Below are 143,289 nucleotides of genomic sequence, written 5' to 3'. Positions count from 1 at the left end.
CTCAACGATAGTGCGCCTAATAAACGATAGTGTGTCTAATCTCTTGTTTTATTCTCAAAACCGTGCTTGGATGCAGTAACCAGCTATCGCTATGACAACACTGTGCCCCAAGTCATCACCCCAGTGCTCAGTGGCATTGGACAATAAGCTCCCTTTCTCACTCAGAGTCTGTGGGCCGCTGGGCTGTGGGCAGAAGGCCTGGCAGGCTCCCATCTTGGACGAGGGGGGAGCTCTCCAGGCCTGGCTCAGGGGTGGCAAGTCCTCACTATCCTCCCATGAAGGGGAGGGAGGGTTGGAGGTGAGGACTCACTGAGCAGTAACTCAGTCGACCGGCTTGTTTTATAGCTAAGAAAGAACAAGGCTCCAGGGTTGACTTGTTCATCAGTAGCATTCTTCACCTCCAGAAGGAGGGCAAGCGTAGGCCCAACTGGGGGCAAATACAGGATCTGGGGGTCAGAGTATAGCTGCAGATACCCGCATCTATGTGAGCCAGTTCAAGCAGAGGAGGACATAACATAGGGAACAGGCACTTCCAGAATCTGAAGCCGAGGGGCGGGCTCTAGGTTGGACTTCCAGAAACAACCCCTGCCCCACCCTCTCAGGACTAGCCCAGTGAGAGGGCTGGTGCTCCTGCTTCCAGGATTAGAATTCAGGCTGGTCAGAGGCCCTGCAGGCGCGCAGACCTCAGGAGAGGGTGCCGGTAGCTCTGTGGGCTGCCAGGCCCCACCTGCCTTGTTCTTTAAACAGTAAAGATTGATCTTTGGGGACTTAGGGCTTCTCTGCTAAACGACACTGACAGTCTGCAGATGGGACCAGAAACGGAGCTGCTCTTCCCACAGCCCCAAGCCTGACCCTGGATGCTCTGTGGCCGCTGTGCCTGCGTGAAGGTCCTTGGGCCCGGGCAGCCTTCTGAGCTGCCCTCACCAGCGTGTGCAGGCGTGTGCACACTTGTGCCTGCGTGTGCACATGCCTGCCTACTTGAGTACTGGATTCTGGCTTGGAACCCTGGACCCACCACTTGTTAGCTGTATAATCTGGGGCAAAGGCACAGCTTCTCAGACCTCAGTTACTCGCCTGGGAAGGGGGCGGCCAGCACCAGGCTGACTGCCCGGGAGCCTGGGAATTTCCCCAGGAGCCAGAGGGAGCTGCTGGGGTCTCTGAAAGGGCCCTGACAAGGCGCCCTCTTCTGCATCTGGGTCTCAAGCAAAATGAGACCCCCCAGTCCTGGGTCATCATGCAGCTCCAGCCGGACCGGCGACTCCCTTCCGCGAGAAGACAAACCGCGTCTTGTCCAGACGCCGCGACTGTGCCTTCCAGTCACCGGCAGTGGCGCTCGGGGCCTCACTGATAAACATTCACTGCCCAGAGTTACTGCAGACAGCGAAGGACATCAGAAAGTCAAATGCCAAATGAACGTGGCTTGTTTAGGACTCACTGGCTTCCCTAGCAGGACTTGGGAGGGTCTTTCACGGGAAAAGAACCGCGGCGCCATGCCAAGCAGGAGTGCAGACGGCCTGTCTCAAGACCACTCCCTCCTCCATGCCCCACGGCTCGCCGCGTGCCAGGGCCACCTTTTCCAACCGCAGCCCCGGGGACAAACCCCGCCATGTGGCCCCCGGCGGGGCTCTCGCTCAGCCTTTCTTCGGACGCACCACTGACTGTGCTTCGGATCTCAGCTGAAGTTTGGGGCTGACCAGTGAGACCCCGCCTGACAGAAGGGTGGTAGGCGGTGAGTCTGCGGTTCCTGACTTTCCTTTCTGGCTGCCCGGAGCCTCCCGGAAGCCCTGCCTTGTTTGGTCACCACACCAGCCTCCCCTGAACCTTTCTCAGTGGGTCGAGGGACCAGGGGAAACAGTCCCCTTCCCTTTTTGCTGTCCCAGGCAACTGGTCACCGATCAGCAGGACGGCTGCAACCTGGGCGGGGTCTGGCTGGTCGGGGAGGCGTGAGAGGGACTGACACACCTCGGAACTGACCAGATCATCTGTTACTGAGGGTCACAGCATGTATTCAGGCATATGGTCACTTGAGAAAAGAAAAACAAAACAAGACAAAACCAATGAGCCAAAACAATGAAAAGGTAAAAGGAAAAACACCAAAGTTAGTTATCTACTTTTCTTTCTCTTAGGTTGTCAAAGCTCATTCCCCTACCATAAAAAACTATGAAAGAGACTTCCTTGAATTACGAGCATTTGTGGCAAAATCCACTTTTAATATATGAAGTGCCACACTGAATCAGTCGCCATGGGTGAGCGTGTCATTACAATAACTAATGTTCGTGTCATGTTTAGACTGTTCAAGGACTTTTACATAACTTTCCATTGGATTCCATGGTAACGTTCGCAGTACAAGTTGTTGAAAGTATCATTCAGCTTTTTAAAATGAGGAAACTGAGAGGATTCATGGTTTGTCAAGGCCTCTTTAAGGAACTTCAACACATCTGGGGAGACCATGAATTCTTAGTGACAGGGATGTGGTTGGGGGGAGGGGAAGGCTGTGAGGAGCGGGTGGGAGGTGAACTCCAGGGTGAGAGCCTGGTGGCAGCCGCTGCGTTCGTGGGTCTCTGCCCCTGCTCACCACCCTGAGAGGGAGGCACCACATTCCCGCGTTGGAAGAGGACCCTGAGGATCAGAGAGGCTAAGGCACTTCTCCAAGGTCACACAGCTAGTGCCCGCTCATGCCAAGCCCCTGTGCTTTCCTCCAGCCGCCCCGTCCCCCACCCCCCTGCCCCTGCCAACCCTGCACCAGGAAGGGCCAGAGTTTGAGTGGGGTCCTGAGCCCAGTAAGGTGGTAGGACTTTGGGGCCGAGGGCCTTAGGGATCATTAAGCCCCTCATCTTAGTCCTTTTCTCCTGGCTTGTGGGCTGGATCCCTGAACCCCTGTCCACATCTTGGCCTGAACTGCCAATGAGCACTGGCGTCCGGTCGGGCGGCTCAGGGCAGCCTCCACTGGCAGGAGGGGACTCAGCACCATGGGCCCTGCTCCTCTGCGTCTGGTCTGAGGTTCTCCTGCCCGGGAGGGGAGGACAGACGACGCACCTTGAGATTCAAAGTTTCTATTCATAACAAAGTTCTCCCCAGAAGAAGGAAGGGGGAATTGGATAGCTCTGGGAACCAGTAACAGGATAGGGAGTTTTTAACCTGTACAGACCACCTGTTGGAATCTGGCTGGCCGGCTTGACAGCTGCTTGGTGAGGGCTGGTCTCATTTGGGGTGGAGGGGCAGCTGTGCCCGGTCACCACCTACCCTTAGCCAGTACCTCTGCTGACAGAAGCAGTCGAGGACCGGGGTCCAGGGCGGCCACCCTTACGCTCATTAATTCTGCTCCTTTGTCACAGGAACAGTTAGTGAGCACCTAGGCGAGCAAAGCTCTGCTTCTCCAGGGGGCAGATGTGAGAGGGTACGGCCTGGGTTTGGGGCCCACCTGGGGCCTGCCCAGAGGGCGTCCCGTCCCAGGGGGTGCAGGCAGGGGTGCCCCGAGTTTGGTGTGTGTTTAGTGAACGGCCCAGATGGACAGCTGCTCCATGCACTGCTAAAGGGGGGCTTATTTAGAACTCTGTTGACTTGACTTTCAAACCACTAAGACCATCTTTGGTGAGCCAAGATCAAGGGTAAATTGTGTAGCCATGAGTCAGGCTTTAGAGAAACTGGCAGAAACAAACAATCTTGTGTAGGTATTTTTTAGGTTGGCAAATTTTAAATAGAAAATTGTCTATTCTAGGAAGGATTTCTGTTGACAACTATCTCACTAGTTTATGGTGTATAGCAGCCAATGACACTTCTTGTAGACAAAAATTAAGTTCTTCCTGAAATAGTGTTTTCGTAGGATTTGGGCCACAGGGCTCAGGTGAACTACGGTTGCCTGCAGTTTGATTGTTCTGGGAAAACTTCTTGGACAGCTGAAGTCCCCATGCACGTCCGAGCCACGGGGGCAAAACCCAGATGCTCAGACAACACTGCTAAACAGTAACTGAAATGAACACAAACAACTAACATACATCACTTGAAGAGTTTCGGGTAAATTATTGTCCCGTGACAGAGGCTAACCCTCAGGAAGGTTATATCAAGCATCAAATCGTGTATCCAACAAACATTCATTGAGCACCGAGGGTATGCAAGCTACCCTAAGAGAGCAGTCCCCCTGCAGGGACACGCACCCCCAGCCCCATGCTCCGGGCACCATTTTAGAGACGTTTTTGCGTGAATGTGCTCATGTCACCAGGGCTACAGTGACACACTCAAGTGGCCAGTCCTTGGTTTCCCAGCTGAATGGGAGAAGTTCAGGGAAATTGGTCGTGTTAACAAGTTCAGGTACATCCACTCCAGCTACTAGATTAAGTTTTTATGCGTCCGTTTGGCCGAGGCATCCACCGCTGTCCCTCCCAGTGTATACTGCCCTCGCTCTTTATCCTTCGAGTTCGGGCTCCTTCTGGCAAAGTCACATCGGGCAGCCCTCTGGACTCCAACACAGCTTGCAGCTTTGTGCCTGGCTGGCGAGGGGCACGGTTTGTGGAAAGCAGGATTAGAGGCCTCAAGCCAAGGACCTGTGAAGAGGGTCCGCTGCAATGCAGACCCCACAAAAGCATCTTCTGTGGTGTAGCAAGGTCACCCTTTCATCTTGTTGTCCCTGGAGGGGCTGCCGGAGGGCACCTCTTGAAAGTTCAAACTCACGCACCTTTGCAGGCGATGGGCCAGCCCCAGGCAGGTGTGAATTCCCATCTGGGGGCCGTTGTGGGATGGAGCCGAGCCGGAGACACGCCCGGCTCCTTTGATCTCAGACAGTCTTCAGAGTCATTTGTGCGCGGAGATGGTGCGGCTTCACTTGTCAGCCTACTGTTGATGGCTTAGTTCCCAGAGGCGTGCGGGCAGGCAGCAGCCCTAGAAGCTGAGAGCTGCTGGCCCTGGTGTCGGCTCTCACAGGGAGAGGAGGTCGAAAGCCAAGGCTTCCATTTGAGTCTTTTATATTCATGGTTGCTTTATGTTTTTAACCTTTCACGGGCTCCAGTGAACAGACTTTAGGGGCCTGTGAGGGAAGGAACCTCAAAAGCTCATTCGATCCAGCCCTCTGCCTCAGGTGGGACCACACCCGGAAGCCCCACAGGGGGACAGATGGCGGCCGCCCACCACCCGCTGGAGGGGCAGCCCTGCTTGGCCTCCAGCCCCTGCTGGGGGGGGGTGTGCTGGGCGGGGGGCTCCAGGCTCCTGCTGGCCCCTCTGTGTGCAGACCTGTGCCGGTGACAAACAAGCCCAGACTAGCTGGGCCCTGGTGACAACTTTGGGCCTGTAAGCAAAACCATCAGACAACATCTGCTTGCCTCTCACAGGTTTAAAAATAAATTATGCACTGTGGAAAAGGTCCCCTTTCCCTCCTGCCCTGCACCCTTGTCCCCAGAGGCCGTGTCGAACACCCTCTGCCTGCCCTCATCGCCCCTCTGTGACCACGTTTCCCGCAAAGGCAACCCCTCGGCTGATTCTTTCTTTTTTTAAAATAGAAGTTTTAGCTGTAGAACAATATAATTTGACATCTGTACACACTACAGCGTGATCACGACCACGAGTGTAGTTTCCATCTGACACGATACAGCTGAGTATCTATGAGCTTGTTTTTGTTTTGTTTGTTTCTCAGATTCCACAGATGAGTAAAACTGCACAATCCGTCTTTCTCCATCTGACTTATTTCACTTAGCATAATACTTTCAAGGTCCACCCATGTCGCAAATGGCAGGATTTCATTCTTTTTATGGCTGAGTAATATTCCATTGCATATACGTACCACATCTTCTTTATCCATTCGTCTGTTGATGGACACTTGGGTTGCTTCCACATCTTGGCTGTAAAGACACTTGAACATTGGGGTGTGTATAAATTTTTGAATTACTCTTTTTGTTTTCTTCAGATAAATGCCCAGAACCAGAATTGCTAGATCGTATGGTAGCTCTACTCTTAGTTTTTTGAGGAACTTTCATTCTGTTGCCCACAGTGGCTGCACTGATTTGTTGTACATCCCTGCCAACAACACACGAGGGTTCTTCTTCCTCCAACATCTGTTATTTCTTGCCTTGTTGATGGTAGCTCCCAGGCTGATTCTTAGCTTGATTCCACTCCTGTAACAACGTGGGGTGCAGGGGAAGTATTGTTTGACTGACACCTGTCCCAGCCCCCTTTTCCTCGAGCCCTTCTCCCAGTTCGGCTGGGATGGGGGAGAATGCCAGTGTCTGCTCCCCTCCAGGCCACGCTGATCCACCAAGGCGGTCTGTCACTGGGAGCTGAGCTTCTCCTCCAACCAGAGAGGACCTGTACGCACAAGGGCTGAGGTGCCGCCATCCCCATCAGGAGCCAGGGAAAGCTACTACAAGCCTAAGTAACATTTTGTGAAGCTGGTCTCCTCCTTCCAGGCCACTCCTTTTCAGCCCTCCTCTCACGATGCCCTGGCCGAGAGTGTAGGGGGCCACCTCTGCCTACGGGCCAGATGTCCCGCTTCCTTCGTCAGGCCCTCACGTGATCGACCCCAACACTGCTGCCGGTCCAGGCAGTGGGGGCCTTGGGTTAGCGGTACACAGAGAGAAGTTGCCGCTACCAGTGGTGACCCTCACGCTTGGCGCTGCCTGTAGTGGTGGTGTGGGCCCTGAGCGTCATCCATTGCTGGCCCTTTGAGGGCACCTGTCTCTTCACCTCCCCTCCCCACCCGCCCCAACTCTGTGCACAACACCAGAGCTTGATGCTTAGGAGGTGCTCAATACGAATTCAAAAAGATACACGCACCCCAGTGTTCAGTGCAGCACTATTTACAATAGCAAAGACATGGAAGCAACCTAAGTGTCCATCGACAGATGAATGGGTAAAGATGTGGTACATATATACAATGGAATACTACTCAGTCACCAAAAAGGAATGAAATTTTGCCATTTGCAGCAACATGGATGGACTTCTTAGAGATTATTATGCTAAGTGAAAGAAGTCAGACAGAGAAAGACAAAGATGGTATGATATTACTTATATGTGGAATCTAGAAAATACAGCAAACTAGTGAATAAAACATGAAAGAAAGAGACTCACAGATATACAGAACAAACTAGTGGTTACCAGTGGGGAAAGGGAAGTGGGGAGGGGCAATCTAGGGGCAGGAGGTTAAGAGAAACTGTTATATGTAAAATAAGCTACAGGGTTCATTGTACAGCACAGGGAATATAGCCAATATCTTATAATATCTATAATTGGACTATAACCTTTAAAAATTGTGAATCACTATACTGTATACCTGAAACGTATAATATTGTACATCGGCTACACTTCAATTAAAAAAAAAGTCTGCTAGTATTGCTAAACCTGTGAGTATTTTCTGTTTATGTTACTTATTTGACACATAAAACACAGGTCAGGAATATCAATACTTGTCTGCATTACACAAGTTGTGTGGTGGTGAAAGCTTGGGGACGCCTGACAGGGGCCAGACGTGGAGCTTGTGGAAAAAAGCTGAGGGTCTGAAGAGGGCTCCACGGCATCGGATCTCTATTCTATTTGGATTTCTATTTTATTAGGAGCATTTCACAAGCAGAGAGTGGATGTTGAATTTCATCCAATGTTTGTCAGCATCTATAGAGACATTTTAATCTTTTGCTCTACTAAATGGTGGTTTATATCAAAAGACCTAGTATTGACCCATTCCTACTTCACTGGAAATAAACACTTTGCCTTGAGAGGCCGCGCTGCCCACCCTCTGACACGAGGATGGGGGGCCCTGACTCTGCCCCCCCAGGGGATGGGCTGTGCGTGAGCATGCACGAGCGCGTGTCTCGGGCCGGGGTGCGGGGGTTCTGCAGGGCCGTGACCAGCGTAGGGGTGGTTGGTGTCTTCCCACCCCCTCACCCATGGTGGCACTGTTTGTGGCTTCTCGCAGATTTGCTAGTGACATGGCACACAGGTCATTTAAAGTTCCTTATGTTTGTGGGAGGTAGTTTCTTTGCTCATTTATATTTTCCTATGTCTATATTTCATTTATTATTATTATTTTTTTTTGCGGTACGCGGGCCTCTCACTGTTGTGGCCTCTCCCGTTGCGGGGCACAGGCTCCGGACGCGCAGGCTCAGCGGCCGTGGCTCACGGGCCCAGCCGCTCCGCGGCATGTGGGATCTTCCCGGACCGGGGCATGAACCCGTGTCCCCTGCATCAGCAGGCGGACTCTCAACCACTGCGCCACCAGGGAAGCCCACTATGTCTATATTTCAGTAAAAAGTGTGGTTAGCCTTCTGGGGTGCTGAGACGTACGGTAACAATAGGGAACAATTGGTCACTTTGGGACCGACACGGGGCAGGCGCTGGACAGACATGAAACCTAGGCTGAACACGGGATGGGCTCTGTGGCTTGGCAGCATTGCTGTGAATTTTGGATTTCTTTGATTACGCAATGATAAAAGTTACACCAAAATGCAAATGTTCCATTGCTCATCAAATCCTTCAACAAATATTTATTGCGTCCCAACTGTGTGCTAGGCATTTTGTATGCTATATTATGCATTGCTTTTCTTGGAAAATAATTTAGTATTTCTTAGGCCACCCCTGGACCTGGCTGTTGAACTTGCAGGCAGGCCCGGATGTTTGCTTTAGGTCATTTGGCCAGATCCCCAGAGACCCTCATCTCAGGGGCCTCTGATGTGCAGCCTCCTCCCACTTTGTGGTTAAAGCAGCTGGGTGGCAGCCCCTCTGTCTGACGAAGTCACGCAAACTTCATGGATTAAATTGTGCGGCAACACTGCCAGCTTCTCATCATCGCCATTTGATGGGAGGGATTTGTAGTATTTAATAGTTTTATATATTTAATAGCTATTTGTCTAAGAAGCTTAACACAATACACACTGCCAGCCACACGGGCCCCGTGTGCTTGGCGTGAGCAGAGGCTTCCGTTCCCCTTAGATTTGCAAGTCCAGGCACCACCCGTGATCACAGTCCTCCTCTGGCCTCCGGGTGCCCTCAGGAAGGGGTCAGGAGCCTGGGTCAGGAGCAGCTGGGATTCCTCAGTGCTTCTATGCTAACTTGCTCATTTTTGCGAATGCAGGATAAAAAAGAAACTAGCCTCAGGACAGTAGACAGCACCAATTTGGATCCGGGCAAAGTGAACGCTTCTCTGGGGCCCTAAATCCCATACACAGTAGGGACTGTGAAATGTGACTTTCCCAGGTTCCGGGCATGCCAAGTCCTTGCCACTCAGCTCAGGAAACAGGAGGGTCTGTCAGACCGAGAGCTTCTCTGTCTGTCTGTTTCAGCCTCCAGAGAACCTCACAACTCAGGGCTGCTCCCGCTGTCTTCCCCCGACCTGCCGTGGACCAGCAGCCCGGACAGCCCACCGCTGGCGTGCAGACAGCGCCCAGCGCTGAGGCCCCCCCGCCCACCGTGGCCCCGAGTGCAGCAGAGGCTCAGCTCTGGTGGCGCCACGGCTCCCAGCACACGGCAGTAATGAGAGGGAGGCCCAGAAGAGGAGGGAAGGCGCAGGACTCCCCCACTGACGGACGGCCCTCCTCAGCACACTGGAAATGTGGCACTGTCGCCAATCCCTGAGCCTCCAGAAAGGCGGCCCGGCGGCGGTCCGCGTCCGTGCGGTGCTCCCGTGGCCCTGGCACCGAGCGGCGTCCTGAGCAGCCTACGTAGGACCTTCGTGTCTCACCTGGGTTTCCCAGACGTCTGTGGCACTGCCTCCCTTCTCTTTGGGCCACTGCTCACGGCCGCTGCTCTGTCCTGCAGGATCTGTCTGAGAAAGCATGAGGCCCAGGCACTAGCGACACCCATGGAGGGAGGCCGCCTCTGTCTCGCAGTGCTGCCCGGTGCACAGGCGTCACCAACGCACAGGCAGCTCCACCGAGGGCGTGCCGTGTGCAGGCACTGTCCTGAGTGCACAGCCAGAATACCCCTCATTCAGAGGACCAGGGCGTGTCCCTGGCATTGGATGTGTTTCTGGGAGCCGTTCTGGCCTCGCTGATCTTGGCTGGGCTGGTGATACACTCTACAGAGGAGACGGGACGGGGCGGGCTGGGCTCTGAGACAGGAGACGGCTTGGCCAGACTGTCACTTAGGTGGCCTTCAGATTGGCCAGGAACAGGGAGTGGCTGGTCGGACCAGCCTCACGGAGTGACCCCCCCACCCCCCCGCAACTCCCCGTCTGGTTCTGAAGAGTTCAGCTACTCATGTGATGGTTCAAGGTCCATGTTCCACTTTTCTTACTTCAGGCAAATAGTTCCGAAGTTCACCTCTTTCAGTCTCCGCTTTGCTGCCCGTGAAGCTGGCCTGGTGCGTCCCGCTGTTCCCTTCTCCTTGGATGGGTCCACATGCTTCTGCAGCTCTGCTGGTCACACAGAGACTCTGGGTTCTCAGTGGCTGGGAAAAGCTGTCACTTTCCTGCCAAGATTCTTTCATGCTAACTCCCACTAGCTGGACGTTTTCTTTCTTTTTTTTAAAATGAAAGCGATAACTACCATTTTGTTGTACCTGTTATGGGACTCCTTGCACACATTATGTTATTTGTTTATTAATTAGGTGGACGTTTTCTCACCCACTCCTTTCCCTCTGGCTTTGTGTAAGCATATCACACTTACGGCTGTGCAGCCATGTTGTGGCCATGAGGAGGCGCTCACCCAGCGCCCTGGTATCAGTGAGTACTGAAATAGCCCTGAGCTCCCCACCTCAAGACTCCTTGTTCTGTGAGAAAAATAGCTTGTTTGCTGAAGCCACTGTTATTCCAGGAGTCTGCTACTTGTAGCTGAAAGCATTCCTTTTGACGCGGGGAGGATTTGGACAGACCACTGAGTAGAAAGGGGGCTCCAGGGTTGTGCTGGGGGGTCGGCCAGTTGCTGGCCTGCTTCTGAAGACACAGAGGGTGGGCTTTTCTAGAACACTGCTCAGCCAGCCCTCGCAGGGCCAGAGTCACCAGGCAGCATCAGGGCAGCGGGAGTGGATGTGAGGCCGGGAGCCCTGGCACTCACGGCTAGCGTGGCCGGGCCCATCAGAGGCACCACGAATGTGTCCCAGAGGGGTCGGCCCAGGCACCTCAGCCCAGCCTTTCTGACGGTGTGGCCTGGCCTGAGCCTGCCCCAACGCCTGCTCCCTGCGGCTTTGCCCCAGGCTGGATGCAGGCTCAGACATGCAGTCCTGTTTGCCTGTCCAGCTGAAGCCACCTCGCTCCCTCTTGTGCCCCTGCTGCCTTCCCCAGGATTTACTGTGTGTCTGCTCCACACCTGTTCCACCGGCTCTCCCCACCCTCACCGAGACAAGGTTTGCTGCCCTGATTGCGGGACCCCGTTTCCCAGAAGTCTGACCGAAGCCTTGGCGCAGGCCTGAGCGTGGCCCGAACCCCGCCCCCTGCGGCGCCGGCTGCCCCTCGGGCCCCCGTGCGCCCTCACTTCCGCTTCCTTCGACACCCACGTCTGTTGTTCTCAGTACCTCACGGGGTGTGCAGGCGCCCAGGGGCTGTGGCCCCTCCTGTCTCCTGAGGAGTCGGAGCCCTGGGGGCCTGTGGCTAGCTGCTGGCAGAGGGCTTTCCTGGCTTGGATGTGGCTCCGTCGCCCCTGACAGGGAGGGGCTGTGGTGCCGCCGTGGGACCGGAGCAGAGTGCTGGGCCCCCTGGAAGCCAGCAGAACCGGGTCGCGGTGACCTGGATGGGTGCCTTGTCTCCCGGAGCCTCGATTCCCTGATCTGTCAAGTGGGTTAGAGGCACGCAGCTGCCCGGCCAGCGCTGGGGCCCACCACCCTCCCTCCTGGGCCCAGTGCTGCTGCTTCCGGCCTCCAGGCCGCGGGCTCCGGGTCCTGGGCCCTCCGCTGTGGGAACGGAGCGTTTGGGGCCCCGCCACAGAATCTTCTCAAAAGCAATATTCTGAGCACCCCTGGCGGCGAAGCAGGCCTGAGTGGAAAGCTTCCCAAAGTGACTTTTCTTCCACACCGAGCCTCACCCTGCAGCCAGGACCCTGGAGGGCTGCCCAGGGCCCGGGGCCAGGACGGGGAGCAGTTAAGCCTGGGGGACGTCGGCCACCCCGCCAGCAGGTTCTGGCTGCACCCCTGCCTCAGCCTTAACCCATCAAGTGCCCGGGGGCCACACGGCTTCATTGTCTTAACTGGCTCAGTAAGCCCGTGTTCTGAGGGACAGCTCTGCGGGTCTGGCTTGTGATCCAAGGGCAAAGGCCAACGTAATCCTGGCTTTGGGGGTTCAGACCCCTCTGTGTGGTTGGAGACCCCGGAACTTGCTCCCCACCAGCTTCCCAGCAGCGGAAGTGTCTTTGTAGCGATTCCCACAGGGAACAGCCCAAGCCCGCCCAGGTGGCACCTGGAACCCCAAGCCATTGCTGGGGTTAGGTCTGCGGCCTGGGGGGCCACAGCTGACCTTTCTCATCTGCCAGCTGCCGTGCGCTGCCACCCCGCCCCTCCTCTGGGTTATGCAGATTGTGACTCCCTCGGAGGAGGCCCCGGGCAACCCTGGAACCGGCAGGAAGGTGTGATGCCCGCCAGGCTCCCACCCTCTGCTGGCTGAGGTGCAGGCGTGGCCACTTCAAAGCCCAGGGAGGGCAGTGTCCTGAGCGCCCCCTGCCGGCCCCTGGCAGGTGGGAAGTCCAAGTGTGAAGCGGTTCGCGGCGGCACATTCCTCTGCGGCCGAGGCAGCTTGCAGCCCCGACTTCCGATCGCTTCGCTCAGATGGAGGCCCAGGCACGCTCCCCCTGCGCCCATGCCGTCGGTTGGAGGGCCGGGCGTGGTCGTCCAGCTCATCCTGGAGTCTCCTCAGCTCAGAAACGCTGTGATTTGTGACACTGGTGTGGTGCCAGCACAAGGGCAGGACACCGTCCGCTGGAGAGAGGGGCCTGGCGTGTCCGTGGCGGGTCGGTCGGTGGAAGGGTCGCCTGTCCCATGTCCCCAGACAAGAGCCAGAGGTGGGCTCACTTTTCTTTATCACGTGTCACGTCCGCACTGGGGGCTGGGAGGGAAAACTTCAGAGGAGGAAGCCCGGGCCGGGAGAGCAGCGCGGGGGCAGCAGAGGGAACTCTTCTGCCCAAGGCCCCGCCCACCGAGGGCGGAGCGTGAGGCCCTGGGGCGTGAGAGGCATCGCCCTCGGGCGATTCAGCAGCTGGTCCCTGGACGGGTGTTGGGTCCCGGCACCCGGGTGGGTAACGACCCGTCGGCCCTCTAACCAGGTCCTCGTCAGCAGGTGAGAGCCGGCAGGACAGAGATTTTAAGCCGTTTGGGGTTCCGGCCGCCGGGTCGGGCAGGAGTTCCTAGTCCCCCGGAGCAGGCTCCCATGGGTCAGGCAGAGGCCTCCGGTCGAGAACGGGGGCATATGGACCACAGAGCAGCCGCGGATGTCGGGGCCTGGTCCCCAGCACCGAGAAGGAAGGTGGCCCCTGGGATGTTCTGTGTTGTCAACACTCTGCCCACAAGGGGGACCAGGCCTCCTGAACCAGGATCCCCAGGAAATTTACACACAAATTCAGGTTTGAGCAGCATGATGTACCTCTTAACCGGGCCTTCCTGCCTCCTAGGGGCCCTGTGCGCCTTCCGCGAGCCCTGGAGTTGAAGCTGAATGTCAGCAGTGAGCCTGGTTCCCGAAGTCTGGTTCCCGGGCCGGGGGCACCAGCAGCTCCTCAGAAATGTTAGAAATGCAGGTTCCTGTGCCCGCCTGGTCCTGAACTCTGGGTGGTTCTGGCCACAAAGTCTGAGATCCACTCAGTCCGCTATAGGAGCCTGAGGAAATGTGGCCGAAGGGGCTGGTTCAGCGGTCAGCGAGCTCCTGACCCAACCTCTGGGTCACACGCAACAGCCGCTCCAAGCTCAGGTGCATGCCCACTCTTGTTTAAAGAAAGCAGATTCCTGTGTCTGCGGGCCAGGGCCAGAGCCCCGCCCCATCGGGGCTGAGGCAGACCTCTGTTCCGCTCCTTATTTGCAAGAAAAGTGGAGGACCCACCCTGGTCCCCAGAGGACCCACGGATGGCAGTGCCGACACTGCCCCAGAAGGACACCAGGGCTGGTGGGACGCGCCCCTGGTCGGAGGTGAGGAAGGTGTGTCTGGCCGTGCCCGCCTCTGTCCTCTCTCGCACGAGCAGAGCTGGGTGGTGATGAGCCAGCCCCACTGCGCTCTCTGCCTCCTCCCCCACCCAGGGTCGTACGGCTCCCTCTCAGAAGGCAGGGACGCTGCCTCCCCCAAAGTCACGGGGACTCCTTCAGCGGGGGGGTCGCAGTGGCCCAGAGAGCTCCAGCTCTGCTGAGTTGAGCCGGGGAGGGGCGAGGTGGTGGCTGGCTGAGCAGTGACCCCACCCCTGCCTGGGAAGCTGCAAGTGGACACTCCACAAACCCCTGCTGAGTCAGGTAAGGCCACTTCTCCTGGGGGGAAGAGGAGAAAGAAAAGCTGGCTGGTCTTGCATGGGCAGCAGCTGCCGAGAGATTTAATTCACACACACACACACACACACACACACACACTGTAGACCCAGATGAGGCAACACGGCACCATTCTCGCCAGGAGGGCGAGGCCACTGCGGATCTGCCAGGACAGAGGATTTAGAGGTGCCTGTTGTCAAAGCGATCACCCGAGTATCCCATCCACATACTGTCAGGTTCTGCGGTGAAACATGGGCTTTGGACACGAACACAGCAACAGCACTGCCACCTGGGTCCCAGGCGGATGGGGCTGCACGTCTGTGGCCCCCAAGCCCCACCTCCTCCTGCCCTGCCCCCATCCCCACCGCTGAGGAACCCACGGGGCGGGCGCGGCACATCCGCTGAGAAGCAAGAACCGCTGCTCAAGGGTGATTCCCAGTGACATCGACCTTTGGGCCCACCCCTCGGGGGTCCCACCGGGGGTGGGGAAGGGAGGAAAGTGACGACTGTTCAGGCCTCCCGTGTGCTGGGCACTGCACACCGGTCCTTACATGACACCCAGTGTTGTCCTATTTTCCGAGCTGAGGGACCTGAGGCTCAGAGAGGGTAAGTAACTTGCTGAAAGTCACACAGCCAGTCTCCCAACCACCTTGGCCACATGGCCTCGGCCCCTCACGCCAGCCACAGTTTCTTATGGAAATCAGGGTCGGCTTGTGCCTTGCTGGGGCCCTGGGAGAAAACAGGACTGGCTCAGAGAACCATGTGTGGGGCTGGGGAGTGGGGTCCAGGCCCCGTGAGCTGGACGTGCTGCAGGGAGTGTTTGTGATGGGAACCCCAGCCCCTCCCATCTTCTCCACCTCCTCTGCAGTCCACCCGACGTGGGGCTGCGGGGGTCTCCTGGCCCCCGGCACAAAGATCAGCCGACAGGACCACTGGGCGAGTGGCTGAGGCCACTTACGGTCACAGTGCAGGGTCTCTGCGTGCTCAGCAAAGACGCTTACAGAGAAGCAGCGTCTCATTTAGCCCAGACACTTAAAGTACCCGTCATCACAATCACACAGCCAAAACAGAACAGCTACCTCTGTGGGCAAAGCTAAAACTGAGATGGGCAATCAGACCTGGCTTTGCGGCCCGACTACATGTAGAGGCCGCGGCTGTAGCTTCTACAAACCAGATGCTGTTCTCCCCGCAAGAAACAGGCACAGAGGTAAGAAGTCAATGAGGCTCATTTGGGAGATTGGCTTCCCACCTGTTACGGATACTCCAGAATGAAAAAGCCTCTTCGGCTGCTGTGCAAACACTAGTTTCTTCTCAGATCCATGGGAACAGCTGGAAACTGGAGCCGGGCTCCGGGGGGAGATGGGCAGCTCGGGGAGGAGGACAGCGTCTGGACAGTGGGCAGGTGCCTCAGAGCTACAGACCCTGGACGAGGGGACAGCCTCCTGCCAGCCCGGTCGAGCCTCCAAGCTGGGCCCACCTGGTGCCAGCCTGTATCTGGCATGGGACTCGCATCCCCGGGAGAGAGGCAGGTTCACAGACTTGGAGACCTCAACCTTAAACCCGGGTCCCTAGTTCCAAGGCTTTTCCATTCTGTTCACCTTGAGTTTATTCCACAACATACATATGTCCAGCTTCCTCGTCTTTTCCCGGTGACTTCATCCCATGCCATCACTGCTTCGTTCGTGTGACATGGGTTGTGTTGGGAGAAGGGGTCCGTCCTCAGGGCGGAAAGGCAGGGCTCCAGCTCTCCATGGGGTCGAAGTCCCTCAGCTCCACTGACCTCCAGGAGCAAGGGTCCTGCTCAGACAGCCCTATGAATTTGAATAAGTGATCAGAAAAGGCAGTTCCAGCGTTTCTGTGCCTTTTCAATCTGCACACGTTTCTGAATTGCAGTGTTTTCTGTGCAACTTAACCCACAGGGAGAAAAGCCTCGCCCAGACAGACACACGCTGAGATGTAAATGAGGAGGAGACTTGAACACACTTCGTGGTTTCAGTGAGCACCCAGCTGGTGGCTCCTTGGCCCCTGTGGACGGGCCCTCACAAGCCCAGGCTGCTCCGGGCCCTGGTGAGGTCTCACATCTCCCACACCAGTGTGGGTACGGGCCTGAGGGGCAGGGTCTCTGGAGGGACAAGGGTCCTCAGGATGGCCTGTGACCTGCAGGGACTTGGGCCCCATGACTCGGGGCTCACAAAGCCACCGAGGGCTCCTGTCCCAAGCCAGCCCTTCGCATCAGGGTCCCAACGGGAAATGACGGTGCCCACGGGTCCGAGTCTCAGGTGAGGATTTTGGTGGCCACAACGCTGGGCTCCGAGCTCCGCTCTGCAGGGCCAGCGCTCAGCGGGCAGGTGACGTGCAACAGCATCTGTGGATGAGGGTGGACCCACGGGCAACATGGCCACGAATAACCACACACGTGTCACTGCACCTGTGGGACACATTCACAGAAACAAGAGTTCGGATGGACGTGCCAAAGCTTCGTCGCTTGAGCAGGGAGGGACTTCGTATTGCCTGCTCAGCCTGACCCAAGTGGAACACGGCCGCTCGGGGAGTTTTACGGCGCCTTTTCGTTTACGGGCGACGCGCAAGCTGTCACGTCCGTTGCCTCCTTTTGCTCATGACCTATTGGCCTCCTTATTATTGACTTAAATAACGAAGAAACCCCTCTGCGCTTCTGGTATGAGGTACAAATACTGTTCACAGCTTATCTTTATCTTCTGACTGGCTTATGGTGACGGTTTAGCTCCACGCAGAGTATTGGTATTCTTATGTCACCTTTTTGTTCATAGCATTATGGCTTCTGGGTTTTGTGCTGTATTTAGGCCTTCCATACAACACAAAAAACCCTCCTGTGGTTTCAGTACACGTCTGTTTCTCTTCGTTAGCGTTTAGATCATTGATCTGTCTGGAATTAACTTTGATGAAGTACAGGGCCAGCTTTATAGTTTTCCAAGATGTTTGTCTACGTATCACAACTACAGGAAAATCATGTTCCCCCAGCGATTTAAACACTTTTATCATAAATTACATGTATTTTGGGTCTGTTTCTGCACTTCCTAATTATCCATTTGCCAGTAACACAGAGTTTAAAATATAACTTCAAAATGTGTTTTAATATCTGATAGAGCTAATTCCTCTATTTGTTTTTTCTCTTAGATTTGTCCTATTTTTATTTTTTCCCACAAATTTAGATTTAACCTGTCTAGTTAAAAAGAGTTAACATTTTAGTTGGGGTTGCACTATGTGTGCAGATTAACTTTGCAGAATCTGGCATCTTTATGATGCGTCCTCTAACCCAAGTGCACACGTGCTGGTCCCTGTCCCAGTGTGCGCGTTCCTCAGAGGTGCTGTACAGTTTTCTTGCTGTAGGACTTTCATATTTCTTCCTCACCACATTGTTATATAGCTTATCTTTTTTTTTTTTTTTTGATGCTGTGATAAAGGAAGCCTTTTCTTCTGTCGTATCTCCCACTGGTTCTTGTTTCCAGACAGAAAGCCTGCTGATTACTTTGCCAAATTCTCTTACATTTTTGTACATATTTTTCAGCTGCTTCTCTAGGGTTTCCAGATATACAGTGAAATAACCTGTAAGTAATCATCACTTTGTCTCATCCTTTCCCATTTTTGTACTTTCTTTCTCTTGACTCAACTGCATGGGCCAGAACCACCAAAACTGTGTGAAGGGGCTGTGGGATTGTGAGGGTCTGTCTTCTTCCCAGTGTTTCCAGGGTTCCCCAGGATGTGAGCTTTCAGGCTGAGACAGCACTGATAATATTAAAGACATATTCATCAATTTCTGTTTTATTAGGAGCATTTTTAAAGCTGAGAGTGGATGTTGAATTTCATCCAACGTTTGTCAGCATCTATAGAGACATTTTTATCTTTTGCTCTACTAGATGGTGGTTTATATCAAAACCTAGTATTGACCCATTCCTACTTCACTGGAAAAAAAACACTTAGTCCCTTATTAGTGTATAATCTTTTTAACACACTGCTGGATTCTGTTTGCTAATTACTTACTTAGGATTCTCACACTTGCTTATACATTAGATTAGTTGATAGTTTTCGTTTTTGCTGATCTCTTTGGTGTCAATGTTATGTTCGCTTTCTTTCTACATTTGCGATGGCTTAAAAAATGTTGGAACACACAGGGTAAATGGCACAGAGGGAAATCAGCACTTTCCACCCTTTACCCAAGTAACCTGGAAATGGGTCTTTTATGTGCATCTGTTGGAAATTAAAAGATACTTGAGATATTATGAAGAAATTCCTATTTTAAAAAGCCATTGAGGGCTTCCCTGGTGGCGCAGTGGTTGAGAGTCCGCCTGCCGATGCAGGGGATACGGGTTCGTGCCCTGGTCCGGGAGGATCCCACATGCCGCGGGGCGGCTGGGCCCGTGAGCCATGGTCGCTGAGCCTGCGCGTCCGGAGCCTGTGCTCCGCAACAGGAGAGGCCACAACAGTGAGAGGCCTGCGTACCAAAAAAAAAAAAAAAAAAAAAAAAAAAAAGCCATTGAGATAATAAAGTCTAATAGGAGTTTTGCTTTCGGTAAAATTCCAAGTTTGACTTGCTCTTAAGGCCATTTGGTGCCCAGCAATGTTTGTTGGTTAATTTGGAAGCTGAAGGCCAGATTTTAATTTTATTTAAATAACACTATTTTATGCTCAAAAGTGCAATGGTGAAAGGCCAGGGAAATGTAACTTAATAAGCAGCCAAGCACCTGCTTTCTTGTTTCCAGGAAGTGAGGAGGACCTGCTTGTGGTCGAGCACTGGGCGGGTGACTGGAGATTGAAGGGAGCCTGGCAGGAGGTGGCAGGGGGGCCTGGCTAGGGTGCGGACGGTTAACTAACTCTGGTGGGCAGGGCGATGCAGAAGGCTGAGGGCCACTGCCGAGCTTGGGGGGCCGTGCTGATGAAGTGACCGCGGGGACCAAGACCCTCGTGGTGACACCCGAACCCTGGGTCTGAGGGAAGTCACGTCCTAGAGCCACAAACGAACTTTTACAGCAGATTTTGTGAAACACTGGGGGTGCTGCCGCCACGGCAGCCGGGGGCTCTGTGCGGGGCGGGCATCTCAGGAGAGGCTTGGGTGGGTGAGTCTGGCCACAAGAGGCTGACTCCGACCCAGAGGTGGCTTTCTATACCGCATGGAATCGCTTGGGTCCCTGGCTTCCCAGTGACTCCCTGGAGACCATGAGATGCCTCAGGTCTTGCCTGGGCATCCGCTCCTGCCCACGCCCAGGGTCTGGCTGACAAAGCGCTGAGGGGGCCCCAGAAACCCTGGAGTAGGTCCCGTGCTGCCCTCCTGCCTGGTCCCAGCTCTGGGTGGTCCCAGCAACTTGGAGAATACGGAGGGCGGCCTGGCGCCCTTGTTTCTGGGAGGAACTGCCATGCTCTGCCCTCTCCTGATAAACCTGGACGTGGGCCCTGCATGTGCAGCTCAGCAGCCTGTGAGGCCTCCTTGTGCAGGTCTGTGTGGTGCCTGGTGGAAGCGCCCCGGACGCACACGCCCGTCCTGACGGAGAGAAGCAGCCCAAGGTCACAGCCAGACCTGGGAGCTGGTCTCCCCAACAAGAACCAGCAGGAGAAACAGCATCTCTGTATCCCTCGGTTCTCAAAAAAGAAAGTAACTGTAAGCAGACAGGGTAGGGGGTCCCTGGAGAAAGAACCAGGCATGGCTTTCTTGACATAAGAAGCCATTTTTGGCCTAAGCCTTTTGTGATCCGAACCTGGACACAGTGCTTGCCTTTGAACAGGTCTCAGCAGTTAATGATCTTAGTGGAGGTGGGGAACGCAGGAACAAAGGAAAAGCCGTCAAGAAGCAATAGATCAGCGATAAAACCGAGTCCCAGGTCCTCCCCGAGGGACGTACGCCACTGTCTGAGTTATTCTGCACAAACGAAGTCCCCCACCCAGGAGGACGAGGAGTGATGATGTTGACCCTCCCAACTTCAATCAACTAAAGCTTGGGCTGTGTCCACCTCTGCCCAATTCTATGTTGAATTCTCTTCTGCTCAAGCCCCCTCATGAAGATGCGGGTACCCTTAGCTTAAAACATCCCCAATTTTGCTGCCTTGGGAAATATCCCCGGTGCTCTCCTTACTTGCTGCAGGTAATCAATCCTTCCTTCTCCTGCGCTGGGCTTGGTTGTGTCTTCTGGCTCGACGCTCACCAAGAGGGAAACCCAGTTTTGGGGTAACATAGCAAAGGTCTGGCTTTGCCCTAGACCCCTCCTAGCCTCCCGTTGGGGGGCTCCAGTCTCACCAGCTGACACCTCGGTGGAGAGGAGGCTGCGACCGGCCCGCTCCCTTCAGCAGCTCTCAACCCCAGCTGAAAACACGGACTCTCTAGGAGGCTCCGCAGCTGTGCCCCCTGCAAGGAGCCCCCTGGTGCTGCCGGGAGGGACGTGGATCCCACAACAGGGCCCACGAAACGGTCCAGCTAACAGCTGACGAAAGCCCACTTATTTGTCCCATTAAACTAGCTCCCCAAACTGCGTGGGTGGACAGAGGTTCCCTGGCCGAGGGGCAGCGTCCCAGCCGGTTGGAGCTCTCCCGTGCGGGCAGAGCCTCAGCCCGCAGACACCAGCCTGACATTTGGGGAAGGGTCCATTCCGGAGTCAGGCGCCAGGCGAACAGAAATACACGGCCACCCAGCTCTCCTTCCAACCGTACGTGCTCCGAACTGGGGGGAGAGGGCCAGGCCAGAGGTGGAGGGAGCGCTGAGGCAGGGGCAGCAGGGCCGGGCAGAAGGCAGGCCCGACCCCTCCCCAGCCCCATTCCAGAGCACAGATAAAAGCGAAACCTGACCAGGGAGTGTTTGTGTTGCCACGGTAACGGGGACACTTCAGCAACTCGGAGCAGATGGTCAGTGAGCAACAGGCAGCATATGCTCCCGTAAGCCCTGCCGTGGGCACAGATGGAGGGTGGGCAGGGCGCTCGCCCTGGTACCCCGACATTTCCTTCCCTGCCCTCCCCTTGGTGCTGCGTCACGGAGATTAGCGCCCGTGTGTGCAGCTGGGCGTCAGTTAGCCGAGTGGGACGCTGAGGACCAGGGGCCCAGAGTCTAGTGAGCAGCCCTGCCAGCTCTGGGCTGTGCCTGTGGCTTTTACAGGAGCAGCACGCTTCCCAGTGGGATGGAGGAGAATTAAACGTCTCCTTCAGCATCTTCAGGGACGGGGTGGGGCAGAGACAGGTCCTCGTGGGGACTTTGGGGACTCAAGGGCGGGAAGCATGTGGTCACGCTGCCTGGCCACAGGCCAGTGTGTGACCCTGCGATTCTGTGTCTTGTGCTGTTTGTAATCACCACATTTGGTTTGACCCCCTTTGTGGGAGGTTTTAAGTATCAGCCTCCAGCCCGGCCTATGGGAGAAGACCCCTGCACACGTCACACTTTCCTCGGTTCCAGTTGCATTTGAACGTGTCCTGTGGCCCCTGTAAGTCGGACACTCCCTTTTCCTCGGGCTGCCAGACTCAGAATGAGCTTTGTATGGACCGGACGAGAGTAAATTCCTATCTGGACCCTGGGGACAGTCAGTCTCCCACACAAATGTCATGTCAGTACATCTGCCCACAGAACAGCTGCGTCAACCTACGTGGCTTCCCCGCTGTCCTCAGGCTCCCACACCTCCATCCACGCCTCCTCCAGGCTGTCCTGCGTTAGCTTTTGGCCATTTTGTTTCTGATGCTTTTTTTTTTTTTTTTTTCTTTTTGTGGTACGCGGGCCTCTCACTGTTGTGGCCTCTCCCGTTGCGGAGCACAGGCTCCGGACGCGCAGGCTCAGCGGCCATGGCTCACGGGCCCAGCCGCTCCGCGGCATGTGGGATCTTCCCGGACCGGGGCATGAACCTGCGTCCCCTGCATTGGCAGGCGGACTCTCAACCACTGCGCCACCAGGGAAGCCCTCTGATGCTTTTTTTAATGCATTAAATTCGAACTCATATCTCTTCCCACTTTCCCTTTCCAGAGGTCCTGAAGTTGTCATTTCAGGGAAAACAACACAAAAAGTTTTGTTGCCAATGATGAAATCTGAAATTTCAAGCAAAAATTAGAGTTGGGAGCCCCTGTGTGAGCCACAGCCGCTGGAGGGTGTCCTCAGGAAAGAGCTCCCAGATGGGGCTGTGGGCGACAGCAGCCAGTGTGATTCTCGTGTAAGGAAACATGCCAGCGTTTGGAAGACGGCAGAACTCGGAGAGCCAGTATTTTCCACATGACTAAGCAGGGTACACAGCTGCGCGCCCAGAGTGCAGGGCAGACCATTGCCTGTCACACACGCTGGGCTGGAGTTGCTGAAGCGGTTTCAGATTCCACTGCAGTCGCCTTCAGAGAACTCCTGCCTGTGGAGTGTGGGATGGTTTCCAGGAAGCCTGTCCATCTCTGAAAAGGCCACCAAAGGCCTCCTGCTCTTGAGCCACAAGCCTAGGGCTGGTCCTCCTTTTCTCTCAGACGAATGGCGCACTGCTGTAGACGGTCCGCTGTCTTTCCTAAAACTGGACACTAAATGGATTTGCAAAAGTGCAAAAGAATGCTGCTCTTCTCACTTATTTTTTTGGGGGAAATATGTTATTTTTAAATGAATTAATAAATGCACATTTAAGGTTTTTTTAATCATTTTTAATTTTTAATGCAGTAACCTAGAGTCCTCAATAGTTTCTAGGTATAAAAGGGGTCTAAGACCAGTAAGAATGAGAACTGTTCCTAAGAGGATAAAAAGCAATCTTCTGAGATCTCTGTGTACTTGCTAGGGTCCACCAAAGCCTGGGAGTCTACTGTGATGATCTGCTGCTCCTCTGTGAAAGAGAATTCCTTCAGTATCCAACATAACAAGGTGATTTTCCTGACATCTGTCCACACAAGCTCAGAAGTATTCAGTTTGACAATCAGCTCATTATAATGTGCTGCGAACGTTTTCATGAGGGCCAGGGACTGAACCTCACTACATACCATCCGGGATTAAAACGATTTTAATCCAGCTTTAAGACTTGGAAAGGTCCAACTGTTAGAAGGAAATATGCTGAAACCCAGAATATCAGAAAAGAGCAAAGGAAGAGGATTTCTAAGCGGTGGGGGGGCGGTGGTGGAGAGCGTGACTCTCTGGGAAAACCTTTTCAGAAAGAAATAAAATTCTGTAACCTTAGACTGGTGCCTCATGCTGAGTCACGATCCCTTCAGCCACTGCAATACTGTCTTCTCAGAAGTGGATTGCTCTGAGACCAACGCCAAAGGTACTAGACAATTCCCTCCTTTCGAGTTGACTGCACCCCCTCACCTGGGCACACGATGACCTGTCACTGCCCTGCTACCTGGGACAGGAAGGCTGGGGTGACACCAGATGTGTATCAGTGGCTCAGACTATTTCAATATCTCTTCACACGTGACAGGCTTTTATCTTGGTCTGGATCTGAAGCTAAGGCCTGTGGCTTGAACATTTGATTCAACAGACAGGCTGGTGGCTTAATTTAATCGAATTATCGACTTTTCCTGAATTTTAACAGCTACATGGATCCAGAAAAGGGAGAGTATATCTCACGCCATTTTACACAAACTTATGAGTTAGCTGCTAACGCAAAGGACTGACAGGCTGGAGAGGCTGAATCAAACCACAAAACAGATCTTGGACAGTGTTTTACTCTTGGTGCCAGATTTGCCTCAAAGAAAATGGGTTTAGGAGACGACAAAACTGCAAAACGGCCAGCGAGAAAACCTACAGCCCATTGAGCCTTCCTGGAAGAGGTTTCCCCCGGATGCTCAGCTTTACTAACATTCAGCGGCTCTAGTGCAGACAAGTGTCCAGGTGTGAAGCCGTGACCAGTGGGCCTCGCTCCCTCCTGCCCTCAAGTCACTGCCTGCCGGACCCCCTTGCCCTCCAGCTCTGACCTCTGGGCAGAGATGGGCGCTGACCTGGGTGCCCGCGGGGGCCTGGTTGTCGGCACCAGCTCACGTTTCCCCCGCAACTCCCTGCGTGTCCTGTGGGCGCTGACCTGGCTCCCCAGGAGAGAGGCTTTCTGGGAAAACCACAGAGACGCGAAGACCAGTCTGGTTTGGAGAGGCTGCTGCTTCACCTTCTTTTTAGTTCAGACAACTTGCCGAAAAGAGAAGGTTGAAGTCAACTTCAGTTTGTACCCGACTTCCAATACAGCCGGCTTTCGCCATCCACCTCCTCATTCAGAACTCTAACCGCCCTGCAGACCCACGCTGCTTCCGCAGAAGGCGGGCTCGGTTGGGCTGGGGACAGCGACGGGGAGGCACGAGCCATGGCCTTGGGCGCCACCGGAGACCGGGAAGGAGTAGCTTTTCTAACCACACAGGACCTCGACGTGAGGGAAAGTTTGCCAACTGTTGGCCGGTTCCCCTTCATGGATGGGGTCTCACGGTCAGTCTGCAGAGCCAGCTCCAGCCTTTTTTAACACTTCACAAGGAGCTCCCAGAACATCTGGGAGACGGGAGCCACAGAAGAAGCCACGAGTCAGCTTCTGCTACACTAACAGGGAGGCAGCCGGCTCGGCCGTGGGTCACGTTGGCATCAAACAGGAGGAAGTTATGAGCATCAGGCCCTGCGGGGCCCCCCGAACGCAGCACCTGCGAGCAGGCCGGGTCCCCTCTCCCCACACGGAACTACGGCTTCCCCAGAGCATGGCATTCAGGGTCCCTCTCTCCACCAAGGGACGCAGTTCGTGGTCTGACAACATCATGGTCCGCAAGCCTGCTCTTCCCCAAGCCGGCAGGACAGTGGGGTGAGGAATTCACTGGGCACTAAGCCAGGCAGACACTGAAGACCGGTGAGGATGTCCAGTCACCTGTGTGTCGCCAGCCGAAGCTTCAACACCACGTACAAAACACAGACCCGCCTCACACATGTGCTTTGTTTCCCTTTTGCAAATTTTTTTTTTCTTTTTTGTGAGTCAGGAAATAGTGGTGCCTGCTTATTTATTTTTCTTCCTAAGTTGTGGCAGGTGCCTGAAAGAGCTTGAAATTTTAAACAAGAAGTTCAAAGGCTAGAAAAAAATGAACATAACCAAATTCTGGGTGTTGAAACCTGAAAAAACAATCAGATTTATAAAATCCAACTAATTAGTACTTTAAAAAAGTACACTTTATCTCAGACGAAAACAGCGTCCCTGCCGTGCTGTGTTCCTCCACGGGATCACACACGCATTGCTGCTGCAGAAGTTCCCACAGCACAGTTCAGGCAGGAGCCTTCCTGAAACCCAGTCCCCCAGAAGCTCTACCAGTTCAAGGGAGCAGCGAAGGGGGGGACTCCCGGCCTGGTACCAAGGGGCGCGAGGCACAGGAAGGACCCACCGCACCACAGCTGCAGGGGTGGGTGGGCGTCCGGGGCAGGGTGCCCCAAGCCTCGCTCCCCCTGTGCCGCCACCGCAGGCCCTGCAAGAGGCTCAGCCGCCACTGTCCCGGCCAAGCCCTCCTCCAGCACAGGCTACGGCAGACCACGGAGAGCTACTGGGGTTGTGATGCTGACACTATTTGCTTCATAATTTAGCTTCCTTTCATCTACATAAGGTCTTAGATTGAAAGCTGTATTAAGGAAGAGCTGTGAGCATAAGGAATCTAATGCGTGTCTGCACGAATTTAAATAACATTAGAAGAACAAGAAATCAGCACAGAAATCACTTTTTACCTTTTAGGGAGTACATGTGACTTACATCTGAAGATGAGGACACCAGGGCCACAAAGTAGGAGGAGGCCACGCAGAGCCAGGACCAGACCCTGCTGTTGCCACGGTAACCTCGTGGGAGTCGTCTGCTACCTAAGAGGCCTGGGTTACAGCCCCAAGGCCTTTCCAGCTCTAGAACTTTAACTACAGGTCCAAATGAAAAACAGAAGCAAAGAAGTCAGTCATGTTTTCTCATCAGTAACAGACTAATCATTTATATTTGGCATAAACCACAAACTTGTATCACAGATCACCGTTACGACACGAAGAGAGAAGGCAGACCCAACCAGACCATCTGTACGGCTGCAGGTTTCCCTGTGGACCTTGTGGAGAGCGCCGAGGAACAGGGCACATGGTGGCCCCCTCCTGGATGGGTCACAGCTTTTCTCTGGTTCTTGCATATGTCTCCTTTAATGATGAGGTCTGGCTAATTCCTAGGAGCAAAATGGTCACCACAAACCAGTCATTTCCACTCACCAGTGGAAAACTCTAACTCCTGACAAAATGGTCTTTCTGACAAATTTAAACAAGGAATCAAAACCTAAAAGCTGTACCATGGACACATCCATGCATTTTATGAGGATCCTTGTATGTCAAAGGCCTGCGCCCACCACTGCGAGAAAGTAACTTTCTGTGAAATTGTTTTTAACTCAAGGACAGCTGTATGAAGACACGCGTGTGCACTGGGCTGTGTGGAAATGAAGCAGGAGCTGTAACCACGTGCTCTGGACAGACATCGAGGCCTCTGCTGTGCGGCCGACCAGAGGACTCCTGCAGTGTGGCTGAGTTCTCCACTCCCTGTTCTCTCCCACGAGTGTCTCTGAATTTACATTCACTGTTAGGACAATACTTGTATTCGGGGTGAAGCTGCAGTGATGCTTCTGGGCGACATGTCGCAGGTGGTTTTCCGTGAGTGTCTTCAGTTCTACCTTGTCTTCCTGGCTCCCTTCTCTACCCACTGCCTGTGAAATGCACAAGGGGAACGGAGTTTAAAACACACACCACGTCCCGTGTACGTCTTGGGCTGGGTGCCAGTAACGTGTGAAACACAGTGTATTTTATGATGTGTCTTGACTGTAGATAAGCCAGAGGCACTATGTTCAATGTCCAAGTTTTAAAACAATTCTCTCTCCAACGGTGACAGGGCTCTGTCCCACCCAGCAGGTAGGCATTGGCTGGACTGCCTGGAACACAAGTGACTGCGTGAGTCTCCGTGGCAACCGCATCTTCTGAGCCAGCCCGCTCTTCCTGCCAGGACAGGACAGCTTCCTAAGCTGGAGGGACTGGGTGTGCGGGGGAGTGAGCAGGAAAGGAAGGGTGTGTCAGCTGCAGTTCCCTCTACAGGGAGCATCACACCTGAGGCCGTGTGTGTCAGCATGGGTGCTGTGCTGCCTGGACGTGGAGGAGGGTCTAGGAGAAGCTGAAGGACCCCCTGCCCCTGGGGTGCCCCCTCACTGAGTGTGGCCTTGGTGGCCCACGACGGGTCTCCTGATCTGACGCCACCAACCATGTGCTTCTTCCGCGTGACCCCTGCTGTCCTCAGGACTTTGTGGGTCGCTCCTGCCTCGGAGATGCTGGAAGGTGCCAGCCCCTCTCCTCTGAGATGCTCCTCCCCGCAACCCAGGGCACTCGCACCCACCTCCTCCTGCACCCTCAGGCAGCTCTCCCTCAACCTCCCCTTTCTCCATGGTCTGTGGGTGCTGGTGCCCCAGGTGCTATTCCTAGTTCTCTACAAATGTGCTCGCCGTGTGCGCCTGCGGCATCGGCGTCTCAAGGGCAACACACCCACAGGTTACCGCTGTTCTCCCCATGCTTCCAAGTCAACGGTACTGAGATCTTAACCCAACACAAGTCAGAAACCTGGGGGCTATTCCAAGGCCCCTCAACCCTGTTTCCAAAGGTCACGCAGAGCTTCAGATTTTCTCAACTACATCATCCCTTCTGTGCCTCCAGAAGAAACTAGAGGTCTCTGCTCTAAGGAAACTGACCAACCCGAGGTAAGAGAGTGAAGGATTCCAGTGTCAGGGCTTCCACAAGGGTCCCGTGACTGAGGAGGTGGCGGGTGGCAGCCCCGCCAGGCACGGACTCCCAACCCCCTTTTCAATGCCTGACTCTTCAACAAGAGTGGACACTCAAGAATCACCTGGCATCTGAGAAAAAAAAAAAACTAAAGTAAAAACAGAGACCAAAACAAACATACAGAAAAAGAAACTTGGAAGGACAGTCTATGAAGGAAGAGAAACAAAATAAAACAAACTTACAGGTGTAATTAATCTCAGATGTGAAAGAAAAGGTGCAGTCCTGACACAAAGAAGAAAATGTGATAAAAATTAAGTATGCTGAGCTCTCAGAATTTAAAACCAGCAAAAGTAAAAAATTAATAGAAAGGATGGAAAATAAGGTTTAGGAAATTTCCCACAAAGTAGAGTAAAAAGACAAAAAGATATTAGGAGCAGAATATAAGATAATTATAGGACTCAGAATACTGTGTCTAACCTCTGAGACAAATAATTGAGAGCAGAGAAAATAAAAGGAAGAAATTATCACAGAATCATTTGAGAAAAGTTTTCCGGATCTGAAAGATGTGAATTAGCTTCATGTCACTGTCCACTTGGCAGGTGGGCCGCGCTGGAGATGGACTGGCTTCCCCCACCGCTCTGAGCAGGGGCTCCTTGGAAACTCTTGCTGGTGGTCAGGTGTGTGCCAAGAAGCTGGGCTGGGTGCTGCAGCTCCCCGACTTGGGGCCCATCAGGATGGCCAGGCCTAAGGCCTTTCCTTAGAAGCTCACCCACACCGACCTCCTTAGAGAGAGGACACACTTTCCTCACCACAGGCCAGAGACAGACCCAGTGTGTCGAGGTTGTTAAATTAATTAAACAAAGAGGCCATCAGACTGACGTGGCTCCAAGGCCTTAGCAGCCTAAGTAAGCAAACCAAAACTGTAACCGTCAAATGCCTTGAAATTAAGGAATCGAAACCTAAGGACAACCCACCACACGCAGCCAGAGAGGCTCTGGGCTCCAGCCAGTGAGAAACCGCCCGGCCTCGCTCCGCCTCCTCTCGGCTCTTATTGGGGACGCCTCCAAACAACTTCTGCTTTGCTGCAGCCCAATTTGAATTGATTTTTTTCCTCAAATAAACTCTAAAAAATTTAATATGCTTTAGTTTGTCTTTTAACAAAGTGAAAGAGAATTAAGTTAGCAAAGAAAAGACATGGAAAGTTGAAGCAAATGCGGCAAAATCTTGATAATGAAGAACCTGGTACATCCATTCTGAAGCTGAAGCTTCCATTACTGCAAAACAATGGAAAGAATGGCACGTGCTAATCAGAGCATCAAGGTGGATTAAAAGAGGGAGGCAGAGAGGTGAGGACAGGCTGCGGGCCACGGAGGGAAAGAAGGAGGGCGTAACCAAGTCACTCACGAAGGAGGCAAACACCTTCAGCCTCGGCTTCTTTCCTCTGAAAACCTCGGAGATAGAAACAAAACCTCAGCAACGCGTGAGTGGTACTTTAGAAGCTTGAGAGCAGCCTCCACAATAAAGCTAAAGGTCAGAGATGAACTGATGCCGTCACATTGCGGGCTGTTGAGGCCAGTTTTAGCTCTCAGACACGTCTTCCTATTTCTTTGTATGCCTTGTGATTTTCTGTTGAAAACTGGACATTTAAACCTTATACTGTGGTAATTCTGGAAATCAGATCCCCCTCATCTCCTGGTGTTTGCTGTTTGTTGTTGCCATCTCTGTGCTGGGGACCGGCCTGAGGGGGACACGTAAGGCCTGCTCACATCTTTTCTGAGCCTGCACCCTTCCCTGGCCACGCGTGGTGGCTTTCTAAATTTCCCTGTATGTATGCTTGCTTTTGAATGTCCTAACCCTTAAATGTCTGGCTTCCAGAAGAGCACAAAGGGAAAAAAGAGGAAACAAAAGCTCCACAGGGGTTGCTCCTTTAAATACTGTGGGGTTGAGACACTGGCGGCCAGCGCCTGTCCCTCAGCAATCAAGAAGCCTGATGTGTGGCCCAGGACCTCACTGCCCATCCTGGCTCCAGCCAGCTGCACTAGGAACCTGGGCATGGCTGTCTGCCGAGGGCCTGGAGGACGGGCAGCCAAAGGGATGCATGGAAATTAACCACAACCAACCAGCCAAGCCTTCCCCTGGAAGCTGTACGCCTTCAGACTCCAGAGTTCCAAAACAGCTCCTTCAGACAGTTTCTGCTCCTTCAGACTCCAGAGTTCCAAAACAGCTCCTTCAGACAGTTTCTGCCAGTACAGCTGCCGTCTCGGGAGATGGGTTCCTGGAGCCTCCTACTCCACCATCGTCCCTGATATCACTCTCCTCCCATGAATTTCTGAATGTAGTACTTTTATTATTATTTCTAAAAGTAATTTTGATTTTGATTTCCTCAGTAAAAATTCAGAATGGTGGATTAATTTCCAAGTGGGAAGATTTCTGCTTTTTATCCTTCTGTTGCTGATTTCTTAAGTTATTTTCTTGTGGACAGAAAATATCTTATGTGATTTCTGCTTTTCACTAAATTGGTTGAGATTTACTTTGGAACCTGTAATACCCTGTTAGATTTTTTAACTGTCCATTTCTTTTTGAAAATAATATAAATAAAGAGGGCATATATTGTTCTGTATACTTCTATTACAGTAAACTTGTTAATGAAGTTATTCAAATGTATATCATACTTTTGTCTACCTGATCTGTATCTCTGAGAGAGAGAGGTATTAAATATACTCTTATTGGGTCTGTTTCTCCTTGTATGTTGCTTATAATTTTGATTTATGTCAGGTGCATAAAGGGTTGACAGATTTTCCTCTATCATCTTCTTTCTTCCCCCCTTTCTTTCTTTCCTCTAGAGTGTACCCCTACATTTTACAAACATACATAAACTTACATTTTGCTAAAAACAGCTAGATTTATTCAAAACCTATTCTCTCTCTAAACAAGATAAAAAATTTAGTCTGCCTTTACTTGATTTCTAATCTCACAGCATTGTTGGTTAGAAAAGATGCTTGGTATGATTTCAATTTTTTTTAAAAAAAATTTGTTTATTTATTTATTTTTGGCTGTGTTGGGTCTTCGTTGCTGGGCGTGGGCTTTCTCTAGCTGTGGCGAGCGGAGGCTACTCTTCATTGCGGTGTGTGGGCTTCTCATTGCAGTGGCTTCTCTTGTTGCGGAGCACGGGCTGTAGGTGCATGGGCTTCAGTAGTTGTGGCGCACGGGCTCAGCTGTTCCGCGGCATGTGGGAATCTTCCCAGACCAGGGCTTGAACCCGTGTCCCCTGCATTGGCAGGCTGATTCTTAACCACTGTGCCACTAGGGAAGTCCCTACTTTTCATCTTATGCCCCAGAAACACTCATTAACTTTCCTTATAGTACTCTGAGCTTTTAGTCTCCAACTGTTTTTGCTTATTCATTTTTTACAGTTAATAATTATATAGCAATAACTACACATTTTACTGATTTCTTTGTTCAACCCTTTCCTAAATCCCATGCATTCTTGTTAGCCGAAGTGCTTATTTTGCTAGAGCATACCCACTTTCTTTTGGAAAAGACCTGTTGGTCAAAATTTTACAATTCCTGAAAGTGTATTAATGTTTTGCTCTGATGTTACAATGCTAATTTGGCTGACTATAGGAGTCTGGGCTCAAAATTATTTTTCTCCAAAGGAAAGCAAAGACATGACGTGATTGCTGGAGAGAAAGTAGATTACAAGGGGTTTTTGCAAAATGGGAGGAATAACCAGGGGATGTAGCTGATGCTTCAGGAGCCGGGCAGTGGGGGGAGGCTGTGGTGGAGCAATGCCACTGACCAGGTGATGGGGACTTGAGAGCACAGCTGAAGAGACTCATGGGCAGTTCATCCACAGGAGGAGATGAAAAAGTAGATATTCCCCCTGTTATTCTGGATTTGTCTATTTCTCCTGGCATTTGCTTATACAATTGAGATTTGATAATGCGTTGATGCTTGAAAGAGGGCAAATGTGGCTGTAGGAATGTACAGAAAGCAGAGCTGTCGGCTGTGACTGAGGTCGGGTAGAGTGCTGGAAAACTAAGCAGGGAGGAGAGGTGAAACGTGTGGACGGTGGGACAGAGTGGAGGCTGACTTCCCTGAGGTTGGCGAGCGTGAGTATAAGGTGGGGCTGGTAAGGGTGACTGTGGGTTTTTCTCTAGCCACAATACAAATGCAAAGGATTGGATTTAACCGAAGTTTGCAGTTTTACCACATAAACATAGTAAAATGAGAGAGGCAAAGCAGTCAAGAATAGATACAAGAAAGTCACTTTGATTACTGATCATGGAAGGTAAACAGGGAGGGGATACAGCAGAGAAGGAATGTGAGGACCAATGAAGGGGGCTGGACCAGTGGACTGGGGTCCTGATCTGACCAAAGGATCACCCAGATCTAGAGGCAGGAAGCTGTGTGGCTGGACAGTAGGTGTTTAAAACTGAAGCTATTTTTTTAGTGACCACAGAAGGGACCCAGAGGAGACTTCTCTCCTTCCCCTGAACTCTACGAGGCACTGGAACTTTGTACCACCAGAGGCCTCCTGTGCCTGTCTGCCTCCCCAGAGAGTCCAGATAAATTGGAGAGACTGGTTCAAGATGGCGGAACAGAAGGAGGTGCACTTACTCCCTCTTGCAAGAGCACCGGAATCACAACTAACTGTTGAACAATCATCTACAGGAAGACACTGGAACTCACCAAAAAAGATACCCCACATCCAAAGACAAGGGAGAAGCCACAATGAGATGGTAGGAGGGGTGCAATCACAATAAAATCAAATCCCGTAACTGCTGGGTGGGTGACTCACAGACTGGAGAACAATTATACCACAGAAGTCCACCCACTGGAGTGAAGGTTCTGAGCCCCACGCCAAGCTTCCCAGCCTGGGGGTCCAGCAACGGGAGAAGGAATTCCTAGAGAATCAGACTTTGAAGGCTAGCAGAATTTCACTGTAGGACTTCGACAGGACTAGGGAAAACAGAGACTCCACTCTTGGAGGGCACACACAAAGTAGTGTGCGCATCGGGACCCAGGGGAAGGAGCAGTGACCCCGTAGGAGACTGAACCAGACCTACCTGCTAGTGTTGGAAGGTCTCCTGCAGAGGCGGGGGGTGGTGGCTGTGGCTCACCGTGGGAACAAGGACACTGGCAGAAGTTCTGGGAAGTACTTTTTGGCGTGAGCCCTACCAGAGTCACCATTAGCCCCACCAAAGAGCCCAGGTAGGCTGCAGTGTTGGGGTGCCTCAGGCCAAACAACCAACAGGGAGGGAACCCGGCCCCACACATCAGCAGACAAGCAGATTAAAGTTTTACTGAGCTCTGCCCACAAAAGCAACACCCAGCTCTACCCACGACCAGTCCCTCCCATCAGGAAACTTGCACAAGCCTCTTAGATAGCCTCATCTACCAGAGGGCAGACAGCAGAAGCAAGAACTACAATTCTGCAGCCTGTGGGAAAAAACCACATTCACAGAAAGACAGACAAAATGAAAAGGCAGATGACTATGTACCAGATGAAGGAACAAGATAAAACCCCAGAAAAACAACTAAGTGAAGTGGAGATAGGCAACCTTCCAGAAAAAGAATTCAGAATAATGATAGATGATCCAGGACCTCGGAAAAAGAATGGAGGCAAAGATTGAGAAGATGCAAGAAATGTTCAACAAAGATCTAGGAGAATTAAAGAACAAACAGAGATGAACAATACAACAACTGAAATGAAAAATACTCTAGAAGGAATGAACAGCAGAATAACTGAGGCAGATGAACGGATAAGAGACCTGGAAGACAGAATGGTGGAATTCACTACCATGGAACAGAATAAAGAAAAAGGAATGAAAAGAAATGAAGACAGCTTAAGAGACTTCTGGGACAACGTTAAACGCAGCAACATTCGCATTACAGGGGTCCCAGAAGGAGAAGAGAGAGAGAGAAAGGACCCGAGAAAATATTTGAAGAGATCATAGTCGAAAACTTCCCTAACGTGGGAGAGGAAACAGCCACCCGAGTCCAGGAAGCGCAGCGAGTCCCATACAGGAGAAACCCAAGGAGAAACACGCCGAGACACACAGTAATCAAACTGGCAAAAATTAAAGACAAAGAAAAACTATTAAAAGCAACAAGGGATAAAGGACAAATAACATACAAGGGAACTCCCATAAGGTTAACAGCTGATTCCTCAGCAGAAACTCTACAAGCTGGAAGGGAGTGACACAATGTATTTAAATGATGAAAGGAGGAACATACAACCAAGATGACTCTACCTGGCAAGGATCTCATTCAGATTCGACGGAGAAATCAAAAGCTTTACAGACAAGCAAAAGCTAAGAGACTTCAGCACCACCAAACCAGCTCTACAACAAATGCTGAAGGAACTTCTCTAAGTGGGAAACACAAGAGAAGGAAAGGACCTACAAAAACAAACCCAAAACAATTTAGAAAATGGAAATAGAAACCTACATATTGATAATTACCTTAAATGTGAATGGATTAAATGCTCCAACCAAAAGACACAGGCTTGCTGAATGGATATAAAAACAAGACCCATATATACGCTGTCTACAAGAGACCCACTTCAGACCTAGGGACACATACAGACTGAAAGTGAGGGGATGGAAAAAGATATTCCATGCAAAGGAAATCAAAAGAAAGCTGGAGTAGCAATACTCATATCAGATTAAATAGACTTTAAAATAAAGAATGTTACAAGAGACAAGGAAGGACACTACATAATGATCAAGGGATCAATCCAAGAAGAAGATATAACAATTATAAATATATATGCACCCAACATAGGAGCACCTCAATACATAAGGCAAATGCTAACAGCTATAAAAGAGAAAATTGACAGTAACACAATAATAGTGGGGGACTTTAACACCTCATTTACATCAATGGACAGATCATCCAGACAGAAAATTAATAAGGAAACACAAGCTTTAAATGACACAACAGACCAGATAGATTTAATTGATATTTATAGGACATTCCCTCCGAAAACAGCAGATTACACTTTCTTCTCAAGTGCACACGGAACGTTCTCCAGGACAGATCACATCTTGGGTCACAAATCAAGCCTTGGTAAATTTAAGAAAATTGAAATCATACCAAGCATCTTTTCTAACCAAAAATGCTGTGAGATTAGAAATCAATTACAGGGAAAAATATGTAAAAAACACAAACACACGGAGGCTAAACAATACGTTACTAAATAACCAAGAGATCATTGAAGAAATCAAAGAGGAAATCAAAAAATACCTAGAGACAAATGACAATGAAAACACGACAATCCAAAACCTATGGGATGCAGCAAAAGCAGTTCTAAGAGGGAAGTTTACAGCAATACAATCCTACCTCAAGAAACAACAAAAATCTCAAATAGACAACTTAACCTTACACCTAAGGTAATTAGAGAAAGAAGAAAACAACAACAAAAAACTCCTGCAAAGTTAGCAGAAAGAAAGAAATCATAAAGATCAGAGCAGAAATAAATGATATAGAAACAAAACAACAGCAAAGATCAATATAACTAAAATCTGGTTCTTTGAGAAGATAAACAAAATTGATAAACCTTTAGCCAGACTCATCAAGAAAAAGAGGCAGAAGACTCAAATCAATAAAATTGGAAATGAAAAAGGAGACGTTACAACGGACAACGGAGAAATACAAAGCATCCTAAGAGACTACTACAAGCAGCTCTATGCCAATAAAATGGACAACCTGGAAGAAATGGACAAATTCTTAGAAAGGTATAACCTTCCAAGACTGAACCAGGAAGAAACAGAAAATATGAACAGACCAATCACAAGAACTGAAATTGAAACTGTGATTTAAAATCTTCCAACAAACAAAAGTCCAGGACCAGATGGCTTCACAGGTGAATTCCATCAAACATTTAGAGAAGAGCTAACACCCATCCTTCTCAAACTCTTCCAAAACACCGCAGAGGAAGGAACACTCCCAAACTCATTCTACGAGGCCACCGTCACCTTGATACCAGAACCAGACAGAGATACTACAAAAAAAGAAAATTACAGACCAATATCACTGATGAATGTAGCTGCAAAAATCCTTAACAAAATACTAGCAAACAGAATCCAACAACACATTAAAAGGATCATACACCATGATCAAGTGGGATTTATCCTAGGGATGCAAGGACTCTTCAATATACACAAATCAATCAATGTGATACACCATATTAACAAGTTGAAGGATAAAAACCATATGATCATCTCAATAGATGCAGAAAAAGCTTTTGACAAAATTCAACACCCATTTATGATAAAAACTCTCCAGAAAGTGGGCATAGAGCGAACCTACCTCAACATAATAAAGGCCATAAATGACTAACCCACAGCAAACATCACTCTCAATGGTGAAAAACTGAAAGCATTTCCTCTAAGATCAGGAACGAGACAAGGATGTCCACTCGAGCCACTATTCAACATAGTTTTGGAAGTCCTAGCCACGGCAGTCAGAGAAGAAAAAGAAATAAAAGAAATCCAAATTGGAAAAGAAGAAGTAAAATTGTCACTGTTTGCAGATGACATGATACTATACATAGAGAATCCTAAAGATGCTACCAGAAAACTACTAGAGCTAATCAATGAATTGAGTAAAGTTGCAGCATACAAAATTAATGCACAGAAATCTCTTGAATTCCTATACACTAACAATGAAAGATCAGAAAGAGAAATTAAGGAAACAATCCCATTCACCATGGCAACAAAAAGAATAAAATACCTAGGAAGAAACCTGCCTAAGGAGGTAAAGGACTTGTACTCAGAAGACTATAAGACACTGATGAAAGAAATCAAAGATGACACAAACAGTTGGAGATATAGTCTTCAATTGGAAGAATCAATATTGTGAAAATGACTATACTACCCAAAGCAATCTATAGATTCAATGCAATCCCCATCAAATGACCAATGGCATTTTTTACAGAACTAGAAGAAAAAATCTTAAAATTTGTATGCAGACGCAAAAGACCCTGAATAGCCAAAGCAATCTTGAGGGAAAAAAATGGAGCTGGAGGAATCAGACTCCCTGACTTCACACTATACTACAAAGATACAGTAATCAAGACAATATGGTACTGGCACAAAAACAGAATTATAGATCAATGGAACAGGAGAAAGCCCAGAGATAAGCCCATGCAGCTATGGTCAAGTAATCTATGACAAAGGAAGCAGGGATATACAATGGAGAAAAGACAGTCTCTTCAATAAGTGGTGCTGGGAAAACTGGACAGCTACATGTAAAAGAATGAAATTAGAACACTCCCTAACACCATACACAAAAATAAACTCAAAATGGATTAAAGACCTAAATGCAAGGCCAGACACTATAAAACTCTTAGAGGAAAACATAGGAAGAACACTCTTTGGCATAAATCATAGCAAGGTCTTTTTTGACCCACCTCCTAGAGTAATGGAAATAAAAACAAAAATAAACAAATGGGACCTAATGAAACTTAAAAGCTTTCACACAGCAAAGGAAACTATAAACAAGATGAAAAGACAACCCTCAGAATGGGAGAAAATATTTGCAAATAAATCAACGGACAAAGGATTAATCTCCAAAATATATAGAGAGCTCATGCAGCTCTGTATTAAAAAAAAACAACCCGGGGTTTCCCAGGTGGCGCAGTGGTTGAGAGTCCGCCTGCCGATGCAGGGGACATGGGTTCGTGCCCCGGTCCGGGAAGGTCCCACATGCCGCAGAGCGGCTGGGCCCATGAGCCATGGCCATTGAGCCGTGAGCCATGGCCGTTGAGCCTGCGCGTCCGGAGCCTGTACTCCACAACGGGAGAGGCCACAACAGTGAGAGGCCTACATACCGCAAAAAAAAAAAAAAAAAAAAAAAAACAATCAAAAACTGGGCAGAAGACCTAAATAGACATCTCTCTAAAGAAGACATACAGATGGTCAAGAAGCACACAAAAAGCTGCTCAACATCACTAATTATTAGAGAAATGCAAATCAAAACTACAGTGAGGTACCACCTCACGCTGGTTAGAATGGGCATCATCAGAAAATCATGATGTACAAACAACAAATGCTGGAGAGGGTGTGGAGAAAAGGGAACCCTCTGGCACTGTTGATGGGAATGTAAATTGATACAGCCACTATGGAGAAGTATGGAGGTTCCTTATAAAACTAAAAATAGAATCACCATATGATTCAGCAGTCCCACTACTGGGCATATACCCAGAGAAAACCATAATTCAAAAAGACACATGCGCCCCAATGTTCACTGCAGCACTATTTACAATAGCTAGGACATGGAAGCAACCTAAATGCCCATCGACAGACAAATGGATAAAGAAGATGTGGTACATATACACAATGGAATATTACTCAGCCATAAAAAGGAACGAAATTGGGTCATTTGTATAGACGTGGACGGATCTAGAGCTGTCATACAGAGTGAAGTAAGTCAGAAAGAGATAAACAAATATTGTATATTAACACATATATGTGGAATCTAGAAAAATGGTACAGATGAACTGGCTTGCAAGGCAGAAACAGAGACACAGATGTAGAGAACAAACGTATGGACACCAAGGGGGGAAAGTGGTGGGTGGGTGGCGGTGGTGGGATGAATTGGGAGATTGGGATTGACATGTATACAGTAGTATGTATAAAATGGATAACTAATGAGAACCTGCTGTATAAAAATAAATAAATAAATAAATAAATAAATAAATAAATAAATAAAATAAAACTGAAGTTATGAAGGGGTTGAGCTGCTGGTAATGAGAAGGCCAAGACAAGACCACTGAAGGGGATGTTAAGGGACTAACATTAGGCTATTGGAAGGACTATCAAGTCCAAGGCTGTTCAAATTATTCCAAGAGTCATGCTGGAAAGAGTGAGCTGGGAGCCCAAATCTTGAAGACTGTGAAGTACAACAGGAAGCGTGGTGGCAGGGTGGACGACATGAGATTTAAAGTTCATTGTTTTTATGGAGAAGGGAAATGGTCTGTGTGGGAGATTCTACTTTCCAAAAATGGCTACAGCACTACTTCTGTCTCCTATGCTCTTCCAGAACCCTACTCCTTTCCCATCAAGAGGAAAGTCTACTTCATCTCCACCTGAATTTGTACAGGCCTTTCTGGTTACCTTTTTGGACAGAATATGGCAGAAGAGCTGATGCATGACCTGTGAGGTTAGGTTATAAAAGTCGACATGGCTTCTGCCTGGTTCTCTAGCTCTTGGGGTACTTGTCTTTGGTAGGCAATTGCCATGCTGGGAAGAAGCCCAAACCAGCCCCCACGGACCAGTGGAGAGGCTCATGTGGAGGGAAACTGAGGCCCCCAGTCAAGAGCCAGCATCAGCAGGATATGTGAGTGAATGAGCTTCTGTATAACATCATGTCTTCAGCTGAGGTCACAGACATGGTGGAGCTGAAACAAGCTGCCTGAATCCCTGACTTGGAGCCTATGAGCATTCGACATGGACATTCCACACCACTAAGTGTTGGGATAATTTGTTATGTATAAAACTAAAAGACACATTTTTCATTTTCACCAAGAATTTTATTGAACAATATATTCACCCTTTAGTTCCACTACCTTCTGCCATCTTTCAGGCAAATTCATAATTCCATCTTCCCAAAACCTTTTATCTTTTTGAGCAAAGAACTGTTCCAGGTGTCTTTTACAGTCTCCCAGGGAATGGGAATTTTTTCCATTAAGAGAATTTTGTAAAGACCAAAATAAATGGAAATCTGAAAGTGCAATGTCTGGTGAATACAGCGGATGAATCAGAACTTCCCAGCCAAGCTGTAACAGTTTTTCCCTGGTCATTAAAGAAACATGCGGTCTTGCATCATCCAGATGGAAGATTATGCATTTTCTGTTGACTAATTCTGGACGCTTTTCGTCGAGTACTGCTTTCAGTTGGTCTAATTGGGAGCAGTACTTGTTGGAATTAATTGTTTGGTTTTCCAGAAGGAGCTCATTACAGAGGACTCCCTTCCAGTCCCACCATAATACACAACATCACCTTCTTTGGATGAAGACCGACCTTTGGTGTGGTTGGTGTTGGTTCATTTCACTTGCCCCACAATCTCTGCTGTTCCACATTATTGTACAGTATCCACTTTTCATTGCCTGTCAAAATTTGTTTTAAAAACGGAACGTTTTCGTTACATTTCAGTAGAGAATCACATGTGGAAATACGGTCAAGAAGGTTTTTTTTCACTTATCTTATGTGGGACCCAAACACCAAAGCGATTCACATAACCAAGGTGTTGCAAATGATTTTCAATGCTTGAGTTGGATATTTTGAGTATGTCGGCTATCTCCCGCAGGGAGTAACGCTGATTGTTTTCAATGAATGCCTCGATTTGATTGCTATCAACTTCAACGGGTCTACATGACTGTGGAGCATCGTCCAGCAAGAAATCTCCAGCACGAAACTTTGCAAACCACTTTTGACACGTTCTATCAATCAATCACAGCACCTTCTCCATACACTGCACAAATCTTTTTTTGCGTTTCAGTTGTGTTTTTACCTTTCTTGAAATAATAAAGCATAATATGCCGAAAATGTTGTTTTTTTCCTTCCATCTTCAATATTATAAGGGCTACATAAAAATTCACCAATTTGGATAAGTTTTTTCAAGAATGCATGCTGACATGACAGCTGTCATAATACAACCTAACAAAGTTGTTTTGAATGAAGTTAAAGAAAACTAAGTGCTACTAGAGCCACCTTATGGAAAAAACTGAAGGAACTTTTTGGCCAACACAGTAGTTCTAGTCACTACCAGAGCAGTATGGAAGCAGGCAAGAGGACCACAAAGGTACAGAGGAAACAGCTACCTTAAGGGAATGCCAGGTTTTCTGTTAGAGCAGGAGGTGAAGGGACAGCCAGATAAGAGGCTGTTGCAGGTCAAGGGATTTTGCTGTTTATTTATGTGGAGTTTCAGAAGCCATGGTGAAAGGCAAAGCATGGAGAGGGGATGGAGGCTTGGACTATGGTGGCAGCAGTGGGCACCATGTAGAAGAGTGTAAACTCGGGACATCTCTCTTCCTGAAGGATTGCTTGTGAGGATGCAGGGAAATGGAGAAATCAAGGATGACTCCTAGGTATGCATGTGACTGAGGATTTCCAACATAAGGAAGCCAGGAATAAGGACAGGGAAAATATATTCGCCACATATTCTTCAGCAAAGGTTTATTAATACCCATAATATATAAATGGGTCCTACAAATCAATATTAAAAATTCAGCCAAGAAAAATCTGGCCAAGGATTCTATTTATTCTGTGAATAAGTTGTTCACAAAAAATAAATACTAAGGGCCAATAAGTGTATGAAAATAATAAGTGTTGTAAAAATACTCACTAATATTCAGAGAAATGCAAACTAAATCAATGAAATACCCTTTTTGACCAAGTGTAAAAATTAAAAAGACTGAAGATCAATGAGAGGTGTGGCTGTCAACATACTCATATACCAGCGGGAACGGATCCATGAGAGCTGGGTGGAAGTGGTGCCACGGTTTCAGAGGGCAATTTGACAATATCCAGCAATTATACTTCTACCAGTTTGTGCAAGTTGGTGGTTCAAATCCTATATACTATATATGTATCCAATGAGGAGTTCTAGCCAATAGAATAATGAATAAAGAAAAAATTTCTGTATCTTTGGGTGCCTTTCAAATTAATATTTTCCCTGATTATAAAAACATTTTTTCAAACAATAGAGAAATACAAGAAATGTAAAGTCTCTTGTAATTTCATCCCCACCTCAAAGATGACCACTGTTAAGCAGTCTGATGCTTATACATGACTGTTTTACAAACATCTGCATTGTAAGCCATATATATATATATATATATATATATATATATATATATATATATATATATATATATATATATATAATTTGATAAACTATACCTTGTGTAATGATTACCACAGTCAATCCAATTAACATTACCATCATTTCACATAGTTATCATTTGTATGTGTGTGTGTGGTGGGGTGTGTGAGAACTCTTAGGACCTATTAGCAAATTTCAAGTATATATTATGTTATTATTAACATGGTTACCATGCTATACATTAGATCTCTAGAACTTATTCATCTTATAACTGAAAGTTTGTACATTTTGATGTACATCTCCCCATTTCCCCAACTCTCCAGCTCCTGGCAACCACCATTCTACTCTCTTAAGTTCAACTTTTTTAGATTTCACATATAAGTGATACCATGCAACATTTGTCTTTTTGTGTCTGGCTTATTTCACTTAGCATAATGGCCTACAAGTTCATTCACATTGCCACAAATGACAGAATTTCCTTCTTTTTTATGGCTGAATAGTATTCCTTTTACCATAATTTCTTTATCCATTCATTCATCAATGGACACTTACATTGTTTCCATAGCTTGGCTCTCGTGAATAATGCTGAAATGAACACTGGAGTGTAGATGTCTCTTTGAGATACTCATTTAGTTTCCTTTGGATATAGATACCTAGAACTGGGACTGTAGGATCATATGGTAGTTCTATTTTTAATTTTTTGAGAAACCTCTACACTGTTTTCCACAGTGGCTGCACCATTTTACATTCCCACCAACCGTCCACAAGGATTCCCTTTTCTCCACATCTTCACCGACACGTGTTGTCTCTTGTCTTTTTGATGACAGCCATTCTGACAGTTGTAAGGTGATAATCTCATTGTGGTTTTGATCTGCATTTTCCTGATGATTAGTGATACTGAGCATCTTTTCATGTACCTGTTGCCCATTTGTATGTCTTTGAAGGAATGTATATTCAGTTCCTTTGCCCATTTTTCAATTGTGTTATCTGCCTTTTTGCTATTGAGTTATAAGGGTTCCTTATCTATTTTGCATATTAACCCCTTATTATACATGGTTTGCAAATAGTTTCTCCTATTCTGTTGCCTTTTCATTTTTTCCATTATTTCCTCTGCTGTGCAGAAGCTTTTGTTTGATGTACTCCCACTTGTTTATTCTCACTTTTGTTACCTGTGCTTTTGGTGTCATATCCCAAAAAAATCACTGCCAAGATGAATGTCAAGATTATTCCTTATATTTTCTTCTAAAAGTTTAAAAATTTTAGGTCAGATATTTAAGTCCTTAATCCATTTTGAGTTTATTTTTGTGTATGGTGTAAGATAAGTGTTCAATTTCATTATTTTGCATGTGGATATCCAGTTTTCCCAACATCATTTATTAAAGAGACTATTTTTTCCCCTTGTGTATTCTTGGAGCCCTTGTCAAATATTAGTTGATCATGTACGAGGGTTTATTTCTGGGCTTCTCTATTCTGTTCTATTGACCTATATGTCTGCTTTTACACTGAAACTGTAGTTTTGGCTACTTTAGCTTTGCAATATAGTTTGAAATCAGGAAATGTGATTCTCCAAGCTTTATTCTTCTTTCTCAATATTGCTTTGGCAATTTAGGGTATCTTGTGGTTCCATGCAAATTTTAGGATTGTTTGTTCTATTTTTGTAAAAATGCCATTGGAATTTTGGTAGGGATTGAACTGCATCTGTAAATCACTTTGGGTAGAATGGACATTTTAACAATATTAATTCTTCTAGTCCATGAACATGGGATATCTTTCCATTTATTTGTGTCCTCTTCAATTTCTTTCATCATTGTTTTATAGTTTTCTGTATACAGATCTTCCACCTCCTGGTTAAATTTATCTCTAAGTACTTTATTCTTTTTGATGCTATTATAAATAGGATTGTTTTCTTAACTTCTTTTTTGGATACTCTGTTGTTAGTGTACAGAAATGCAACTGAGTTTTGTATGTTGATTTTATATCCTACAACTTTACTAAATTCACTTATTAGTTATAACAGTTTTTTTGGTGTAGTCTTTAAGATTTTCTATATAAGACATCATGACATCTGCAAACGGATTTTACCTCTTCCTTTCTGATGTAGATGTCTTTTATTTCTTTTTCTTGCCTAAATGCTCTGGCTAGAATTTACAGCACTATGTTGAACAGAAGTAGTGAGAGTGGGCACCCTCGTCTTGTTCCCGGTCTTTGAGAAAAAGCTTTCAACCTTTCACCATTCATTATGTATGACGTTAGCTGTGGGTCTGTCATATGTGGCCTTTATTATGTTGAGGTACATTCCTTCTATACTTAATTTATTGAATGTTTTTATCATTAAAGGATGTTAAAATATACATATGTAAATAAATATAAATGTATAAATGTAAATATATAAAGAAAATATTACCAAAACTAAAGGTGAAAACAGACAGCAATATAATAATAGTATAGGACTTCAATGTCCTGCTTTCAACAATGGGTAGATCATCCAGAAAGAAAATCAGTAACACTGAACTTGAACTACACCTTAGATCAGATAGACCTAACAGACACATATAGAACATTCCATCCAACAGCAGAATACACAGTATGCTCAGGTATAAACAGAACATTCTCCAGGACAGATCATATGTTAGTCCACAAAACAAGTCTTAAAATTTTAAGAAGACTGATATTACATCAAGTATATTTTCTGATAACGGTATGAAACTAGAAATCATTAAGAGGAGGAAATTGGAAAATTCACAGATCTGTGGAAATTAACACATTCTTGAATAACCAGTAGGTCAAGAAAGAAATCAAAAAGAAAATCAAAAGGTATCTTCAGGCAAACAAAAATGAAAATACAACATACAAAAACTTATGGGATGCAATAAAAGCAGTTCTAAGAGTGAAGTTTATAGCAATAAATCCCTGCATTAAAAAAAGAAAAATCTCAAATAAACAACGTAACTTTACACTTCAAGGAACCATGAAAAGAACACACTAAGCCCAAAGATAGGAAAAGGAAAGAAATAATGAAAGATTGGAGCAGAAATAAATGAAATAGAGATGAGAAATTCAATGAAAAAGATCTACGAAACTACATTGGTTTTTTGAAAAGATAAACAAAATGGACAGACCTTTAGGTAGACTAAACAAGAGAAAAAGAGAGATGACTCAAAAAAAAATTACAAACAAGAGATGAGATATAACTGATACTACAGATATACAAAGAATTGTAAGTGACTACTAGGAACAATTATACGATTAGATAACCTGGAAAAAAATGGATACATTCTTAGAAACCTACAACTTACCAAGACTGTATCACGATGAAATAGAAAATCTGAACACACAAATCAGTGAGACGAGACTGTGAGTCAGTAATCAAAAACATCCCAACAAAAGCTTGGGACCAGATGGCTTCACTGGTGAATTCTACTAAACACTTAAAAAATAATTAATGCCAACCCTTCTCAAACTCTTCCAAAAAACTGAAGGGAAAGGAACACTTCCAAACTCATTTTACAAGGACAGCATCACCCTAATACTGAAACCAGACAAGGACACCACAAAAAAAGAAAATCACCGGCCAATATCCCTGATGAATACTGATGCAAAAATCTTCAACACAGTATTAGCAAACTGAATTCAACAATACATTAAAAAGGTCGTATACCTTGATCAACTAGGATTTATTCCAGGGATGCAAGGATGGTTCAACATTCCCAAATCAATGTGATATACCACATTAACAAAATGAAGACTAAAACTCGTATGATTATCTTAATAGATGCAGAAAAAGCATCTGACCAAATTCAACATCCTTTTTCTTCACAAAGATCCCAATATGCTGGATAGTAAAATATCTTCCAAATAATGAAATAAATGTTAAATTACATTTCATTATGAGTAATAAATACATTGTTTTATTTTCATTTTTAAACTGATATATGGAACCTTCATCAGAAGGCTTAACTGCAGAGATAATTTATGTAACAACATCAAGATTACAAAAAAATCACTGCACTGGTTTTTCAAATTATACCAGCTCAATGGCTTACTTAAGTTTGCTAAAGTAACAAATATTTTACTGACAAGTTACAATTTACTTATTATGAAGGGGGAAAATGACATTCATGGAAGTCTACTATTTTAGTCTAAGGAATGAGAAATTTATTACAAAGTTATGCAAATAAGCAGCAAAGAAACAAAACTTCTAGAAGGAGCAGTGGTCTCAAATTAGCAAAAATGAAAGGAATAGAATGTTAAAATTTAGACAGGAAACAGCCACATGAAAAAAAAGATCTGTTTCCAAAGCTGGGAAATAAGGTTGTAGGTCCTACAAGACTGAATGAAAAGTGACTAGACATGCAGATGTCCTTAAGAAGGACCAGCAGGAAGTGGTGAGGATATTTCAAACGTAAGAGATATACATGTATTAAAATAGCAGGAGACTATATCCCTTTCTGGTAAATACCAGATGGGAGTCTAAAACAAGACAAAGTCAGGAGCTATGCACACAGAGCTGTCAGGGTGAAGCATCAAGTGCAAAGATACAAACTGGACTGTGATTCGTTTAGGGTTTACTTTGTTTTTAATGACGTCAACCGGAGGACACGTCTTATGAGCGCTGGTGAGCATGTCTGAGTGCTGGGGCTCTCCCGAGTCGTGGTTGTGGCCCAGAAGGGGACCTGGTAGTCACAGCAGCTCCAGGCCAAAGGGAGACAGCTGCTAATGACGGGCCTGTCTTCTAATCCCTAATCAAGCTCTGGGCTTGAGCCTAACAAATGCAAAATGAAAAGGATGACACGACAGAAGCAGACCCATGAGTCTCGTGCTGTGTCAAGACTACGCAGTTACCTCTCCCACCAGGAAGGTGAGAAGGAAGCTGGTACCTCTTTCGCTATACAAACACTTCTGAGGACCAACAGAAGATATGGTTGGAAACTTTACTTTTGGTTAGACTTGATAATTAGAAAACAATTCCTGGAAAATGACATAGCTAGTAGACATCATATCTTCAAAGACAAGATCATTTGGGAAACATCCTCACTATCTAGTGTTAAAGTTAGAAAAAGTGGGATATAATGAGATTCCCACTCATTAAAAGAAACCAACCACACCCACATCACAGATGAAGACACTGGAATGAAGATGTTAACAATGACCGTTTGGGGCCGTGGAATCAGGTACAATGTCTAAAAATAAGCCAACAAAGGCTTTTTTTATATGATACGAGGGAGAAGACTGACAAGGATGTTTTTCCTCTTTACGCGATGCTGGGTCTAGAAGCCACAGGTCAGCCTCTCCTCAGAGAAGACAGGCACTGTCTGATTACTTCATGCTGAAGGAGGGTGCTGGGTTTTATGGCCAGACTCTGCATCTTTTTCTGTGCACACTTTTTCTGAAGGAAGCAAACTCATCTTGAAACCAAGTTAACTTAGCTCCTTGTTGGGAGGTTTTAACATCTGAATTCTTTTAAAGTTTGGCACTTGATATGAAAGATGTATGTTATAAAGACAGATGTTTTACTTCAACCTTTGATAAAACTGATTTGTTCTGAAGATATAAGTGGTGGACTTACCCAGAAGATGATTAGTATCTTCTCCATTGGTCAGGGTCATACTGTCTACTTCCTGCACCAAATAAATATGAAAACAAAAATTAAGAATTAAATTTCTCTAAAATTCAAACAGAAAAAATGGCGCATTTCTAAGTATGTATGAAAACAACACCTGAGTTATATTTGGGGCCAGAACTTTATTCTCTTTTCAGTTTTGGCCACCATAATTATTCCATTAAAGTAGGAAGCAATTAATTAAGAGGCAGCCCTGTGAGTGGAAGGAAGCAGCGTCAAACCTGCTCCCCTCAACTCCAGTTCCAACTGTCTGCACTGCGCCTGCACAGTCGCTGCTGTCAGTGAAGTCTGGAAATGGCCTTTCACGTGGAGACGGCTCGTGGGACATTCTGCTGAGTGCGGAAAAGCGCGAGTGTGGTTCCCTCCGCAGCAGAGCCCAGGGCTTCCTTGTCCCTGCCCATGGGGCTGCTGCCCACTTTCCGCCGTGCTCATGGATGATGGGCAGTCTTGTCACTCACACCCCCAGGAAGGTAGCAGGAGGTCACAGCAGTGGCCAGAATGAGGTTTCCAGGCCCCACCCTTGTTATCACAGATGATCGGAGGCAGCTTTACAACAGCCCAGGCCTCCTACAGAATTACCACAGAGAAGTGAAAATCCGAAGAAATCACAGGCAAATTTGTGGCTACTGACTGTGGAATTTAACACATCATTTCTCACCAACAGCATGGAAGAGGTTAAACCGTTCTCACTTTAGCTGCCGGCTAGCATTTTAAAAGTTCCGAAAGCTTTGATGTTCACCCCCTTAGTGAGTGGAGGTTCACACCTCTGCTGGTCCAGGGTCCCCACCCCTAGTTCACTGGATCTCAGCCCAGAAAGGTCTCACAGGCTTGTGATTCTCACCTCTCTCGGACAGCCGGGCCCAAATGGAACGGCTCGCCTCTCATCAGGCCAGGGGGCGGCCGTGGGAAACCTCCCAACTTCTGGGCAGTAACTGAATACTCTCATTTTGAGGCATTCTTAGTTCTTCACCAATAGGAAGAATTTTGCCTGTTAACTCTGCCCTGGAAATAGTGACAACTTTCTGCTTGGACTACCTTAGTATCTCCAAAAAATACTAAAACAGGAGTTCAAAAGTAGACAAAACTCAGCAAAAAATGTGCTGGCCAAGTGAAGATGACATAATTCAATCATAGCATAAAACTGAAAAAGTGGATTACCTAACCTGGAAAAACATATTCCTGTCCCGATAAAAGACTTTATGTATATATATGTGTGTACGTGTGTGTACGAAACATATTCTATACGGAAACATCTGCAATTAGGAAACATGCGTGCACTGCAGTAACATTTTCTGAGCACTCTCCATGTCAGGCAACATGCAAGTGCACACACTCCAGCTGTTTATGTGTGTCCTGTCAGAACTTCCACCATCCCACTCCTCAATCCTGAAGTCTGACACCAACTCAGCACTCACCACCTCAATTTGCCTCTGACCTGGGGCCTCCCAGAGGAAGCTTTTCAGCCCCAGCCCTCTGGCACTGGCACCCCTTGACTTTGGTGTGGCTACTGTGGCCCCAACAGAGCAGGGGTTTCCTTCAAAGACCCCTTATCAGACATATGTGCTGGGTCTACAGGGAAAACACCTCCAAGGCACTGGCACCAGCTCGGGAACCACTGACACCTGAAAGAGGAGTCGCAGCTGCACCTCTGGCCTCATTCCCTGAGTCGATGGTTCCTTAAGTCCACGTATCGACCTGGGTCCTGTGACCTGCACTTGAGGTTTGGTAGTGAGACCTGCGGGGCCCAGGGCTCAGGTCACTGGCAGAGAGGGAAGAAGGGGAGAGACAGCACGTTTCCCCGGGGGGCCTCTGCTCTGCCAACGTGCCCGAAGCCCGAGACCAGGCAGGAAGACTCAGCAGACACGCATAGGCCTTGCTGGCAAGCGTCCTCGACCCCTCTCATCAGCCCAAGGTGGTGGCAACACCCGGCCTTGTGCTACTGCAGGTGACAACCTTTCACCCTCCTTCCCCCAGACCCAACCACTTCCTTGAATCATTCCTCCCAGCACCTTAAACCCCGCCAGAGCAACGAGGAGCCCCTCGTTCTCCAGTCACCAGCTGCCTGCCAGCCCTCTGGTCCAGTCCCACTGGGACACTGCCGCCCCCAGCCTCCCAAAGGCCCTCAGCGTCTGCATGTCCCCGTCCTTCTGCACTGACCTGCTCACTCTCAGGCTTGCGTCCGTCCACTGCTCTCTTCACCGACACCACTCAGCCTGACCTCAACCTCCACAGGGCCCAGTCCACACATGTAGGATACGTGAACACGGGCAGCACCTGGGCCTCCGGACGACCAGCAGGGCTCCGGCCACTCCCCAGGGGGCCAGCCGTCAAGTGGGGTCTCAAGAGGAAGATTCCTCCCCAGCAGGGAACCAGGGCTGATGGTGAGTATCTATGCTTCCGCCCTAAGGAAAGTCACTCTGTTTTTCTAATCTGCACAAGGAGAAATTGCCAGACACTATTCCTGTCTGCCAACAGAATCTGAAGAAACTTCTTTGTTTACTGTAGATCCAAGGAAAACTGTTTCTCCTTCTTCAATGTGAACATGCTCCTGAAATTTTCGCCATCACAAGCAAGTAAGGACGAAGCCAACATTCACGACCTTCTCTCCCTGGCCCTTGGCCGGCAACCCGAGGAAGCTTTGACCAGGTTGAGGGCAACGTCCTGGAGAGGACTTGGTGTTTAAGCAATGGCTTCTGGTCTTGTGGTCAAGTGATGGCTGAACTCATACAGGCCAAGCCTGCACAGTCAAGCTTTGCTTTGTTTCCTTCATTTTATTTTTAAAAAACAGCTTTAACTGAGGTATAGTTGACTTTGTTTGCTTTTTAATAGAAAAACAACTCTAATATAACAGATCAACGTAAAAATATTAAGAGAAACACTAGAGTTAACACCAGGAGAGGAACAAGATCTAAGAAAGGACAACGGTAAGGGCCACCAGAGGCCAAGTCCATCGATACTTTCTCTCCAGCCCTCACCACAGCCTGCAGGAAGAGCCCGGCCCCAGGTCAGAAGTCAGGGAACAGCCCTAGGGGATCTGTGATTTGCTCAGGCTAGGCCTCTGGCAGGTGGTGGACCCAGGTTGCGAGACAGCTTCTGCCTGTCTGGACCCAAGTGAAGTAAGAAAAGAAAGTCTGTAGCGTGTACTATTCTACAGCCTTCAAATTCAAGGACGCACCAGGCCCAACGCCACCCGGCGTGGGGCAACACGAGGCCTGCACCTGATGGTGCGTCCCAAGGACAAAGGTCTGCCTCTTACACACTCTGCAGGGCCACTGTCCCAGCGTGAAAAAGCAGCAGCAAAGGATCTCGGGGCTCAGAGCTGGAAGGACACTAGGGGTACCTGGGCCGGACACCCGACGATGAGGCCCAGGGGTGGTGGAGAAGCCATCCGAGATGACATGCCCTCTAGAGGACCGCCTGGTGTCGGCCAAGTGCTCCTTCGCAGGCACCCGAGGTCACGGCCTCTTCCACCTGGTGCCCGTCTCAACCTGCAGCCTCCCACCAGGGGTCACCCTGGCTCTCCTGACCCCTGAGGCCCAGCAGGAGGGAGAGGGCACAGGCCTGAGCCAAAGGGGCGAGGGAAGGTGGCCGTTCACAGCACACCAGGCCCCGACAGGGAGGCCTGATGCGGGGTGATGCGGGGAAGGGGGACAGCTGGAGAGGCGCTGGCAGGGGCCTGTCTCCTGGCTTTGGGAGCGGACTCTGGAGGGAGGGCTGACCCTGGCCACGCCGGGCCAGGCAGCTAAATATGGCCTCCAGCTCCCCCGCCCTCTACGCTCTGCTGGGGGCCTGACTCCAGGGGGACCAGCATCACACTCGTATCTGGAGTGGGGGATCCGGGCCGCCACCCAGCTCCAAGCCCACCACACAAGGCCTCGAGGCCCCAGGGCCAGCACCGAGACCCAAACCCAGTTAGAACCGCACGGCATCTCCTCCCGGCTCTGCACTGAAGGCCGCGGGCTCTGGGCACGTGGATGACAGGCTGCTGGCTGACGGCTGCCCCTCCTGGCATCGCCCTGCTCAGGACACCAAGGGCATCTTGTTTGGCCCTCGCGAGGGGAGAGCGTGGCCGGGGAAGGGCCGCTCCTGCTCCCCCACGGCTGCAGGCCCTGCTGCGGCCCCCTGCGCACGGCCTTGCCCCTCTCCTCGGACCCCTCCTCCTCGGACCCCTCGTGTAACCCAGCGGGGAGGGGGGGGAAGCCCTGCCTTTTTCCTTCCAGGCCTCCGCATAACTGTCCAGGGTCCTCCTTCTCCCAGAAACACCTTCCCCCTGGTTCCCCTGAGGAAGGCCCATCGTTCTCAAGAGTCAGAAGCTGAAATTCTGCCTGTTTCCAAGCAGTCCCACTGCCCAGCTAGAGGGGAATGGGGCTGACGGATGAGTGCCATCGGCAGCGTGGCCCTGCGCGCCACGCAGGTGTGACGGGTGGAGAGCCCCCCAGCCCGGTGTCTGAGGGGCTGCGCCCTCGGCCGTGAGACCACAGCACTGCTCTCGCCTTCTGACCCCAGGGCGCACACAGACCTGCCTGTGGTCTTCCGGGTGCCCTGTCTGCGACCGAGGCAACCTCAGCACCTTCTCGCTGTGAAGTCATGGAAAGGAGGTATTTTCCCTGCTCAGTGACATGGCACTACGTGATCGTTCAGATGACTTAGCTGGCACTGGGCGGAAGTAAACCCGTCCCAACAATGGACCAGGGATTCTAAGAAGATGGAACGTTACTCACTTTGTTCAACCAGCTTTAGGTGACAGTGGGTGGCGTCATTTGTGAGGGCAGAGACTGCAGGTGAAGTGAGCTCAAAGGAACAGCTGCAGCAACTGCGAGTCTAACTCTGGGAAGCTTTCCTCTCCCCCCAGGGATGGGCATTTCCGAAACGGTCATCATAAACTCTGGCCTCACGGAACCGTACAACGGACTCCTAACATTAGGTAAGTGCAGATTCTACCAAGAACCAGCGGGAAGAACTCAGCCCCCCACAGGCCACCGCAGGACGAGCAGTCCACACACAGCCTGACTTGGAGTCCACGTGGCCACAACCTACTAAATTCATCTTTATGCGTTCAAACCAGGTATCTGTATTACACACGTAAGAAGCAAAGGATTCATCTTACTTCCCAGATCACACTGTTAAGGCTCTTATGTATAAAAACCAAGTCACAGGGCTTCCCTGGTGGCGCAGTGGCTGAGAGTCTGCCTGCCGTTGCAGGGGACGCGGGTTTGTGCCCTGGTCTGGGAGGATCCCACATGCCGCGGAGCGGCTGGGCCCGTGAGCCGTGGCCGCTGAGCCTGCGCGTCCGGAGCCTGTGCTCCGCAATGGGAGAGGCCACAGCGGTGAGAGGCCCGCGTACCGCAAAAAAAAACCAAAACAGCCAAGTCATGGAACATAAGAAAATGCTTCTACTGGTAGAATGCTACTGTTTGTGTTCTTATTTTATTAGAAGGATGTATGTAAATGTAGCCTTTACAAGAGCCTTCCTCTGAGTAAATTACAAAAAACTAGGTTTTGAACAGATGAATAAATTGACAGAAAGTGAATAAAGCAGTGAGCAGAGGCACGCTAGCACCAAGCATGGCAACCACGTCTCTACTTCACTAGGCAAAGCAAGTAGATCTCTCAGTACATTTATCTGTTTATTTACTTGTAAACATACAACCTATGTCCAAAACAGCTGCGAGGCAGTCTCCGGAACACTGCCGCCACCCCGCCGGCCTCTTACCTGGCCCCTGGTCCCTCCAGTGCTGTCCTTGGCCAGACCGGCTGTACCCAGAGCTCATCCTGTGGGCGCTGGATCCCTGTCGGCCCCTCCGCCCTGTGGGGACACGCGATCAGCACGTCAGCAGCTACCAGACGCTGAACTCCAAATGGCAGTCGTGTTTAAGAGTAGAGCAAGGTGACCCTGGGCTGGCAGCTGCCAAACTTCTGATGTCCTTACCATCACAGGGAAAGCCCCTGAAAAATGCAGACGCTGGGGCCACGGCACCACGGCCGGGTTGGGTCAGGGCTGCACTTAAACCTGTTCCTAGGAGAGTCTGTGTGGGGGACGAGCAGGCTATCTGGTCAGGTCCCTCAAAGCAGGGCAGTAAGTTCTCCTTTCTGCCTCCTCGGGCAGCTGCCCTGGGCAGTGGCCACAGGCCCAGGCCCGCACTGCTGGCCACCAGCACGCGGGGCTCTGGGACACGGTGGGCTGCCCTCTCCTCCCAATTCCCCGCAAACTTCATCGGCACGCGATCGGCTCGCTCTAAATTCTCCTTCTAAATTCCTAAACCCTGACGCCTTCTCTGTTTGTCTCTACTAGAATTCAGTACTAGCAAGTCTAAGTACATATTTAAATGTGGTTCTAAACACTACCTTGGTACCTCACACTATTCCATAAAGAAAGGAGGCCAAGCCTGCCCGGCACCAGCCACAGGGGCGAACCAGCGCTCTGAGCACACGGGCAGGTGGCTCCGTGCTGGTTCAGCCCCGCGACCCCTGCCCTCCATGCACACTCTTGCCAGCTGAGGACAGGGAGTGGCCTGAAAGGCACCGGGGCAAGTGTCAACGGCACCAGCTCATCCCAGGAGGAAGAGACAGCGGCTGGGTGCAGGTGACCGAAGGACGCTGGGCTGGGGCCAAGGGGCTGGGCTTTGCCACTGAGAACCTGTGTGGTGTTGGCGAACCGCTGGGGCCCAGGGGAGTGAACCACAGAATATCAGGCTGTATTTGTGAAGAAAATGATGACATTGAGGACAGAAAAAAGGAGCAGTTTCCAAATCACGTCAATTGACTCATGATATCTGTTGAAACCGTTTCTTCCATAATCTGGAGTAACTCGACAGGATCACCCAGGTCTGCCATCTTACGGACACTTCACCAGAAAGAGATCACAGAGTTTCCTGTCTGTATTAGGAGTGACCGTACTGCAGCATTAAACTCTGTGAAACCACAGGCTGTCTTAGGGCTTTCAAGAAAACTTGTCACATGTACAGTCCTCTTAAGCCTGAGTGTCGGACTCTGAAATGCAGAAAGAGGTTCAGGCAAATCCCAGTGACTACTGCAGCTGACAAAGCCTGCACCCTGCCATCTGCATGTCTGCAGCCAGCCTGTCACTGCTCTGCTAACAATCTCACCAGTGACGGGAATGCTGGTGCGGCGCTCACAGGGCAGGCGGCCTGAGTGACATGCTGCCAACAGATGTGGGGAACAGGGGACATGGAGAGAACGCTGCCTCTTTCTTCTGCAAGGAATAAACTTTTGCTCTGGGGTCTCAAACGCCGCCTATCTCCAGACAGCTGGAGAAAGGTAAAGGATGGAGCGGGCGCGAGGCCAGGAGGGGCTCTGTCACCATCAGCAGTGGGGAGGGGCCGGAAGCCCCTTTACACAGCGCTGACCGGCAGGAGCTGGACGCGACCCGAGGCCTCACTGACCTCATGGCACAAAGTCTCTCAGAGCGAAACGTGCAGGGCTGGTGTGAGCAGAACTCAAGACAGTCTGGGGGAGTAGGAATTTGGGGTAATTCTCTATTCCATCAAGAAGAAATGGGGCTGCTACAATTACAGGTACAGATCCTACCCAAACGAGGACATGAGAACGTGATTAAAATGAACTCAACACGATAAGCTACTGAACAAGATGTCTGACTTCACTGATAAACAAAGAAGCACCCAATCAAGGAGACAGGCTTTTTCATCTATCAAATTAGTCAGAAAAACAAACTTTTAAGTGGCATCAAGAATGCAGGAAACAGGAGCTCTTAATCCCTCTGGTGACGGTGTGAAGTGACCATGTGCTTTTAGAAAACAAGTTGGCAACATTTATCTAAAATCCAATTACATTTGGGTCTATAATTCTGTGAACAACGGAACTCTATCCTAAGGAAACAACACACAGAAAAGCATCAAGTATAACAAGAAAAAACGGAAGCTCGAGGCGGGGGGCTACGAGGCAAAGGCAGTGCGTGTGGTGGCGGGGATTCCGTTTAAGGGGAGCCTGACCACCGTGACCACGATCGCGCTGGAAGTCAAGGGCCGAGGAGAACAGGGCACACGAGCATGCAGAGTATAGTCATAATGAGACGAAAACACAGGAAAACATCTGTCAACATCTGTTACCTTCAGGAGACAGAACTAAAGGTTATTTGGGTTTCATTTTTAATTATTTTCTTTATATTCCAAGTGTTTTCTCATGTACTTTTATCATGAGAAAAAATAAGTCCAAACCTCTGTCAAATAAAGGCCCACCAGCCCCGCGGCGTGTGTGCTTCAGGGCCTCCTGGCAAGGAGGCTGAGCCCCAAAGGAGGGTCCTTAGCTCTCAGCACATGAACCCTTTGAAAACTCCCTCCTAAGGGACCAGAACTTAAACCGCCCAGCAGCACGCTATCATCTTAATTTTGTTTCTTCTTCCCATTTTATCAGCCTCCCCTTGCAGCTGCACGTGGCAGTGGGGCCCCTCCCGGGACCCAGAGGCTGGGGCCCACCTGAGTGGTGTGAACGCCAGTGCCGCCTGCTGACGATGGGTCTGTTCTCCTTCATGCAGGCCTTGCACACAACTGACTTCAGGGCATGGAATCTGGTGAGCCGGGACCTCTGCAAACAGACCAGATGGGGCGGAGCAGTGTCAGACACAGGCAGGCACTCGGGAGACGCAACTACGTGAGCGAACTACACAGTATACTGTGCGCAAGGACACTGCAGCGGTGTGGACGAGCATGGCTGCAGTTTCCCTTCCACACTGCAGCTCAGCAAGCTGTTCTCAGAAACTGAGCTTCTCCCGCGAGCCCTGGAAAGGCGGCAGTGGCACCTACACCTTCTCTGTCCCCTGCAGGGTATACAGGCGTTTCCAAAAGGGCCTTCCAGTGCTCCTGTGACATCTATGGCCCTAACACACAATCATACCTCAAGCATCCATGCCGGTAATGTGTTATCGCCTCAGTGGAAAGAGCAAGGCCACAGACAACGAGTTAACACGCGACCTTCCCTCCCAGCCTCGTCTGTACTGTTGAATATTCGACCCTATCTGCCCTAACCTGTTTTAAAGCAGTGAGTGTGAACTTGTAATCATTTTGTACTTGGTCAAGACATTAGGAAGGAAAGGAGGGAGGGGTCCGTGATGGGTGACGTGCAGGCCATGAGCCTGGCCTACTGTTACCTTTCACTGATTCGGTACTAAAGCCACACTCACAGGACATTTTTGTCAGTACTCTGCTTTTGTTGACTGTACGTAACTTTGGCTGCGTCTAAATCCTGAACACTTACATTCCTATGACACCCTGGATTGTGTCTGTGTGTGAAGCGGCACTGCCGACACATCAGTAATGTTTTCCATCCGATGTGACGCCGTGGAGCGCTGACCTGTCACAGACCAGTCAGCTCCCGCTGATCACACGGCCCTGGGGGTATTAACACACGCTCCAAATGAGCTTGGCCGAGGCCCGACTTGGAAATCTTCCAGGAACCGTGTAGCAGTTGTTCTTACAAAGCCAGAACAGCAGCCAGTGACCCCAACTAAACTGTTAGCCTTCAGGGAATATTTTCAAGTAACAAATCATCACCACTCCTATCGAATTAGTCTGATGTCTGCAGAGGCAGCTCTGCAGGGAACGTGCATTCTTAATTCAAAAAGGGGAAAAGGAGCGAAAGCACTCGAAAACTTAAAATGTGTAAGACTGGGTGGGATGCTGCTCGCCCACCTCCTCACAGGTTCTGGTAGAAGCTTCAGCAACGCTGACCCTGAGGCCTGAGGCACAACCACAACGGAGGAGGCCACCGGCACCACCGACTTCTGGGGCAATTTCAAAGCCTGGGATCTCTGGATCCTCAGAGCGGACTTCTGGGGTCTGTTCCTAAAGTAAAGTGACCGTGAGGACAGACAGTGCTGCGGACCCTTTTGACCTCCAGCTGAGGACTCTGAGTTTTCATGATGCATTTGAGCAACTGATTTCAAACCTACTTTTTCTAAGCGTAAAGAAAACTGTGAACTCACGTGTTGCTCCACAAGCGCCTCTGCTGTGTACCCTTTCTCAGACTGCAGGTACTTCTGATGAAACAGCTTCCCGTCGAACAAATTCCAGGGCATGAAGTCCGACGTCTTCCAGGGGAAGCCGCAGGCACTGTTGACCAGCACCAGGGTGGTGAGGCCACGGACCAGGAGGGTACCCAGCTGCACGGCCCTGGGGTCGACGTGGTCAAGCTGTGGAGACAAGACGCACAGAGAAGGTGAGGAGGCGCCTGCCACTCGGGCAGGGAACCAGAGCCACTGCGCCCTCGGGGTGCGACCTGCTCCGCACACAGCGACACCCTTGGAGCTGCAAAGGTCAAAGCTCTGATCTGCCAGGAAGGTGACAGGATCTCAGCCTCGGGCCTACTGGGAAACTTTCTTTAAAAGCAAAGGCAAACTAAGAGAAGCCAAGACAGGGTCATTTTAGACACTGATGAGTCACCGCATCTTTAAAAATCACACTGAGTTCTGAGAACATTATTAGATATGTTTTACATGAATGTCTATCATTTAAGAATAAAATAAATGGCTTATTACTGCATAGGGTTGATGGTCTGTTACTTCTTACAAATTAAGGTCACACCCATACAAAATATTTATTCTGTTGTCAAACCTCCTTCCTGTTCTTGGACACAGCAGGGGCTCCGTTTGGTGAGAACCTGCAGAGACACCCTTCACCTTCAATCGCTCGTGTTTCTGGAATTCGTGGCCTGTGCTGACCACACACAGTGAACTGAAAGCCAGCAACTGTCCACGGGGTTTTGTTAACAAGGGAAGTTCAACTCAGTCTGTCGGCATCGGGTGGATCTGTGTTGCTCAAAGTAAACAGCAGCGATTTTAAATGTCATTATGTATCTCACAGAGTTTACAAAATTGAAGTAAACCAGGAAAAGGGACAGATGTTCATGCCCTTTCTTTTTTTTTTTTCGGTACGCGGGCCTCTCACTGTTGTGGCCTCTCCCGTTGTGGAGCACAGGCCCCGGAGGCGCAGACTCAGCAGCCATGGCTCAAGGGGGCCCAGCCACTCAGAGGCATGTGGGATCCTCCAGGACCGGGGCACGAACCCACGTCCCCTGCATCAGCAGGCGGACTCTCAACCGCCGCGCCACCAGGGAAGCCCCGTGCCCTTTCTAAGTCAGGTCTCACCTCCCTTACTGAGAGAAGCGTGGTCGTGACCCTCACATCTCTCTGCCTGCGCCCTCACCAGGCTATCTGCCCCTCGCTGTCGTCAGCACCTTCCACTGTCTCCCTGATTTCAGTCGTCGAGCCCTCGCCCTATGCACCCACGCACACGGGGTACTGTCTAGAGCCGCACTGTCCACACCAGCAGCTAGGGCCCTGGGTGAGGTTTGAATTTAAGTGCAGTAAGATCAAATGCTCCATTTCTCAGATGCACCACCCCACCTCAAGTGCTCGGGGGCCCGAGTGGCAGTGTCAGTTGGCTCCTTCCCGCCTGCCCACCGCTGGACCTTCTCCACCTCCCGCATTCCCCTCTTTGCAAAGCGCCCAGCCCCGAGGCTGCACTGCAGGCCGCATGGGTCGGGGCAGGTCTCAACCCCAGGTCAGCGCACCCACCATGGCTGCTCAAGGTCAGGTGAACTGATGCAGAGGCTGCGTATTTTCTGAGTATTGGGGGCAGCTCTCTCATGAAGCACATTTTCCAGTAATGGAGTCAGTTTCTGTTCATCTCTCCGACACCTGTCTGTTTTAAAGTAAATTTTAAATGAAGTATACCACTCCGCAAAGCACAGATCCTACGTGCGCCACTTGAATTCGCAAACAAACCAGGCAACCAACACCTGGGCCACGAAGCAAATGTCACTAGGACCACAGAAGCCCCTCTGCCCCTCCCTGTCGCACCCACTGTCCCCAGAGGTAGCACTAACCGACTCCTCAAAGCAGGAACAGGCTTGCTCGCCAGTGAGCTGACGGAACCGGCTCCGGAAGTGAGGTGCACACACGGCTCCGGCTTCCCCAGGCTGACGATGCTGGGGTTTCCCCAGACCGTTCACCCCTCCGTGCTGTCACACGCCACTGTATGCGGGGCTGACTGGGGATGCTGAGCCTATAAACCACTCTGCGGACAACGGGCATCTTTAAACCGTGAGCCTTTTTCCAGCCCAGGAGCGCATCCTGTCAGCAATGCTTTATGGTTGCCAGTGTGGAGACCTGGCCCAGCTGTTGATTTTTCCTAAGTATTTCTTATTTTTTCTTTGATGTTAGTGTAAACACAAAAAATGCTGGGGTTATTTTTACTTGTTATTGTTTCTGTAGAATATACCTGGATTGTGTATGTTGACTCTGCACCAGCCCCTGTTAAATTTGCTTGGTAATTCTAATGGTTGCCCTGTAGATCTGGATTTTCCATATACACAATCATGCCACCTGTCAATAATGATAGTTTTATTCTTTTCTCCCAGTGTAAGGGAAGTGGTGAAAGAAGGCACCCCTGACTCGCTCCCACCAGAGTGGAAAAACTTCCACTGTTTTACCATCAGGTCTGATTTCTGTTGTAGATACTCTTTGTTGGATTAAGGAAATTCCCTTCCAGTCCTGGTCTGCTGAGACTTTTTACAACAAACAAGTACTGAATTCAACCGAATACTTTCTCTGCATCATGCGTGGTACTAACGAAGTGAATCACACCGGTTTTCAAATATTAAACCAAGTCTGTGTTCCAAAAATAAACAGTTGGTTGTGCTGAAGCAGCAGCAGATTTTCACAGGCTGCAGAATCAAAATCTGAGGTTATCTTCCAGCAACAGAGAAAGTCACCTAGCAACTCTTCTTCTTCCCCAAAGAACTGGAATTTAGGGAACAAGTCAGTGCGGCAGAAGGCGGACCCTGAATCCGGACTCAGAGTTGCTGGTGAGCATGGACTAATTCCATGTGGCTAAGGTACGGCCTTACCAATAAAAGTCATAAATAAAAGCGGCCCGTATTTTGGAAACACGATTCAAGGTGCTTTGGAATGGACAAGGAGGAGCTGAGCCCTGAGCGCTTCCTGCTGAGGTGATGGAGCATCTAATGGGGACACAGAAACCAGAAAGACCAGTTCTAACGCTGCAAAGCCTCACAGTCAATATTTTAACAGTAAACAGCTCAACTGTGTGGTGTTTATATGCTAAGGTATTAGCAGTTATGTATACATGGAGGCCAAAACCCCCAAGTCAGCCGATGCTCCGTTTCAGGCATTGCTTCACCAGAGCGACTGTCCTAAAACTAGGTGGAAATCCAGACACGGCGAGGAGAGCGCTGCAGACTCGTTACCACTCACCAGAAAACAAAACAAAAGCAAACTCTGAGTTTCTATGGTCTGAAAGGCCGGTTGGACTCAGGAGTTCTGCACCTAAGTTCTCTGTGGCTACAGGCAGGCACAACTGTACAACACAAGCCCAAGGAGGCCGCCTGAACCTTGCCGGGCAGGCACACGAGGAAGAGAGGGGCTGGTCCGGCTTTTCCTAACATCCGGCTGCTCCTCAGCCCTCCTGAGTCAGACAGGGGTCCCGCGGCTTCCGAGAGAGCTTGTTAAAGATGGTTCCTGAGGGCAGAGACCACCGAAAATGGGGCCCACCGTCTGCTGAGATCCTCCCCTGGAGGCTCCTCATGTTGCACTGAGTAACTTACCTGTCCCTTCTCTTAATACTTTTCATTCTCAAAGAAAACCTTTTATTTGCTGAAGGACGCTGTCAGGGACGCCCACCTAAGCGAGTCACACTGCAACCCCCAGGCTCTCCGTCTCCAACAGGCGTGGCACAGGGCTCGAATCCAATACTAACACTCCCCCAGAACCTAGCAGCTTCCCCAGCTTTACCTTCCAACCCTCCCACCTCTGTCCAGTGCTCCCTCCTGCCGTGAAACAAGATGTGATGCTGCTCAGGGGCCAGTGGCTGGTACCTACACATCACCCACACAACCACGGGCCAGGTACCAGAGTCAGCTCAAACCCCCAGGACGGAGAGAGATGCGAGCCAACAGGCAGGTGTGTGAACACGCAGGAGACAGGGAGTCAAGCACGTGACTCGTGATGAGTGTGTCGGGGGAGAAGACGGGAACCACAGGAGCAGGGCTCTGCGTCTGTACGGAGGACGCGGACACTACCTGGTAGGCCGTGGAGAGCCACTCATCTTTAAGTGGAGGATAACACGAGCGCATCTGTCTGACACACAGATAAGCCTGTGACAACACAGCAGGGGTAAGCATGTCAGGTGGGTCACTGCAGGAGGGCTGTCCACACAGTGGGTACTTTAAAAATAGCTGCTGGATTTACGTGTAAATAAGTGACATGTGAAGGCTGTGTGGGGAAACCTACCATCTTCTGATACTACCTTAGAGGGAAAAAGAAATCAGAGGCAGGGTACCGTTTAACAAGGCACCCAGCAGTAGTGCATCCAGAAACCTCTTCTTTCTCATGACGCACAGGGGCAGGGCTGGGTTCTGGCGAACACAGGATCACCATGAGAGACAACAGGTGCTGCCCCGAGGGTAACATCGAGGCCTGCGTGGGCAGTCGTTACACGGCTCCTGCCCTCAGCAAGCGAGATAAAAATTCCATTTCTCCTGTACATGTTCTTATCCAATGTCGTTTTTACGCCACATCTTTAATCCAGGCAAAAGTAAACTGTGTTGAGATGCACTCCTAGAATTTAAATGGACACTTGCAAGGAACAAAAGGGGAAGAGAGTAAAACGAAATAAGTGAGAAACTGGCAAGGGCTGCGTGTCATAGGATTGGGCCAGCTGCAGCACCCTGTAACATCACTAAAATACCCACAATACCCTGTGGAACAACTGCAGGTTTTCTGAACTCACCACACATAGAAACAAAATCTCCACCCGGCCAAAGTCAGTGGGCTTCTCGGGCGTGCTGGGTCCGGCAGGACTGATAGGCCTGCCAACCATAACCTTCTGATCTGCAGCCCCCGAAGGCGCAGGGCATGAGGAGACAGACTCTGAACACACATGTAACTTCCAACTCCATCCTGACCTACACCTAAGGTTCAGAATGGATGACCACAGATAACAAACAGGAAAAACAATTCCTACTAGAGTGCTTTCTGGCTCACAGAAAGGACCCAAGAACAGAGGAAAGAAGAGAACATGCAGCTTGGTCTGAAGTCAAGTTTTCCTTCATGAAAAACTATGTGACAGAGGAAATACCTATGGGAGCAGCACAGCTCACGTACGGCTGGCAGGATGAAGCCTGCTATTCCCACAGTGTTACCACCCGCAATGTCCACTCCAGACTGCCTCCTTGGTCCTGACCCCTGTCCAGACTCAGAGCCACCTGAACACATGCAGACGTCCTATGGCTTCAAGGCTGCACTCATCTCCCCCGCCCCGTCACCTCATCTCAGGCAGCTCTTGCAGCCTCGAGTGATCCAGTCAGAAGGAAGGTGGCTCCAGGGTCCACGACCACCATGAGGTCTGCCATTATGTTTACAAGTACAAAACCGCAGAAAGGGCCCAGGACTGAAAGAATGGTAAAAGGCTAATTTGTACAAAAAATGTAGTAAGGTAATTCTAACCATAATTCCACCCTTCTTCCCATTCTTCCTTAAGGCCTTCAGTCACCTAAGACTTTGTGCCATCAATACATGGGGACAGGAAAGGGTAAAACTGCCAAGTTCCGACCTCTGACTTTCAAAAGCCTCACCCCCTGAAAACCTGAAAGACCTCCGATGTGCCCCAGGTGTGAAGAGTCTGAGCAAGGGGAAGGGGCAGGCGCGGGGCAGGAAAGGGAGGGGCCTCGGGCGAGTGGAGCTCAGAGCCCACAGGGGGACCGCCAGCCAGGCAGCCAGCGAGCTCCGCCTCTGGCAGGTGGGGTCTGGGGAAGAAACTCTGTGCAAGGTGTCTGAGCTTTGCTGCCCGGCTGATGTGGGAGGTGAGCAGGCACGGAGGCAGCGGGGCGGGGGAGCCCGGCCCCCACTGGTAGAGAGAGTGGGCACAGTGTCTCGGGGGTGCCCACCCGCTCAACCCTGGGACACGTACCGCAACCAACGGGATGGGGTTTGTGAAAGAAATCACATTGCTGTAGAAAAAGAAACGTGAAACTGAAATTACGTCTGAGGTCCGTCTCTGCTGTAGAAAAACACATTTTATGTGAAAGGCTCTTATTCATGAAGATAAAAAGGACATCTACCAACACCACAGCGGTTTATACAAACATTAAGCAAACTGACAATTATTTGAGTACATACGACACACAAGGGGGCTCCGTGGAAGTTATAAACACTTGGCCTGCCCCCTACTCTGCCCCAGGAAGGATGTATTTCAATTCATTTGAACAAATACTAGCTGAGTACCTGCTAAGTTACTCAAAGCATAGGTACCAGAGAATACACAAAGATGAATAAAGCGGAGTCCCCACTCTTGAAGAAGCCACAAGCCAAGGAGTTTAAGAACAGTCTGAACGACATGAGAAAGGGGACACGTATCCAGGAGCAGTGTTACAGTAAGAGACCCTCGCTGAGAAAAGGAAGAACATGGTTCTGAAGCAGATCCTGCAACACTGGAAGAGGGATCACACAGCACCTGTGTAAATGCCAAAAACAGGTAACCAGGAGTAACTACAGGTATTTATGTGTTATTAGCAAGTATAGGTAACCAGGAGTAACTACAGGTATTTGCAGAGGAAGGAAGTCACCTTGGTGGTGAGTGCTGGGTCTTGGTGGGCATGGAAAGCTGGGGTCTGTGGAGGGCCTGCTTCACGGGAGCTGGACCGCAACACAGGCACCAGGGCAGACAGAATCAGAGGGCCTGGAAGGCCAGCCTACTTGGAAAAGTGCAGATTCTGAGCGTCAAAATCTTTACCCTGGGGTATGAGTGGCCTGGAAAGGGGAGAACAGAGGCTAGAGACAGTTTCAAAGCCAGAGTGGTGAAGTCTTAATACCTGATTGTTTGTAGTAAGAAGCAGTAAGAAGTTGTAACATCTGCTTATGATTCAAGACAAAAACAGGAGAGGGACGAAAACCCAAATGTGAATAGCTCAGATTCTGAAGTTGGGCAGTTGTGAATGCTGCCAGGCATGCACACATGGACCCCTCCTCTGACCCTGAGCGTCCGTGCACACCGACCAGCTCTCAGGTTTACGCCCAGGGCTGCTGGCCAGCTGTCTGGGAAGGGCAGAGAGCATCTATCGCAACCACCTGGTTCTGCGGCTCTGATGTGAATGCATCCACAGACAACGTGTGAGCGACTGAGCGTGGCTGTGTCGGGGATGGGCGCGGGGGCGGCGGGCCGGGTGTGGCCCTCCCTCGCTCTCTCCTGCCTGAGCGCACACCCCGGGTGTCTGGTGGGGGAGAGAGCGACCCTTCTGAACTGTTAAGGGCCCGGGAGGGCGGGCCGAGATCTCTCCCGACTCTCAAGGAGGCGTCCCGCCTGCTGCGTCGCTGCCCTCACACCCACACGTCTTCACTTAACAAGGGCCCCCAGCCCCCTCCCAGGGGCGCAGCCATTCTCCCCGGGCTCCTCTCGCCCGGAGAACCTGTCTGAGCACTGCAGATGGACTCAGGGAGGAGCCGTGACCAGCCCTCACGGCCAGTTCCCTCAGGGCTCATCAGCCGTGTTCCCCACTGTCCACCTTACGGTCTCTTCACAACGCTCGTGCTCACCCGGAGAGACCGCATCTTCTGCACCGAGTACCAGGACGTGTACTGTGATACAAACCACGTGAAACTGGGACCGCTGCCACCGCTGGGCACCAGGCCTTCTGGACTGTGGGTTCCAGGCACCCTGAGCCCTCTCACTACCTCTCTTCCCTCCCAAAGTCACTCAACGACGTTCTGCCTGGGAAAAGCATTAGAAAGTCGTAAGCATGCCAGAGAATAAAAATGAGGAAAATATGGAAACCAGGTTTCCTACCCATTCATCTAATTTAATCTGTCTGGAGCACTCATCTCCTGTGTTTACATATCAACTTTAAAAAGTCTACTAAAACTTTCAATAGATTCTATTTCTACTATTCACTCATTCATCCAATTTTGAGCTGCCTACTAATGAAAGCATTTTTCTAAATCTCTGAATGTACTTTTACACAATCCTGTGTTTCTGTGGCTGTTTCAGTGATTTAATCAGCAAAGCATATTATTTTGATGTGCTGTAAGAATGTGATCTCAATACGTCCTCAAAGCATTTTGATTTTTGCCTATGGGATTTAAAGTGATTTAGAAACTGAGGATTTAGCAGCCAGGGCAATATTACGTAGAGATCTCTCGATGAAGACGTCTACACCTGCTTTTCACACACGCTGCGTTTGCTCCCCACTTGAGAGGTGCATGGCTGCTGGGGGGATGACATGATGCTGGGGAACCCATGTGGAAAAGGAGCTGTGGCCTCTTAATGTGGTTCCAACGCACTCTGGAGTCTAAGCCCAAGACGCAGGGCTCTGACTAAACTGCCTGTGGTCCCGTGCACTCAGCGCCAAGGCACAGCACGGCCTTCGCTATGAAGTGTGCTGAGCACTGGACCTTCAACCAGCACCCAACAGGAGGCAGAGAGGGTCCAGCCGTGGACCAGCCCCAGTCATCACGTGTCCAGTAAATCTTGAAACATCATCACCAGGGCGATGAGATGCTATGCTCACAGCAGACCCCTTGCTAATGTGGTACAGCTCGAATTTCAGAACAGAATTTTCCTTTCCACTAACTCTTATTTCTTTTCCTTTTAGTTCCCCAATCAAAACTGACCAAGAACTTTCCAAGGAGCCCTGGTAGTGCCAGGAAAGGTGCCAGCCACCTCCTGTAAGCTAGGCTTCGGGGTGGCTCAGATAGGTCTCCCCGAGCGCCAGGGGGGGAAGAGGTGAGCCTGGAATTTTCCAGCAGTTGGGGGGCCTCCCCCTGGAAGGAGATGGTTTATGGTTTTGTTGGTTTCAGGGACCCAATGCAGCAGAGAGGAACTGACAGGCAAAGAAAGCCCCAGTGTCTCTTTGGCTCATTCCAAAAGAAGAGGGTGAATGCAAATTTAAACCGCGGAGCACCCTGGGGCGGAGCAAAGAGGCTCTGAGAGCACACAGTCTGGCTGGGACGCCAGGCCTGGGCTCCGCTTGGCTCAGTGACAGTAAGCTTCATAGAGGACTTTACACAACACTCTGGGCACGTGCCCAAGTCTGACAAAACCCTGGGGGTGAGCAAGGCAGCTACATGCACCCCTTTTACATTCCTGGACAGGCATACAGGGCGCCCAAGTTAGAGGTACTGCTCACAGGACACAGCAGGAGCCAGGGTTCCTGAGGCCCAGGACCCCTCCCACCACGGCCCGATGGGCAGGATCCAGGAAAGGACGGGGGCAAGTGACCACAGGAACACACACATCATGACATGTGATACCTTACCCGTGATTATTCTCTGGCTGAGGCATCCCTATCTTAAATGATACAGATAGAAGAATCTAAGAATCCACCCTCCCCCTTTCAAGTCGCTTAAGACAGGGGACTTCACGAGTTACTTATTTGCTATACAATTCAGAATATTACTTAACTGACTCTCCCTGCTAGCCATGCACCTGCATCTCTATCTATACGCATGCACGTGTGTTCACATGGGCTGTACAAACCAAGTATGAAGGGCTTCCCTGGTGGCGCAGTGGTTGAGAGTCCGCCTGCCGATGCAGGGGACACAGGTTCGTGCCCCGGTCCGGGAAGATCCCACGTGCCGCGGAGCGGCTGGGCCCGTGAGCCATGGCCGCTGAGCCTGTGCGTCCGGAGCCTGTGCTCCGCAACGGGAGAGGCCACAACAGTGAGAGGCCCGCGTACAGCAAAAAACAAACAAACAAACAAACAAAACCAAGTATGAAAGGACCACGTGAGCAGACCCCATCCTCTAGAGCTGTAGGCTGAACGCACACGTGGACAGTTACGACGCTGACAGGAAAACTAGCAAGTACGTACCCCGCATTCAGAGACGACAGAGCAGTGACTGGAGACTGACTGACAGACACACGGCCTGGCCCCACCGCGCGCCCAGCACCCAGGAGACCAGTGTCCTTGGTCACTGACATCCCTGCTTTATAAAAAAGCCTGTGTTTTTTTTTTTAATGCCAAGTAATACTGTTTTTCTTCTTTCTTTTTTTATATTACGGCAGATTAAGGGTTCCTGTATTCTTTGATTTCATAAATAGCAGACTTCTATGTCTGTAAATGAATGTGTGTACAGTATATATAGAAAAAATGTGATATAATCTTTACAAATATAATCTAATCACCTGGATTTTTTTTTTTTTTTTTTTTTTTGCGGTATGTGGGCCTCTCACTGTTGTGGCCTCTCCCGTCGCAGAGCACAGGCTCCGGACGCGCAGGCTCAGCGGCCATGGCTCACGGGCCCAGCCGCTCCGCGGCATGTGGGATCCTCCCGGACCGGGGCATGAACCCGTGTCCCCTGCATCGTCAGGCCGACTCTCAACCACTGCGCCACCAGGGAAGCCCTACTCACCTGGATTTTTAATAAACGTGTAAATACACCTATCATTTAAAAGCTATACTGGGCCGCTGGGGCAAGAAAAATAATGCTGGGTAAAAGACTAAGAGAGTATTTTTAAACTTCCCCATGAGCAACGGTGGGCAGGAAGGCCAGGCCCAGTGGCCACGCTGCCCCTTGGCTCCTGTGGAGACGGACCAGGGGCTCCTCAGAGTCAGAGCCGAGTCGGAACCCCTCGGCGGGCTCAAAGCCCCTGCCCCCTGGGAACACTTCCCACGGTGGCTCTGGCGTCACGTGTGGAGAGCACATGCCACCCGGTCAGAGGCCTCAGAGGAACTGGTGGGGAATGATGGCCGCGCAGGCCCTTTGTGCTGGCAACAGCCGAGACGGGGCGGTGCCTGGTGTGTCTGGACGCAGCAGTCCAAGTGCGGTGCTCCTGCAGGGCCCTTTCCCGAAGGCCTCCCTCCTCCTAGGAACGGGCATTTCTCACAAAAAAGGGCAGAGGCAAGAACAGAGGCTGGGTGTCAGGAGCCCTGATTCTACCTTGGCTCTATCAGTAACAGATGGGTGGGACCACACATCCGTGTTGACAAAGACCCCACAGCCCTGTGCCCTGACCTGGCAGAAAGCAGTGTGGAGTCCCCTTTGTTTTACAAAAGAGGCAAGTTAGGTTCTTGCTGTACATTCATGAGAACATGTTCCAGGTCACAGAGCTCGCCAGGGACATGGCCCCAGCTCGCTCTGCTGCCCACAGGGCCTCAGTTTCCCCACCTGAACAACAAAACAGGAGCCACCATGACCTCCAGCTTCCTTTCTCCCCCTGCCTGGCTGTTTGGTTTTCTTAGGAGGGAAGAGGATAGCAGGTGAGGGCCCAGCTCTGGTGCGAGCGCCCAAGCAGCTGCTGAGGGGACGGGCAGGCTGATGGCAGCAAGAGAGGAGACCAGAAGGAAGGCCGTGTGGCTGTGGCTACAGCCTTGTATTAACAATTAGTACTAATAGCTCAACATTAACTCTTTAAAATTTTATTTTGCAAACAGAGGAACAGCTAACAGCTACTCATACTCAAGAGTAAAAGGTTGAAAGCATTTCCTCTAAGGTCAGGAACAGGACCGCTCTTATTCAACACAGTCCTGGAAGTCTTATAGCAATTAGGCAGAAAAAGAAATACAAGGCATCCAGACCAGAAAGGAAGAAGTCAAGCTGTCACCATTTGTGATATAATATCACATGATAGACAGATAGTAGAAAATGCTGAAGACCCCACCAAAAAAAAATTACAACTAACTGAACTCAGTGAGGTTGCAGGAGACAAAACCAACACACAGAAACCTGTCGCCTTTCTATACAGTAACAGCAAACCATCAGCAAGAGAAATGAAGAAAACAATCCCACTCACAACTGCATCAAAAAGAATAAAATACCTAGGAATAAATTTAACCAAGGATGTGAAAGGCCTGCACAATAAAAATTATAACACACTAACGAAAGAAATTAAAGATAACACAAATGGAAAGATATACCATGCTCATGGATTGGAAGAATGAATACTGTTAAAATGACCATACTACCCAAGGCAACCTATAGATTCCATGCAATCCAATCAAAATACCAATGGCATTTTTCACAGAAATAGGACAATCCTAAAATTTGTATGGAACAAAAGACCCCAAAGAGCCAAAGCCATCTTGAGAAAGAAGAACAAAGCTGGAGGCATAACACTCCCTGACTTCAGACTGTATCTCAAAGCTACAGTAAACAAAACAGTTAGTACTGGCACAAAAAAAGACACAAAGATCAACAGAACGGAATAGAGAGCCCAGAAAAAAATCCATGCATAAGTGGTCAACAAAGGAGCCAAGGATATACCGTGGGGAAAGGACAGTCTCTACAAGTGATATTGGGAAAACTGGACAGTCATATACAAAACAATGAAACTGTATCTACACCATACACAAAGATCAACTCAAAATGGATTAAAGACTTGAACATAAGAGCAGAAACAATAAAACTCCTAGAAAAAAACATAGGCAGTAAGCTCCTTGACATCAGTCTTGGCAATGACTTTTTTGGATTTGACATCCAAAGCACAGGCAGCAAAGGCAAAAATAAACAAGTGAGAATACAGCAAACTAAAATGCTTCTGCAGATTAAAAGACATAAACTACTATGTATAAAATAAATAACCTACACAGACATATTGTACAACACAGGGAATAAAGCCAATATTTTATAACTATAAAAACTATAAATGGAATATAACCTTTAAAACTGTGAATCACTGTGCTGTATACCTGTAACATATACTATTGTACATCAACTATACCGAAAAAAAGGGAAAAAAAGCTTCTGCACAGCAAAGGAAACCATCAACAAAATGAAAAGGTAACCTACTGAATGGGAGAAATTATTTGCAAATCATGTATGTGACAAGGGGTTAATATTCAAAATATATAAATAACTCATACAACTCAACAGCAAAAAAACAAAACAATCTGATTAAAAAATGGGCAGCAGGATCTGAATAGACATTTTTCCAAAGAACACATACAGATGGCCAACAGGGACATGTAAAGGTGCTCAACATCACTAATCATCAGGGAAATGCAAATCAAAACCACAATGAGATATCACCTCATAACTGTTAGAATGGCCATCATCAAAAAAGACAAGAAATAACAAATGTTGGAGAGGGTGTGGAAGAAAGGGAACCTTTATGCACCGTTGGTGGGAACGTAAATTGGTGCAGCCACTCTGAAAAGCAGCATGGAGGCTCTTAAAAATTAAAAACAGAACTACTATATGATCCAGCAATTCCACTTCTGGGTATTTATCAGAAAAAAATAAAAATACTATCTCGAGGAGATCTGCACCCCTATGTTCACTGCAGCACTATTTACAACAGCCAAGACACGCAAACAACCTAAGTGTAAGTGTCCACTGATGAGTGCAATGGATAAAGAAACTGTTATACACACACACATACATACACACACACAATGGAATATTACTCAGCCGTAAAAAAGAATGAAATCTTGTCATTTGTGACAACATGGACTGAGGGCATGACGCTAAGTTAAATAAATCAGAGGAAGACAAATGACATATGATTTCACTTCTATGTGGAATCTTAAAACAAAACAAAACAAAAACAAACTGATAGACACAGAGAACAGATTGGTGGTTGCCAGAGGCGGGGTAGGAGGTGGGCCAAATGGGTCAAGGGGTTCAGAAGGTAAAAATTTCCAGTTACAAAATAAATAAGTCATGGGGAACGTTCCTGTAAAACACTAACTAAATGTAAAGAAGGCTGGCAAGTGTGCCACCCCTTTGGTCAGGCGGGCCATCCTCAGAGGTGTGACAGTCAGTACCTGCAAGTCTGCAAGCTCCATGGTGGTCTTTCCTTCGAGGCACAGGGCCTGTGCAATGAAGGCGTGCAGGTCCTCCAGACAGAGGGTGTCCACCTGCGTGGGAGAGAGAGCCAGCGTCAGCCCCAGGAAAACCAGCTCTGACCAAATACACGCATGGGACACATGCATGTGCACATACACACATACACTTGTACACACACACACACACACACACACACACACAGGCAGCAGAAGAGACGCCAGTGGAGGTGAGCAGGGTCTTTTCTCCCACCACCCACAGTCCCTGGTGTGAAAATCTCCACGACACCTAGGGCCAAGCTGGACCGGGGAGCCTATTACTCACTAGCAAGGCAGAACGCTCCAGAATGCCTGGGGAAAGCCTGAGCTATGACCAAGTCTAAGTCTTGGAGCAACACAGGTCATCAAGTTTTGACACAAATTTCCAGAACTGACAATTCAGGGGGTTGCAGACTGAGAGCACCCACAGCTGGCCTGAGCCAGAGTGATCAGAGCTGGGATAAACACCCACCCTTGCCAGCCCCAGACGTCAACTGTGTCCTCAGATGCCAGTTTAAAGGAAACCAGGATTCCCCAGATATGAGTCCCTTCCCATCCTTTGTGGAATCAAAGAGTCTAACCAAAGTGTGAGTGAGAAGCAAGGAGAGACAGAGACATGGCGAAAGAGACAGACCCTGGAAAGGAGGAGGGGATGGAGATCAAAGACAGCACCAGGCCCGGCAATCGGCAACACCTTTGCACCCTCCTCACAGGGTCACGAGGCTCAGCCACCAAATGCCACACTGGTCCCGTCACTATCCATTCCCATGTTTACTCCAAAATAGTTTTTGCCTTTGAATAAATGACAGCTGTAATTATTTCAGGGAAAAAACAAGAAATCTACAAATGTGCAGCACTCGTGACCAAGAAAAAAGATCCCAATCCACAGAAGCAAGACCAAGCAGAAAGTATTTTTTTTTAAACCCATAAACCCTCACCTCTCTGTGCTTAGACAGGTTTGTAGGCATACAGTTAGTTCTACTTCTTGCCATTAGCAACTTTTGCAGAAGGCTGATTTTAAAAGACACAACCTATGAGAAAGGAATAACTCTTTCATGTCCTATTTTTTTCAGTTAACCTATTTCATACTCTGCCACCACCTTTGTAATTAACAAATCTATAACATATCAGAAGAGGCAAGAGTCTTAGTAATACCAATTTTTTAGAATTCCGCATAATGGATATTATTATTACAAAGTATTTGCTCTAGTGTACATTATAAAAAATATGTAAACTTCCTATGATGCAAACTTACACTTGCAGAAAAGCTTCTCAGATAAGCCTCTGATAAAAAATGCTGCTCAGGGCTTCCCTGGTGGCGCAGTGGTTGAGAATCTGCCTGCCAATGCAGGGGACATGGGTTCGTGGCCCGGTGCAGGAGGATCCCACATGCCGCGGAGCGGTTGGGCCCGTGAGCCATGGCCGCTGAGCCTGCACGTCCGGAGCCTGTGCTCCACAACGGCAGAGGCCCCAACAGTGAGAGGCCCGCGTACCGCGCAAAAAAAAAAAAAAAAAAAAAAAATGCTGCTCACTTGGAGGTACGAATCCAAGTGAACAAAAGAGAGGGTTTTGTTTCTCTACAGGTTCTGTACACTGAACAGTATGTAGTTAACCCGTATGGCACATCAAAACATCTAAGCTTCACTATATAAAAGTACAGTATTTTTTAAAAATTACATTTTTAGTCTTATTAATCCTGAGAGAACAGTTATCCCTGTGAATAATAACACAGTACAGTACCTTTTAATCTGGGGGACAATGCTGATGTGTCGATTTGTTTTCTAGTTTTAAAAAGTTCCAATTTGAATGTGTCCTTGCAAGTCAAACCAACACTGAGTCTATCTCATGCTGACTTACTTACACTAAAGAGATTTTCACTGAAAGGTAGTTACTAGTAGAAAGAAGGTAAAAGTAGAAGTTTTCCTCCTGATGCTTGTCTTGCTTCAGGTTTATATAAATATGAGATGTAAAGTGACCGTTCTGTGATTTAGAATATTTTTCCTGTTGGAAGTGGATTTTCATAACTAATGATCACTTGCACAGCTGACAAGAAAGCAGAGCTGTATCAGGTGACTGTGAATGGGTTCAAGGACCTATCTCTACTGCTGGAAAAAATAATGCAAAACGTAGTTCTAGGAGTGCTAACACATGGAATCACTATCCGTCTGTTCACAAGGAGTACTGAGAAGAAAACCACTGATCTTTCTGGAGGAGAAAACTCAGCTATCGGTCATCTACCACTTCCCAATTCCCTCTATGGGTCCACCTCAGCCGCCTGTAGATTCATAAAACAATGGACAGAAAATATTAACTGATAATACACGCATGTACATTTAGTAAAAATATAAAAAGAAATATATTTTTACATTTAAATACTAAATAATCCTGCCATCATTTACTGATTTACACTTTGCTGAGTCTGGTGCAAATAAAGGAAAGTTCTACTCAAAAGTACAGTTGAGGGCTTCCCTGGTGGCGCAGTGGTTGAGAGTCCGCCTGCCGATGCAGGGGACATGGGTTCGTGCCCCGGTCCGGGAAGATCCCACATGCCGTGGAGCGGCTGGGCCCGTGAGCCATGGCCACTGAGCCTGCGCGTCCGGAGCCTGTGCTCCGCAACGGGAGAGGCCACAGCAGTGAGAGGCCTGCGTACCGCAAACAAACAAACAAACAAGCAAAAACTACAGTTGATACTGGTGCATGTGAAACCAATAAAGAAGCAATAAAATCTCTTAAGGGTGATTTAACTATATATACCACGTTCGTACAAAATGCAAAATACAGGACTAGCTATAAAATGGCAGAGGACTTTTAGAAAGGAAAAATCAGTGTATGATTCCCCTGAAATGTAATTCTACCATAAGTTTCTTAAAGACAATCAATGATTCCTAAAGTGAATTCAGGTTTGAAAAACAGAAACATAATTTTCTATTCCAGACAAATGAAAACTTGATGGTTACGGCAAAGCAGACGGAGACCAGAGGAGGGTACAGCTGCTGGGGATCAGGAAAGCTGGTGAGAAGGTCTACATGGCTAAAGAAACAGACACTTGATGGCAAAGGACTTTTACAAACAGTTCAGCTGGGGAAGGGAAGCGGGAGATGGAATGTATTTAAGCTCTTCTTTTGTTGAGGCGTCCCGACGTTATCATGCACGTGGAAACTAATAAAAGGCGAATGTTTTCAGTGGCCCTTGTAAGCTCCCTGCATAAACTAACGAACCGCACGAACGAGGACCTGGCGGCGCCTCCCTGCGCGTGGCCGTGGCCTTCTCCACTCCACGCGTGGCCCAGCTCCGCAGGTGGGGGTGGCTGACAGCGACAACCACCCTGGTGGGCTTTTCTCTGGGCACCTGTGCAGGACACTTCTCGCCTTCTACATAACGCCTGGCCAGTAGCCTCAGGAAGAAGGTGTGACCCCGTTCACAGGTTGAAAAGCGAACATTTGTTAGATGACTTAGGCAAGTTGAAGTAGTCTCCCTCGGTAGCTCTGTGCTTGTGGGAAGAGCTGTGACTCCAGCCAGGTCAGCCGGACTGCAGCGCTGGACCTTCTCACCATTACATGAAACCCCACCAACAGGAACCACCACCCACATAGGGACACAGAACAGTCCAGAGCCCAAAAAGCTCGGCAAGCGTGAGCAAAGTGCAACACGGTTCCTGCACGGGTCAGACGCCTCACGCCTGTATCACACTTAGGTGCAGGGCCCACCTCGAAGTCCGGCAGCAGACAGGGCTTCTCAAATGTACGCCCATGCAGAACCCTTACTTGAGTCTGAGCGTTTCGAAGGACTGGAGTTTATGGAACAGACACTGGGCAGAGATGGTGCAGGGGACCAGCCCACGGCTACATCCCAGAGCACCACACCCCACGGAAGGCGAGGGCCAGGAGTGAGGGGTGACAACAGCAGCCTCGACAGGGAAGGAGGTTACCTGCACAAAGAGGTAGGTCAGGAGGCAGCACAGTGCCTGAAAGGGGCTCTCGACCACCTGTAGCTCTTCTCGCGAGGAGGAAAGGTCAAAACAGGCCAGGAGTGTGTCCAAGCGTTGGGCCTCTAGTCCTGCCTCTTGGCTCAGCCACAGTAGCTTCAAACTAGGCGTTCCCCCTGTTAGAGGAAAGTCCATTTCCCGTTATTCTTTGCACTAGCAGGTTATAACACGCGTCTGCAGAACTACAATAAAGGAATAAAGGGCACTAACCTCTTCCCTTCCCAATATCCGTGGGCTGTAAAGTGTAAAGCGACTGGAAATAAACATGAACAGAACTTCCTGGTTTAAACAAGCAGAAACCCTAAAAGGTCAGCATATATGTATTTCATTGAAACCAGTCTTCTTTTTTTAAATGGCTACATTGTGGGGGAAGAGGGCTTTTTCCTACCGGTGTTGCTCGCTGTACTGTCTTAGGGCGTGAGACACAGCACAGCTGCGATGGGGTGCTTGGTGGAAACACCACCGATTTGCTGTTAGTTTGCTGTTATTTCCCCAGACTAGTGGTTTTCAAACTTCAGTGTGCAAAAGAACCAGCTGCCAAAATTGTAAAAAATACATTTCCTGGGGTCTGTATGCAGAAATTCTGCTTTGCCAGGTAAAGTACCTGGGAGTCTGCACTGAACAAACTAGAGACTGGGATAAGCAGGGCACCTGTGAGCTCCATGCTCTGGAAAGCACATCCCTAGAACTATTAAACAGAAATTCCTAAAATATTAAAATTCTACTAAATTTGTGTTTTATTCCTACATTTCATATATATGTTTAAATTATTAAAATCAAAGAAAAGAAAAACTTCTCACTCATTTACCCAAGTCGCTGTCAATGGCAGCACGAGTCTGGAGGAAGACACAGCAGCCCTGCTCCTTCTGCCCAGAGGGGCCAGGCCTGGGCTGGGCCAAGTCTTGCCAAGAGCAGCAGCTGTGACTTTCTGTAGGTCCCGTGGCTGCAAGGCATCCTCAAGTGCAAGGACGGCTGGCCCTAACCATCCCACAGGTTCACTAAGAAACAAAACTCACTAACCAAATGGTATCAGAATTAAGTGACTCAAAAAAGGAAGTTCTTCCCCTTTTCTGTTTATGCTTCTCACAATGTCATTCAATATTCTCAGGTGTGTATTTCCCACCATCAGAAGTGAAACAGCCCAGCAAAAGTCACTTGCATTTCTGATATGGCTGAAGTGTTCCCTCCTCCCCAAAATACTTTTTCATTATTTATTAAATCATCTTTTCCCTTGGAAGAAAGAAAATGAAGGTAATTTTGTTTTGGCAAAAACAACGGCACTAGTTTTTAAGATAGAAATATTATTCCAAGAGAATCACAGGGTCAGCTATTACTTCTTAGAAACACGCTTTTCTGGAAAACAATCATCTTGCAGGGGTCTGCAAATAGCAGCCTGTGGGCAAAATCCAGCTCATTGTCAGTTTTTGTACAACCCATAAACTATTAATGACTTTCACATTTTTAAATAGCTGAAAATAGCAAAGTAAAAATATTTCACAATATGAGAAAATTGTGTAACTCTGCCAGAAAAGATCAAGGGTAGCCCTGACACTTTACCCAGAGTTCCATGGGCAGCTGAGACGTTCCAAAGAACAATCCAGAGATCTAAGCAGGTGATCTGGTCTGTAGGTCACCAACTACAATACACTGCCTCTGGAACACATCAGCTTCAAAAACCAAATTATGTCACTTGGCAAAGGTTTTTGCATGAATCTGTGGACAGACAGGAAAGTCTCAAGGCTTTTCGGAGCAACCGAGCCCTGGAAGGGCACGCAGAGGGACAAGGAAAGTGGTCATTTCTGTGAATGACAACTTGGAAGACTGTCCGAGATACCTGGGCGGACCCACCCCAGGGTGGAGGCTACTGGATGCTTCACTAGTAACAAAGCAATGGTCCCGTGTGTGCTTTTACAACTATAAATGCACGAGTGAATGAATACACTCCTACACTCTAAACCGTAGCACTTCTGTGTGCTTTCTATACGGAAATAATGTAATCGCTGGGTTTTAGAGTTATCCTATGATTATTTTCCTTGTATATTCCTAGGGTAAGAAACCGTAAAACTGTCTGGTGTGTGTGCACTCTGAGAAAGAGAGAGGTGACACTTCCAGAAATTAACCTGCATACACTGTGTGTCTCAAATTTACTTGTGAAGGTTTTAATTCGTAAGTCTGATTTAAATGAGTATTTATTTAGCATTCTGTTTGAAAGAGCAACCCTGGCCAAAAAAAGACAAAATAAAAAACGCTGACTACTCACATGCAAACTGAATCTTTATTCTGGTTGGATAAACTTCAGTAGCTTATTTACAATAAGTAAAAAAATTCATTCAGATATAAATGGACTAGAATGAGTTGACACCTCAATATGTTAAATTCTAAACTTCCATGGATGAGCTAATTTCATGCTTGCAAAATAACAGTGTTATAGTGCTTCTACCTAATACATTCAAAGTATAGTGAATTAGGTATAAAAAGCAGTCAGTGCAAAATTCAGCCACTGGCTTGTGACTCATACGTGTATTTGTAACATTTAGTTGACAAAGCTTCCAATCGTCTTTACAAATGGAAGAAACACACAACTGAGCTTTTCAATCCATTTATTCTAATCCACAACATCAGGGAGGTGGCTTCAGAGGCTGGGGCCCTGACCGAATCTCCTCACGAGCAGCACATTCTCTCGCCCAGAGAGCAGGTTGATGACCCCCAGTCACCACCCCAGACACCTCCAAGATGTGACGACACGTTTTTCACCTGTACTGACGAGTGTCAAGACGGAAACCGTCCACAGCACATGTTACGAGGAGCTGAGGTAAGAAGACTTCACTGCGGTTGTTCACCAAATAATGGAAAGAATCGAACATAGCCCCTTCTTGTCATAAACTATACCGCTCCACCTCATTTCATTGTATGAAATAGTCTTCTAAGATGCTCTGCAAGACTCTAGCGAGTCAAACATCTTCATATAGCCAAGAAATACTAGGTTCACTCACTGATTCTTGAACAACACTTTAAAAGACCATTCTATTGGGTTAGCCAAAAAGTACCCTCCGTTTTTAAGTAAAAATAAGAGACACATTGTTCATGTTCACCAAGAACTTTACTGAACAATGTATTTACCCTTCAGTTCCACCACCTTCTGCCATCTTTCAGGCAATTTCATCATTCCATCTTCCCCAAACTTTTTATCTTTTTGAGCAAAGAACTGTTCCTGGTGCCTTTTACAGTCTTCCAGGGAACGGAAAGCTTTTCCATTAAGAGAATTTTGTAAAGACCAAAATAAATGGAAATCCAAAGGTGCAATGTCTGGTGAATACAGCAGATGAATCAGAACTTCCCAGCCAAGCTGTAACAGTTTTTGCCTGGTCATCAAAGAAACATGTGGTCTTGCATCATCCTGATGAAAGATTATGTATTTTCTGTTGACTAATTCTGGATGCTTTTCATCGAGTGCTGCTTTCAGTTGGTTTAATTGGGAGCAGCACTTGTTGGAATTAATTGTTTGGTTTTCCGGAAGAAGCTCATAATAGAGGACTTCCTTCCAATCCCACCATATACACAACATCACCTTCTTTGGATGAAGACTGGCCTTTGGTATGGTTGGTGGTGGTTCATTTTGCTTGCCCCACGATCTCTTCCGTTCCACGTTATTGTACAGTAACCACTTTTCATCACCTGTCACAATTTGTTCTAAAAATGGAACGTTTTCATTACATTTCAGTAGAGAATTACATGTGGAAGTACGGTCAAGAAGGTTTTTTTCGCTTAACTTATGTGGAACCCAAACATCCACATAACCAGCTGGTGCAAATGATTTTCAACTCTTGACTTGGATATTTTGAGTATGTCAGCTATCTCCTGCATGGAATAACGTTGACTGTTCTCAATTAATGTCTCAATTTTATCGCTACCAACTTCAACTGGTTTACCCGACCGTGGAGCATCATCCAGTGAGAAATCTCCAGCATGAAACTTCACAAACCACTTTTGACACATTCGATCAGTCACAGCACCTCTTCCATACACTGCACAAATCTTTTTTTGCATTTCGGTTACATTTTTACCTTTCTTGAAATAATAAAGCAAAATATGCCAAAAATGTTGCTTTTTTCTTCCATCTTCAATGTTAAAATGGCTACACAAAAATTCACCAATTTTGTTAAGTCTTTTATTAACTGCACGCTGACATGACAGCTGTCATAATACAACCTAACAAAGTTGTTTTGAATGAAGTTAAAGACAACCAAGTGCTACTAGAGCCGCCTTATGGAAAAAACGAAGGAACTTTTGGCCGCCCCAACAGACAGACAAATTACCAATTAGATACGTGCAATCAGCTTTCCTAGGTTTGTAAAATAAGGATATGCTTATTATGACTAAAAAATGGCTCTGCGAAGAATAAACAAAATCATCTACACTTTGTCTAAAGAAGAATCTCCAGTTCTAGAGCTAGAAAGCTATTTCAAATGCTTGCCTGTTATGCGGTCCAAGACTCACAACACAAAATGCAGAACATCCGTAAGTGAAGTGTGATGAATGAACAAACACACATGGACGCAAGGATCCTGTAAGGGTCGTCTGGGGAAAGGAAGTTAAATTTCAAGGTACACCCTTCTTGTGTTACCAGGAACATCATCTTTCATGACATACTGTAAGATAAGTGGAATGTAATATCTATACAATTATAAACGTAATATAGCTAGTACATCTGGATGTGTGTATATGTACACACATGTAAAGATGGGGATGTGGATGGAATATATGCATGTAAATGAGCTCCCTGAATAAAATATACCAGTAATGAAATTAATTTTTCTGCTCCCTGGCTGGTCATTTATAATTCTTTCCCCTTTTTAATTCTTACCTAATTTTTAGGTAATCTTTGTAATTTTTCTGCTGCCCTTCTGTCTCCTTTCCACTTTGTTAAAAAACATCTGATTTATTGTTTATTTCCACCATTTAAGAAAGCAAGTGTTAAATCATGTGTGCTGTTAGAGGTAAAAGTCTTTTTTTCTACACTGGCCGCTACATTGGGAGACTCACTGAAAATGTAACATTCATGATATCAACCTAACTGAACCATCTCAGGAGAAGAAGAAGGATCAGACATGGTCTCCTAAAGCAACAGCTCTAGCAGTGCCGCTGGCCTTGCTGGAAAGGATGGCTTTAATCAGGCAGCAAGGACACCTTGCACCTGTGCACAAGGGGACTGCCAAGGTAAGGATCAAGCAGGAGAGTCCACTGCTTTTAATCCCACATCGTCAGGGTGATAGAAAACATCTGAGACAGGAATTGGATAGTCCGTTTTCCAATTTAGTCTAAAACCACTTGGCATTTTTCCTCATGGATATAGAAAGTTATTTATATATAAAAATCTTGTCATCTTGTATCATTATTAACATAAGCATGAACAGAGTCATTCATCTAAACCACCTGCAACAAAAGTTCAAGATCCCATTTCCGGCTTCCTAGTGATGGCAGACGTGCCGGCCCCAGCTCCTTCTGGAAGCAGAGTCCCAACTGCAGTCTGGGTGTGCCACACGCACAAACCTGTGGTTCACAAGACCCAGAAGCAGTCTCTCTGATAAATGAATGACTTCTAGAGCTTATTAAAACCTTATATGTAGTTGTCTCTAAAATTCACTCGTAATAATGAATAACCAAATATTCTCCATAATTCAAATGAGGAAAAGAACTATCATAATCACTTTCCACATTATTTTTGGAAAGATCCTATAAAATGAAAATTACATATATAGCAGAACGTCTCTGGGAAACGATTTTGGCTATCCTTTAAAAATACTTCTTGCTGTAAAACCAAATGTCAATTCATCTTAATTTGTTTTTGTGATAAGCACACCTTTTTAGGTTTGAGTATATCACTCACCAACTGAGAGAGTAAGGAAATATTCCTTCAACTTCTCTCCCTATACAATTCCACTTATAAGAAAAATGTTTTGCAGTGTTCAAACCCTTATTTGGTAAATTATAGGCTTGAGTGATAGAAAACAATAGCGACTTGAGAGAATTTAATACATACAAAAACGGAATATAAAAGTCTTAGAAAAGTATTTGTTTTCTGAAACAATAATGAGGGCCACTAGAATAAACCCTAAACCCCCTCTTCTTCAGCTGTCTGTATGTAAAACGCTATCTCCTAGAAACATTCTTGACCTTTTTCAGATACTAAGAACTCACAGGAAGGATTTACTTCAACTAATTTTTCGGAGAACTTTGTTTTTTCCTCTCCTCCCATTATGTGTTTTAAGATACCTCCCTTGAAAAAACTTTTTTTCCAGTTAAAATAACTTTTCTTCGCCTCCCCTGCCCAGTTCCTCAAGCCCCCCTTCAGTGGTGGGAACAAGACGAGAACTGACTCAGACAGAGTAGCAAGAACTCAGCCTCGTCAGTTGGGCGGGTTTCACTGAGTGGCGGCCAGGCGTCAGGTCCTGGGGCCCAAACCATGACGACCTTTCTCCACCCCCCCCCCCACATGGACCTTGAGCAGTGGGAGGGGAACGAGGCAGGACGATTCGGCAGACTGGCCCCGGGGAACTCGGTATACTGCCCTTTCCTCAGCTTTTTAGAACTTTATTAGATACATTGCTCTGGGACCCACGGTAGAAATGAAAATTAGTACGTGTACAGTTCTGGAAAAGTATGTTTCCACAGAGATCAGTAATGGACTTGCATCACTTGGTGAACAAATCCGTGATTTATTTCAATCAGGGCTGTCTGTACCTGGAATGCTCATCTGCAGAGGCCTGACGAGGTCCGGCTGCCTCAGTGGGTTCCCAGAGTACACAAACCACTCCTTGACAGTGGGGCAGGTGCTGGCACCACCTGAGTAAAGACAGCTGCATCAGTGGACATGCGTGAGTGCCCATTCATCACCAGGCTAACACTGCCACAGACCCACATCGGCCAGGCCCAAGTCCACGCTGGTGAGCACAGAGAGTTCTCACATCCAAGGTCACTGAGAGGCTTGGGCTTCCAGCAGTGGGTCCCCTACCCTCTGATCTGACAACCAGCCGTTCATTCCAACAAGAATGATAACCCTGGTGGGGGGGGGCAGGATCACCTGGGTAAGTGACTGATTACCAGGCAGAGAGGCAGCCACGGAGATGACTCCTGCAGCATTCTGCCGTCCTTCCTGCCCACCCTGCCACCACTCCAGAAAACACTTACAGAGAACTGGAGGAATAGGACAGTCCTTTCTGTTCTTAAATTCACTACTTTACGCAACTATCAAGACTACTGTTATGTCAGACAATTCAGAAAGCTGATAGAAATCATCTAGAATTAAAGGCCTTTCTGTCTGCTGCTGGATTATTAATTGCTACAGAAGTTCAGCTGGCTTCCATCCTCCTACCGTCCTCAGCAAAGCGGAGGTGGCGGAAGCCTGTCCTACTCAGCGTTCTCACTCAGCCTCTCAAAGCCATCAGCGCCAGGCTCCCCTGCGGCCTCCAGACCCTGTCCGCCCCCAGGGCCCTCACCACACCAGCCCTGGCCTGGGGCCCACAAGGGGAACTCTTGGCCTCACCCCTTCACGCCGGCACTGCCCTGGCGAGAGCAGGCTCCTCTTCAGTCTCATCTCCTTTCAAGCCATTCTCCACGTCAATGGGGGCTTTTGGGGTTTTGCTTTTTTAAAAATGAAAAACTGACCAGGTTGGTCACTCTTTCTAATTAAGATCCCCCAATAGCTGCCCAGGGACCAGAAGAGAGTGCGGACCTTGGAGCCCAGCAATTGCCCAGGGCCCCTGAGTTGCTCAGCGGGTGGTGACTGGTTCCTGGGCGGCTGACGCTGCTGGTCTGGGGACCCCGGGCTCCACTAAGCTGCAGCCCCCCAGGTCCCCACACTCACCTTGTCTTTTCTTACCTCTGCATTTGGTCCATACTCTCTTCTCTACCCGCCCCCCGCCCCGCAGAGGCCCACTTCCCTTGACGGGCACTTGGTGAACTCCCCCTTTCCCTCACTCTCAGCTTAGGCGTCAGTCCCGCTAGTGTGGGGCCAGCGCCTCCCCCTGCACCCCCCAGCACCCCATGCCTCCCTCCCCTAGTTCTCTGGCCGGGGTCCCGCATATGCCTGCATATTTCCCGCGGCTGCCCACCCTAACTGTGAGCTCCCCAGAGCAAGAACTGTGTCTTCTTCATATAAAACAAGGCCCAGAGCAAATATTCATTAACTGTTAAGTTTAATGAGCAAATTCATCTTAGTCTAAATTTCACACATACCAAAAAATTTTTAAAAAGAAAGAAAATCTGAGAAGTATTATTGATGTTGTTAAGAACAAAACAATCCACTTTCTATAGAATCCTCTTGGCCTAGGTTTCCATTACATTAAAAAACAGCCAACTGAGTGAATACTGTCCTACTCATGCCAAGAGACAAACCTTAGTAGGTTTAGTAACTCACACTCAACCGCTGCCATTGATGAACCTAGCCTGCCAATTGACTCCTTGGGAATCACTAAAACATTCACAAAACCACACTTCACACCGCGTGGAAGTGACCATCTTTCATCGAAAACTGTTCACAGCACAGAGGTTCAGAGGTGACATCTCAAAGTTTTAATTCTAAATAACACACAAAGAAAGTAAAGATAGGTTCACGATGGGCACTGGTATCCTTTATTTAAAAACACCTGACAGGGCTTCCCTGGTGGTGCAGTGGTTGAGAGTCCGCTTGCTGATGCAGGGGACACGGGTTCGTGCCCCGGTCCGGGAAGATCCCACATGCCGCGGAGCGGCTGGGCCCATGAGCCATGGCCGCTGAGCCTGCGCAGCCGGAGCCTGTACTCTGCAACGGGAGAGGCCACAACAGTGAGAGGCCCACGCACAGCAAAAAAAAAAAAAAAAAACCTGACAGGGGCTTCCCTGGTGGCGCAGTGGTTAAGACTACGCCTGCCAATGCTAGGGGACACGGGTTCGAGCCCTGGCCCAGGAAGATCCCACATGTCGCAGAGCAACTAAGCCCGTGCACCACAACTACTGAGCCTGTGCTCTAGAGCCCACGAGCCACAACTACTGAAGCCCGCGCGCCTAGAGCCCGTGCTCCGCAACAAGAGAAGCCACCGCAATGAGAAGCCCGCGCACAGCAATGAAGACCCAATGCAGCCAAAAAATAAATAAATGAATAAAAATTAAAGAAATAAAATAAAAACACCTGATGGACCTTCTGTTATTTCCTTTCTTGTTAAGATCCAGGGAAGTCATCTTTTGGACAAATATTCCAAGAGAAATGCCACACAGTATCAGTCGTTCATCTGCAATCCAGGAGGAAACAGCTGTCCATCGAGATGAGTCCAATAGGAGCTGTGAACCCACCTCTGCATCAGGCCCGGCAGAGAAAACAGGCCCAAGGCCAGCACCAACACCAAGATCTCTCTTCCCTCAAAATTTAGACCACCACTGATGCCCAATCCCCTCTTTCCTCATTATTTAGACCAGCATCGACACCAAATTCCCTCTTTTCTCCATAACTTAGACCACTGAGGGTTAAGTGAATATTAATTACAAAGTATTTCTTAATTAACAAAAGAAGGGAAGCTTTTTTTTTTTTTTTTTTTTTTGCAGTACACAGGCCTCTCACTGTTGTGGCCTCACCCGTTGCGGAGCACAGGCTCCGGACGCGCAGGCTCAGCGGCCATGGCTCACGGGCCCAGCCGCTCCGCGGCATGTGGGATCCTCCCGGACCGGGGCACGAACCCATGTCCCCTGCATTGGCAGGCGGACTCTCAACCACTGCACCACCAGGGAAGCCCGAAGCTTTTGCTTTTACAATAAAATGATTAACTGACATCTGATGAGTTTAACTGACTAGGTCTCAGAACAACAAACTATGTTGCTTAAAATGCAGTACTTACAGCTACCTACTTACAGAGCCTTGAATAGGAAATTCTTAATTTTCAATTAAAATTAACTAGCCAGAGGATAAAAGTTCAATCAGAACTGCTAATCTGAATTTTCATTCCCCAAACAACATTTTATAAATTGTGGGGAAGGATACAGGAAAAGAGGGATAAAAACAAGCATCTTCTCCGAAGTGGAGGGCAGGTGTCTGCAGGTTCTTCTGCGTCCTGACCTCACCTGGTGAGCTGCCCGGTGACAGAGACCCTCAATATGCCTTCGTTTCCTCCTTCTGCCAGAAGAGGGTAAAAAGGCAGTGCAGAGCAGCTAGAAAATGCTATCAACATGGCAGAGTAAGTCTGTAGTCTGGATAAGGTCTCTGTCCAGACCTAAACATTCATTTGGAAGCATTTTCACTGTTAATTCAGACTATGCCTACCACAGACACAGTTACAGCTCCCCACTCCTTCTAAAAGCCACAGCCAGATGCAAAGTGTTACCTGAAATCTTCTTAAAATAAAAATAAATGCATTTTGCTTGCAAATCCTATAGTTTAGCACATTCTCTGGGGTTCCACATAATTTCAGAGGTTTTAATCTGGTATGCACTTTGAAACAACAGCAGAAATGTTTGCAATAATTTGGTCTGTCTGAATTAAAAGAATCTTCTTAAATGCCTACATATCAAGAAAAAGAGAAGAGGAAACTGAGTTTGGTAATTCCTAAAAGAAAAGGTTGATTTTCTCATTTGAACTTTCAATTTGCTAGGCTCTGAGTTCAAAAGAGCAAAGTAAAAACTCAAGTAAAATTTCTTTGCTAGTTTTACTCTCTAGTCACGCTATAACATTTTATGTGGAAAACAGAAAAGTAGCATAATCAAACTTGTTCTTCTGCTATTCCCAAAGGACAGACTCATTATACTGCTTTATAAAAGCTTCTAGTATAACTAAGACATTTTCCCCTGGGAGCAAAACTGTGGAACTGTCTACACGTCCAACCGCTCTCCCATAAACACTCTCGATTATGCCAACACACACTCTCAGCAGTGCCCACTCCTCTCACACAACCTGGAGGGTCTGTGAGCACTGGGAGGGGAAAAGAGAATGAGCAGAAGCAATGTCAACTTTAACCGCTCAAATACTGGGATTTTCAAGTTTGATAACAATCCTCCAGGCTTTAAAAAGTATATATATGTCCTTATGATCCTGTAATATTTTTTGTATTGCTGGTTTCATCTATAATTATGTGTGGCTTTAGTCCTTAAAAAAACAGAAGAACTCCCCATTCTTTTTTGTATACATTTGAAAAACAAAGTCACCTTTTAGGTCATCCTCTAGGACCTGGATGAGCTGATGGCCTATAGGTGCTTTGTAAAGGTGCCACACGGATGACATGACTCCCCAACTGCCCATCACAAGACCATCGTTCTCCTGCAACTCCCACGGATTCCTAGAATGTCTGCTAAGTGAAAACGAGGAGAGAATGACAAGGAAAAAGGACAGTTAACCTTAACTGTTAAAGACTGCCACAGGCGTGGGCTCTTCTCCAGAGCTGCAAACCAGTGAGACACGAGGAGGAGAGCGGAACAGGATGTGCCTTCCTGCATCTTTCTGAGTTCCTTCTATTTCCTAATATATATCAAGTTTTATGGTGATCTAACCTAATCTTATCATTAGGGAAACTAAAAAACGGAGACAGAATTAAAATCAGTGGTAAGAATGGGTATGAAGCCAAGGATGGGCTGAGGTCTGAGTTGATTTCAGGGTTTCTCCCTACTTTTGGCCATGATGCCATTGAGCTGCCTAAATACCATATATTCAACTATATAAAATACATGTAAGAGTGACAGCGACCAACCACTCCCTGAAGAGGCACCCTCCAACATTCCAGATGAACTGGAGTATCCAACAGATCCATTATCCAAATCTTGCCCATAATTATGATCTTTGAAGTATGAAGCCATCAGTTCGGTGCTGTGCTTTGGCTCAGACCTCCAGGGTCCACAGCTGTGCACCTGCAGGAGCCCTAGTGCTGAAAGTCGATGACCGTGGAGTTAAAGGCAACTTTGATTCTAAACCTCACTCCAAATGAGTGGGCTCCTGCCTGCCAGTCAGACGGGGCTTAGAGACAGCTGCTTACCTAGTGGGATTTGAGAGATCATCGCTCTCCCTCCCATGTCTGAAATTCAACCATTAGGGTAATCCTTTTCTAAGGAATGCCTTGCTAAATGCAAGTACTCCTGAAAAGGTAACATTTTAAACACACACTCAACACACAAAATATCGGTCACCTACTTCACCTGAGAAACCTGCCAGGTATGGCAAATGCCCCCTGAACAGTTCCTGCTCTCTCAGCCTAGTGGGGAGGAGGACCACTGGACAACACCCACGTGAACAGGGTGCAAGTCCAAACTGTAATAAGCTTAAGAATGAAAAGCACAAAGCATCTTCAGAGAGGAAATCTATTTTGATGATGGCATAAGGGAGGAATCTGGGGGAGTTAGTTTTCAAGGGCATGAGGGATAAAGAGAACTGATCAGAAGGATGGGTCATCTGTAAACATGTGGATGGACCTAGAGTCTGTCATACAGAGTGAGCTAAGTCAGAAAGAGAAAAATATCGTAGATTAACGCATATATGTGGAATCTAGAAAAATGGTACAGATGAACCTATTTCCAGGGCAGGAATAGAGACGGAGACGTAGAGAATGGACATGTGGACACAGGGGTGGAAGGGGGAGGGTGGGACACATTGGGAGCTTAGGATTGACATATATACACTACCATGTGTAAAAGAGATAGCTAGTGGGAACCTGCTGTAAAGCACAGGGAGTTCAGCTCAGTGCTCTGTGATGGCCTAGATGGGTGGGATGGGGGGTGGGAGGGAGGTCCAAGAGGGAGGGGATATATGTATATGTATAGCTCATTCACTTCGTTGTACAGCAGAAACCAACACAACATTGTAGAGCAGTTACACTCCTATTAAAAAAAAAAAAAAAAAAGGATGGTCTGAGTCAGAAAAATACATTTTGTATTTTTCAACATGGATTTGGTTTTTAAAGCAATGCAAGTGAATGAAATCACCTGTGGATAAAGGGGTAAACCCAGCTTTGATGGCCTCCCACCAACAGAGCCACTGAGAACAGGAGCCAGGCCAGCAACCTGAGGCTTCCAGCAGGAATTCGACGGTCCAGGAGGAGCTTCAGGAGGGAGAAGAGAAAGTTCCCTGATGGAGAGAGGAAGGAGAGAGGGACACTTCGCCAAAAAAGCTGAGGTTGAAGTGGTGAAATGTTCTCCAAATGCAGGAAAAACAAACCAGGAAGTAGAAGATGAAGAAACAGAACATCAGACCCGGAAGTGCAACATCTCTTGGCAGTTCCAATAGAGGAAAACAGACATATGGATGGGAGAAAAATGTATAAACATGCAGGATAAAACTCTCCAAGGGGAAAACAGTCACCAAAAAGGAACAAGAACCACACTAGCACTCAACTCCGTCAGCACCCAGAACACTAGAGGGGGGTGGGGTTGGCTGAGACCGGGCAGTCGTGCTGACGACTCTTCCCTCTCCAACAACTCTAGAAGCCACCGCATTCTCGAGTGGACACTTTTTACCCTGAGGCACCGTGCAGACAGCAGCCTAGGGCGGGAGAGCCCGGCAGAACAAGCCACTCTCTGAGAGGACGAGGCTGTCGTGACAGCAGGGGCTGCAGGCAGAACCAGGAGCTGGTGCCGTGCAGAGAGGGCTCCAGAAGTCCGCAGAGGAGCATGCTCGAGGTCCTGGTGGGTCCAGGGCAAAGCTCAGTGAGGCCAGACAAGACAACCATGGGGAGCCCTGCTGACAGACCCGGGAGCAGGATTTAAAGGAAAACATGAAGACAGGGAAGAAAGAAATGGAAGATTGTTTTAAAAAGCTGAAAAACACAATATCTGAAATGACAATTTCACCGGATGGGTTACAGCAGATTAGACACTGCAGAGGAAAGACGCTGTAAATGTGAAAACAAGAGTGACCCAAATTGAAGCACAGAGAGCAGAGGCATAAAAACGAGGCTTGGTGCCTGAGGGACGCTGTGAGGTGTGAACCAGGCACATAACTGAAGGCCCAGAGTGACAGGTGAGAGAGAGAGAGAAAAAGTTGAGCACCATTTCATGAAATGTTGTTTTCTAAGTCAATAGGGAGTAGAAATGGACCCAAAGAGCTCAAGAGTTGCAAGCAGAATAAACAGAGAGGAAACGACTCCAAAGCTCAGCTTAAACAGTGGCTGAAAACCAGCAGTCAAGAAGAAACCCTAAGGACAGCCAGAGAAACACACACTTGCAACCTGTGGACACAACAGTCAGAAGGACCATCGTCAACTCATGAGAAACACAAGCCAGAGACAACAGAATGACACCCTGAAAGTGCCCAACAAAAATATCTAGAATTCTACATCCAGCAGAATTATATTTCTGAAATAAAGAGCAGCAGAAATGGTGCACACAGAAGACCTCATCTCACCTATTAACTCCTTTAAAAGGCAACTGGCTGGGACTTCCCTGGTGGCACAGTGGATAAGAATCTGCCTGCCAATGCAGGGGACACAGGTTCAATCCCTGGTCTGGGAAGATCCCACGTGCCGAGGAGCAACTAAGCCCATGCGCCACAACTACTGAGCCTGCGCTCTAGAGCCTGCGAGCCACAACTACTGAGCTTGTGAGCCACAACTACTGAGCCCATGTGCCACAACTACTGAAGCCCGCACAGCCTAGAGCCCGTGCTCCACAGCAAAAGCCACCTCGATGCAATAAGAAGCCCGCACACTGCAACGAAGAGTAGCCCCAGCTCGCCACAACTACAGAAAGCCTGCACGCAGCAACAAAGACCGAACGCAGCCAAAAAAAATAAATAATTCTTAAAAAAAAAAAAAAAAAAAAAGACAACTGACTGTTCAAAGGAAGGGTTGGAAAACTTGGCTCATAGGCCAAATCTGGCTTGCTTGCTTGCTTTCATACAGTCTGAAAGCTAATAATGCTTTTCATATTGTTTTAAATGATTGGAAAATTATCAAAAGAAGAATTTTCTGTGACACAGACCGATGACATAAAATTCAAATTTTGTGACATGGGAAAACTAGATAAAGTTTCACTGGCACAGCCACGCCCTTCTGGACGTAGGTCCATGGCACTTGGCTCAGCAGGGCTCAGCAGTTGTTACAGACTATGGGGCCCTCAAAGCCTAAAATATTTATTATCATCTGGTCCTTCACGAAAAAGTTTGCCAACCCATGGTTTAAAGTAAATAAGAAAATAAGAATCTTGTGTTATGGGGTTTAAAACATATGCATAATCTCAAAACGTTACCTACTATGTTTCCACTTATGTGACGTTCTCAAAATGACCAAAATGTTGAGTTGGAGGACAGACTAGTGGTCACCAGGGGACAGGGACAGAGGGCAGGGTACAAAGGGGCAGCATGAGAGAGTTCCCCTGTGGTGATGGACCCTTCCTGTACCTTGACATGGGATAAAACTGCATAGAACTAGACACATACCAAATGAATGGGTGGACAAAATGCTGAAAAGTGAATAATGTCTATAATCTAGTTAACAGTACTGTACCAATGTCAAATTCCTGGCTTTGATATTGTACTTCATTATATAAGATGTCATCTTTGGGGAAGCTGGGTGAAGGGTACATGAAACCCTATGAGCTATTTTTTGCAACTCCCTTGAGTATATAATCATCTTAAAAGTTTTAAAAATATACAGGGCTCCCCTGGTGGCGCAGTGGTTGAGAGTCTGCCTGCCGATGCAGGGGACACAGGTTCGTGCCCCAGTCCGGGAAGATTCCACATGCCGCGGAGCGGCTGGGTCCGTGAGCCATGGCCGCTGAGCCTGCGCGTCCAGAGCCTGCGCGTCCAGAGCCTGTGCTCCGCAACGGGAGAGGCCACAACAGTGAGAGGCCCGCGTACCGCAAAAAACAAAAAACAAAAAACAAAACAAAAAAAAATATACAGAATAGCAGGGAGAATGCAAGTACACTGTTGTAAGGTTGTTACAATACACATTACGTGGTATGATACTGAAGTCAAATTGTGACACGTTAAAGACATATATTATAAACCTTAGAAAAACTGCTAAAAAAACAAGCAAACAAAAACAGGTAAATCTAATAATCCAAGTCCAATAATAAGCCAATATAAAACAAAATACTAAAAATTATTCAATTAATCCAAAAAAAGTCAGAAAAGGAGAAAATAAGGGAAAAAAGAACAGAGCAAAGAGCAAAATGAAGACTTAAACCCATGAAGACATTACATGTACTGTCAATAAGTACATTAAGTGTAAATGGCCTAAACAGTCCAATTAAAAGACAGAGACTGAAAGACTGTATATGCTGCTTAAAAGAGACATACTTTAAATATAAAGAAATAGTTTATAAGTAAAAGGACAGAAAGAAGATACACCATAATCATAAGAAAAGTGGGGTGTGTATACTAGTATCAGACAAAGCCAGCTTCAACATAGGGAATATGATCAGATTTTCTAAAAAAGGGATATCTCATAATGTTAAAGGAGCCAATTCATTAAGAAACATACAATCCTCTGTGTACATTCACTAATAACAGAACCTCAAAAACATCTGAAGTAAAAACTAACAGAACTGAAGGGAATAAATAAAAACATCCACAACAGTATCTGGAGATTTCATCACTCTTTTCTTAAAAACTATGAACAAGCTAACAGAAAGTCGGTGGAAGACTCTCATAGCCCTCTTCGCAATACTGGCATTTATAGAACACCACGCTCAACTGTAGAAAAGACATCTCTTTTAGGTGCATGTGCAATAGTAAGCCAAGCCAAGCAAACAGCATAGAATACGCTTTACTATATTCATCATAAATAAACCTGCAACAGCAGCTTTTTATGTTTACATCCTAACAATGTAGACTTCATGTAGAAAGCCAAAAAGTTGAGAAAGAAAAAAGTGAGGGTCAGTTGTGAAGATAAGTTCAATCTGAGTAATTTTCCTGTTACTGTGGTTATCTAATAAAGTTATCTCTGTGGCTGTCAATAAACTGCATTAACAAAGTAGGAAATTTAAGTTATGAAGTTTATATATTTTAACCTCATTTAACAAAATACTCTAAAAATAATTCTAGGCAAGTATTATTCTATAACGTGAAATTTTTTCATGATGAAGATATCTTTTCTTTAATCGTTGGAGTCAATGTGCCATCATTCATGTTAAGAAAGAGTATGGGCAGAGAACCACATAAGAAAAATAGAGAAATTATTTCAATAATATTTGGTTTCAAAGTTTACATAGGTTCTTCTGTTTCTGTCTTCAAATCAGCTTAAACATCTTTCTCATGTCCTCCTTAGGCCACATCAGTGTCTGAACTCTAACAGCACCTATGGGAGAAGGCAGCACATGCTGGGTGGTGCTGGGAATCTAATAAAATCTGGGTGCAAAGAACCTGCCACTCCCTCTGCCCAAAAAAAGAATAATCAAAACACTTCAATCTGATGATTCTATCACCACCTTTAGATTATGTAAATGTTTCCTTTCTGGAATAATATTAATAGTAATGTTGGTGGGTTTGGAGATAATGGAGTTTAGGCAAATGGGCCACAGACATCCTTTCACCAGGACTTTTCTGCTTCAATCCTTGCCCTGATAGTAGTGTGCTAGACTCTGTTTCTCATCCCAGCACCATCTGATCAGACCATGATGTTCCAGCAGCCTGCCTCAGGTCAGCAAGGCCTTGCAGAGAGGTAACTGCATGCATTAAGCACCACTAGTCTGTGCTACAGAGTGCTCTCCGACACTCCCAATTCCCCCAGACTGTTCCTAACAGAGGGTTACAGGGTCTGATTAATTTTATTCCTGGCGTTAAAGGTCCTCCCAATTTTACTGGCCTAGCCATGGACAGTCCTCTCCTTATACTCTTGTTCCTACTGTGAAATTGAAATACAGATGGAAAAACATAAACTTAATTACAAAAACTCCAAAGGAAAATTTTGTTTATATTTTAAAATATGATGTACTAGATTATATAAATCATTTTACGAGACTTGCATTTTGAGGGACAGTAACTAGACGGCTGTCTTCTAATAATAAACACACCCTACACTCCTACAGGAGGAAAGGGTTTTCACATTTTTTAAAAAGTACGAATCCTTTTAAGGCATAAAAATACAACATTTTAGGGACTTCCCTGGTGGTCCAGTGGCTAAGACTCTGTACTTCCAATGCAGGGGGCGTGGGTTCAATCACTGGTTGGAGAAATAAGATCCCGTATGCTGTGCGGCCAAAAAAAAAAACAAAACCTCGACATTTTACAGAAACAACGCACTTCTTTTTTAATGAATCCTGGTCAACTGCTTGCTAATTAGATATAGACGTCCCAAGGCATTTACCCGTTATTCTGCACAGATGTGAGTGGCATTCTCCATTACAGATTTCACAGAGAAACAAACCCCAAGTCCTGAAAGAATGCACTCTACTTTGTCTGGCCAGTTCTCAGAATTCAGCTCCACGAGCACAGCCACTGCGAGACCACGACTCACCTTCGCCATCCCCCAGCAAGAGGGAGTATACCCGCTGCCGCACTGGGCGGTAGATGAAGGCCTGGCTGGGCAGAGCTTGGTCCATCGCATCCTCCAGGCTGTTGCTGCATTCGACCTCCCCGCTGCTCATGACGTTGTACACCAGGTAGCTCTCTGCCTGGACGTGATGTGCTCTGGCGACCTGCCGGAAATTTAAATGCAACTGGTTTCTCGCTGAAAACAAAACAGTGACCTTTAATAGGAAATCCAACGCCTCTGAGGGCCCAGAAACTGTGAGTAACTGTCACTCGAACTCATGACGTCAAGCTGGCCTCTGTGCTTCCTTTCCTTTGGGCTTCCAGCTCAAACTTTCTGTTACTCCTCTTTTACTCAATTTCCAACCACCTACCAGACTTGTCATACTTCCTTCTGCCGTCATTCATCATCCTGTCCACCTGACGGAGAGATGCTACTCAGGGCTCCAGCCGCCCCCACCAATCTCTCCTCTCTCCAACCCACCCTTCACCCCAGCGATACTCTGCTTTCCTGGAAACAGAGGCCCAATCAATACCTCCTCAAAGCATCTGGCCGGCTACCACAGGTTCTTCAGCCTGAGAGTCAAGGGAGGCCCCGCGGAGGCCTCCCTCTCCTTTCCCGCGTACACCATTGCCCCTCGTGGGACTCTCTGGGGCCCAACCTCCACGGTTCTGCAAGAACCCTCTCTGTGCTCCGGGAAACTGACCTCTTTCGGCCCTTCCCAACCAGCCACTTCCCCGTCTCCGCCCCTTTGAGGGTCCCCTAAAGCGTCATCTCTCCATAACCCTGTCATCCTCTTTGAGCAGGAACTCACCTACCCCTGGCCTGATGGGCTCAAACTCACATTTACCCTACACTGGTTACCTGGCCTTACCTCTCCTATTAAACCATAAACTCCTTGGGATTAGAAACTGCATCACATTCATTCAACTGTTCAGGAATTTTTTATTGAGCAGAAACTATGCACTGGGCACTCATTTCTTTCTACTTCGAATGCAGCACAGTGGCAGCACATGGTTAAGTGATGAGATGGATGATTTAAATGGATACCACTTTCTCATTCAATGAGTAGTTAAGAACAGATGGCCTATAATATCCTCCATACAGGTTTCATGCTCCTGCAAAAACATTCTTGTTACTGCAGGAATAAATTCATCCAGATTACTCTTCAAAATTTAAATCCAGCCTACCACTAATAGCCCTTAAAATGTGCTGCCAATAACCTGGAATATCAAAACCTCTGTGTGCCGGTGTCCCGTTGTTATTCATACACAGGAAGCAGCTCAGTCACGCCCATTCATTATTGCAGACTTGAGTCCTAATCCCTTTAACGCCTCACTTCCTTCATATGTAAAATAGGTTTAACAAAGGTGCTGACCTCACAGAACTATTGTGAGGATTAAATGTGTTAATATAGGAGGCTGGCACACAGTGCATGGCCAATAGTATCGTTCGGGCTGGATGTACTCGAGTGTCTGAGTGTCTATCTCGTGGCTAAAATTTCTTTAAATCAGGATGGCAGACAAGCTAGCAACTTTAAGGTCAGCCAGGATTCCAAAAGAGTTATTACTTGATGCTCTAACCAATCAAAGATCATTAGAAGTAACCTATTTCTCTATAACACCCCTTTTGATACAGAATCTATCAGAAACAATATGGTTAGATATTTCATGATCCTTTTAAGGTAGAATACCTTCTAATTTATTCTCCTATTCCCTCTTCCATTTCTTACTCTTCTTTTATTTCATAAGAGTTAGTATTTTGACAAATTTATGTATATAGCTATAATAAATTATATTCACTCTACCAAGAAATCTTTAATTTTGGCAACTCTATAGAATTTGAGATGTAACATTCTTTTCTGGGTATACACAGGGTTTTCAGAGAAGTTCTCTACAAGCATAATATTAATTCATTAATTAGCTCATCACCTCAGCATCTTTTTATCTCTGCCCTTAACTGTAGATATTATATAGCATTCCACACTTGGAAAAACTTAACATATGCACCTAACCTGAAAATTCTAAAGCAAGAATTCAGTTTATCCAACAGTGTGTAACTCTGGAGGAAACAGCAATGGTTGTGGGTGTGTACTCAGGATATTGCTGCATTCAGCAACTTTGCACCTAAGGATTTCTAGGGTGACTATGTATGGTCAAAATGCACACATTTGAATTTTGGTTACCTATTGACAGGGATGGAAGACTCCACTGCAAAAAAATTTTTAAGGAAAAATTAAGGGAAACTTAAGAAATTTCAAAATTGTTTTCAGGGCTTCCCTGGTGGCGCAGTGGTTGAGAGTCCGTCTGCTGATGCAGGGGACACGGGTTCGTACCCCGGTCCGGGAAGATCCCACATGCCGCGGAGCGGCTGGGCCTGTGAGCCATGGCTGCTGAGCCTGCGCGTCCGGAGCCTGTGCTCTGCAACAGGAGAGGCCACAACAGTGAGAGGCCCGCGTACCGCAAAAAAAAAAAAATTGTTTTCAAAGGTATCACTAAGCTCAGTAAATGCGAGTGTCACTGGAACAGCACACTATCTGCCCTTACCCTCCCCCTGCCACCGGCAGACAGGCCCACCAGATTCTCCCGGCCTCCTCCCATCCCAGGCTCTTTCTGCCAAACTTCCTGAAAGAGCAACCCCATCCCCAGCTCCTGCCTTTTTTGCCTCCAAATGGCTCCCCAAATCCCTGTAATCTGAAATCCCCCAGGCCCCTGGGTGACCACAGCTCTCTGAGGCCACCCAACCCTCCTATGTGCCAATAGCCATTCTCTGCCGTGTACCCAATGTTTCAAAAAACAAAGATCTGATCTGACCACACCTCTGCTTGATAGCCAATGCCTCCTTAAAGAGTGTAAGAACTAAGTCCTGAACTGTTTCAGCGCACACGTGCCACCCTTGGCAGTCAGACCCAACCTGTCTGCACTCCCCTTGCAGGAGACTGGGTGAGATGGCCAGGACGCCTATGAGCACAGCGGAAGCACTGCAGGCAGTCAATATATATTCACTGTCAAGTCTATCAATGGGTACACTTTCAATCATGACATATTAGATTTGGGTGGGCACATCTACATACCTTTAAGATTTCAGGATCCGAAACCATAGTTACTTGTTGCTTGACTTCAGGCCCCATATTTAAAGGATCTTCTTGTTTAATTTCAGGGTTTGTACACAGGGGTGCTTCTAGGTTAAATTCAGGGTCCGTACCTACAGGTAATTTCTGCTTGGATTCAGGGTGTGTGCATAAGAGAACTTCTTGCCTGGATTCAGGGTGTGTACATAAGGGAACTTCTTGCTTGGGTTCAGGGTCTGTGTACATGGGAACTTCTTGCTTGGATTCAGGATCTGTACACATGGGAACTTCTTGCTTGGATTCAGGGTGTGTACACATGGGAACTTCTTGTTTGGATTCAGGGTCTGTGTACATGGGAACCTCTTGTTTGGATTCAGGGTGTGTACACAAAGGAACTTCTTGCTTGGATTCAGGGTCTGTACACATGGGAACTTCTTGCTTGGATTCAGGGTGTGTACACATGGGAACTTCTTGCTTGGATGTAGGGTCTGAACTCATGGATAGTACCTGCTTGTCCAAAGTTACTACACCTTTAGGTTTTTGGAAAAACCATGGAGATTTCTGTCCTGGCAAAAGATATGATGCCACTCCTTTATAAAAAAGAGCTTTGTTTGGCCCCAAAGGTAACATCTCTTCCAGCTTCTTCTCACCTCGATGCAACCGAAGAACTTTAGATATGTGGTCTGCTACAGCTAAGATAATGTTACCTTTTTTGTCAAAGTTCTCTTTCACAGAGGTATAAGAAGACAAGCACTTGTAACGAAAGCTTTCAAACATGCCTTCTGGGATGATGTCGTTGCCAAGCAGGCAGGCCAGAAGAGGAAGGTCAGACAGGCTGAGACCCAGGCTCTGACACAGTTTCTCTCGGCACAGCATGATGGTGTCCAGACTGTCCAGGGAGAGCTCACTGATGGAAAAGTAGGGACAGGTGTCATAAATTAAATAGTCAGTGTCTTCTCCAAGAATCCCAAGACAGTTGTTCTGGAGGCCACAGGAAGCCACCTCATAGTCGGCCTCCTGTAATGAACACAGAGTTTCCTGACCCAGGGCCTTCAAAGCAAACTGAGTAAATATGGCCAGCCCTGAGGGGATGAAGAACATGTTTCTGCCAGGCTGCTCCCTGTGGGACTTGATATAATGGAAGATCTTGGCTATCTCCCTGTTGTTCTTGAGTCTTCGTTTCACCCACTCGTCTCTCTTGCACTGCTCCACCATGCCATCAAAGAAGAATATCAACTTGATGCCAACAGCGGTGAAAGTTTTCACAAATTCTCGCAAAGAAGCAAAGTATTCCCGCCACTGGCCACCACAGATCCAAGATTCCGGCGTGTACCAGTATCTGAGGCAACACATGGCGTCGACCACGATGGTAGGAGTCCCTCCAGGATGCCTGCTTCGGTGGTGTTCTGCCAGCTCTTTGAAATTTACTACCACGCATACATGTGGGCAGCTACTTCTCACAAATCCCTGTAAGCCTCTCACACCCATAACTGACCTCCTGGAAAGGAAAAGACATGAGTACTTATGGCGTTATCACGAGACATATGGCGCCTTTCAGAGCAAACACAGACAATATTTAACATTCACTCTCTGTCTCCAGCATGACACAGAGCACGTCACGCTGGTCAGGAGCCTGAAGAGGCTTCCCCGGACACACCCGTGGGGCTGCGCCTGCGAGTGAGGTGCTGAGTCGGACTTCCACCAGGACAGCACAGGGCAGCACTCTTTTAAGATTGTCACTAAGACTATTATTAGTCAAGAGATTTCTCAACAAAGTTCGAAAACAGGTTTAACGATTTCAAAGAAGTAATACTGCCCATCTAGGAGCTCAAATAGGAGTTAATTTTGAAAACCTAAAATGTAAAATTGATACGTGCAACACTGATGTTTCTCAAAATAATTTTGCTGAGTGAAAGCTGGACCAAGGAGTGCACACTGCGTGATCCCACTTATGTAAAAGCCTAGCCCATTGAGAGCTGAGCTGCGCGCAGTGGCAAGAGCCCTGTGGTCGTCTGCAGTGGGGCAGGAGGAGACAGGGACTGACAGAGCGGAGACAGGGTGATGGACACATTCACCACCTTGGCTGTGGGGATGGTGTCACGGGTGAACGCATGCTCAACCTCTCGAATCATACACTGTACACACGTGCAGTTTCCTGTGCATCAAGTGCATCTCAATAAAGGTGTTAAAAAGAAAACTACATGAAAATTCACTAGGCCAAATGCAGCAACATTTGAGGTGGTGACTGACTGACTTTGGACGGAAAACTTCCCATTCTAAAATGTAAAAACACACAAAATAGTTCAAAGGATCAGAATTCACAATCTGGAAAAAATCTAAGCAGAGTCCTCTATGTAATAAGTATGATGTCCTTACGCATAATAAAAGATGTAATATAGCCAGTAACATCCATCAGTGGTCAGACATCTTTTATCTTAACGGCCTATTCTTTTCATCAGGGCTTCCCGTCCTCTGATAAAACAAAACAAAAAAATCCTTACTATGCAAACAGCAGCACAAGAGCAAATGGTGCCTCTCCCAGGCTGGGGACTGAGGGCAGGAGCCCCAAGCAGCCCAAGCACAGCAGTAACAGCTCCTGTCTGTGCCCACTTCCTGCCAGACAGCGCTGGGCACTCAAAGCACACGTCTCCACTCTTCAAAACAACCCTGGCGGGTAAAAAACTGTAAGCCCTATTTCAGTAAATAAATTACTAGGCTGGGAAAAGCCCCCCTCGTGGATTATCTTTTAAGAATGTGCTGCCTGTTAATGGACCCTTGCCCCTAAGAGAATTTGAAGTTATCCGTTTAATAGCCATTAATAATAAAGAATATCTAAAAACTGAGTGGACACGAATAGCACACATTTAAGTTGAAATTGAGTGAGGCCTTGCTCATTAAGTTTTTACACATAATGGATCCATATACCCCAAACCACTGGAGACCTATTACTAGCAGTGGGTTCACCTTGAGAAAGTGTGTTTCTGAAGCAGGAGATGGACTTCATAACATGATGATCTCAGCCATAAGGCAGTTCTCCAGTCAGGCCCTCTGGGCCTGGTGTGGAAAGGGGATATGTCTCAGAACACAATGTCAGACTGGACAAAATACCAAAATGGATTTAAAAAAAAAAAAAAAAAAAAAAGGCAAGGTCTGTGGACCATGAGTGGATCCAAGGTAGATCTTATCCAGCGAGAGGCTGTGAGAGACCTGCTTCTTTCCCCGAGCTCCGTGCGGGATGCTGAGGACCCTCCCACCAAGCCCACGTGGAGATGGTGCCAAGAGGGCAAGCACCAGCACCGCCTTCACTCCCGCCCCACACAGACGTGGGCCCGTTTGTGCAGCAGCTCTGCCACATTTGCGTTGGCTGCCTTCCCTCACCAATAAAAAGACATTTTTGTTTCAAGCATTTTTCTACTAAAACTGCAAGTGACAACACCGAGTTTCTTGAAACACTCTCCTCTTTATTTTGTAAGAAGTCGGGCTCAGCCTCTGCTTTGATTTTATTCAAATGTTTTTCCTCCTTGCTTACCCCAGTAGTGAAAAGCTCACTATTTTTTAAACATGTACTGGTTTTTCCTGTCTTTCACACTGCCAATTTCTCACAGTTTGAATCACAAATTACCTCAGGAATGTTATGTTACAATGTGCTCTTCTATGGCACTCACAAAGACAATTTTGGATAGGCAAAGGTTTGGGGACTCGGGCATTAGAGGATGCCTTCCGGCACTTCGGCTCTTCAAAGCATTAATGCAGTGTTAGCCCGCCATCAATGCAGTCAGTGGGGTGTGAAAGGAGATGCTTAAAAAGAGAAATCTGTGGATATCACCTTTTAAAATAACTTTCTTCTGCTTTTTTAAGCCTTTTATTGCTAACAACATATACTCTCAAGGTAGTTTTTAAGATGATTGCAAATACGTATGCTTATACAATATATATATTGTAAAATTATACACATATATATACACACACATATATGAAATTTCATTTATTCTACCTGCCAATTATACATGAAATTGTCGTTATCTAGATAACTGTTGTCTGGAAAACAAAAGTTGTGTCTCACTAGGTAGGAGTCCCACTGCCCAAAACACAGTCTGGGCGTCACGTGGTTGATGTGGGCCTCAGGGCAGAAGATGTGGCCCTGGCAGATCCGTAACACCCAGCACAGGATCAGGCACACGGGGGCCTGGCAAGCACTTGTGAACGAATAACTAGATAAAGGCATCAACGGGCAAGTGTATAAAGAGAAATCAGGAATCAACAAGTTTGTAGACTCCAACTGTGGGCAAAGAAAGAGTACAGAGTAGAGTCTGCCCTCGAGCAGCTGACAAACTGGTTTGGGAAACAAAGCATCAGTGCAGGAGATTTTAGGAAGAAGCAGCAGGCGCACAAGTACAGCTAGAGCCTGTGACACGGGAGGAGGCCATCCTAGCAATGGCTCTGTTCTCCTTACATCCAGACCAATCCCAATGGACTGGGTTACCAGTAAATGAGGCCTGGAGAGAAGAGGAAAGAGAAGCCCAGAAGCTCCTTTATTCACAGTCTTTCAACTGACAAACACTTGGAGAAATGAAGAGAGAGGCAGCAAAACACATATGCACCCTATCTGCCACTGAGAGAACGGGGTCAAAAGCTACACACGGATAGTCGCTCTGGACACAGGGACAGTGGACCGATGGACAGCCCAGGGCACACCCCCCCCCCCCCATGGAGCAGTGTTTGTAGGCAACCAGTACCAGCAGTTGTGGCCACCTTGAGCCACATCCAGCATCCCAAAGGTGTTAAGGCATAATGTTCAAAGGTGAAAAGACATAACCCATGCAAATATAAATTAATGAAAGAGACTGTAAGACAGGAAGCCAGTTCCGAGCGCATCTGAAGAGCTGGACGACCAAAGTGAGCTTTTGAAAGTTGGAGACGAATTGGGTTAATGTCCTACAGAAATAGAACCACAACCTTTGGATAGATCTTTATCAGACAGAAATAATGTTTCTACAAGACAAAAATCTACAAGTTAACAGGTAACATCACAGTGTTTGAGCTCTCATGAAGAGTAAACAGCAAAGTAAAACAGAGAGGGACCTTCTGTTAGAAAACTGAATAATACTGGAAGAATCTCTCGGACAATGTCCCAGGATTCAGGGAAGAACATACAGTCCTCTTTTTCCATTGCTTCGTGTCCGACTCTTGGACAACTGTCCTCTCAGCGGTAACCTGCGGCCCGGGCCTGGGCCCTCTCATGAGGCCCCTCACACCCTGAAGTGGAGGATCTGACGTCTGCCCTCTCCTCCCCTCCCCATTAGCCCCAGCTAAAAAGAAGAACTTACAGGGACCCTTTCAACACAGCAGGGTAAGAACAGGGACTGAAAATTCAGGGATGAAAATGTGTCCCAGGCCAGCACACGACACACAGCAACTGCCCGGTGTTTACTGGAATTCACAGCCAGGGCTGCGCTTCACCGAGGGTGGGCCGGGTGGCTGCAGCCAGGCTGCTCTCCCTGCGTCACAGGCCTCCACACGGGACTCGCGGAACTACTGGCCGACACGCTCTCCTTGACCAAACTTAGGCTCCTGGGCCCTCTTCTCAACAGGCCTCCACCTTGAGCTGCAAGTTCATCCTTACCAATTTTAGCCAGATTCCTGCTGAGTCAGCTTGAGTAACCCCACCCTTGATACGTGACCCTCCTCAAGATCTGATCTAACTGCTCCACCCCCCCTCCAGTCCCACTGACCCTCCCTCCGCTGCAGGCTCTCAATCCCCCGGTGTCTGTGCTGTGTTTGAACTTGAGCCCACCTCTCTCCCCACTCAAGTCTTGAAGACAGTCCTTCTCACGGTCTTAACAAGTGTCAGAGGGATATTTTAACACTAACTTCAACCTCAGTAAAGTTTATTCAAAGTGGAAATGGAAAGCCTACAGCCAACACGACTCCAGACTCAGGGTGCCCTCCCTGGAGGACCCTCCGGACCACATTCTGGCCGTGACCACTGACGCCAACATTCAGAAAACCGTGTGTGGCAGATGGAGTTGGGAGCTCAACCCCTCCTGGCTGGGTCCTAGGGAAAAAGACAGAATGCTGGGCAGCACAGCACTGCTGACAGAAGGGAAGGCTCTACAACAAAACTGAGCTGAGTTGAAATTCTAACCTCCACTTACTAGCAGTGAATCTTGGAGCAAGTTACTTCATTCTTCTTATATGCAAAACGAGGTTTATGAGACTCAATGGTTGTGATGCAATTTTATTTATATTATAAATTTGGTCATCAAACATTTTTCAATAGTTGCTAAAGTTTAGTGAAATAAGCCCAGCACAAGTCAAGATTATTAAATTATCTCAAAATTTAAAACAAAGCCATATAGATTTTAGTCAGGCTTTAGTATATTTATGATTTTTACAACCTATATTACTTTTTAATATCAGGAACATACTTATTTATAAAAAATTTTTTTCTGATTAAAAAAGTAGCCTTGAAAAAAAAAGTAGCCATGTTCTTTGCAGAAAATTCAGGACAGCACAAAAAGAAAAAAAACTACTCATAATCTCATCTTCCAAGGATGACTACAACCAACATTTGAGTACGTATTTCTAGTTTTTTTAATTATTCATTGTTACTGAAAATTGGGATCATGCTTTCCTATAACCTACTTCTGTGTCTTAGTTTATTATGAATATATTCCCAAGTCATAACGTTAACCTTCTCCTGCAGCGTCACTTTTAATGGATGCACCACGTAGACATAATAGGAGTTATTTAACCCTACTGTTGAACATTCATTTCCAATGCTGCATGCCATAAATAAGAATGTCAATCACATCAGTGAATACACATCTCTCAACACACCATCTCTGATCATTTCCTTGGGATTAATCTTAGATGTGAAACTGCTGAGTCAACGCAAAAGCACATATTGGTCATTTTTCCCCAACTGTAGTTGTAACTCATTCACACTTACTTATCCTCAATGACACCAGGTAACTTTATTTAGACATAAATCGGGTTTGCTCATTCAGCAACTACCTTTGTCATCGCTACAGCAGACGTGGAGCTATGACTAAGACAGATAGGGTCCCTGCCTTCTGGCAGCTTATGCTCCAGCAGGAAAACCTCCAACAAGCAATGATCACTTGGGCATTACTATAGGGCAGAGAAAAGCAGAGAGCGTGCAGAATATTCAGCAGGAAGACCCAACCCAGACCTGGGATCCACGATGGCCATCCTGAGGAAGGGCATTCCAAGCGGCCCTGACATGAGGAAGAAGAGCCGGCAGGCACAGCCAGAGGGAGAGGGGAGAGCAGGCGGATGGGGCGACGTGAGCAAGAGGAATAAGGGATGAATCTTTTTTAAGTCCAAAAGGTGTCTCTTTTATTATTAAATCAGTGTCTCTAAGGTGCTTAAAATACCTGTCCTATTAGGTAGTTTAACCTGCAACTTTATTTACTGTATTATAAATGTGTTCTTCAACACAGAAAGCGGGGGGGAAAAAAAACAAAAACAAAAGCCCTCAGTCTGGCCAGAACCTCTGCAGTAAGGGACGAAGAGTCTGGAGAGATGAAGAGGCGCAGCGACCAGAGTTTCCACAGCTGCACACACGTGTTCACTTCATCCTAAGGGAAAGCAGATGCTGCTCAGGGCTCTGAAGCAAGCGCATTTTAGAAGCACTGCCCTGCCTGTGCTGTGGAGGAGGGAGAGAGGCAGGCCCGGCTGGAGAAAACCAGCTACCCCGGGCAAAGCCCAGCACCCTCCCTCATGTGGATGTGGAAGAACCCCAACACTGCGGGGAGGCGGAGCCCTGTCTCCTGCTGCAAAAGGCGAAGGAGGGCACAGAGAGGCTCTTCTGCTCCCCGCCCCTCCCCGACAGACCAAAGATCTAGCAGCTGTGGGCACAGCAACGAGCAAGACAAAGTCCCTAAGACCTGCACCTTGAAAGAGGGAGCAAAGGCTCAGGGTCCGTCAGGAAAGAAGCAAGCCTGGGGGTGCGCAAACACGTGTCCGAACGCACCAAGCCGTACACTTTAAATATGTGCAGCTTATTCTACAAGCCCCACGGCAGACACCCCTCTCGTCCCACTGGCACACTATCAAGTTTTGTTCAGACTCCACTGTGAGGCACGCCTGCCAGTGACGAAGGCGGGAATGGCTGGCTGCTGCGCGGCAGCCAGCAGTGTGTGAGGCTCAGTCACCCGCCTGAGGTCACAGGCAGCAACGGCAGAGCCGGGATTTGCATCCACCTGCCTCCGAAACCGGTTCCTCTCACTAGGGGAGCCCCCACCTCAACACTGCACTTCAGAGTGATCTGGCTGCCGGCACGCGTGGAACACCAACTCTCGTGGCAGAGTCAGCCTGCGGGGCACGCACTTAGCCCAGAGCGCTCCTTTCTGAAGGTCCTCCCAGTCCCAGGGGCCCAAGAGAACAGCTGGACTGAAGGAGCAACCCAGAAGGCTGGACCCTGGGCCTTTCCCCACCTGACTGCAGCGCTACAAAACCCCTTCAAGTCAATGAACATAGAAAAGGAAAATGTCTGCCACCTACAAAAACTTATGCCTCATGTATCCAGAATTCAGGATAAGACTCCAATATAAATTTTAAAATTCACAAGTAAAACTGAAATAATTTATTCATAAACAACTTCTCAGGCTCTGATTTATCATCTATAAATTCTTCTTCTACATAGTTCTAACAATTAGCTCCTAAGTCCACAATAAAGAAAAGTATGGAAAGGGCATTTGAGGCAGGCATGCACATACTGACAAGGGTCAGAACCTCTAACAGCTGACATGGGGAAAGCAAAGGGACAAAAAAACTGAAAGAGGCCGAAAGACATAAAAACTCCAAACAAATAACAGGGAAAACAGTTGTATGTGCCTCAACGAGCCCTAACACTGTTTGCATCACAAATTTTATGTTTAAAATGTTTACTTGAGATCATATCACAGGGATTAGGGAAAGTTCATATCACATTTAGCACACTCTATTAAGAAAGTAGGGAATGGCTCCAGTGGTTAGGACTCCGCGCTTCCACTGCAGGGGCCCTGGGGTAAGATCCCGCAAGCTATTGTGGTGTGGACAAAAAAAAAAAAAAAAAAAAAAAAAAAGTTTTTTTTTTTAATTTCAAAAATGTTTTTAGGGCTTCCCTGGTGGTGCAGTGGTTGAGAGTCCGCCTGCCGATGCAGGGGACGCGGGTTCGTGCCCTGGTCCGGGAAGATCCCACATGCCGCAGAGCGGTTGGGCCCGTGAGCCATGGCCGCTGAGCCCGCGCGTCTGGAGCCTGTGCTCCGCAACGGGAGAGGCCACAGCAGTGAGAGGCCCGCATACCGCAAAAAAAAAAAAAAAAAAAAAAAAAAAAAGTTTTTAAATATTTTTTAAAAAATTTAAAAAGAAAGCAGGGAAATACTCTATTTTAGAGCATTTTAGAAATACTCTATTTCCATCCTAAATGTGAAATTTTGGTGCTTAATGGGCAAAAATCCAAAGCTGAACTATCCAGCAAACTCTGCTGTTCAAAGTGTTACTGTCCCCTTGTCCTGGCTGCCAACCGTTTTATTATAAATGACTTACAGTAACTTACACGAATCTGTACTGAGTTAATTCTTCGGGCTCAAGGACTGATGGGGAAAGCATCCATCTCTGCTGTGTACTTTCTACAGCCTAGCATGCACACGGGCGTGCAGCTGGACAGGTATGTGGACGTATAAACTCGGTCCATGCTACAGTAAGCGTTCGACAATAAGAGCTGACTTACACGGACTCCTCCTTCTCTGAACCATATGTGTGTACAAGGAAAAGGGTGCTTAGGACCTGGTTTTTTTAGCTAGCAATGGCCCTGATTTACTGGCTGACTGAAGACAAATCACTGACTCTCTTCGTACATCATTGATTTCATTATTTGTAAAAGTAAGATAATGATTTACCTCTCAATTTGGCAGATTTTAAACTACTACTATAAAATCGTTTAGAAATATCTTATTATATTTATATAAATAATTTAAACCTTAAATAACATGTTTTAACTCTGAAGACTTTTCCAACAGAACATCTTATAAAGAAACAGAAATTTGCTTCTAAAAGCAAATGAAAATGTAAAAGTTATTCACACTTATCATAAAGCTCTATAAAAGTAACTGATAGCATAAGGGTTGCCTCGGTTTCAAACTAATAAAATAAGGATGCAATTAATTCCCCTGAATGAATTTCCAGTGTATGATTCTAGTTTCCATAGAGATAAGAGTTGCTTTTATGATCTCAATTAAGTGAACTTCCCTTCTTACTTTCAACCTTTTCTTGAAGGAGATGGCAACCCAGCAGACAAGCCAATCAAATACATGCACTGCTGTAAAGATTCTGCCCACTGTGCTAAGTTGCCAATCTCTGACACCTCTCTTCCTGACCCAAGAGCAAAAACCAAAGCCAGGTTACAGCAGGAGTTTGACCAGCTCCATTCATTCATATTTTCTCTCTAAGCCTCAATAAGAGGCACACCCAAGGAGGAGTAGGAGGTGGGGAGGGGAAAGTCTGAAGGACAAGAACACAAAAACCAAGACAGCAGGATATGACTAATGGCCAGTTTCGTAGGGATCCAAGTACTGTAGGGCCTGAAACTTATATAATTTGAGGTCCCTCTTCTAAAAAAGAATACACTATTATGGGACTTCCCTGGTTGCGCAGTGGTTAAGAATTCGCCTGCCGATGCAGGGGACACGGGTTTGATCCCTAGTCCCGGAAGATCCCACAGGCTGCAGAGCAATAAAGCCCATGAGCCACAACTATTGAGCCTGCGCTCTAGAGCCCGCAAGCCACAACTACTGAAGCCTGTGCGCCTAGAGCCCGTGCTCTGCAACAAGAGAAGCCACTGCAGTGAGAAGCCCGCACACCGCAACGAAGAGTAGCCCCCTCTCACTGCAACTAGAGAAAGCCTGCGTGCAGCAACGAAGACCCAACGCAGCCAAAAATAAATAAATTTTTAAAACTAAATAAAAATAAAAAACACACAATTATAAACACAAGACCACTGAGGTCCTTCCCAGTGCCTTGGAAGGGGCCTGTGAAAGCGAGGACCCTGAAGCCTGAACTTCATTAGCTTTACAGTAAACCTGCCCCATAAATGACACTGATTCAGGTTCAGGGAGTAGGGAGAACCTCAGAATAGTAAAAACTGTAAGTGACCTCAACCAACATCTACTGCGGTCTTCTCAGTCCACAGACGAGAAAACAGAGGGCCAGAAGTGATTAGAGATTTCCATGTCAGGAAAAGAGACATGTCTCTTCGAAATTACACAAAGAAACTGGGAGGTAAGGTGGTCAGGAAACGGTATGTGTGGAGATGAGTAGCGTGCGACCTGACACAGCCAAGGTGTTCTCACTGCTTTCCCTGAACACAACCTATAAGGAATGCACCATTGCAGTCCTGTGACAGAGGAATGGCAAGGTTGGGGGAAAACCCCTACGGCAGAGCTTAGAGATGGCAGAGATGGGGTGATGGGGAAATCGACACATAGAGAATGTGTGAAGGCTGTGGTGGTGCAGGAGTGGTAGCTCCTAACAGAAAGGTCCAAACGTGGGCAGGCCAAAGAGCACATGAGGATGGGAGGCCACGATTCAGAAATGAGAGGGATGGAGGACAAAACAGGAGGAGGACACCAGACACGGAGGAACCAGAGCGTAATACACTTGGGAGGCGACAGGTGAGGAACCTGAGGCCGCAGACCTGTCCCCATTCTGTGGTTCTCATTCTCTGCATTACCTACTCAAGCGCTCAAGCCAAAAATGTGGAAGTCACTGGAAATACCACGACCTCACTTTTTCCCCATCAAACTCACCTCCAAGTTCTCCCCACTACCATTTCCAGATTTTCAGTCCTAAAACTTCTTCCCTAAACGGCTGCAAAAGCCCTCTTATCACATGCAGTCACCCAGCACCACCATCCCTACGCCTGCCAGATGGCTCTTTTAACACTCCGATCCGATCACATCACTTCCCTGTCCCCAATTCCCCCGAGTTTCCTGCCATCCCCAGCTCTAGCACCCTGTCTCTCCCAAAATATGTCAGGCAGTCTCAAACCTGCAGGTCTTGAACATTCTGTTCCCTCTGAAGGAATGAATGGCCCCTTGCCCCTCAGCACCTCCCAATTCCCACTTATTCGAAACTCAGCTGGAATCCCCCCCTCCTGTATAGAAACTTCTGGCCCCTCCTTGGTCGACACGGACAAATCATCCTCACAGCCACCTAGGTGTCATCCCGCCGGCCTTTATGCCCCGGAGGGCATGGTGCTTGCTGGGTGCTGGGGCCCCGGCTCAGGACAGCCGGGTCACTGGGGAAGGCGCCCAAGTTCGGAGACGCCAAGTGCAAAGGTCAGAGGACGCCTCCCTGGGATACGGCCGACAGGGACCACACGGCGACCCGGAACTGCACACCTCTTTCCGGGGAGGGGTCGGGCCAAGGCGGCACCCGGCGGAGCAGGCAGGGCGCACGGCTGTGGGGACATGCGGTGAGGGAGACGCGGCCCAGGGACCGCGACGGCGTAGAACCACGAGCGCAGCCGCCGCGCCGAGGCGACGACCGAGAGCGGCCCAGACGCGCTGGCCCCACAGGCCCGGCCCTACCTAGAGATGCGCCAGCACAACCGGAGACACGCCCGCGCAGCCCTCAGCCCGCCGCAGCCGCCGCGCACTTCCGCTTCCGCTCGGGCGTTTCCGCTCGAGAGGCCGCCCCGCCCTCTCGGTGGGCGGGGCCTGCGCGGCCCGGCCCCAGAGGCTCCGGGGAGCGAGATGCGCAGGCGCAGCGCCCGTTGCCTCGGAAACCGCGCGGTGCGTGGGGGTCGGGGTCACGCCTCGCTCGGCTCCCGCTGGCTTACCCGCTGGCGCTATGGGCCACTGGTGGTGCGGACACGCGAGCCCGGGCCCTGACGCCGCAGTTTGGCGGAAGAGCGCAGGAAGGGCGGTGCGGGCTGCTAGGAGACGGCAGGCTGGCCCTGAGCCCGGGCCCCGCAGGAGGCAGGCGGCCGGGGGTCCAGAACGGGTGGATTTTCCAGCCAGGGGACGTTGGCGCGCTGTCCACCTCGACCAAGGGCCTCGGTGTCTGTCCTGTCTGCAGGAGGGCGGCGTTTCCCAGTCCGGGCTGAGCAAGGACACAGCCGAGTACAGCAAGCACTAGGTAGAGAGGAGCCTTGCTAGCATTGCTGTGACGGCGGCGGCGGCCACCCGAACTATTCTGGAGCCCACAGTTTTAGTGGGCAGGCTTGCAGTCTGGAACGGGGCATGAGAGCTCCGGGGCGGGCAGCCACGGCAATGGAGGAGGGGGGGAAGCGAGGACGCGCTTGCCTGGTCGTGCGGTGTCTGCGTCTCACGTTAAGGAGTTTGGACTCTGGAAGCCACCGCCTCGACTTTGTTTCTGCAGCTGCTTTAAGGCCAGTAAGGTTCCCATTAAGGACATGCTCCCCTGGGCTGGGAGATAGGCAGGCTTCAGATTATACACAATTCCCATTCCTCTAGTCACAACGCCACCCTTTTCTCTACAACCAAGAGACCGTTTTTGGTAGCCAAGTGTTATGACAGAAGAATAACTTTGAAACCAATCTAACTTATTTTTTAAGTAAATACTTGACAAGCTTCAATTAATAATATCAAGTTATTTAAGATGCATCTCAAAACCTATCTTTACACATGACATATCTCAGGAGGGCTGCTGCAAGCCCCAGGGAGCTGGAGGCTTCCATCAGGGAAATAAGATGGTCAAATATTGTTCCTGCAGAGTCTTGCAGATCAAGCACTCAAAAAGTATTACCAAGTTGATGGGAATTCCCTGGTGGTCCAGTGGTTAGGACTCAGCTTCCACTTCAGGGCGCATGGGTTCAATCCCTGGTCAGGGAACTAAGATCTACCTGCCCCCCACCAAAAAGAAAAAAGCATTACCAAATTGAAGTGACACCATATGTATGTATTAAATAATTTGGGAAGTAGTCTCTTCATTCGGCCTACAAGGCTTTCATTTCCTGTTGATATTTTTTTCTAAAATCAATAAAGAGCGCTCAGCACCTAATACTTGTTGGGTGCCATAGGGTCACACCAACAGTATGTGAAATGGTCTCGAGCCTTGAGTGCACGGGTGGTTGGGGAGACAAACACACACTTCAGGTATCGGAACAAGTGACACATAAAGTCTTAGAACACATGGATGAAGAAGGCAGCAAGGAGACAATGTGAGAGCTGAGCCTGGAAGGGCGGGTTGGGCCTGAGGCAGGATTAGAAGAAGAAGGACTTGTAGGCAGAAGGGGCAAACAGAGGAAAGCGATGGAGGTAGGGATTCAGGCGGTATGAGGGAGAAGCCAGGCATCCCGGACTGTAGGAGCAGGAGCCTCACGCTGACAGACAGTGCAGACCCCCGGAGCCAGACCGTGGAGGCAGAGGAGGCAGGCCGACCACAGCCCCACTCACCGCCCTCTGGGAGCCCTGCCACTCGGCGGCACTCAGCTCTGCCCCTCCTGAATATGCACAGATGACCAAGGCCAACCGACGTTTGAGGAAGACAGCAAAAAAAGGGGAACAAACAGAAACTAGGAAGAGGAAAAATATTATAAAAAACTTCATGATCTGCAGTCTCTGAAGATCATATACCAGGGAAAGGAAAAAAAGTATATAAAAGAGCATTCAGAAAATGTGCTCTTGAAAATTAAAAAAGCAGTAATTTAAACTTAAAAGCTGATAGAAGATAAATTTGATATCTCTCAGATAACAGAACAAAGAGAAAAAGATGGAGAAAGAGAAAGACATAAGAAAATTAGAAGATTAAGAAGTTTGGCATCTGAAAAATTGGAGTTACAGGAAAGAGGACAGAAAAATGAAGTAGAGGACATTATTCAAGCAATAATTCAAGAACAGTTCCCAGATCTCAAAGACATGTTCTCCTATGTAAAGGACCCACCAAACGCCCAGCACAACAAACCTATGAAGATCCACATGAAGGCACATCATCGCAAAATGTCAGGACACCAGGGGCAGAGAAAGGACCTTAAAGAGTTTCCATAAGGAAAAACAGGTCACATTTAGGGATTGGAAACCAGGATGGCATGGAAAGTCTCAATAGAATTACAGGAAGCTGAAATTCAGTGGAGCACTAAATTTCAAAATTCTGAAGAAAATAATTCTAACATGGAATTCCACTCAAAATCAAAATATTAGTTATAATTGTGAGGGTAGAATATTTTCAGATATGCAGCTCAAAAATATTTTCTACCAAATACTTTATCTCAGATACCTGCTGGAGGATATTCTCCAAAACTAAGAGGCCACGAGAAAGGAATATTTAGGACCCAGACAGTAGGGAATCCAAGTGGAGAGAGAGGTGGGAAATCCCAGGAGAAAGCTAGAGACACATCTCCAGGAAGAAGCCAGTCCATGGAATGCCTGAGGTGTTTGAGTGTTATTTTGTTTGTTTGTTTTAATTTTATTTATTTATTTATTTATTTTTGGCTGCGTTGGGTCTTCGTTGCTGCGCACGGGCTTTTCTAGTTGTGGCGAGCGGGGGCTACTCTTTGTTGCGGTGCTCGAGCTTCTCACTGCGGTGGCTTCTCTTGTTGCGGAGCATGGACTCTAGGTGCATGGGCTTCAGTAGTTGTGGCTCGCGGGCTCTAGAGCTCAGGCTCAGTAGTTTGTGGTGCCCGGGCTTAGTTGCTCCACGGCATGTGGGATCTTCCCGGACCAGGGCTCGAACCCATGTCTCCTGCATTGGCAGGTGGATTCTTAACCACTGTGCCACCAGGGAGGCCCTGTTTGAGTGTTTTAAAAGGAGATCTTCAGAATTTGGTGACAATATGTAATAGGTACATAGAAAAGTCAATAAGCAAATAAATTTGGCAATTGTTGAATCCAGTAAAGACAAAATTGTACAAAAAAGAAAAAGTAATTGTAGCATATGCCTCAGCTGTGAATAATGGTTCCATAATTTTAATGAGGTAAATGCTGAATGGTAATTTAATCAAAAGGGTGCTATAATTATTTTTGAAAAAATGGGAGGTGATCTTCTATGCGTTCATAAACATGCGTGTGTCTAGGAGATCAGGTGGAAGTGTTAAACCTTCATCTTCTAGAGTTAGGAAGTCCATAGACAATGTACACAACTGAAAAAGACATAGCATTAGAAAGTTTTTTAAAAATATGAGTAAATTTCAAAAGTAGCTACGAGTTAAAAAGGAAAGAATTGGGAGTGGGAATGCATGGTGTAGGAAATTGCTATTTTTTTGTAAATCTAGAAGTACTATTTGAATTTTAAAATCTGTAAGTATATTACTTTGATAAAAGGAAAATATTATAAGTTTTAAAAAGTGATTAGGTAACTAGTACAATGGTAGTAAGTGGCACAATTATTACTCAAACTCGAATCTTTCTAAATTCTAATGGCTTCTTAAAATTTTTTACGACTACCATACACTACAGTGAAGGAAAGGAAGAGCCAAAGATTACTTCCAGGTCTCTTTCCTAGGATACTAAAAGAAAAGTTGTACATAGAAATCAGTGTAAAAGGAGCACAGAGATTTACATGAGACTCTTCACATCCTTTTCCCCACCTTCTGCTTCATACCACCTATAGACACTTTCCTGTGCCCTACTGTACACATCAGATTTATCAGTTTGTGGGAGAATCTAAAAACAGGGGATGAAGGATTTACATAAGAGAGAAAAACAGGGACAAAAAGAAAGGAAGAAAAAAAGAAAACTGTAGGTTGAAAGTAGGGAGAAGTTGGGAATTAAGAGAGAGTAAAATGTTTCCCAAAAAGTGGGAAAGAAAAAAAGCTACAACCGTTAAAACATACTGACTTCTACGTGGCCGATCCACAGTAAATATTACAGAATTGTTTTATCACTGAAAAAAGAGTGTCATATAGAAATAAATTGTCCTCTTCCTCTAGTGGCCATCCTTGTGTCTGTTTGTGACTTCTTGGATCCCTGCAGGCTTCATGCAGTCACAAGAGAGAGCTAACCCATGTTGGAAGCCAGCAAGACAGGAAAGGTGGGGCAGAAAGATGGAGGGCACATTGTGCCTTGATGACATGGTTGAGCCAGAAGTTAACTAAAACCACTCTACCTCCTCATTCTTTGAGTTGATGTCTTTTCCTTACAGTGAAGAATATTAAATCAGGGTTTTCTGCTATTTGCAGCCAAAAGTATTGTAACTGTTTCAGCTTCTGCCCATGAAGGAATAATTCCTACAGAACTTGTCCTTCCACTGTAAACAACTAGAAAACTAGATAAAATTTATGAAATTACTCTTTTTAGACATTAGGCAACAGGAAGTGAAGGATGGAGATTCTGAAAGAAGACTGTTCTTTGATAAGATCAATTAAGCTGATAAACCCATAGCCGTATTGATCATCATAGAAGGATAGGAGACACGGATTACCCATAATAAGGATGGAGGATGATATCACAGATTTTACTAACACCAAAGGGTAAAAAGGAGACTTTGAACATCTTTAGATGAGATGAAGAAATTCCTTGAACCATATGAATTACCAAACCTGACCAAAGAAAAAGTAGAAAATCTGAGTAACCCTATATTTCTTAAACCCTATATTAAGTTGAATTTGTAAGTAAAAACCTTCCAAAAAAGAAAATTCCAGACCCAGGTGGTCTCACTGGTGAGTTCTATTCAAACATTGACGGAAGACATATTAATCCTACAAAAACTCTTTCCGGAAATAAAAGACCAAGCGACACTTCTCTACTTCTACCACTCATCTAGTGGCAGGAAGCAGGTCTGATTGCACTCTGGGCCTCCAGCACCTTGAGCAGTGAGTGGATGAATGACTAAATGACTAAATGAATCGGCCTTCTCATTGCCATGTGCTTTGGGTCTGACAGTAGCCCCAGCCGTGAACTGTGATTGAGATAAGCCAGTCGTGGTTCTCCCATTTCCCTTGACTGCGTTTGGGTCGGTGGTGGCCTGTGACTTCGTTCTAGCCCCTGAGAAACGCAGGTGGTGGTGGTGGGTCATTCCCTAATGTACTCAAGCTGGGCCCTTGACCTGAAAACAGCTATGTTTCTTGCTTCAGTTAACCTACCTATGTTAATCAGAACAGTTCCAACTACCACGAAAACAATTCATAGTTCATGATTGTTCCTTAAATATCCAGACTCACCAACCCTGCCCCTACTTACCTAGCAACACATCCAGGCGTCCATTTTGAGAGCAGTTTGCAATCCTTAGTTATTAGCGATGATGACTGATAAACAGCCCCGTGCCCCATTCTACTTTCCTGAGACAAAGCAGCATTTGGAAACGGATCTCAATGGTGAGCCAGTGCTGTTCCCACTCTGCGTCTCCTAGGAGGTGTGGGGGGCCGGGGGGAGTAAGAATTACAGTGGCAAGAAGGAGGGAAACTGCTGGAAAGTGTGTCTTACGTTTTGAGGTTAGGAAAGGTGTTGATGCGAAGGTGGAAAAACATTTGCCTAAACTTGTCCCCCTTTTTTCTCCAATACTTAGGCTGTTTATTGGGGTCCCTTTCTCTCCAGCCCATTTACTGGAGTAGGGCTTTGCAAAGCCGTCTCCTAGCAGCCGAATGCAGAAGGCCCATTCATAGTACAATGGACGGAAAGGAAAGAAAGAGCTTGGTTTGTTTAAACTGCCTCTGTCTTCATTCACAGCCCGATGTCCGTCTGCATTGTGACACCCACAATGGCACTAAGGGACTCATTGTGACCGAAAACAAACCAAAACAGAATACGGGATGCTAAGATAAAAGAGTCATGCAACAAAATCGCTAAAAAAAATTCTAAGTCGTACATCTGAGATTTATGTTACCTTTTGGCTGTGTGGCCTATTGACCAGTGTTTATAATGACCATCAGAGTTTAATAAACAAAAAGCTAAATGGGAACTTGTACATTTTCAAGGCGCTTCCACGGAGAGGATGGGTGTGCTGGGCTGCTTCGGAAGCTGTTTAATAATCATCGTTCTTTGTTTGCACAGCATTCGGGAGCCACCCTCGCACGTTGCAGCTCATTTTCCTTCTGGTGCGCAGGCCCTGGCGGTGCCCGTGTGGCCAGGCAGCATCCCCCGCACAGCCGCCCCCGCCCGCCCCCAATCCCACCTCCACCCCCTGCCCCGACCGACATCAGATGCTGCAGGAACCCACGCCCAGTTCAGCAGGCAACAGGTGGAAGGTTGAATAGCTTCACACGTTTTTCGGGAGGGGGTGGGGAGAAAGAGGAAAAAAAGGAGGGCAGGCTTTTGGGAGCCGATTTAAGGATTAGATCAGATGTTATTGCTAGTGAAAAATTAAACAGCCCGGTGCTCTGGGGAGTGCAGATTAATATATTTAGTGACTGTGCGCACAAAGGCCGCTCATTGTAGCCACGTCTGAATGCCTGTGAATAGGATGGAACATATGCGGCCTGTCACCGCAGGTGCCCACATCTGTTCCTCTGCGGGCAGATGCTCACAGAAAGGAGGTGGGAGGCGGGGAAGGACGGCGCAGTCGCGCAGGGCAGCTCGGGTCCGGCTGGGACAAGCGGGCGGGGCGGCCTCCTCGCGGTTCCGGCCCGGCCCGCGCCCCGCCCCGCGGGCCGGGTGATTGACGGGCGACGGGACCGGCGACAGGTGCCCGCGACCTCCGAATGGGGCGCGCCCCGGAGCGAGGCCTCGGGAGGGCCCGGGTCGCTCTCGCCGCCCTTTCTTTCCCATCCTCATTGTCTGACACGGTCACGGGCCGGCGACTCCCAGGTGGGGCCGCGCCTCGGTGCAGGTGACCGGGTGGGCCCCCCCCGCCGCCGCACGCCCGGCGGCCGGGGGTGACCCGCTGACCTGGTCCTCCCAACCCGGCGCTCATGCCCCTGCGGCGAGTGCCCGGCCCGCCGCCGCCACCCACTCCAGGTAGCCCTCCGGAGCGCCCACTGGCGCCGCACCCCTTCCAGGCAGCCCTCCAGAGCGCCCGGCCCGGCGCGTTCAGTCAGGGGCCGCTCGGGCGGGCGAGCGGAGCAGCTGCGCGGTCATCCGATCGGGACAAAGGCGCCCGGAGCCGCGCCAGGTAAACAGCGCTTTGTCATGGAGATGAGCTCGGACCGCCGGGCAGATGATCCCGGGGTCGGAGGAGCGGACTCCGCGCCGCCAGCTGAGCCACGCGACCGCCTTTCTCATGCAAACCAGCGCATGCCTCCGCAACCCCGGCCCGCGCTGCGCCCCAGGGCGCGGGGTCCCTGCTCCGGACCACGTGGCCAGGCCGTCTTTCCTCCCTAGCCGCGGGTGTCTGCGCTTGGCGGGTGGAAGGGAGGGCGGACGGGAGGCGTCAGGCCCACTGGGTCTTCCCTGGGCTCTGTCCTCCGGTCCCGGCGCCTCTGCCCCGCGCCAACCTGCCGACCACCAGGAGTGGTCCTGGGTGTCTGCGGGCCACCCCTCCTCCGAGGGAAATGTGCCAGGGAGGGCAGGGGAGGCCGAGCTGTGCGGCCTTCCTTGGTGTGCCGCGAAGCGTTTATCCTTAGCGAGAGGGAAGCCTTGGAGCCTGACTATAAAAGCTAGATCTGCCCCTCTTTCCCGCCGTGTACAAACGGATGGCTTGGGTTAGGATGTATCTTCAATAGAGTGACCGGAAGGAACTTGATCAGGTGCAAACACACCGTGTGTACATTCGGGTCAGTGCGTCTTGTAAATGTTCACGTGTCTCTGGGGTTCGGTCCTTAAGAAGAAGTAAGGACCTATCCATCATAGCCACCCCGCACGGGTGAGGTTTTACCCACAGATATCTGTAGGAGCTTCCTGTGTGCAAAGCAAGCAGGCCAGTCCCTCTGCTCTTTTGCCTGCTGAAGGATTCCAGACCTGTGACTGATGGAGAATGGGCAGAAGGGTGTGCTGGTGGGAGATGTGACACTAATACCGATTAATAAACTTGCTTTAGGTTCCCTTCATCATCTTCTTCTTTTTCAAGTAAGCTGGCATGTTTGATCAACACCAGATTTGCTGCCTGGAAGTTTTTCATTTTCTTGTTCCAAACAAGGACCCTAATTCTTCTTAGGAATAAGAGAACCTCTCTGTTGGGTATACAGTATTCAGTTGGTCTAAGAAAGCACAAACCCCACTCAAGTCTCCAGACTTGTTTACACAGAAAACTGAACCTGGGGCTGGCTTGGAGTCTGGAGCCTATTCTGGGCATTGTTTATTGCAATCTGCCCAAGCCCGCCTCCCCCGCCACACACATACCTCAGGGATAGAACCTTTCTTTGGGCAAAGGGGGATGGAAACAGGATTGGGCTGACCACAGTATGAGTCACACTCACTGCTGAGGAAGGGCATATTTAATCTGATAAAATGATGGTCATGAGCTTTTATTCCCAAGTGGCCTAATAAAATGATGGGTAAAATGATCAGGGTCGCCAACAAACAGAGAACTCAGCTGTAGTTGATGTGGCTGTGGTTCTGATTATACAGCTAAGCCTACCCTGGTCATTGGGGTCATTCAGGCTATAAGCTCTGAATGCCTGGCAAAAATAAAACACCAACACCAGGCGGTAAATCCCTCTCTCCACTCCTGTGTCTGATATATTGGGTGCCTTCGAAGCCCTAATGAGCCTCACTTTGTACAGTAAATTTGCTGAGACATCAAAAAGTACTTAAAAGAAAGTTTCCTGCTTTTTCCTAATGAGCAAGGTGAGGATTTATGGTGTGGGGGGGAGGAGGGAATCTGGCTGCTAAAGCCAACACGGGGGCAACTCTATTTAACATAGTCGAGCTTAAGCTCCCTCCTGCATTTAGGGGGTTCAGAGCGATTAGTTGCAGGAGTATACAGACATGCAGTTAGGGAGTGAAAAAACGCCATTTGGTTTGGAGCAGATGGCTGGCTAGGGGGCTGATGGCGTCTAAAGGCGTGTCATCCCCCTTCAGCCTGAATCCCTAAGGGCTCCCCTTGTCTTCCCAATCAATGAAAATTAAAGTGCAAAGAAAGGATGAATAGTTGGACCTCGAGTCTCTCCTTTGTTCATCTCAGCTACTGGTGTGCAGGAGTTAAACTACAACAGACTCCTATAGAAACACTGAAGTTAAACAGTCTCCCGTTAGCTCAGCTTTGAAAGGGAGAGGGGGAGAGGGCCCAACGTGCGGTGGGGGGAAAGAGAGAGAGAGAGAAGGAGAAGAAGATGGAGAGAGAAGAGGAGGAAGAAAGTAGAGGAAAGAAGAGCCGGAGGAGGAGGAAGGGCAAGAAAAGGGCTTTCTGCTTGATTTCCCCAATACAGAATTGCGTGGCATAAATTAAGTTGGAAAAGAATGAACGCTTTGGGCAGGATTCTGATGGATTTTACGATGCCTTTCAGTTCCGCTTTGCCGCTGTAATCGAGAAATCTGTGCCATGTCAATTTAACAAATACTTGATACTGAGGCGGGTTTGTTAAAGATTTGGGGCAAGTCGCCCCCCCCCACCAAGGTTTAAGCCCTTGGGCGTGGAACTTTTTATTTCCAGTTTTCCAAATAGGCATTCAGATGAGCCTGTTTCCCACTTCCATTTTCTAATTAAAAGGTTCCCGATATTTCATTTCTTACTGAAATCTCCTCTCAGTCTGGAAGCACAGAGGGTTTAGAGTTCACGTTCCTTTCTTCCTTTGCCCTCTCCTGCGCCTGGAACCCTCTTACCTCTCTCCCCACCACTCTCTCTCTCTCTCTCTCTCTCTCTCTCTCACACACACACACACACACACACACACACACACACACACACACACACCAGCTTCCATGCAGTAGGGAGCAGAGTTCTCAGAAATTAGCTTTCAGAGGAAACATGGCTGTAGTGAAAAAAGGATGCTGACACTAGGTGGCAAGATTAAATTAGGATTCGCGCTGGCCCAGCCCTGTGGTGACGCAGCGAGTCCTCGAAAAGTCCCCAGAGGGCGGCCACGCTGGGACTGCCGCCGTCATGGGGGCATAGGAGGTTTTGAAGTCTCCATTTGTTCTGAACCAAACCGTAGGGGGTTCTGGTGGGGTCCAAGCCTGCCTTTCTCACCTCAGCCTTAAACATTACATGCACATTACTTTCGATTAATTCTTTGCTTCTCTGGCATCAGTGGAAAACCTAAAATCTGGCCTGAAGGTATTTGGGAGCCTGTTGCGTAACAGCTGGAGGGATGGCCATGAATGACTTGAACTGATTTCTTGGTATTTGAGAATTTTCCCTCTTCCCGTGCATTATATGGTACACTGTGATCTCAACATCTGCCTCAATGAAAGCCACACTTTGCCAGGACAGTGCACGTTCCCACTAACAAGGCAGCTGCAGCACACCTAGAGCAAGGCCCTTGTGGCCAGGCGCCCTGGGGCTGTGCCGCCATCAAAGGGACATGTACTCCAACGCTCACACCGCTCATCCTGGATGAAGCTGCCCTAGGTGTTGGAGGGAGGGGGGAATAAAGGAGGAGCAGATAGGGGTGGGAGAGAGACCTCGAAGTGCGCCCAGCACGAAGCTGGATGCCGGAGTAGGAGTCCACGCCCCACCTTAACTCTGCACTGCGCCCGCAAGCATGAGAGCAGTTTCGATAGCTCATTGTGTGATAACGTGTGTTCTCGGCCCTCCCAATAAACTCATTTCCCTTAAAAAAAAATGAAAACAAAAGTTCTAGTGTCTGATGGACATGTAAACCCTAATAAGGTGATGGTTGTGCGAAGGTTGCGGGTTGAGGCGGCCAGGCTAGAGGGTCTTTAGAACATGTGCCGGACATTGTTGCAGAGGCCGCGGCGCGCGCGGAGGGGAGCTCTTTCTCTCCGCATTGTGCGGGGAGCAGGTGCGGTCTGCATTACCATACAGCTGAGCGCACAAAGAGCCACTGATTCAGCCTCGCACAATAACAGACTGCCTTAATGACAGCCACGCGAACGACACACACCAAACTCACTTTTTACCAAGCAGAGGGAGGTCGAGGGGGGAAGACACTGGAGAAAGGGGCCGGAGACCCAGGAAAGGTGTCGGAGGCCGAGAATAGCGCCCGGAAGGGTGCATGTGTGTTTTTGGGGCGGAGGGGGGGCGGTGGTTTAAGGCGTCAGGATCCCGGGCGCTAGCCGGACCCCGCCCCCCAGCGGCCGCCGACCAGCGCGGGGACACCCCGAGCTCGCGGCAACAGTGTCGCCGGGGGCGCCGCGCTCGCCCCTGTGTTCCCAGACGCAGAGTCGCCGTCCTTGCCCGGAGACGTCTGGGTGTCAGACCTTCCCAAACTTCCCGAAACTGCCGCTGCCCTCTCGCCACCCTCTGCCCGCCGCTCGAGGCTGCCCCCTCCCTCTCGTGCCCGGTCCCCCGCCCCGGAGACTCCTCCTTAGGAAGAGGCTGCCCGGGAGAAGGGGCGGCCCACCGGGAACTGGGCCTCCGACTTCGCCCCCGCCGCCAGACCCCGGCCACGGCGCGCAACAGGGACGAAGGCGGGCGCCGCGGCGACCGGAGAGTTCCCGAGGCCGGACGCGGCCTCACCCGCCGGGTGGCTCTCGGCAGGGGAGGGGCGCAGCGCCACCCCCGCGGGTCCCGGGGCCTCTGCGAGCCTGTGGCCGGGAGGGCAGCGCCGAGGAGCTCGGGCGGCGGCACCAGCCTCGGGCGCAGAGGGGATTCTTGCGGTGAACGTTTTGCAGGAATGTAAATGAGTGCGTTTCGTGCGGTGGGGGGCTGGGGGCGGGGGCAGGGGAGGGCCGGGGGCGGGGAGGGTGGGGGCGGGGAGGAGGGTTGCACATTTTACAGCTCACTGACCATTTGGCGATCCATTGAGAGGAGGGTTTGGAAAAGTGGCTCCTTTGTGACAGCTCTCGCCAGATTGGGGGGCTGCTCATTTGCATCTCATTAGCCATGCGGGCGGCCGGCGGGATATAAGGCGGCGGCGCGGGGCGAGCCCGAGCCCCTGCGCGCCCGCGGAGCCCCGGCCGGCGCCGCACCGGACGCACAGCCTGGCGCGCAGCCTCTGCCGGGACCCGGTCCGGGACCCCGGGTGTTGACCTGGATGGCACTGGCTGGGTCCCTGGTAAAAACTCGGGTCCAGGGCGCTCCCCGGACCGCGGCCACCGAGTGAGCTGGCCGGGCCGCACCCGCGGGCGCTCCGCCGGCGCCGGATTACCGCCTCGCGCGTGGGATTTCCAGACCCCGGCTCGCTAATCGGACTCTCGGGGAGCCCTGCAGCTCGTTGGGAATTAGGCTGAATATCTGGACGCTTTCTCTCCTCTCTTTTTTTCTTTCTTTCTTTCTTCCTTTTTTTTTTTTTCCTGCGAAGAATCTTGAGACAAAACCAGGAAGCAGACGACCCCTACCTACTCGTCGATTGGAAGAAAGAGGGGAAAACCGAAAGTTGCCGCGCCAGAAGCAATCTCTCCGGGGAGCCCCCCCCCCTTTTTCCCCTCGTGCATCCCCGGAGCCGCAGTCGCCTCCGCAGGGAGGATCTAAGGAACCTCGGCCTCCGCAAGAGCCGGAGACGTACCCTTGAGGAAAGAAGTCCGGATAATCCCAGCCCGAGGCAGAGCGGCGGCGCTTTCCTGCCCGCGCCCCTGGAGACACCTTCCTCCCCGAGCATTCCCTGGCGATTTCAGAAGAGAAGGGGGACGCGAGGAGAGCGAGCGCGGCTGGCGGTGCACCATGGGCCGGCGGTGCGCCCTGGCCCTCGCCGTGCTCTCGGCCCTGCTGTGCCAGGTAAGTTGCCAGGCGGGGTCCTAAGGGCCGCGCCGTCAGGTAGGCTGTCAGCGGGGCTCTCCGGCTCCCTGTGGCGTCAGGTGGGGGGACCCGGGGCGCGGGCCGCGCGGGGGGCAGGGCCCGGGGCAGGACGCGGCCGGGCGGGCTCCCCGCGCCCGGAGCCCCACGCCCTAGCCTCGCCCGCAGGTCTGGAGCTCCGGGGTGTTCGAGCTGAAGCTGCAGGAGTTCGTCAACAAGAAGGGGCTGCTGGGGAACCGCAACTGCTGCCGCGGGGGCGCGGGGCCGCCGCCGTGCGCCTGCAGGACTTTCTTCCGCGTGTGCCTCAAGCACTACCAGGCCAGCGTGTCCCCCGAGCCTCCCTGCACCTACGGCAGCGCCGTCACGCCGGTGCTGGGCGTCGACTCCTTCAGCCTCCCGGACGGCGCGGGCGCGGACACCGCCTTCAGCAACCCCATCCGCTTCCCCTTTGGCTTCACCTGGCCGGTGAGCGCCGCACCTGCGGGCGCGGGGCGGGCGGGGCGGGCGGCAGGTGGGCAGGGAGGCGGCCGCCAGCCCTGCTCCGGGGCGCGGCGCGCGGCTGGGCCTGGGCAGGTGGGCGCCGCGGTCCGCGGGGTCCTGGGGCATTGACTCCACGCCCGGGTGATCTGCAGGCAGGCGGCGGCGGCTGGGGGGGGGAGTGTGGGAGGTGACAGCCGGGGTAGCGTGAGGCAGAGAGGCTGAGGACCCGGGACATTTCCGTATCCGGTCTCTGCGCCTAGCCCCCAAGTTGAACGGGCCCCTTCACTTGGGAAAGTTCTAGTTCCCCAGCTCGTGGACCGGCTAGTCTTTCAGTCGCCCTCGCAGCCTGACAGCCCCCAGCCCCCTCTGCTTGGCTTCTTCCCCAGAAGGCTGCAGACAAGCCCCGCAGCCCCGCCTGCTGCGCGCAATCGTTTTGCCTTTTCTTTTTTCTTTTCTTTTCTTTTTTTTTCTTTTTTTTTTTTTTTTTACCGCGATATCCTGTACTAACAGGCTGGAAAAACACGTCAGGAAACCACTCTTTAAAACGTTCTTCCATTTCCTTAAGGAAAGTGAAATCAGACAAGAGATGTACAGAGACACCCCCCCGCCACGACACACTGCACACAGATCTGCGAAGACTTGGTTGTCCCGAAAGCTTTGATTCTTTTTTAAACATTTCTGGTTTACCTTCTGTCTCTTCCCCCTTCCTCCAGGGAACCTTCTCTCTGATCATTGAAGCTCTCCACACTGATTCTCCTGATGACCTCGCAACAGGTAAAAACAAACCAAAAAACTCCCAAACTGTGCAAACTGCGTCTCCAGTTATTATGTATTTGAGTTCAAATATCCCCAGAAACAAACGTCTACGTCTTTCATTCTGCAAGTTCCTCTGGAAGGCTGAGAAGAGTCTTCAGCCTCCTTGCCCAGCATCCTTTCCACCTCCCTCACTCCCCAAGCCTCTGGGTTCCCAGTCAGAACCAACAGAGCATCCTCTTCCTGCAGAGAACCCAGAAAGACTCATCAGCCGCCTGGCCACGCAGAGGCACCTGACGGTGGGCGAGGAGTGGTCCCAGGACCTGCACAGCAGCGGCCGCACAGACCTCAAGTACTCCTACCGATTCGTGTGCGATGAGCACTATTACGGGGAAGGCTGCTCCGTCTTCTGCCGCCCCCGCGACGACGCCTTCGGCCACTTCACCTGCGGGGAGCGCGGAGAAAAAGTCTGCAACCCTGGCTGGAAAGGCCAGTACTGCACTGAGCGTGAGTCCCTGCGGGAGGCCGCCGCTCCCTCAGTTTACCCCTCCCCCCGGCGGTGGGGACATATTCTCTGAGCTGCTGGCGTCTTGGGGTTTTAGCCCCGGAGAGATGTTCTGGTGGGGAAACCGGGGCCGGGGAGCCGGAGAGATGTGCTGAGACCTCACAGTTAGCCAGTGGCAGGTTGGGGTCAACTCAGACGTTTTAACTTCCGCTATGGGAAGCTGCCTTTCTTAATCAGGGAGGATTTTGGACACAGGGCCAGGGGTCAGGAAGTAAGCCTGAGGGAAGGGAGGGAGGAAGGAAGGGAGGAACAGAGAGGAGGCTGTGTGCAGGGCGTGCTTTTACCAAAGGAGTTCTCTTTGCCCAGACAGCTTCTCATTGAAAAGTGCTTCATTTTCTCTCCGGAGTTGGTGTGCTCGGCCTGTTTAAAAACATTCCACTGTTCATGACATTTTCACTCGCAGGGTCTATGGACGTGGGGGGTGTGTTTTGAGGCCTGGGCCTGCCGGCCCTGCTTGGGGAGGGCTCTGCTTGTCCTGCTTGCGGGATGCTCACATAGCACCCTGCCTGGGAGGGGGGACATACCTTTACAAGAGTGACTTAGGCCCTGCCTGCCCGTAGTTCTGTATTCTCAGGCAGGCAGGGTAGCTGCACAGGTGCAGGAGGCGTAGGAGGGTTGTGAGGACCGGCTGGCTCCTGGGCCTGGTTCAGCGGGACCCCACTTGCCTCACTGCCACCTCGCACTCTAGGTGTCATGTGGGGTGGGTCCTAGAGCTTCCCCAGAAACGCCAGGGAACTTTCCTTCTGCCCCCGAGCCTGGGAACCTTCTCTGGCAGGACAGAACCTCTCGCCGGGAGGTGCAGTTTCTCAGTTTGGATTTGCGCGTACCTGCAGCGTCATTGTCGCTCAGCGCGCTCAGCTTTCCACAGCTCCTTTGAGCTCGCCTTGGCCTGAGCTGGCTCTGTTGTCTTAAAAACTTGTGGAGCGGCTTGTTAATGAGTTTCATAACCAGGAGAAGGGAGCCAGCTGAAACCTCAGCCTCCAGCCCCCCCACCCCCTCCGGGACCTCTGGCCGGCCTGCCGTCTCCCTCCTGGCCACCCTCCCTCTCCCTCGCCGTGGGGTTGCCATAAACGTAAACTTTTTTCTTCTTATTCAAACACTGGAGTCTGTCCCCGCCCCCAGCTCGCGCGTGCCATCGATTAGATCTCTCCGGGGATAGGCGGCTGGGACGCACGCCTGTTCCCATTGGTGGAAAGGGCGCACGTGTGTGTGTGTGTGTGTGTGTGTGTGTGTGTGTGTGCGCGCGCGCGTGTGTGTGTGCGCGCGCGCGCGCGTGTGTGTGTGTGTGTGTGGTGTACACGCTGGGGTGTGTGTGAGGGGTGGGGGCACGGGGGGCGAGGGGGAGGCCGGTATTGTTGCACTGGGGCAGCTGCTGGGAGAGAACAGACAATAGAGCAGCTGTCTTGCCCTGGTACTCTGCATACCAGCTGTCCACCCTTATCTACACACACACTTTCTGGGTATTAAGAGGTGGAGCTTTGTGCATAGAATTGGGAAGTGGGGGAGGAGGAGGGGGAAGGACTTCTGACCCTCTCTTAGAAGAAAAGGGACCGGGTGGGGGTGGGCTTCCGCGCTCTTTTGTCCTGGAGCCGCTGTGTTAAGAAGAATGCTCCTCCTGGGCTGAGTAAAGTCCGCGGTGGTTACCGGGCAGGACGGTCGATGCCCGGGGCTGGGTGAGGCTCTATGGCGGAGCTGGGCACGGTCTGTAGCCCTGTTGTGCCGGGGGCCACTCTGGTGGGCTTGACCCTGTGCCTTTTCTTCTTGCAGCCATCTGCTTGCCGGGGTGCGACGAGCAGCATGGGTTTTGTGACAAGCCAGGGGAATGCAAGTAAGTTTGCAAAAGTTGCTTTTTTCTTTTTCTTGCTGCCCTTTTACACCTAGTGTATTAGTAAAGCATCTCTAGATGCTCTTTTGAAAACCGCAGGTAAGATTAGCTGGTTGGAGGGGGCTGTTTTTCTGTGTTTCTACCAAATAAATACATGGACAGGCATAGGGTCAAGGGTTGTCATCCATCTAAGCTCCTCCATGGTTGTGGAAATTACAGATGGAGATTTAAAAAGAATTGGCACAGAAGAGGAGAGAGTTTAGTTGGTTCTCAAACTTCGCAGCACGTTAGAATTACCTAGAGATGCTACCCTGGTTGGCCCTTGGACCCAGAGTCAGACCCTCTGACGTGGGACGAAGGCATCCATGTGGTTTAAAGCTCCTGAGGACGGTCCAGTGTCCTGCCTCGTTTGAGAACCAGCGGTGTTGATGCTGTTGGAAGACAGTCTCTCGTGAGTGGGAAAGGTGTTGCTAGGAACCCGGTAGCGTCAGCGTCCACTGACTCTGTCCTCTCCTCGAAGGTGCAGAGTGGGCTGGCAGGGCCGGTACTGTGACCAGTGCATTCGGTACCCCGGCTGTCTCCACGGCACCTGCCAGCAGCCCTGGCAATGCAACTGCCAGGAAGGCTGGGGGGGCCTTTTCTGCAACCAGGGTAAGCCTCCCGTCCCCCGCCAGGCAGCCTGGCTTCCCTGGCGCTGTCACGGGGAAGTACAGTCTCCCGAATTTAACCCTGGGCCTCCCTTCTGCTCCTCTTCCTGTCTCCACCCTCACAGACCTGAACTACTGCACACACCACAAGCCCTGCAAGAATGGGGCCACCTGCACCAACACGGGCCAGGGAAGCTACACTTGCTCTTGCCGGCCTGGGTACACGGGGGCCAACTGCGAGACGGAGGTGGACGAGTGCAGTGCCAGCCCCTGCAGGAATGGAGGGAGCTGCACGGTGAGTCTGGCCACCGTGGGCTCTCCGGCCGAACCGGCAACCCTGGTTTGAGACAGACCGTGTGGGTCCCTCGGAACGACGTAGGAAAGCTTTCTTCATCTTCTCCATTACTCAGGACCTCGAGAACAGCTACTCCTGCACCTGCCCGCCTGGCTTCTACGGCAGGATCTGCGAGCTGAGTGCCATGGTGTGTGCCGACGGCCCCTGCTTCAACGGGGGACGGTGCTCGGACAACCCCAAGGGAGGGTACACCTGCCGCTGCCCTGGGGGCTTCTCTGGCTTTAACTGTGAGAAGAAAATGGATTCCTGCAGTTCCTCACCCTGTTCCAATGGTAAGGGGGCCGCCTGACCCATCCGAGACTTTGTCCAGCGGTCCACACTGGTGAGAACGCGTCAGAAGCGCAGAGTTTAGTTGCAGGCTGAGTTCATCACTTTATGAGCTGCCTTGAGTTTCAGAAGCCTTTTTGTCTGAACAGTGAGAAACTGTTCATAGAACTCTTATCCCCGAGTCTGGAAGCACCCAGGGAGCGAAGAAGGCAGGCAGGGGCGTTCCTTGTCCACAGGGCCCGGCGCAGGTGGAGACGCAATGACCTGCGCGCCGTCCTGCGGCGCCTGGGGTGCTCGAGACTCCGAACGTCAGCGGGTCAGCCCCAGCGCCAGCCCAGCCACTGCGCTTTTGGAGGGAAGCCCAGCTCTGCTCTGTCACCAAGCAGAGCTGTCTGCTGCGAGGATGTATGGTCTCCACGAGTGGGTGGGATGCCCTAAGCAAACTCACAGAGGGGGAAGCTGGGCCCCAGACAGGCTGGACCATTCTGGAAGCTTCTGGAGCTTCTGCGCGGGGTGTGATAATCGATGCAGAGGAATCAGCTTGCTTTGCTCTCCATGCTCTGTACAGAAGGTGTGGCAGTCCTGGGGTCAAGCTCTTTCTCCTGTTGGTTTCCAGCCACTGAACCAATAGAGCAGTGGATGCTTCATGTTTAGAGAGGAAAAAGAGGCAGGTTTAGCAGGCTTGGCTCTGGAAGGACAAAGACCAAACCCCAGCCTCCTCCCTCCCTTCCTTTCTTCTTTTCTCTTTCTTTCTGTTTCAAGTCTTACTTGTCACTAACTGTGTAACCGTGGGCAAGCACGTCATCCTCTTTAAGGCTTGGTTTCCTCATCTGTAAACTGGGTCCTTTGTTGGCTTGCTGTGAAAGTGAATGCAGCACTGCAGGCAAAGCGTTTTGCACGGTGCATGTCAGGAGGTATTAGCCTGTATTTTTTAGGTGATTTCTGGAGCTCGACCAGAAACTCCACCCCGGCCCTCGCCGTGGGCTTGTGTTTGATGTATGTTGTCTTAAGCGGTGGCCTCTGTCCGGTCTGCCCCTGTGTCTCTGTTCTGGTGTGTGACGCAGCGGCCGGGGCAGCACGTGCTTCAGGGCATTTTCTGGGTGACAAGCCACTGCCCTTGTCTGTGTCCCAGGTGCACAGTGCGTAGACCTTGGCGATGCTTACATCTGCCGCTGCCAGGCTGGCTTCTCTGGGAGGCACTGTGATGACAACGTGGACGACTGTGCCTCTTCCCCGTGTGCCAACGGCGGCACCTGCCGGGACGGCGTGAATGAGTATTCCTGCACCTGCCCCCCCGGGTACACGGGCAGAAACTGCAGTGCCCCCGTCAGCAGGTGTGAGCACGCACCCTGCCACAACGGGGCCACCTGCCACGAGCGGGCCCTCCGCTACCTGTGTGAGTGCGCCCGAGGCTACGGGGGCCCCAACTGCCAGTTCCTGCTTCCCGAGCTGCCCCCGGGCCCTGTGGTGGTGGACCTCACTGAGAAGTACGTGGAGGGCCAAGCCGGCCCGTTCCCCTGGGTGGCCGTCGGTGCGGGCGTGGTCCTCGTCCTCACGCTGCTCCTGGGCTGCGCTGCCGCCGTGGTCTGCGTTCGGCTGAGGCTGCAGAAGCGCCGGCCCCCCGCCGACCCCTGCCCAGGGGAGGCGGAGACCATGAATAACCTGGCCAACCGCCAGCGGGAGAAGGATATCTCTGTCAGCGTCATCGGGGCCACGCAGATCAAGAACACCAACAAGAAGGTGGACCTCCACACGGAGCCCAGCACCGAGAAGAACAGCCTCAAGGCCTGTGACCCCGCCGTGGGCTATAACCTGCTGCAGGACCTCAAGGGTGCCGCTGCCACCGGGGAACCCCACAGCAAGCGTGATGCCAAGTGCCAGCCCCAGGGCTCTGCGGGAGAGGAGAAGAGTGCCCCGACCCTCAGGGGGTGCGTGCTATGGGCCAGAGGGGACAGGCGGGAAGGCCAGCTGGGGAGGGTGCCTGACCCTCGGGGGGTGCCTCGGGCCAGGCTGGGCAGGGGGACCAGCTGACTGTGTTCCTCCAAGCCCTGGTCACTGTCCTGTTCAAAAATGTTTTCACGTGTTGACTGTGGTTCTCTTTCTTCTCCCTTCTAGTGGAGAAGCAGCTGAAAGAAAAAGGCCGGACTCTGTGTACTCCACTTCGAAAGACACAAAGTACCAGTCGGTGTACGTCATATCCGAGGAGAAGGACGAGTGCGTCATCGCAACTGAGGTCAGCGCACGGCTGCCCGACCCACCCTCGGCCTGGCTGGGTCGGAACTGGGCCTATGACTTGCGCTAACCTCCCCTCTGTCTCGTGGCCCCTCTAGGTGTAAAGTGGAGGTGATGTGGCGAATTCCCGTTTCTCTTAGAATAAGTGAACTTCCAAGGATATCTGCCCCGACGATGCTGCTGAGAGGAGCGGAGGTGCTCGTGACTGCTGCTGGGAAGCCAGGTCCTCTTCCTGCCGAGGGGGCGGCCGGCAGGTGTTCCAGGCGCCTGTCGCACTGCCTTTTAGGACGTTTCCATTGCACTATGGACAGTTGCTTTTAAAAAATATATATTTAAATGAATGGACTTGATCACTACGTAAGAAGCACGCACTGCTTGAAGTGTATATTTTGGATTCTTATGAGCCAGTCTTTTCTTGAATTAGAATCACAAACACTGCCTTTATTGTCCTTTTTGATACTAAAATGTGTTTTTTCTAGGTGGAAAAAAATGTGCGTTATTTTTTGGATTTGTAAAAATATTTTTCATGATATCTGTAAAGCTTGAGTATTTTGTGATGTTCATTTTTATAATTTAAATTTTTGGTAAATATGTACAAAGGCACTTCGGGTCTATGTGACTATATTTTTTTGTATATAAATGTATTTATGGAATATTGTGCAAATGTTATTTGAGGGTTTTTTTTACTGTTTTGTTAATGAAGAAATTCCTTTTTAAAATATTTTTCCAAAATAAATATTATGAACGACATCCAGAGGTGTACTTACTCACCCCTCGTCAGAGCAGACTTCCGCTCACACTCGTCCGAGGCCGTGAGGCCAGAAACGGCCTCTGCTTTTCTGTTTCTCAGGTCTTTGCATAGTTTCATTGGACTGTTGAAAAGCAACTTTCCTCGCTCCTCTCCCCACCTCGGAGAACCCTCCAAGGGTCCCCATCAGGACAAGGAAGGGGCAGGCGCGGTGTCGCTGGTTGCTTGGCTCCCTGAGCATCCCCTGAACTCCACGGAAACCTGAGGGCACAGACACCCGCACCTCACGACTGGTCGGTGCTGAGAAGCCTCGGAGCTGGTCACCTTCCATCTGAGCCTTATTTTTATCAGGACCGGAACAAAGCCTCATTTTGGATTAAATACACACGAAGCACTTTAATGTTGCCGTGACAAAGGCTTTCGGTCCTAGAATAATACTTACTCATTCATTGGTTTGTGGGTTTATCTCTAGCTAATTCAAAAGAGTTACCTCCTAATTCAACCACAGTTGCCATGGGACAGACAACAGCAGTGATAAAAACACCCTTCTTGAGTGGTTACTACTGGCCAGGCTGCTCCTCCACGTGAATTATCTCATTAATCCTCCAAGACAGTAGCTTCTTACTCCCATTCTATAGCTGAGGAGACTGAGGCTTGGGGGAGGTGAAGGTACTTGCTCGGGGCTGGTAAGTGGCAAAGTCAGCATTCAGATCTGGGCAGTCTGGCTCCAGACCCTGGTTTGATCATTATCTGTCAGAAATTCAGCTTCTTATTGAGAACAAGACAGGGATTTAACAGACCGCATCACTGGTGCCATTCAGTGGTTCCAAAGGATCCGTGCAGATGGTCAGCTCTCGAAGACAAGTTAGTGTTGGGGAAAAGTGGTTTACTCCTGGGGTCAGAGGGGAACAGGCAGAGGGCTTAACTAATTAGAGGGAAGAGGTTGCCTTTGTCCCAGCGACTGTGATGAATTTATTCCATTGGTCATTATTGTACAGTCAGAAATTCTGGACTCTTCCTGCAGAGGAAACACAAAGCAAGCTGTGTGCTAACCGGTCTTCATGCCCATCCTTGTGTGTGTAAAGGATGGAGATGCATGTGCAGTGGACTGGAGACCAAGATAACAACATCAGGGGCAGATGGCACCCAGGAGCCACCCGGCTGAGACTTCTGCCTCTGAAACACAACCCTATCCATTCCCCACCCCTCTGGCTTGTTATTTTGGAATAACTGCTCACGGGCAGAAACTCCAGTGGAGAGGTTGCATCCACGGAAAGAAGTCAGTGTCAGGGCCAAGTGCGGCTGAGGGAGATTTAGGCTTCTAAACCTCCTTCACACTCAAACTGTCCCCTGCTGACTTTAAGGGTTAGCAGCATATTCTAGAATAAATGAGGGGGTCACCAAGGTTTCTTTCAAGAGGCTACAGGATCTGATGAAAGAGTGAGGTGAACTCAATCCAGTTTACGCTTGTTAACCTGGAGTCATTCACAGCTCCCTCTCACTTTCAGCAGTAACCTGACTTGGATAATAAATTAAATGGCTTATCTATTTTCAAGAATATGGAATATTCTGGGATTCTTGCAAAACCTATTCTATGAAAGAACCTCAATGCACTTAAAGATAATCTCACTTTCATCTTTCCCAGCCTTCTAGTAAAATCAGGGAATAAATTCATCTTTCATCTAGGTAAGCAGGTAACACGGCAAACTGAGACTGAAAGGTGCAGCTTTGGAATTGCCAGCCAGTTGGCAATTGGTGCATGTGGTTCCCTGGGTCCCTCCTGAGACTTAACGTTTTAATTGGACATTTAACCAGATGGTCCCTCAGCTTTCAGGGTTTATGTCATTTGCAGGGGGAAATTCAGGTACATTGACCAAAAACATCCACATAAACACATGGGTATTTACAGACAAATATCCACAATTCACCGCCCAAGCGACACCCAGCATGATTAGCCTTGCTAGGAACCAGGCACGAAGGAGCATCAGTGACAAGAACAAGGAGGTGAAAAGGCAGGTCCCTTCAGCAGGGGGGAAGCTGGTGCTGGGCCTGTGCTCCCAAGTTCTCAGGAGCACTGGGCGTGGGTGACGCCTGCCCGGGGGCCCGGCCTGCAGGCCTCAGCCCCGAGCTCCAGTCACCGCCTTCCGCCTTCCGGGACTTTGGTGAGACCGTAAGGAAGGCGGGGCGCACATACTTTTCCTTAGGCCTTTTTCCTTTAACTTTTCATAGGGACATAATTTTGGACTTCCAGAAATTCTGCAAAGAATTCTCGTTATGACGATGGCTGTCACGTCCGTCCTCCTTCCATCCTGACTGGTTGGCCCTCTGCAGTCAGGACGAGCGGTCCCTTCTTGTCCACAGCAGTGTAGATGTCAGCGTTACTCAGTGGCTCACAGTCTGCTGCTGCCCCAGGGTGGGGCGGTCCCCATCCTCCCGGGTGTGACTTACCTTCAGGCTCACAAGCCCTCCTGGCCCAGCTCTGGAACTGGCCCCTCTCAGTGACCCTGGTTCCATCAGTGGAGGAGGGAGACAACCGTGTTTCTCATTTTGTGCCTTTGTGAGCCTGACAGCAGCTGGCAGTTACCGAGACGTAAATTGTGTGACCCGTGTACAATCCCCAAACAGGCCCTTGAGCGAGTGTGTCTCAGGTGCATGCTCTGCGTCGTTGAGTAGACAGCCAGCAACACAGTGGAGGAAGTATTTTTGCCAAGAAAACTGAACTTGAATCTGGTCAGACGCCTCGATCGAGTTACTTGTTGACAGGAGTCCAGGGGGCTGAGGACACAGTCTGGACACCAGTAGGATCTGCTTGGCTGAGTCCAGGGCAGAAGGAGAGGGATGAGGGGACCCACAGGTTAGAAGCGACTTAGTTAGAAAGCAGTTTAAAAATTCATGAGCTGACTGGAGAGATGTAAAAGCCCGACTGGATGTTTAATGGTATTAAGCGGTACTTGTAAACTTTTTAGATGTGAGAGGTTATTACTGTTACGTTGAACAAAAAAGAGTACTTAACTTTTAGAGAACATTTGGAAATATTATGGACGAAACAATATTATGTCTGGGATTTGCTTAAAGGTAACGAGACGGGGTGCTGCCAGAGGGCAGGGTACAGGTGAAACACGAGGGCTGCTAGCTGTGGGTGGGGCTGCACCCTTCTCACCCCTTGGGTGTGTGTTGGAAACTTGCCATAACTAAAAGCACTAAGATGACTTACACAGTGAGTGCACGCACCCAGGTGACACAGTCAATGGTGCGCGTGTAACTCTGTGTCTCGTAGATGTACGAGCACAGTGGGTTTTAGGGAGGTTTCCGGTCTTTGCACGTTCAGATGAGAAATCTTGTGAGACCAAACCAAGCCAATCTGACGGCTCGAGACTGAGCGGGGTTTGTTCAGGGCTTTGGTGCCAGATCCAGGCCCTGTCCCCGCTGGCCGGGCTCAGTGACTGTCAACTCTGCTGAAAAATGATGGTCTTTCCTGAGCAGCTTTGCAAGGGCCCCGCTCTCCATGTGGCTCCAGAGGCTCCAAGAGCCCAAACCCGAGATTGTCGTTCCTGCTAAAACCAGCTAACACCTGCTTTTAACATAAAGTTCAAAATCCTCACCTTGGTCTGTCAGGCCTTGGTGTCATCTGGCTCCTGACCGTCTTTCTGCCTCAGTCTGTGTCATTCTCCCCACTGTCCCTTCAGCGCTCAGCTCTAGCCACACTGGCCGTCGGCATGCGGCTCTGTACCCCTCCCCGGTTCCAAGACTTGGCTGTCGCCTCCCGCCTGCTGGGCCGTGCTGTGCGGCTCCTCCCTGAGCCCCTGCCGACAGGGAAGACCCCTCTGGGCCTCCAGCTGGGGTATCTGACCTGTCGCAGCACTGTCCTCTGGCCGGCCTGTGGCTGAGTGTGTGCAGTGACTTGTGGGAGGCCTGTGTGTCCCGGGGGCGGGCAGGGCTCTCACCACCTCCAGGCCCAGCTTGGAGCTCGAGCGAGTGCAGTTGCCTGTGCGTGCTCAGCGCACAGGAGGGAAATGCGTGCAAGTGTGTGAGGATTTGGTCACAACAGAAGTTTTATTTCTCCCAGTGTGACTTGTACTTTGGGACCATAGCATGAAGCCAAACATAGATATGATCTGAATGGGAGACCGCATTACTTTGTTCCTATTCTAATAAGTAAAAGGTCACCTAGACACAGAGTGTGCTGTGAGGATGTTTGCTTGGTATCCAGACAACGGAGCCATATGCAGTTAGTAATTTCTTAGGCTGTGAATTTTGTAGAAAAACTGTAGGGAAGTTAAATGATTTTCCTAAAGGGCAGCTGCTGGATGTCCGTAGAAACACTGAAAAGAAGAGTGGGACTTGGAACTTGGGCTGAGCTGGGCCCCGAACGTGTGGGTGTGCGTCTGTGGGTTGTCAGGCCTCACGTGACAGGTGTGTGCACCACGGTACACTCGACCGTGTCAAGCAGTTGTCATCTGGAAGTAATTCGGAGACAAACTTTTATTTATTTATTTTTTATCTTTTTGCGATACGCGGGCCTCTCACTATTGCGGCCTCTCCCATTGCGGAGCACAGGCTCCGGACGCGCAGGCTCAGCGGCCATGGCTCACGGGCCCAGCCGCTCCGCGGCACGTGGGATCTTCCCGGACCGGGGCACGAACCCGTGTCCCATGCATCGGCACGCGGACTCTCAACCACTGCGCCACCAGGGAAGCCCGGAGCCAAACTTTTTAAAGATGATATGTGTCCATGCACAATATCAGCATTTCCCCCCAGAACAAGCTTGAATTACATTTGTAAGGTCGGATCTTAACAAACGGCGTCGCAAAACAGAGGAAAGCTTCAAGTGAGCTTTATTAGGGGGCGCTCCCGGGCGAGGTTCACTGGTCCGAGAGAAAGGGGCCAGAGAAGTCGCCCCCGGGCGAGGGTTGGGCAAGATTTTATAGGGGAAGAAGGGAAAGGGGTGTGGTGCATCTGGGAGGGCGCAGGGAATTCCTTATCTGGTGGTCTCTTCGGGTGTCGCGGCACTATCTGGTGCCGGTTACATCAGTCTTGGGACCGCTAGTCCCACCCCTCGAAAGGCGGGAAGGCTGGGCCGGGTGGAAGGTCCCCAGGTCAGTTCCTGGAACTGGGTGGTCCGGAGAGTTTCGGTCTGATGCAACCTGTGAATCTGATTGCGTTCCCCTGCCTCGGGCCAGTTGGCCTTACAACATTCATTTGCTCAAATAAACCAATATTTCCATTTTGGAGAAACCTATCTGACCTGCATCACCCGGGAGGCGGGACGGTGTCGTCCTTGCCTTTTCTTGCTAGCAAGACTTGAAAAACAACCACACTCTCTTGCTCATCTTTCTTGTTTCTTAAGAAAACATCCACTGCTCCACATCTAGCATTTGCTGATTCCGCGTTATGGAGATTATAATCTTAAAAGAACCCGGGGTGGTGTCCCTGAAGGTGCCAGCATGAAACAGCATTTTAAAAGGTACAACACAAGAATCAGGACCTCTTTCTTTTCTGAAGCACACAGATGAATAGCTATGATGTCATGAGCAGCGCTCCCAAAAAGGGAACCGGGTTCAGGGTAAGAGGAGAGAGTCCAGAACAGCAGGGAGAGGATCCCCGTGGGACCGAGGCATCGCTGCAGCCTCGGGAGACTGGCTGGGCTGGTGGTGGGCTGCTGTGGTGACTGAATGTCCTTGTGATGTGACCTCTGAAAACCACGTAAACGTACAGCGGGAACAAGCGTGGAGACCTAGAAAGCTGCGGGCCTGCTCAGGTTCGAATTCTCCGCCACCAATTTCTGCTGTCTACGTCTGTGCTACACATGCACTGGCTTCTACCTCTCATGTGCTCAAATCAATATTAACAAAAAGTTAATAAATCTTTAAGTTAACTTGAACTTTAAAATGACTGGACCAGAAGGGAGAGTGTCAGTCCTGGGCACTTGAGCAGAACCTTCGTGGCTTGTGAGCTCGCATCTTCAGTGACGGAATTGGAAGCTGAAACTTTCTGCCATTTTCAGGGCCCAGCAGTGCCACGCAGGACTTTTACGGGAGTGACCTGCGATGTGCTTCTGTAGCACCAGTGATGTTTCCACAGATCCCTCGGGCTGTGCTCGCTGCTGCTCTGGAGGCAGGGACGGCGCCCACGACCTCCTCCAGAGTTAGAGTGGATTCCCGGGACTTTGTGAATTTCAGCCCTTTCTGAGAAGCTTGGAAACAACTTGGGAATAAAAAGTCAAGTTAAATGCAGCATTAAAAAGGGCATGTTGGGCTTCCCTGGTGGCGCAGTGGTTGAGAGTCAGCCTGCCAATGCAAGGGACGCGGGTTCGTGCCCCGGTCCGGGGAGATCCCACGATGACGCGGAGCGGCTGGGCCCGTGAGCCATGGCGGCTGAGCCTGCGCGTTCGGAGCCTGTGCTCCGCAACGGGAGAGGCCACAACAGTGAGAGGCCCTCGTACCACAAAAAACAAAAACAAACAACAAAAAAAAGGGCGTGTTGATAAGGGAAAAACATCCTAAATTTAGGAGGAGTTTAAGATGGACGATCCAGGAGCGCTCCCTTTCTGCTCCTTTTGACCCAGGAGAGGGAAGGAGGCTGGTCACCGCCAGCAGAGCAAAAGGCCCTGCATGCTCGGTCCTGATCCAGCAGGACTGCGGGCGCTGGACTGCTGGAGATGGTCTGACCAGCACGCACAAGGGAGAGGGGCAGGGTCACTGAGGCTCCAGAGGCAGGTGCGAGTCCGTCTTGGCCAGCGCCCCCTTCCAAGAGGAGGCGCTGCCCTTGGTCCCGGTTCTCAGGCCTCTCTGCTGACCCCACCCTATTCCAATGGCATAAACTCACCTCTCGTTCCTAAGAGGGCCCTACAGAAAGAAGGACCCTTCCACGCCACTGAGGAAGGGAGGAGTACTCAGTCCTCCATGGCTCGCGGTGGGGACTACCTTGTGAGGCCGTCCTGGTGGCCAGGCATTCCCCTGGATGCATTTGGCGTGTCCCCCAGCAGACACACTGATGTTAACAAACTGACCCAAACAGAACTTGGAAGGTGACCGCTTTGCAGTTCCCCTTTCCTCCCTTCCTGTGATGTAGCTCATTCCAAAGCCAAGGATGCTATTTTTATTTATCTGCTATTTTGAGTGATCTTCAGGTGGATCCCTTTGACAGCCCAGGAGGTGTCCCTTTGGGTGTGAGGCAACCCGGACCCTCCTGGGCTCCGAGGGCCCCTCCCGTCCTCAGCGTGGGGTGAGCCTGGCCTGAGGCAGCAGAATTCTCAGTTGGAGGAGGACTGTTCTGCTCTGCAGCTGTGCCCTAATATATTTGATCTTCTCCATTTTTAGACATTTGGATGGTTGTCAGTCTAAGTAATGTTTCATTGAACAACTTTGTACATAAATCATTGTGATTATGTCTCATTTTTTCATTATGATAAATTTCTAGAAGTGGAATTCGTTTGTCAAAAGGAATAAACATTATAGAGGCACTTACTATTTTTAAATTCCCACTAGAAAATTTGTACCAGTTTGTAATCCCGCCCGGTCTTCACCAACAAAATGAATCATGATTAAGAAGTTCATTTTCCAATTGGATTAGTGAAAATAGTGATCAGAATTGTTCCACTGTAACCTGTTTAGTGGTGGCTGGAGTCCTGGAGGCCTTACCCTTCCCACAGCACCTGCTGTCCACCAGTGCAGACCTACTGTGCGTTGGGCATTTCATAGACATTTTTAAGGTGAGTTCATAACACACCTGGGTGGAGATAATTATTTCCTTTTCCTGAGGCACAGAAAGGTCACAGGTTCAGTGAAGGGCCCAGCAGGCCAGCCTCTGACTGGTGAGGGCTAGCATCCCTGGGAGAACATCACAGACCCCCCAAGTGTGTTTGCAGCCAGCACTCTGCGTGGCTTGGGTTTTCTTCATGGGTGGGTGTACTTTTTGTCTTAATTTTTCTAAACAACTATATTTGCAGTATAATTCACACATGGTAAGATGCACACATATTAAACCCACAGTTGGATGAATGTTGAGACACATGTACACTCATGAGATCAGCTCCACAATCAAGATGGAGGACTCCCAGCCCCGTCGCTCCAGAAGCCCTGTGCACAATCCCTGCCATGGGTCAGATGACTCTGGTAACGGAGGTGCTGGGAGCTCGTGCACGTGGACCCTTCTCACCTCGCTGGCCCTGTTCTGCTCACATGTATCACACGTCTCTTTTCCTTGCTTAGGAATTTTGTAAGAACTGTTCCACCCAAGCCCCCTGCCTGAGGGAGGTAAAGGGACCCCTGCCTTCCTTCTGCCCATTGGGGAAATTGGTCGCTGCACAGTCTGTCCTCTGCTGACCTCGTCACTGATTCAGTCTTGGCTCAGGGAACACACCCACAGCATGGATGCTGGTCCCCGGCATGGATGCTGATCCCCGGCATGGATGCTGGTCCCTGCCATGGATGCTGGTCCCCGGCATGGATGCTGGTCCCTGCCATGGATGCTGGTCCCCGGGATGGATGCTGATCCCTGGCATGGATGCTGGTCCCCGGCATAGATACTGGTCCCCGGCATGGATGCTGATCCCCGGCATGGATGCTGGTCCCTGCCATGGATGCTGGTCCCCGGCATGGATGCTGGTCCCCGGCATGGATGCTGATACCTGCCATGGATGCTGGTCCCCGGCATGGATGCTGATCCCTGCCATGGATGCTGGTCCCCGGGATGGATGCTGATCCCCGGCATGGATGCTGGTCCCCGGCATGGATGCTGGTCCCTGCCATGGATTATGGTCCCCGGTATGGAAGCTGATCCCCGGCATGGATGCTGGTCCCTGGCATGGATGCTGGTCCCCGGCATGGATGCTGATCCCTGCTCTAGATGCTGGTGGCCTTTTTCAGCTTTCCTTTTCCCGTGGCTGCCTACCCCCTGGAGCCTCCCTGAGGCTGCCGTCAGTGCCTTGCCTACTGCGTCCCTTCTGCTTCTGGAAACTGCTCCCTCTCTCTGTTGACGGCCAGGCGTCTGGTGGACGTGGGGTTCCGTTGCGGCTGGGAGAACAGGATGGGAGCGGCGGAGCAGGCGGCCTCTCCCAAGCGGCTTCACAGAGGGATTAGGAAGCAGCCAAGGTGCCCCTGCTCTTCCTCGGGCTGTTCCTTGTGGTGTCTGCATAAACCCTCATCAGTCGCCTCCAAGACCAGGGTCACGGGGTGATTGGTTGGGATCAGGTGGGGAGGCAGGATGGGGGCTCAGGCTGAGGGTTCAGGGGCAGCGAGAGGCCCAGAGGGCAGCTTTGTTTGAGTGGAGTAAATGAAATTCTACAAGTCAGCAGCAGGGATACAAAGGACCGTGCCCCTCCTTACCTGCTTCCACCCACCGCCCTCCCGGCTGTTGGCAGAGAACATATAAAGCCACCCGCTGCAGCGCAAACCGGCGGGAGTTCCGGGTGACGCGTCTCTCGTGCCTCTCCCGACACAGCTGCCTCCCCCTTCCGGGCCTTGCTCCACGCGCCTCATACGCGCCGTACGTAACTTAAAAAGGTTTTGAGACCTAAAGACACCTTGTTAGACAGACCATCTGGTGAAAGGAAGGAGTTCGGCCTTGGTTCCCTTCACCTGACTTCAGTTTACGTCGGAGCACGTGGGCGCACTCCTCCTCCCTCTAGGGCCTGAAGCTCCGAACACCTCACCTGAGCATCGTGGGTTGGCCAGGTGGCTGCCTCTGGGCTTTGCTGACACCGTGGGAATCCCAGAGGACACCCCCCATGACACTGTGGAAATTCCCAGAGGACAAGCCCCATGACACCGTGGCGGCGTTCGTTAAAGCTCCCAGCCTGCGGCTTCGTCAGCTGACATCGGGGACACAGCGCTGGGTCTTCTTTGCTGGAGGGTCAGCCGCAGGAGAGCTTGGGAACACTCGCTGGACAGAGAAACAAGTGGGGTTTGCTGGCCTGTCGTCCTGCCTGAGCCCAGACGGCAGAGTCAGATGGTAGTTTTGTCTTCTGGTCGCAGCTGGAGACAAGCTGGAGGCCAGAAGTCCTGCCCCTGCGGCGCCACCACCCGGTTACCCTTTCTGCAGCTCTTGCACACCGGGGGGGGGGGGGAGGGAGGCACTGTCCCTGCAGCCAGGGCACGGGCCGGGCACCGAGCCCACAGCCCGAGGGGCCCAGGGGAGTGGTCAGGCGGGAGCTCGGGCCCACATCGGCCACGTGAAACAGTTTCAGAAAGACAGTGACTGCTGGCGTGTGGTCCCACCAGGACCGGAAGTGAAAACGGCAGGCGTCAGTGCTGCAGAGGCGGCTTCCGTGCCCGCCGTGCCAGCCGCCTGGATGGCCGCGCAGAGAGTGGTACCAGAGGGGCCCTGCCTGGGCCCAGCTGCCGGCCAGAGGCCAGGCCTCCCTCCTGCCCTTTAGGGTCAAGCCTCCAATCCGCTTCTCAAACGTCCACCCAGAACCGGGGTCCCTGCTCTGCACCAAGTGCATTTCACTTGATCCTTATTTTCAGATGTGGAGGTCGAAGCCCAAGGTCACAGCACCAACAGAGAGACCAAATCCCAGAGGTTTCTGAGCTTCCCCCATCGCATGGCTTCCCGGTGGCCAATGGCAACATTTAAACACCTTTTGAAAAGGATTTTTAACGTGCTGCCATAGTTCTCGGATTCTAAGTGGGAGACACAATTTCTATCCTATCAGCAGGGAAACGGAGGCCCGGGCTGCCTGTCTCCGGTCCACAGGGCCTCTCCCTGGGTCCCCGTATGTCCCCACTCATCTGCAGACCCACCCCTTCTGGGGGGGAGGTGCCGTGCTCTGCACCATGACCCAGGAGGCCTGTTCCTTTATGTCTCATAAAGCTGGCATCCCCCCCATGCCTGGCCTTTCTGTGGATAAGCGCTCTCTGGTTGCTTCTGTATCTCTGGTGCCCATCATCTCCAAGGTCCCAGTAATCATGGAAGAGAGGAAGGAGAAGCCTGGGAATACGGCCAAGATACGGGGCTGACGGGGAACTTCTTTCCTCTCCTTGCAACACCGGGCCTCTGTGTGGCTTTATCAGTAGCGAGAAGTCACTGCTGGTCCTCTGCCCTCCACCCATTAGGTGTGCTGAGCTCAGGGCCACCAGCTCCGAGCACTTACAGGCTAATCTTCTCAGCAAGGTCTTCCTTCCAGCATCAAAGCCCCTCAGGTCCTGGGATTAGCCTCCTGGAAATGACCAGAATTTACCTGGGATATTAATAGCCCTCACCCAGAGCTCGCTGACACTCGGCCCTGGGTCAAGGGCTTGAGAGATGGAAAAATTGAGGCAAATAGATGTTCAATCACTAGGTCCCACAGCTCGCAAGGGGTCAGGTGGCTGTGAGACCCAGGCCACCCAAGCTTGACTCAGAACAACAGACGCGGATGCTGAGACACTGTGATGATCCCAGTTTTCCTGGGTCGCCGGCTCTACTCAGTGCTGACAGCCTGCAGTCTCCAAAGGAAATCTAACGACTTCTAGAAATTTGGGAAGTCCTAGCAAGTAGGTCTTGACCTCTTGCTACACTTTCACTTTCTTGCTTTGGTCTACTGAGGAAGTGAAAATTCCAAATTAGCATGTGACACTCATTCAGATCAATGGGATTTGTGTTGTTTGTGCATTTTCCCACAAAACTGGCAAGAAAGCACAACCCGAGGGAGCCTTTGTTGATCCAGGCTTGCTCCTGGAGGAAGGACGTGCCCACTGGGAAGCTCTGTCCCTGCAGCTGGACTATACACAGCACGTGGGTCTCCTGACGGCAACTCAGGACTGTGCTGCCCGCCTGTGGCCTCCTCATGGCCCTGGTCACCCTGAGCCCAGCGTCTTCCATGGTAGGTGCTCATCAACACTTGTTGAACAAATTATTGGCAGAAAGATGTAGGTGGAAGAACCCCTTCTCAGCTGTCCTTTCTACATCCCAGCGTCCTAGAAACAGAAGCCAGTGAATGGTTGGGTGAGGTGCATCAGTGGCATGGATGACAGAAACTGATCCAATTCAAAGAGGTCGTTAAAAAATTACATGGGGGGCTTCCCTGGTGGCGCGGTGGTTGAGAGTCCGCCTGCCGATGCAGGGGACAAGGGTTCGTGCCCCTATCCCGGAAGATCCCACATGCCGCGCTGCGGCTGGGCCCGCGAGCCATGGCCGCGGAGCCTGTGTGTCCGGAGCCTGTGCTCCGCGGCGGGAGAGGCCACAGCAGTGAGAGGCCCGCGTACAGCAAAAAAAAAAAAAAAAAAAAAAAAAAAAAATTACATGGATCGAGGATGTGGTGGACAGACGAAGGCCCAGAGTTGTCCACCTCCTGGGCCCCCAAACCAGTGAATCTGTTGCTTCATGTGGCAACAGGACCCGCCTTTGTGATCAGTTAAGGATGTGGGGGTGGGAGGTTATGCTGGGTTACTGGGTGGCCTGACGTAATCAAAGGGTCCTCGTACAGGGAAGAGGGCGGCAGGAGGGTCAGGCGGGAAGGAGAGGTGATGGTGGAAGCAGAGGTTAGGACGAGAGAGGTGGGAAGATGGAGGAAGGGGCCAGGGGCCAAGCAATGCGGTGTCCTCGAGGAGCTGGACGAGGCAGGGGACGAATTCCACCTGGAGCCCCCGGAAGGATCAGCCCTGCTGACACTTGTACTTAGCCCAGTGGGACCTGTCTCAGACTCCTGCCCTTCAGAACTGTAAGATGATACACTTGTATTGTTTTGAGCCACCAAGTTTGTGGCCATTTGTTACCGCAGCAAGAGGAAGCGAGTATGCGTTTAGCTCCTCAGGGGGACTGCGGACTGATGCAGGGATGAGTGAACCTGGCTCCAGCAGCGGCCAGTGTCTGAGGGTGGATCCTTAGAGCATCTCCAGGGCCCTGAAGACCCTCGCTCCAGATATTTATTCTATGAGAGTGAAAACTACAGATAGGTGACACCTTAGTCCTTGCAGAAACAGGCCCAGGGCGGGCAGGGAAGCAGGGGAGGGGGCCGGGCGGGGTGGGATGGCTCGCGGCCTCCCCTCGTGCAGCCTGGGGGAGGCTGCTTCTGCCGCGGTGAACCTCACGGGCCCTCTGT

General features: G+C 49.4%; 2 protein-coding genes across 7 annotated transcripts; one reads left to right on the top strand and one right to left on the bottom strand.

The window, feature by feature from the left end:
• Positions 1-47,428: 47,428 nt before the first annotated feature.
• On the bottom strand, positions 47,429-109,543 carry FAM120B (family with sequence similarity 120 member B). 4 transcript variants are annotated; one of them, XM_081251215.1, is made up of 10 exons: positions 109,358-109,543; positions 96,765-98,259; positions 93,677-93,857; positions 82,017-82,118; positions 75,219-75,391; positions 71,234-71,326; positions 57,441-57,647; positions 55,936-56,044; positions 53,196-53,288; positions 47,429-47,480 (listed from the first exon to the last, which is right to left on the bottom strand). In XM_081251215.1, the coding sequence occupies exons 2-10, from the start codon at positions 98,247-98,249 to the stop codon at positions 47,440-47,442; spliced, it is 2,484 nt and encodes an 827-aa protein (XP_081107341.1). In that variant the 5' UTR covers positions 98,250-98,259; positions 109,358-109,543; the 3' UTR covers positions 47,429-47,439. The 4 variants fall into 4 exon arrangements, with proteins under 4 accessions (XP_081107341.1, XP_081107338.1, XP_081107339.1 ...); XM_081251212.1 differs by lacking the exon at positions 109,358-109,543 and adding an exon at positions 108,575-109,346; XM_081251213.1 differs by lacking the exon at positions 109,358-109,543 and adding an exon at positions 99,138-99,162.
• Positions 109,544-120,937: 11,394 nt separating this feature from the next.
• On the top strand, positions 120,938-130,270 carry DLL1 (delta like canonical Notch ligand 1). 3 transcript variants are annotated; one of them, XM_081251156.1, is made up of 12 exons: positions 120,940-121,348; positions 121,966-122,378; positions 122,565-122,861; positions 123,590-123,650; positions 123,879-124,136; positions 125,962-126,022; positions 126,540-126,670; positions 126,792-126,961; positions 127,077-127,293; positions 128,421-129,216; positions 129,404-129,521; positions 129,619-130,270. In XM_081251156.1, exons 2-12 carry the CDS (start codon positions 122,325-122,327, stop codon positions 129,622-129,624), a joined length of 2,169 nt encoding a protein of 722 aa, XP_081107282.1. In that variant the 5' UTR covers positions 120,940-121,348; positions 121,966-122,324; the 3' UTR covers positions 129,625-130,270. The 3 variants fall into 3 exon arrangements, with proteins under 3 accessions (XP_081107280.1, XP_081107282.1, XP_081107281.1); XM_081251154.1 differs by having other exon boundaries at positions 120,938-121,348; positions 123,590-124,136; XM_081251155.1 differs by lacking the exon at positions 120,940-121,348 and having other exon boundaries at positions 121,424-122,378; positions 123,590-124,136.
• The last annotated feature ends 13,019 nt before the right edge of the window (positions 130,271-143,289 follow it).

This window comes from Mesoplodon bidens (genome assembly GCF_964165515.1).
Source record: "Mesoplodon bidens genome assembly, chromosome: 12".
NCBI classification, from domain to species: Eukaryota; Metazoa; Chordata; class Mammalia; order Artiodactyla; family Ziphiidae; genus Mesoplodon; species Mesoplodon bidens.
This window is presented reverse-complemented; position numbering and strand designations above follow the sequence as displayed.

Excerpts from the sequence above, each read along its gene's own strand:
- DLL1 (XM_081251154.1), top strand. The coding sequence starts at position 122,325 with ATGGGCCGGCGGTGCGCCCTGGCCCTCGCCGTGCTCTCGGCCCTGCTG. Across the intron at positions 126,671-126,791 it reads GGGCCTTTTCTGCAACCAGG|ACCTGAACTACTGCACACAC; the intron begins GTAAGCCTCCCG and ends CCACCCTCACAG. Across the intron at positions 126,962-127,076 it reads GGAATGGAGGGAGCTGCACG|GACCTCGAGAACAGCTACTC; the intron begins GTGAGTCTGGCC and ends TCCATTACTCAG.
- FAM120B (XM_081251212.1), bottom strand. The coding sequence starts at position 108,597 with ATGGTAGTGGGGAGAACTTGGAG. Across the intron at positions 93,858-96,764 it reads CGGATCCTGAAATCTTAAAG|GTCGCCAGAGCACATCACGT; the intron begins GTATGTAGATGT and ends AATTTCCGGCAG. Across the intron at positions 56,045-57,440 it reads AGGCGCTTGTGGAGCAACAC|AGGTCCCGGCTCACCAGATT; the intron begins GTGAGTTCACAG and ends GTCTGTTTGCAG.